General features: G+C 51.9%; 9 protein-coding genes across 14 annotated transcripts; 6 read left to right on the forward strand and 3 right to left on the reverse strand.

The window, feature by feature from the left end:
* Positions 1–2,654: 2,654 nt before the first annotated feature.
* Positions 2,655–16,651, forward strand: LOC114687704 (isochorismatase domain-containing protein 2). The gene is made up of 6 exons (XM_028862311.2): positions 2,655–2,816; positions 11,484–11,624; positions 11,730–11,939; positions 12,075–12,145; positions 12,552–12,669; positions 16,251–16,651. The coding sequence occupies exons 2-6, from the start codon at positions 11,487–11,489 to the stop codon at positions 16,344–16,346; spliced, it is 633 nt and encodes a 210-aa protein (XP_028718144.1). The 5' UTR covers positions 2,655–2,816; positions 11,484–11,486; the 3' UTR covers positions 16,347–16,651.
* Shisa7 (shisa family member 7) lies at positions 16,368–36,762 on the forward strand. The gene is given in 7 exon segments (XM_028862310.2): positions 16,368–17,018; positions 24,798–24,884; positions 24,887–25,517; positions 26,879–27,033; positions 29,293–29,343; positions 31,201–31,350; positions 31,843–36,762. Coding segments are annotated over 7 exon segments (2,340 nt in total). The 5' UTR covers positions 16,368–16,390; the 3' UTR covers positions 32,481–36,762.
* Positions 36,763–55,479: 18,717 nt separating this feature from the next.
* Positions 55,480–59,877, forward strand: Ube2s (ubiquitin conjugating enzyme E2 S). Its single transcript, XM_028862325.2, has 4 exons — positions 55,480–55,847; positions 56,488–56,635; positions 57,554–57,744; positions 59,413–59,877. The coding sequence occupies exons 1-4, from the start codon at positions 55,845–55,847 to the stop codon at positions 59,728–59,730; spliced, it is 660 nt and encodes a 219-aa protein (XP_028718158.1). The 5' UTR covers positions 55,480–55,844; the 3' UTR covers positions 59,731–59,877.
* A 10,805-nt stretch (positions 59,878–70,682) lies between these two features.
* Positions 70,683–71,839, reverse strand: Rpl28 (ribosomal protein L28). The gene is made up of 4 exons (XM_028862335.2): positions 71,721–71,839; positions 71,500–71,623; positions 71,040–71,158; positions 70,683–70,821 (listed from the first exon to the last, which is right to left on the reverse strand). The coding sequence occupies exons 1-4, from the start codon at positions 71,799–71,801 to the stop codon at positions 70,732–70,734; spliced, it is 414 nt and encodes a 137-aa protein (XP_028718168.1). The 5' UTR covers positions 71,802–71,839; the 3' UTR covers positions 70,683–70,731.
* A 10,612-nt stretch (positions 71,840–82,451) lies between these two features.
* On the reverse strand, positions 82,452–84,686 carry Tmem190 (transmembrane protein 190). 2 transcript variants are annotated; one of them, XM_037202132.1, is made up of 5 exons: positions 84,277–84,383; positions 84,150–84,185; positions 83,267–83,392; positions 83,094–83,178; positions 82,452–82,923 (listed from the first exon to the last, which is right to left on the reverse strand). In XM_037202132.1, the coding sequence occupies exons 1-5, from the start codon at positions 84,332–84,334 to the stop codon at positions 82,614–82,616; spliced, it is 615 nt and encodes a 204-aa protein (XP_037058027.1). In that variant the 5' UTR covers positions 84,335–84,383; the 3' UTR covers positions 82,452–82,613. The 2 variants fall into 2 exon arrangements, with proteins under 2 accessions (XP_037058027.1, XP_028718153.1); XM_028862320.2 differs by having other exon boundaries at positions 82,701–82,969; positions 84,277–84,686.
* Positions 84,687–88,318: 3,632 nt separating this feature from the next.
* Positions 88,319–94,411, forward strand: Il11 (interleukin 11). The gene is made up of 8 exons (XM_037199381.1): positions 88,319–88,333; positions 89,435–89,549; positions 90,171–90,387; positions 90,451–90,602; positions 91,010–91,182; positions 91,302–91,388; positions 91,479–91,640; positions 93,287–94,411. Exons 1-8 carry the CDS (start codon positions 88,319–88,321, stop codon positions 93,455–93,457), a joined length of 1,092 nt encoding a protein of 363 aa, XP_037055276.1. The 3' UTR covers positions 93,458–94,411.
* A 1,213-nt stretch (positions 94,412–95,624) lies between these two features.
* Fam71e2 (family with sequence similarity 71 member E2) lies at positions 95,625–105,055 on the forward strand. The gene is given in 11 exon segments (XM_037202133.1): positions 95,625–95,988; positions 96,226–96,328; positions 96,331–96,379; positions 96,477–96,735; positions 98,668–98,692; positions 98,886–98,950; positions 99,602–99,705; positions 99,789–99,841; positions 99,935–100,011; positions 100,226–101,923; positions 104,857–105,055. Coding segments are annotated over 11 exon segments (2,586 nt in total). The 5' UTR covers positions 95,625–95,838; the 3' UTR covers positions 104,860–105,055.
* Positions 105,056–105,357: 302 nt separating this feature from the next.
* LOC114687713 (cytochrome c oxidase subunit 6B2) lies at positions 105,358–106,694 on the forward strand. 3 transcript variants are annotated; one of them, XM_028862328.2, is made up of 4 exons: positions 105,358–105,512; positions 105,605–105,734; positions 106,307–106,407; positions 106,512–106,690. In XM_028862328.2, the coding sequence occupies exons 2-4, from the start codon at positions 105,605–105,607 to the stop codon at positions 106,563–106,565; spliced, it is 285 nt and encodes a 94-aa protein (XP_028718161.1). In that variant the 5' UTR covers positions 105,358–105,512; the 3' UTR covers positions 106,566–106,690. The 3 variants fall into 3 exon arrangements, with proteins under 3 accessions (XP_028718161.1, XP_028718162.1, XP_037058029.1); XM_028862329.1 differs by having other exon boundaries at positions 105,396–105,501; XM_037202134.1 differs by lacking the exon at positions 105,358–105,512 and having other exon boundaries at positions 105,622–105,734; positions 106,296–106,407; positions 106,512–106,694.
* A 3,512-nt stretch (positions 106,695–110,206) lies between these two features.
* Positions 110,207–117,014, reverse strand: Kmt5c (lysine methyltransferase 5C). 3 transcript variants are annotated; one of them, XM_028862323.2, is made up of 9 exons: positions 116,974–117,014; positions 115,129–115,347; positions 114,820–114,985; positions 114,379–114,488; positions 114,000–114,163; positions 113,849–113,868; positions 111,779–111,915; positions 111,457–111,662; positions 110,207–111,345 (listed from the first exon to the last, which is right to left on the reverse strand). In XM_028862323.2, exons 2-9 carry the CDS (start codon positions 115,236–115,238, stop codon positions 110,825–110,827), a joined length of 1,434 nt encoding a protein of 477 aa, XP_028718156.1. In that variant the 5' UTR covers positions 115,239–115,347; positions 116,974–117,014; the 3' UTR covers positions 110,207–110,824. The 3 variants fall into 3 exon arrangements, with proteins under 3 accessions (XP_028718156.1, XP_028718155.1, XP_028718154.1); XM_028862322.2 differs by lacking the exon at positions 116,974–117,014 and adding an exon at positions 115,900–116,263; XM_028862321.2 differs by lacking the exon at positions 116,974–117,014 and having other exon boundaries at positions 115,129–116,263.
* Positions 117,015–138,446: the final 21,432 nt, after the last annotated feature.

Raw genomic sequence — 138,446 nt, forward strand, 5'->3', positions numbered from 1 at the left:
CACACACACACACAAATGCAAAAAATACTTACTTATTTGTTTGTTTGTTTAAGAAAAGAGGGTCTGGTGCTGGAGAGATGGCTCAGTGGTTAAGAGCTCTGGCTGCTCTTCCAGAGGACCCAGGTTCAATTCCCAGCAACACATGGCAGCTCAAAGCTGCCTGTTAACTCCAGCTCCAGATTCTACACCCTCACACAGACAAACATGTAGGCAAAACACCATAAAAAGTAGCCAGGCAGTAGTGGTGCACACCTTTAATCCCAGCACTTGGAAGGCAGAGCCAGGTGGATCTCTGTGAGTTCGAGGCCAGCCTGGGCTACAGAGTGAGTTCCAGGAAAGGTGCAAAAGCTACACAGAGAAACCCTGTCTCAAAAAAAAAAGGAAGAAGAAGAGAAAAAAAGAGAAGAGAAGAGAGGAGAGGAGAAGAGAGAGAAGAGAAGAGAAGAGAAGAGAAGAGAAGAGAAGAGAAGAGAAGAGAAGAGAAGAGAAGAGCACCCAGAGATGACTTAGCGGTTGAGAACACTGGCTGCTCTTCCAGAAGACAAGGGTTCAGTTCCTCTGCAACTCCAGTTGCAGGGGGACCTGATGCCCTCTTCTGGCCTCCGGGTGCACTGCATGCATGTGGTACACAGGCACACGGGCCGGCAAAACACCCATACACCTAAAATCAAAATAAATAAATAATTTTTAAAAGGGGGCGGGGCAGGCATGGTGGCACACGCCTTTAATCCCAGCACTCGAGAGGCAGAGGCAGGCGGATCTCTGTGAGTTCGAGGCCAGCCTGGTCTACAGAGCGAGTTCCAGGAAAGGCGCAAAGCTACACAGAGAAACCCTGTCTCGAGGGGGGGGAAAAAACACTGGGATAATAAACCAGGCCCAGACTCCTCTATCTTGGACCACAGCCTCAGAGCCTGCTAGACCCAGAGCTCACCTCTGGTCCATTAGGGACTCCTTGTACTTTCAAACTTCCCAGTGGCATCCCAGCACAGGCTGCTCCCCTCCCCCACCCCGCTCTTCTCTGCCTGGTGTCTGGGCTCTCAATAGTCCCTCAATTCCACTGAGCACCACTCTGGGCCTCAGGACTTGGTGTTGGGGCAGACAAAGTAGAGAAGATCCCCAATCGTGGAGCTCAAGTCGTGCCTGTGAGCGAGAGTGCGCGCGCGCGCACACACACACACACACGTGCACGCACACCAACACACAAGAACCTGCAGAGAGTTTCAGATATAAAGATGAATTTCCAATTTCTGGTTGGAAGGAGTGCTGTGATATAAATAAAATGTGCTGCTGACTAACTCCATCATCGCCTGGTCAGAGAAGGCCTGGAAGGCCGAGCAGAAGCAGGCTCTGGGGAAGCATGGAGTCCAGGAGCAGGAACAGCATACAAAATGCCCGGATTGGGACCCTGGGGAGGTCAGTGTGGCTGGAGTACAGACCAGAAAGGATGGGAAGAATTTGGATTGTGTTTTTATTGTTATTTTGTTTTATTTTTGTTGGTTAGTTGGCTAGATGGTTTGTTGATTTTTGTTTTGTTTGAGACAGGGTCTCAGGATGCAGTTGAATTCACTATCTAGGGGAGACCAACCTTGAACTTATGCTCCGATTACCTTCCATTTTCCACGTGCTGGGATTACTGTCCGTTCCACTTCCTCCATATATACAGTGCTGGATAAATAAATGAATAGTGTATAAATACGGCTTCACTCAAGCCAGGCAATCACTCTACCACCCGAACTACATTTCCAGCCTTTTTGTTGGTTTGTCTGTGGGACAGGGTCACACCCTGTAGCCCAGGCTAACCTGGGACTCTATGTAGATATAGCTCTGGCGAGCCTCAAGCTCTTCCCCAAAATGATCCCTTCTACCCCAGCCTCTCAAATGCCGGGTTTACAGTTACCCACCCTGCCTAGCCTTTTTCTCATATCTTGAAATCAAAGAAATCCTCCTGCCTTCGCTTCTGAGCGCGTGGGATCGTGAACATAAGCACTGCACTCAGCTTTTGTTTTGTTTTGTTTTGTTTCTCCCTTATTCCTTGATCTCAAGACAATCCTCCAGCTGGGACTACAGGCATGAGCCCCTATACCAGGTTTATGTATTTGGATGGAAAACTCTGTCTCTTTTAACCCCCATTTCTAAATACAGTCAACTTATCAGACCACCCAAGGCAGTAAGTGCTGAATACACGGAGAAAGGAGAAAACAAATCGGCTAGCAGGGGGCGAAATGTCCTAGGGTCTCCTCTTAGTAGGCATGTTCCTTTGTAGTCTTGGTTTTTGTTGACAGACTCTCACTGCGTACGTAACCCTGGCCGGTCTTGAACTGGCAATCTTCCTGCTTCAGCCTGCCCACAGCTAGGTTTGCAGGAGAGCATCACGGCTGCACGCCCCGAGGGAGCGGGTGCTTCCCAGGCTCTTTCTTTACAGCAGCCTGGGCACAGCCTGCAGCTCCTGGCAGCACCCACCCACTCTCCGGGTCAGAGGCTGAGCTCTCAGCCAGAGCCCGCCCTCCGTGGATTCCCATTGGTCAGATCCACTGTATCCCCGCCTCCTCGAGCTTCTACAGACCAATCAGATTAACGGAAATGAGAGCGCAGCAGAAGCGTCTATGCATTGGCCAGAGGCGTGGGACAGAGTGAGGCGAGCACCAATTGGGTGGCTCGGCACGGGGGGGGGGGGACGGGGACGGGACGGTGACCCAAGGCTCGGCCCACGTGTCCACACAGGGCAAAAAGGAGACCCAGTCCGGAGTCCGTGGGAATCCAGAATAGTCACAGGACTTGTTGGAAAGGGGCCCGGATTCGAACCTGGGACTTTCGGGGTAAGTTCCGTTCGCGGAGCGCGCGCTGCTTGTAAACTCACCGTCCCACTGTTCAGCCCAGGAAACGGAAGCCTGGCGGGGCGTCGGGCCGTGGACCCGCGGGGAGGGACTCCAACCCTCTCCCGAACCAACTTTTGCATCACTCAGCTCCGCGAGTGGGCTAACCCAGGAAGGAGAAAGTGGCCCAGAGAGGAATCGAACCTCACCCAGGGTCACACAAGGCACCTCCCAGCTCTGTCCCCAGCCCATCTCCATCAAATCTGGCAGTACTGGAGAGCTGAGCCCAAGGCGTCAAGAAGGCCAGGCAAGTGCGCTCTGTCACCGAACTGCAGCCCAGCCCCCTCCCCTCTTTGAAACATATGTGCCACAGGTAGCACGCAGCCCCAGTACGGAGAGGTCAGGTGAATTTCCACCAAGTGGACACCCAGCTGTAAACCGTTCTAATCCGGAAGTGGAGTGTCAAACTGGGAGCGACGTTGGACACCTGCAGTTCGCTAGGACATAGGAGGTAGAGGCAGGAGGATCAGGAGTTCAAACCAGGCTCGGCTACATGGCAAGTTCCCGGTCAGCCTAGGATACATTGACACCCTGCCTGCCATCCATCCATCCATCCACCCATCCATCCATCCATCCATCCATCCATCCATCCATCCACCCACCCACCCACCCACCCTTCCATCCATCCATCCATCCACCCACCCACCCACCCACCCTTCCATCCATCCATCCATCCATCCCACCCACCACTTCCATCCATCCACCCACCCACCCACCCACCCTTCCATCCATCCATCCATCCATCCACCACCACCCACCCACCCTTCCATCCATCCATCCATCCATCATCCATCACCACCCACCCACCCACCCTTTCATCCATCCATCCATCCACCCACCCACCCATCCATCCATCCATCATCCATCCATCCATCCATCCATTAACTAATTACATCCATTAATTAAGGACACAGCCAAAGTCAAATTTCCTTCACACTGTGTGCCTCCCAGAAATGGTTCCCAAGCCAAGTGCCCCACCCTTGAGACATAAGCCTTAAAAACCTGTGTGTGTGTGTGTTGTGTGTGTGTGTGTGTGTAGACCTGACTCAGTGGTTAAGAGCTCTTGTTACTCTTGCATAGTACCTGGGTTCGGTTCCCAGCACCAAAAAGTTCCAAGGGATCTGATGTGCTTTTCTGGCCTCTGCACACAATGCATGCATTCATGTCATGACAAACAATCATACAAAATAAACCTAATACACACACACACACACACACACACACACACACACACACACACATGCGTTCCCTGGGATCCACACGATGGAAGGAGAGAACTGACTCCCTCAAGTCAGCCCCTGACCTCCACATGGGCACCATGGCATGGACGCCCTCTCCCTTCTATAAACTAAATAAATAAATGGAAATTTTTAAGAAAACTAAAAACCTATTTTTGCCAGTTTGGGGTGGCACAGATGGAGTATTCCATACCATGCTTTTCACGTCTTGTGAGCGCTTTTCATTGGTGTTGAAGACCTTCTTTGCAATGATTTCCAGCTACAAAGAATCCATAGTTTGAACTGGACCAGCTGCAGGCTTGTAATCCCTGCTACTCTGGAAGCCTTAGCAGGAAAATTGCAAATTGAATTCCAGGCCCTGCTGGGCAGCTTAGCAAGATTGTGTCTCAAAGTCAACAGTGTTGAGCCTGACCCCTAGCACCGAGTGCATAAACTGTCTTTGATGATGCAGGCTTATAGTTCTAACACTCCGCGGTGGAAGTTGGAGGATCAGAAGGTCAGGGGTCGTGCTTAGCCACATAGTGGAAAAGAAATAGAAAAGGAAAAGTATTATCGCAGCACGGTGACTCTGTACCCGTAATCCCAGGATTTAAACCGATAGGACAGAAGAGTTGCCATGAGTCCGAGGCCAGCCTTGACTTCATGGGAAGCTATCTGCTTTACAGCCACGTGGATAAGAATGGATAGAATACCATGGGTCATTAGGAGTCTCTAAATGTTTGCATTGTGGGTCACCAGGTGGCCAGGCTGCAAGTGTCCACAGTCTGGGAAATGTCTATATTTATGCTTGACTCTGTCACCGGAGCCCCGTCAGAGTCCTGTGGTTAATAATCTGGTCCCTGTCAGGTAAATACTTAGGGACGGACTTCTGGATCAGAAGATTTGTGTCCCTGTCAATTTAAGGGCAGTGACCATACTCTTTCCAGTGCAAAGACAAGTTCACGCTCTGACACCCGTCAGTCTGTGAGACATTCTGAGCCTCCAGTTTTGACCCTCTGGGACTTCTTGCTGCCTTCAGCCAATTCCCAGGTCCTTGCGAGCCTCCATGTGACCCTCCAGCTCGGGAATGTCTCTTGGTGCCAGTGTGTCCCTTGCAGGACCAGGAGACAGCCCCGGGAGTGAGAAGGGGCCCTCCAGGGACTGGGTAGATCGCTCAGTGGATAAAGTACTTGCCACTCAAGCGTGGGGAGTTCAGGGTCGTCAGCACCCACGTAAAGCCAGACACGGTAGCGTATAACTGTAATTCCAAAACTCATAGTGGGAGATGGGCGGCAGAGATGGGCGACGCCCCAGGAGTTCCCCGGCCAGGTAGCCTGACTTGTGCAGTAGCAGACAACAACAGACTTTATCTCGGCGTGGAAGGCGGCAGCCAACACCTGAGGCTGTACTTGGAGATCCACGTGTACATGTTCCCGCTGAGACACAGGACTCTGAATCTAGAGCCTCATGGCTGCGCGGGCACGGCTTGCTTCTCGGTTCTCGGGACTGGGCGAAGGCGCGGAGTCAGGGAAGTGGCTGCCAGTTTTGCACCTCGTTCCCACAGGCTGTTTTTGCTGGCTGTTGGCGTTGTCGAAGAGTGTGTGTTCATTCTTCACTGGACCAACCTAAACACGTTATGCAATCTTAAATTTCCTACTGCTTAGCTTTTCGGTGGCAAGGTCACTATGCAGTCCTGGCCAGCCTCCAACTCTTGGCACAGCCACCCGGCTAAGCCTCCCAAGTGCCGGGATGCCTCACCGTGCCTCCACCTTTATTCTAATTTTGTAGCACTTAATTTCATTTCTTTAAAAAAGAGGGATGCTGGATCCAGCGCCCATATGGTGGCAAATAGCTGTGAAACTCCAGCTCCAGGCGATTTGACACCCTCTTCTGGCCGCTGTGGGTACTGCATCCATGTGGCCCACAGACTTACACGTGTACCCAGAAAGTAAAAAGAAATATATCTTAAAAATCAAAAATGAAGAGGGGGCTGGGGCATGGTGAGACACACCTTTAATCACAGCACTCAGAAGGCAGAGGCAGGAGGATCTCTGAGTTCCAGGCCAGCCTGGTGTACAGAGCGAGTTCCAGAACTCAGGGCTACACAGAGAAACCGTGTCTCGGGGAAAAACAAACAAACAAACAAACAACTCTTAAGCCCACAATGAACTAGTTAATCACAATATGACAAATGCCGTGAGATGTCTCAAGAAACCTGACCTCGTGAAAGCAAGGTCTGCAGACCTCTCCCTGAGAATAAAAAGACAAAATTACCTTTATTTTGAGAGAAGGTTGCATGTAGCTCAGCAGCTCAGAATTCACTAGTAGCAGAGAAAGACTTTGAACTTCTGAGCCTCCTGCCTCCATCTCCAGAGTCCGGGGGTCCCAGCCTGTGCCACCACACACGGTTTGTGGTGTGTGTGTGTGTGTGTGTGTGTGTGTGTGTGTGTGGCATGGAACCCAGACTTTTGTGCATGTTAAGCAAACATTCTACCAACTGAGCTGCATCCCCAGACCCCCAAAATGGATGGACGGCTACTCCCCCATGAGTTCTTCCAGTCTTGAGGTGTGAGATGCAAGTTGTACCTCCCAGCCTCAGATAAGCCAGGTTCCCACCTCAGGACCCTTCAGTGTGTGTGTGTGTGTCTGTGTGTGTGTGTGTGTGTGTGTGTGTGTTCATGCACATCCACAGCACGCGTGTGGAGATCAAGGGACCCTTCAGTGTGTGTGTGTGTGTGTGTGTGTGTGTGTGTGTGTGTGTGTGTGTGTGTGTTCGTGCACATCCACAGCACGCCTGTGGAGATCAAGGGACAGCCTCAGATGTTGGCCTGGCTTGAGCCAGAACCTGTGTCCGCTCTCTGAGACTCCGTATTCCACGGAGTGATAAATCAGGAAGGAACACAAACAGTAGGCAGGAGCTGCAGAGCGAGCCCAGCTGGAACTGTACAGCACCTCATCGCCCAGTGATAACATGGCCTCCCGGGGTGGGCCAGCACCTGCCACGGCTTGTGAGGCCTCGGGCCCTGGGTGTACAGACAGACACCGTGACAAAGCACTTCAGGCACGCCTCGGTCTCGCCTGGCATTTGAGCCCCAGGTCCTTTGAGGACTCAGTTTTCTCCCTTGTAAAAGTATAATAAAAAAAAAAAAAATATGGAAGGAGGTGGTTTACAGGGCAGGTGGCTTCACCAGCCTGTGCCGTTCATTTTCTTTTCCTTCCTTCCTTCCTCCCTCCCCCCTCTCTTTTCTAATTGTGGTAAGATACACGCAGAATTTACACTCCTGGGACCCAGGCTTGATTCCCAACACCTACATGGCAACTCACAACCATCGGTAACTCCAGTTCCAGTGAATCCAACATGCTTTTCTGGCCTTTGTGGGCACTGCACGTACATACAGGCAAAACACCCATACACATACAATTAAAAAATAAATATATAGTCGTTCAGTGGTGGCGCACGCCTTTAATCCCAGCACTTGGGAGGCAGAGGCAGGGGACTCTCTGTGAGTTCAAGGCTAGCCTAGTCTACAGAGCGAGTTCTAGGACAGCCAAGGTTACACCGGGGGAGAGGGGGAAACAATAAATAAAAATAATTATATATATTTATTTAAATTGATCCACTTAGGCTGGGGAGATTGCTCATTCAGTAAATACTTGCCATATACATAGGAGGATCTGAGTTCCATGCTCAGCACCCACATAGAAACCAGGGCTAAGCCTGAGCCCACGTAATCCAAGCACTGGGAGGGGGAGGCTGGGGGATTCCTGGGGCTCAGTGTCCTGCCAGTCTAGCTGAATATAGGAGCCCCAGGTCCCAGGGGAGACCCTGTCTCAAAATACAGAGTAGATGGGCTTCTGAGCAAAGACACGCATGTTTGGCCTCTGGCCTCCACACATATGTGCATCATTAGAGGGGAAGGAAAAAAGATTACTCTCAAACAACTTAGTTTTTGAACAGGGTGTCTCAGTAGCCCAGGTTGGCCTCCCGCTCACTACGTCACGGAAGGTGGCGTTGATTCCTGCCTTCGCCTTCTGAGCACTGGGTTTGCCGGGATTTCAGGTGTACGCCACCTCAGTGAGTTTACGTGGTTCTGGGGCAAGCGCTCCGTCAACTGAGCCACATTCCTAGTCTTCTCAAGGCGTTTGCGAAGGCACGGGTGGCCATTGGCATGTCCGCCATGTGCACAGCCGTCACGGTTAACCTAGGTCCAAAACATTTTTATTCCCCCAAATGGAAAGAAACCTTGTAGTCGTTAACAGTGACCTAAATTCTCCCTGCTCCATCCCACACCTGTGTGCATTTCTGGTGTTAACTATTCTGTACACTTCTGGTTTTGTTTTATTGTCATTGTTTCTAGCTTTTTATTTATTTATTTTGGTTTTTCGAGACAGAGTTTCTCTGTGTAACTTTGCACCTTTCCTGGAACTCGCTTTGGAGACCAGGCTGGCCTCGAACTCACAGAGATCCACCTGGCTCTGCCTCCCAAGTGCTGGGATTAAAGGCGTGTGCCTCCGCCGCCGCCCAGCTGTTTCTAGCTTTTTAAAAAAGTGATTTCGTGTGTGTGTGTGTGTGTGTGTGTGTGTGTGTGTGTGTGTGTGTGAGAACGTTTTGCCTGCATGCATGCCTAGTGCCCAGAGAATTCAGAAAACGGCATTGGATCCCCTGGAACTAGGGTTACTGACGGTTTTGAGTCACCACGTGGGTTCTGGGAATCAAACCTTGGTCTTCTGTGAGAGCAACAAGTGCTCTTAACCATTGGGCCATCTCTCCAGCCCAGCATGTACTTATTTTATAAGGTGTGTGTGTGTGTGTGTGTGTGTGTGTGTGTGTGTGTGTGTGTGTATACGTGTGTACGTGTACCAGGCTTTTTTTTTGGGGGGGGGGTTGCCACCGACCAGCAGCTCCCAAAGCATGACACAGAGACTTATTAGTTAGGAGTGCTCGACCTTAGCTTAGGCTCGTTTCTTGCTAGCCCTTATAACTTAACCTGTTTCTCTTCGCCTGTGTTTTGCCTCCAGGCGTTTTATCTTTCTTTCTGTGTGTCTGGCTGGCGGCTGCCTGGCTTCTGGCCCCACGTGTGCCCCTCTCCTCTTCTTCTCTGTCTCTAGATTTTGTTGTTGGTTGTTTTTTACGCTTTTACTCTTCACTGTTTTGGCTCTTTGGGGGCCCGTCACCCAGCTCCCAAATAAATCACACATGGAGGCTTATTTTTTCTTTTCTTTTCTTTTCTTTTTTGATTTTTTTTTTTTCGAGACAGGGTTTCTCTGTGTAGCTTTGCGCTTTCTGGACTCACTTGTAGCCAGGCTGGCCTCTAACTCACAGAGATCGCCTGCTCTGCTCCGATGCTGAGATTAAAGGCGTGCGCCACCACTGCCCAGCTCTCTTTTGATTTTTTGAGACAGGATTTCTCTGTGTAGTTTTGGTGCCTGTCCTAGATCTTGCTCTGTAGCCCAGGCTGGCCTCAAACTCACAGAGATCCACCTGGCTCTGCCTCCCGAGTGCTGGGATTAAAGGTGTGCACCATCGCCACCTCCTACCCTTAATTATAAATGCCTGGCCTTAGCTTGGCTTGTTTCTTGCCAGCTGCTTTTCTTAAATTATCCTGTCTATCTTTGGCCTGGGGGATTTTATCTTTCTCTATTGCTGTACACCTTTTCTTCCCTTCTTACTCTGTGTCTGGCTGTGGAGCTGACCCCTGAAGTCCTCCTCCTTACTCTCATTCTTTCTTTCTCTCCTTCCAAATTTCTCCTTCTATTTATTCTCTCTGCCTGCCATCCCCGCCTATCCTTTCTCCTGCCTCGATATTGGCCATTCAGCTCTTTATTAGATCATCAGGTGTTTTAGGCAGGCACAGTAACACAGTTTCACAGAGTTAAACAAATGCAACATAAGCAAAAGTAACACCGCTTAAAATAACATTCTACAGCAAGATTTCTCCTCCTATGTATTCTCTCTGCCTACCAGGCCTGCCTGTCCCTCTCCTGCCTAGCCATGGGCCGCTCAGCTTTTTATTAGACCAATCAGGTGCCTTAGGCAAGCAAGGGGAGACAAATGCATCTTTACATAATTAAATACATATCATTACATTGTTAAACAAATGCAGCATAGACAAATGTAACACAGTTAAAGCAATATTCTGCAACGTAAACAAATGTAACACAGCTTTGCCTAGTTAAAATAATGTCCACAACATGTGTGTGGGGTGTGTGGAAGACAGACATATGGAGGTCAGTGGACAACTCTTGGGTGTTGGTGTCTCTTCCACCAGAGTCCAATCAGGTGTGGGTCCGGCCTTAGGTTCATTGGCAGGAGCTTTTACCCACAGAGCCATCTTGCCAGCTCTGGTTTGGGCATCTTGAGACTCGGCAGCCCATGTTACCTTGGAAGTCCTGGAGCCCAAGCCACCCTTGAAAACTCAGCAATTCTTGCAGCCCTGGGTGCTAGGGTTACTGTGTGAGCCACGTCATGTGGCTTATTCTGGCCATTGCACGTGAAGCGGCCCTGCAGTGTGTACTGGTCTCTTCGACTAAGCATGACATTCTGGGGGTTCTATGCTGTAGCCCATGGTAGGCTTTTGTTACTTTCTGTGGCTTGGTAATAACTACCCATTCTGCGGGTGCACCACCCTTTCCTTTACAAGACCCAGAAAGAAGTTCAGCAACAGCGATTTACACGTGGGTAAACTGAGGCTGGAAGGAAATACTGGCCAAGCTGGGGAGGTAGGCTTTAAGGATCTCAAAGATTCTGCCCTGGTGGCACATTCTTGTTGTCCTAGGAGTCAGGAGGCTGAAGCAAGAAGACTGTAATTTTAAGGGCCAGCCTGGGCTACATAGCAAGACCCTTTAAAGCCAGCCTGGGCTACGTAGCAAAACCCTGTGGCACGTTTTTCTTACAGTTTTTTGGGTGTGAGCCTACTCGTTGATGGCTGAGCTATCTCTCCAGCGCCCTGTGGCACTTTTTTATCTCAAAGACAATATCCAAGATCTGTATGTCCCCTGAGCGGGTCACCTTATGCTTAGACCTCAGTTTCCCCATGGGGGTGGAAGCCTGCGGGAGCTCCATTAGGGACAGGTAGAAAGAGGTCACAGCATTACTTGCCAACACTGACAGTCTTTGGGGAGGAGAAGAGGAAGAGGCAGTCTGGGGTGGGGGTGGGAACAGGGTGGATGTGCTCAGAGGAGGCTTTGGCGGTCAAGTGTGAGCTAGGCAGGAGAGAGGGAGGGAGGTGTGGGGAGGGAATCCCAGGCCACACAACAGCAGCTGAAAAGGCCAGAGGTAGAGGCAGGAGGATGAAATGTAGGGGCCACAGAACCAAGTGCACAGAGCCTGAGTGAAGTCCCCGGACCTTCATCCCCACCTGACCCTGCCTACCGTCCCTCTGTCCACCCCCAGACCATGGCCGCAGCCAGGGCTAGCCTGGGCCGGATCCTCCCAGAGTCCTCCATCCTGTTCCTATGCGACATGCAAGAGAAACTTCGAGACAGAGTCCTCTACTTCCCACAGATCGTGTCGGTGGCCGCCCGAATGCTGAAGGTACATGCCTGGGTCTTTACCTTCCCCAGACCCAGGAGTGCAGACCGAAACCCTCATCCCTCAGACCCAGGAACCAGCGCGTTTCTCCTCCCGTATCCCGTACAGGTGGCCCGGCTGCTGGATGTCCCCGTCCTGCTGACAGAGCAGTACCCACAAGGCCTGGGCCCCACCGTGCCCGAGCTGGGCGCTCAGGGCCTGCGAGCCATAAGCAAAACATGCTTCAGCATGGTGCCCCCGCTGCAGCAGGAGCTGGACAGGCGGCCTCAGCTGCGGTCCGTGCTGCTCTGTGGCATCGAGACCCAAGGCTGCATCTTGGTGAGACTCCTTGGGGTCCCTCATCTTCCCGCTAGTACTCTTTGACCGGAACCTTTCCTCATCTGCTACTTCAGTCCTCGCTTCGGGTCTAGGATCCTCACTCCCTCACAGGGCCCGCCTTTCTCTGCCCCTTAGCACACGGCCCTCGACCTCCTGGACCGAGGGCTGCAGGTCCATGTGGCGGTGGACGCCTGCTCTTCTAGAAGGTAAGAAGGTGGTGGGTGTCTGTTGGGAACATCTGGGGCGCTGCCCACGTGTCATATTGTATGACAAATGTTTCCTGAGTTTTTTTTTTTTTTAATAATTTAATTTTATTTTATGTGCATTAATTAGCATGAGGGTGTCAGATCTCCTGGAACTGGAGTTACAGGCAGTTGTGAGCTGCCTTTGTGGGTGCTGGGAATGAACCCAGGTCCAGTGCAAGAGCAGCCAGTGTTCTTAACCGCTGAGCCATCTCTCCAGGCCCGCGTGTGGCCTCTTGTTTAGCTCCTGAGTTCGTGAGCCTCCCCCTCCAGGGAGGGGGTGTTTCAGTTGAGAGGAAACTGCCCTACGATGGAGATGTAGCACAGCGTAAATCCGTGAATGTCCCTCCTCCTGCCCTGTCCTCTGCAGTGAGATGAACCGGCTGGTGGCGCTGGATCGGATGCGACAGAGCGGTGTCTTCCTGTCCACCAGCGAAGTACTGATTCTCCAGCTGGTGAAGGATGCGGCCCACCCGCAGTTCAAAGAGGTAAGAGGCCCTCCTGCTGGTCCTTCTCTGTCACCCACCCAGGCGTAGAAGAAATATTTCCTTGCCTTTGTTTGTTATTTCATTTTGGTTTGTTGTTTTATTATGTTTTTGCCTGTCTGTCTGTCTGTCTGTCTGTGCACCACTGTGTGCCTGGCGCTGGTGCCTTCAGAGGCCGGAAGGGGGCATTGGATTCCCTGAACTGGAGTTACAGACAATTGTGAGCCATCATGTGGGTGCTGGGAATCGAACCCGGGACCTCTGGATGAGTGAGCATCCACTACTCCTGACTGCTGAGCCGAGGAACCAGCCCCTACCTCCTTACCCCGCCTTTTTTTTTTTTTTTTGGCTTTTCAAGACAGCATTTCTCTGTACATTCCTGGCTGTCCTGGAGCTCATTCTGTAGACCAGGCTGGCCTGGAACTCAAAGAGATCCACCTGCCTCTGCTTCCCAAGTGCTGGGTGGGATTAAAAGTGTGTGCCACGGCTCCTGGCCTTTTGTTTTTGTTTTTGTTTTTTTTTAGACAGGGCCTCATGTAGCCTAGGCTAACTCCTATGTATCTAAGGATAACTTTGAACCTCTGCTCCTCCTGCCTGTGCCTCCTCAGTTCCTCAGTGCTGGAATGACAGCTGTATACCGCCATGACCCCCCCACTTTTTTTTTAAGATTTTTTTGTGTGTATGGGTGTTTTGCCTGCATGTATGTCTGTGGACCACATGCACACAGTGCCTACAGAGGCCAGAAGAGGACGTCAGATCTCCCTAAAACTGGAATTATAGTCAGTTTTGAGCCACCATGTGTGTGCTGGGGATCCAACCCAGGTCCTCTGGAAAACAGAATCTAGTTAAGAGTGCTGTTAACTGGTAACCCAGCTTTAGCTCCCCATTTTTTATAGACTTAGTGTTTATTTATGTGTATGTCCAGGTGTGCACCCCAGAAGAGAGCCCCACAGCACCCAGAGCTGGAGTTACAGGGGGTTGTGAGCCCCCTGACATTGGGGCTGAGAACTATGGCCTGGACCTCTGCAAGAGCAGCAGGTGTTCCTAACCATCGAGAGCCATCTCTCCAGCCTCTCGCTTTTGTTTTGTTCTGTTTGTTTTTTTGAGGCAGGATTTTTCTATGTAATAGTCCTGGCTGTCCTGGAACTCAATCTGTAGCCCAGGCTGGCCTGGAACTCACAGAGGTCCTCCTGCCTCTGCCTCCTGAGTGCTGGGATTAAAGGGGTCCGCCACCACCATCCTGCTGCTCTTTTTTTTTTTTTTTAACATAGTGCTGGTGATCAGAGCTTTGTGCCAGGAAATACCCTACTGATTGAGCTGTACCTCCAGCTCTCTTTTAACTAATTAATTAATTATTCATTCATTTTTGTTAGTATGGGTGTATGTACAGCATGCAGTGTGCTCTCACATCTCTCTCTCTCTCTCTCTCTCTCTCATCTCTATGGTGTGGTGTGTGTGTGTGTGTGGTCAGAGCACAACTTTGAGGAGTCATTTTTGTCCGACCTTACGGGCTCTGGGGTATTGGATTCAGTGGTTGGGCTAGCTCTGCAGGTACTTACACCTGTTGAGGCATCTTGCTGCCCTCTGTTTTTTGTTTGTTTGGTTTTCTTTTTTTTCTTTTTCGTTTTTGGTTTTTCGAGACAGGGTTTCTCTGTGTAGTTTTGCGCCTTTCCTGGATCTCACTCTGTAGACCAGGCTGGCCTCGAACTCACAGAGATCCTCCTGCCTCTGCCTCCTGAGTGCTGGGATTAGAGTGGTACACCATCATGTCCAGCCTTAAAAAAAAAAAAAAAAAAATGTTTTAAAAAGCCAATCTAAGCCGGGAGGTGGTGGTGCACGCCTTTAACCCCAGCACTCAGGAGCAGAGGCAGGTGGATCTCTGTGAGTTCAAGGCCAGCCTGGTCTACAGATTGAGATCCAGGAAAGACACAAAGCTACACAGAGAAACCCTGTCTCGAAAAACAAAAAAAAAAAAAAAAAAAAAAAAAAGAAAAGAAAGAAAGAAAAAAAAGAAAAAGATATCTGACTTCATATCCCGGCCTCCATGCACACGCACACACACACATACACACACACACACACACACATAATATCAATCCAGAGATATAGCTCAGTAGTAGGCTTAGCTAGCATTCAGGAAGGCCTAGGCTTGATTACCCAGTACTCCACAAACTGGGTATGGTGGTGCATGCCTATGGTCCCATCCCTTTTTTGTTGCTTTGTTTTTTGAGACAGGGCCTTACTGTGTAGTGCTGGCTGGCCTTTGGAACCTAATATGGAGACCAGGCTATCCTCATGGGGATCTGCCTGCCTCTGCCTCCCCCACACCCTGTTGTAGGTAGCACTGTGGCACTCTTGAGACAGGAGAGTCACCCTTGGCTACATAGTAGGTTTGAGCAGTGTAGGCAGCCTTGAACACGAGGCCGGGAGACTGTTCCAAGAAGTAGCTGGAGCCGAGGCCAGGAGCTGGGGCTGAGTTTGCCTTATTCCAAGAATTGTGGCCAGTGCTGGCAGATTCGGGAGGAGAGGGAGACGGGAGCCGTGTCTTAGGAAAGGTTCAGGGTTTAGCAGTAGCCCAGCTGTCGTGGGGCCCCTGGTCAGTCTGTGGATGTTGCTCCTGTGGAATAGCTGTCTGACATTGGCAAGGTCCTGGGTTCTATCCCAGTAACACCAACATCAACAGGAAGTAAAGAAAACCCATTGGGGAAAGTGTTTGCCTCGGTCCATAGAGCCCAAGAGTGCTTAGGGTAGGAGTGAGTCAGCTCCCTCTTAGAGACGACCACATGCATGCTTTGGGGTTCATCTTCTTCCTACCAGGAAATCCCAGGGGCTACTGGAGCTGCAGGCAAGAGGAAAAAAGCAAACAAACAAACCCAACCACCTCTCCTTGTTCCCAAGATCTAGTCTAAAAGTATCCTAATACATTTCAACTATGCTTCATTTAAAAGAAAAAGGAAAAAGTGGGAGCTGGCCACCATCGAATTGGTACCTTATAGAATAGCCAAGGGATTGCATTAGGTGGCCTAGGACAGAAAGGAGACTGACCTTTGCACATCCTTCCATCAGCTGTGGGACTTAACTGGGAAGAGGCAGTGGAGATGTGGGATTTGTGGGGTTTTTTTTGGTTGGTTTGGTTTTTTGTTTGGTTTGGTTTAGTTGTCTGGAGATGAACTGATGAAGGTAATGTGGTTAGTTACTCGTGTTCAACCAAGAGGGACTTGTGTGAATGAGTTGAGAGTTCATGGTCACAGTCTGGACCTGTGTGGGAGCTGAGGCCCTAAAGGAATGATGGGAAAGATGAGTGAAGAAGGGAAGGTGTAGGCAAGAGGCCCTAAGACAGAGCCGTCCGTCATTAGTGGTCCAAGGCAACCGAGCAGCCCAACATAGGCGATGGGGTGGTGTAGCTCAGCCAGGCGAGTGTGAGGGAGGAAGAGGCCACCAAGAAGACTGTTAAGTGGTTGACTGGATGAATGATGCTGTCAGAATAATAAGGGAGATGAAGATGAAGGGGTGCTCCTCAGATTCGATATCGTGGAGATGCCATGGGGGGCGGCCCTTGACTTCTTGACCTCCTCTGCCTGCAGATCCAGAAGATCATTAAGGAGCCAGTCCCAGACATGGGGCTGCTAAGCTTCTTCCAAGGCCAGAGCAACCCCCTGTTGCTGAACTCCAGGCCGTGACTTGAAGGAAGGACCCACCCTCCTTGTCACCCAGACGTTGATGGATGCCTCTTCCTTCATCCATGGATCCCAAGAGTGGTGCAGTCCGCCAGGAGAGCCACCCCCGTGGGAGAGGAGGCGTGGCCTTGCCTTCTGATTGGGCAGCTGGTCCCGGAAATGCAAATGAGGCCCCCGGTGCTGGGTGGGAATTGGCTGAGGGAAAGGTGGAGGCGGGGCTGGGCCCCGGGCCACTTCACGGAGCGGGAAAAGGAGGGGGAAGGAATGTCACCACTGGGACCCGGTCTCAGAGAATAAACATTGATGTGGATGAGGACCGAACCATTATTGGGTTTGGGGGGCAATCACAGGGGCTACAGGGGTCTGTGGGAGGAAGAAAGTGGGGTCTCCTGCAAGTGGGGTGGGGGAGGCGGCGCCTCTTCGGAGCTCCAAGCCGGCGCGAGACACCGGCGCGGGCGCCCGGCGGCGGCCACATCTGCACTGGGGCCGGTGCGCATCTGCACACGAGAGAAAGAGCTGCCGGCCAGGGTCCCCGCCACGCTGCCTGCCGCCCCCACCCCCATCGGCGCGCGCGCGCCCAGCCCCGCTGGCTGGCAGACACGCGCTCGCGCTGCCTCCCTTGCCTGGCCCCCACGCTGCCACCCCCGATTCCCCGAGGGTCCCGCATCCGGAAAGGTGAGCGCATCCGAACCTGGTGAGGAGGGGGAAACCGAGGCACGCACGGGGGGGAAAGGGAGGGAATAGGGAAGAAGGGGCAAGTATGTGAATGGATGGATAGATTGCATGGACAGTTGCTGCTCAGTGGTTCGTACTCTCCCAAGACGCAGAATTCTGCAGCCCTTAGGAGATCAGAGTGTTGAAACTCTACAGACGCCCCCCCCTCCTCCCCTCCTCAACCTCCACCGCGTCAAGCCCTCACCCAAGACTCGCAGACTCCTTCCCCAGCCTTGGGAGCCCTTAGAAAGCATCCTGTGTCTGCCAGGGATGCGCGGACCAGTCCGATCCCATTGACAATCAGACTCACCCCATCGCCACCGCGGATCCCGGCAGCCCAGCCCCCTCCCAAAAGGCCTGGCACCGATCACCTTGCCCAGTATACCCTCCCCAGGGACCTAGGAGTCCCAGCCATCCTCCGGAGCCCTTTGGGACACGGGCGTCGGAGCCCCGGCCCCCGCCTTCCGGATCCAGGTGTCCCCTCCGCACACCCAGCCCGAAGCCTGCGTCTCGAGGCCGCGCTCGCGTCGCCATGGCAACGGGAGTCTATTTTGCGCCGGGAACACACAGCTCCCTCTGCAGCGCCCCCCACCCACCCCGCTTAAGAGTGGGGGGCTCAAAGGGCGAGGGGACAATGCCGTGATGGGGGTCAGACACTTGGAAAGAAGCCTGGGACAGGCATGCAGAGATTGAGAGCCCCTGACAGAGGAACTGGGTGTGGAGACTACAGGGAGGATACCGATCCAGGCGGGGGAGGCTGGGGATGGAGGCCCCAGACAGAGATCCGGGATGGAGCCTCAGACAGACACAGAGACGCAGAGGGACAGAAACAAGGACCCGACGGCGGAGTCGGGTTAGAAAGAAAGAAAACAGCCGGCTGGATGGAGGCAGGGGTCCTGAAAAGGTCCAGACAGGGGTCTCTAGGCAGGGACCCCCACAGACAGCCCAGACAGAGTAGTACTGCATATGGTTCTGGGAAGGCAATCACTCTATCCTCTGGCAAGGATTTGGGGGGATCTTTCCCAGTAGCCAGGACCCGCTCCTCTTCCCTCCCTCAGCTTCTTCTACAGGTCTTCAGTCTTGCCAGCTTTCCGCATTCCTACCTCAAACTGCCCTCCTCATCTCTGAGACGGAAGCCCCTCCACTTGCTCCCTAACCCCAGCCCTGATCTGCCCTTCCCCTGCCACCTCCGCGGCAGCCACCTGCAGACTCCACTCAGGCCATTTTAGAGGCTCTGGTCCTTATTGGTTGTGCCTTCTCCATCTCTGGGTCTCAATTTCCCTCACTCTCTCCTTTACCCCCACCCCACCCACCCCCCGCCCTGCCCAGGGCCTCTCTCTTCCTCTCTCTGGGTCTCCCACTCTTTTTCTTTCTCTGTCTACTTCCCGTCACTATCCATCCTTCCGGTACCACCTTCTGTGGGGTTCTCTCTCTTTCCTGGCTGTCTGTCTCTGTCTTCCTCTTCGCTTCTGTGTTCCTCTCTTCCTGGGTCCTGTTCCTCTGTCCCTTTCTCGCCTCTCAGGCACCTTCACCAGCTTCCCACCCCCACCCCCCACCTGCTGCTGTTCTCTGCAAGGACCCTCAGGAGGCACTCTGATCCACCCAGCCCAGCCCACTTCTGCGGTCCCAGCCAAGATTCTCCACCCCCAGCTGGCAGGGATGGGCTGGGATCTGTTGGAGGACTTCCTCTCCCCAGCCTGGCTCCCGTCCTCTGTACCTTGGGTCTCTCAAGTCCTGAGCTGGATTTGAGAACCAAGCAAGGTGCACCAGCAGGAAGAACCGGGGTTTGGGGCCTCCCTTTCCACCTACCCCCTCTGGCTGCGGAGGAGGACATCGACTTGTGAGTGAGAACTAGAGATTGGGGGCGGTACTGGGCTGGGGGCGGAGTAGGAGATGAGGCGGGGATGGAGGCGCCACAGGAGTTCTCAGAAGCCCTTTGCAGATTCTGCACAGCTGGGCCAGAGTATGCTTGCACCTATGAGGCTGCATGACAGAGCTAGGATGAGTGTGAATGAGTGTGAATGCCCGCCCGCCCGCCAGCCCGCCTGCCACGATGCAGGGAGCTGATCTTGGACTGTAATGTCTCTGGTGTGCCTTGACATCTGAGTCTTGGGCACTGATGGCTAAAATGTGTGCACATGTTTGTATGTCCATGCAGAGTGATGTGTGTGTGTGTGTGTGTGTGTGCACGCGCGCGTGCACACTCACACTCACATACATGCTCTGGAAAGAGGTATCAGTGCATCACCATGATGACACGGAGTGTGTCCTTGCTTTGGGGCCACTGCTTAGGTATCCCGTGGTGTGTATTAGGTGTCGGCTCTGTTAGGAGTCTGAGCAGTGTTGTGTGAGGGAAACAGAGAGCCAGTCCCCTTGTCTCCAGTGTCTGTGCTGGCTGCTGCGTCTGCAGATGGTTGTCCTCTGTCAACTCACAGCCTTTGAGCAAGGAAGACAGCTGCCTTCCGCCCCATCAGCCCAGATGGCTTTCATTCTTCCAGCCAGATTCCCATTGTACATGTCAGTGCTCAGAGGATGAAGGGATCTATATGGCTGCGTCTGCCACTCTCAGAAAGGCTGGTTCTCCAGGTGTCTCACCTCCCTTCTCTCTGTGTGGGATAAGGCCACCTAGACTGGTACCTGGAGACCTAGGTTCACAGCCTAGCCCCGAGTCCAGGATAGGACCTCTTGGAATTTTGTTCTCATCTGGGGGTGGGGAGGTGGGAGGGATATGAATATCCACCTCTCATACTTGCTTCCACGTTTTCCGAGATATAAATGTTCTCCTGAGCATTTACACGGATCAGACGCTGATTCTGAGTGCTGTAGAGAGGCAGGCAAGATGTAGCTCAAATCATCCGCCTCCATGGGCGCTCCAGTTGAGGCGTGAAAAAGGTGCACAGCCAGGCAACACACATGCGCATCCTGTGAGGAATGCAGAAGTGTTCCCAGCGGGACAGGGAACCCCAGGGGGTCTGGGGCTGCTTTGGGGCTTGCTGAGATGATAGGTGAGTGGTGTTGGGGGGGGGGGTCTGCCAAGGTGAGATCTGCCGAACAAGGGGAAAGAAGCAGAGTTCTTGGGCATGACCCTAGAACGGCCTAGAGAAACGATTCTCAACCCGTGGGTCGCAACCCCTTTGGGTTCACGGGGGTCGCCTCAGACCATTGGAAAACAGATGTTTACATACAGTTCGTCACAGCAGCAAAATTACAGTTATGAAGTAAAAAGGAAGCTGTTGATGTTATCTGCCCACTGTTGCTTGTTTGTTCTTAAAAACAGGGTCTCGTGTAGTCACGATTAAGCTTGAACTCACCATGTAGCTAAGGATGACTTTGAACTCTGACCCTCCTGCCTCTACCTCCCAAACACTGGGATGAGAAGCAGGAGCCACCATGCCTGCCTCCATTTTAAAAGAATTGTGGTAAGACTTGGTTGGATGCTGTGACGCACACCTTTAATCCCAGTACTTGGGGGCAGAGGCAGGCAGATCTCTATGAGTTCAAGGCCAGCCTGGTCTACATACATAGTAAGTCCCAAGCCACCCAAGGCTATAGATATTGAGATACTGTCTCAAAATAAATAAATAAAATAACAGAAACACTCAGGAAAAAAATGATGGGAACAGATGCAGAGACCCACAGCCAAACACTAGGCAGACCTCCAGGAATCCCGTGGAAGAGGGGGAGGAAGGATTGTGGGAACCAGAGGGGCCAAGGACACCAGGAGAAAACCCACAGACTCAACTAACCTGGGTTCCTAGGGGCTCACGGAGACGGACCGACAACAGAGAGTTTGCGTGGGCCCGAGCTGGGCCCTCTGCACATACGTTACAGTTGTGTGACTTGGTCGTCTTGTGGGACTCCCAGCAGTGAGAACAGGGGCTGTCTCTGCCTCTGTTGCCTGGTTTCGGGGCCCTTTCCTCCTAGTGGGTTGCCTCATCCAGCCTCAATAGGAGTGAGATGTCCAGTCTTACTGCAACGTGCTATACCACGACCGGCCGATATACATGGGAAGTCTGCCCTTTTCTGAGGAGAAACAGAGGAGCGGGTGAGGGGTTAGAAAAAGAGGAGGATGGTGGGAGAGACTGGGAGGAGAGGAGGGAGGGAGGGGACACTGATCGGTCTGGAAATATTTAATTAAAAATAAAACAAGCCACATGAAATTTACATTTAGCCACTTTAAATTAAAATGTACAACCCAATGATGTTTGGCATATCCCCTATGGTGTGTGATGATCTCTTTTATCTAGTTCCAGAACGTTCTCTTTTATTTTAATTGTGTGTGTGTGTGCGTGTGTGTGTGTGTGTGTGCCCACGTGCGCGCGCGCGCGCGCGCACACACACACACACACACGCACGCACGCACGCACACACGCACGCACGATGGTTCTCATACAGAGGTCGGAGAGCAACAGCTTTGGAGAGTCTGTCTTTCACCTCCTGCCATCTGGAACCCAGGGGGTCCAGTGGAGGTTGTCAGGCTTTAGCAGCAAACACCTCTGCCCACCGAATCATCTTGCCTGCTCTAGTTCCAGATCGTTCTCATCAGTGCTAAAGGCAGCCCCCTGTGTGTGAAGCTATCCCTCCCATGCCCTTCCTTCCAGCTATGCGATACAAGCAACAGGATTTCTGTCTGCATGGGTTTGACTGACGTGGGTATTTCACATAAGTGACTTCATATACCGGGTCACAGTTTATGTTTTATGGCTACTTTCACTTAGCACGACGTCCTCCAGGGTCATCTACGCTGTGTCATTCGTCATTATCAGTGTGACTCCTCTCCAAGGCTGAGTAATAGTCTACTGTATGGCTGTACCACATCTGTTTATCCAGTCCCTGTTTCCCTGAGTCAAGTCTGCCTCCTGTCCACTATGCATAGAGATACTATGGACTTTCGTGCCCGCATTTTGCATGCTGGTATGTGGCTAGTCCTTTGCTGGTTCCTATGGTAACTTACAATTAATTGGTGCGTGGTATCTGGGATTAAACCCTCAGCCTCCAGCATGCTGTGCAAATGCTCTACCACTGAGCTGCATGCCCAGCTCTCTCTGTGAGTCGGGGTCTTGTTAAACTGCCTGGGCTGGCCTTGAACTCACTGTGCCGTCGGGCGGGTCTTGAGTTTGTGAGCCTCCTGCCTCAGCATCCCAAGCAGACTGGATGGCAGACTTAAGCCACCACATCTGTTTCGTCTTCTCACATGTCACCAAACTCTTCAGTCTTGTGAGCCAAGCTACTCCTAAAATACCCTTTCATCACCCAGTGCGAGAGCACCAGGCAGCAGAGACTATTCCAGGCTGGATTTCAGGGGAGGGGTCTAACTTAAGGCTAAAAGGTAAAGCTGGAGGCCAGGTGTGGACGTACACTCCAGAGGTAGAGGCAGGGCTGGGAGTTCAGTGTCAGCCTTAGTTACATCGTGAGTTTGAGGCCAGCAAGGGCCCCATGGACTTAATTATAATAAAACCAAGCAAAAAGTGAAGGAGACGGGAAGACAGGAAAGCAGAGGAGTGGATGGAAGGAGGGGCGGGGTGGAAGTAGGGGAGATGGCAGAGGAGAAAGGAGGAGGTGATGGAGAGGGAGGGGGAGGGAGAGAGAGAGAGAATGCATTCATGCACCTGTAATCCCAACACTTGGGAAGCTGAGGCAGGAGAATGAGTCATTGGTCTGAAGCTAGCCTGGGCTACATAGTGAGTTACAGGCCAGCCTGGATTAGAGTGAGACTCTGGTTTTTTTTGTTTGTTTGTTTGTTTGTTTGGTTTGGTTTGGTTTGGTTTTTCCAGACAGGGTTTCTCTGTGTAGGTTTGCACCTTTCCTGGATCTCGCTCTATAGACCAGGCTGGCCTCGAACTCACAAAGATCCACCTGTCTCTGCCTCCCGAGTGCTGGGATTAAAGGTGTGCGCCACCACCGCCCAGCTAGAGACTCTGTGTTTAAAAAAAAAAAAAAAAAGGTTGAGACTCCATGTAATAAGAAATGGAGGCAAATCTTGGGGAACCCCAGCACCCAAAAGCCATCTCCCATTCCAGCTTTCTAGCACTTTGGTTGACAGTATCTACAACACACACACACACACACACACACACACACAGAGAGAGAGAGAGAGAGAGAGAGAGAGAGAGAGAGAGAGAGAGAGAGAGAGAGAGAGAGATGCACAGTGGACAGAACAAATTATGAAATCACCTAATGATTTTCACTTAAATATGTCCGGACTTCCTTTCTCTTCTGCTGTTTTAGTTCCCCACGGCTCTGTCACTTCTCAATGTTTCTCCTCAGTAGTCTGAAGCACACGTGACAGTTCTGTCTCGCATCTCCCTCTTCTCCCCGGAAGCGCAACCCTAGACCCGCAGGAACCTGTGGGCTTTTTCGAGGTTGTATCCTTAAGGCTCCGGACAGCTAGGGGAGGGTGGTCACCACCTTCAGGCATGGATCCAAAGGCTGTTTCCAGAAGGGGTCCCTGCCCCAGCACTGGGCACAGCCTTTGCTCTGAGCCTATGGAAGGAAGCTCCTGGGCTGCCGGTCTCCCGGAAGTTTTTCAAAATGCTATTCAAGAAGGGAGGGGGGACTCTGAGGGGGACCACCCAGAGCCTGCTGCCTGCAGCCCCGGCGCTGAGCTGCTTATCCTGCCCGGTGGTGAGGCTCTGTTCTCCCGGCTCCCTGCCAGACTGTCTCCACACCCCGGTATCTTCTCCTGCCCACTCTGGCCTGCTCCTGACCTGCCTGGACCGTTGCCATGGAGACAGCTGGAGGACCCGCCCTTCTGACCCACCTCCCCGATCCCATTTCCCTTCTCATCACCCCCACATCGAATATGTTTCTTCCCAAACTGTGAACGGCAGTGGCACTTTTGTATATGAAATCGTGTGCGTGCACGTGCGCGCGCGCGTGTGCATGCGTGCAAAGGAGACAGGGCATGCTTGGAGAATTGAGAACCAAGTAGCTGCAAGCCAGTAGTAGTTCCTAACTCTGCTGTGTCCCCATCGCCGAGATAACTTTCCTTCGTGGGTTTGGGTTTGTTTGTTTGTCTCCATATGTATCTTTGGCTGGCCTGGAACTCAACTATGTAGCTCAGGTTGGCCTCAAACTTCAGACAATCCTCCTGCCTCCGCCCCCAGAGAGCTGGGGTTACAGGCATGTGTCACCATGCCTGGCTTCCCTGCATACACCCCCCCTCCCCAGTACCAGGAGGCATCTTGGGTTGTCACACAGTCATCACGTGCGTGCCTACAGGTTCACAGGACAATGATGACTCCCGTATCAGCATCAGTGTCCCTGAACCCATGTTGAGAGCAGGGCAGGCAGGGCTTAGCTCATGGCTTAGCTCTCAACTAATTTTTCATTCTCTCTCTCTCTCTCTCTCTCTCTCTCTCTCTCTCTCTCTCTCTCTCTCTCTCTTTCTCCTCCCCTTCTCTCCCTCCTCCCCTCCTCCTCACTTCTCCCTGCCCCACATCTTCTCTTCCCTATCCTTCTCTCCTTCCTTCTTTCTGCCCTCCCTCCTTCCTTCCCTCCCTCCCTTCTTTCTTTCCCTCCCTTCCTGGGCTCCGCGGGTCCCCGGCTGCCGCTCACCCCCCTCCCACACATCTTCCTCAACTCCCCCCTCCGCCTCCTGCCTTCACACCTTGCTTCTCCGTCAAGTCCTCCCTTCCTTATAACTTCTGCACGCCCCTCCTCCGTCCCCGCCGACCTTCCTCTTCTCCCGCTTCGCCCCGCTCCCGCTGCTCCCTTTGCCCTCCCCTCCCACCCCTGCAGTTGGGCTCCCGGATCCGCAGCCTGGCGTCCCGGTGCGCACCATGCGGGCCCTGCTGCTGCTCGGGACCGTCGCGCTGCTGGCCTCCGCCCGGGCCCGGCCGGGGCGCGCCCATCCAACGACACGAGCGCCGTGGCCCCGGGCCCGCTGCCTGCGCTCCTCGCGCACCTGCGGCGCCTAACCGGGGCTCTGGCGGGCGGCGGGAGCGCGGCGGGCACCGGCGCCAACGCCACCAAGACCAGCCCCGCGGGTGGCGCGGGCGCAGCGGCTCGGGCGCCCCCTCCGGCCGAGCTCTGCCACGGCTACTACGATGTCATGGGCCAGTACGACGCCACCTTCAACTGCAGCACCGGCTCCTACCGCTTCTGCTGCGGCACCTGCCACTACCGCTTTTGCTGCGAGCACCGCCACATGCGCCTGGCGCAGGCCTCCTGCTCCAACTACGACACGCCACGCTGGGCCACCACGCCTCCGCCTCTAGCCGGAGGCGCCGGGGGCGCAGGGGGTGCGGGCGGGGGGCCGGGGCCGGGCCAGGCAGGGTGGCTGGAAGGGGGCCGGGCAGGGGGCGCGGGGGGACGTGGGGGCGAGGGCCCCGGGGGCAGCACCGCGTACGTGGTGTGCGGAGTCATCAGCTTCGCCCTAGCGGTGGGCGTCGGTGCCAAAGTGGCCTTCAGCAAGGCGTCGCGTGCGCCCAGAGCGCACCGGGAGATCAACGTGCCCAGGTGGGTGTGCGGTGGGGCTGGAGGGGCAGGAGGGAGTCTGGAGCTGGGGCACTGGGAGGCCAAGCAATCTGGTGAAGGCAGTGCCTTGAGGCAGGGAGGTGAAGCAACTGATTAATGGGCAGGTGTGGCCTGGGCAATATGGGTGGCTTGGTGGGAGCTGGCCCTGCACAGTGGGGTGTGGAACCTGCTGGGGAGTGGCCACACGGATGGGTGGGGTCCAAGTTAGTAGTGGGAAATAACTGGGGCCTGAGAACAGAATCGACGGAAGGGGCTGGCGATTAAGAACTGGGATGGGAAGCTCATTCATTCAACCAATATTTCTTAAAAAACTTTCTGTGGGGCAGGAACTGGGGATACAGGATGGAACGAAAGCCCTACCCTTCTGGATAAGTCTGTGTCCCAAGCCCAAGTATTCTCCTTGTGATCTTTGTGATGCGGGGTCTCGGTGTCTCAGGTTCCTCGTGTAGATGGCAGGTCTAAGAACAGACCTCCGTTTATTCGGTTTCTAAAGATTAACTGAGCTGATTTATGTAGAGTCCCAGCTGAGTAAGTGCTCATTAAATATTTGTATCGGTAGACCCAGCAAGCCTATACACAACGTGACTCTAGATGTTGACAACCGCTGTGGAAAAACAAAACAAACAACAAAAACAATGTAAAGAGTTAAGGGACGTGTTGGTTTGCGGGAGGAATTGGTTTAGTTGAAAATCAGAGTCTGTCTGAGCGGGACCCTGAAGGAGTTAGAGACAGAGTCAGGCAGCTACTGTGTGAGGTCATTCCAGGCAGAGCGAACAGGCATATTCGGGAGGTGTCTGTGTCCGTGGTGTCTGAGGCGGGGAGCAGGCAGGGGCTGCGCTTCTTCTGTGTGCTAGGTAGAGCCACTAAGGTGGACTAGGGGCAAAGTCCGCAGCTGCAGGCCATGAGAAAGGGACTTCCAGGCGGGAGAGATGCTGAGCAGTGAACGGATGGGTCACGTGTTGTGGAGTCTACTTTGGAGGATTGCAAAGAGGAAAAACGTTGCAAAAGGTTTGAGGTCTGCCTAAGTGAACGATTAGGGCATCTTGTATTGCAACCAGAAAGGCTGCCCAAGGAACAGTATTAAGGTCTCTCAGTTCATGGCGGAGCAAGGCCACACAGGAGGATGCCGATGGACCACGGAAGGCGTTCTTGAAGGAATGTGTCAGGCAGGAAGTGTGATCTAGAAAGGTCAACATCAGAAGGTTCGTAGCCAAAGATGGACCACAGCTCTGCACTGCAGATTCCCTAAAGAAGAGAATAGGGAGGGGTAAGAGACTTGGGCTTTCCTCATCTCCCGCCCATCCCAGTCCCTGACTACCCATCCATCCATCTACCATTTTCAGAGCTCTGGTGGACATTCTGAGACATCAGGCAGGACCTACAACCCGTCCAGACCGGGTTCGAAGCAGTTCTCTGACCCCGGGGCTAGGAGGCCCAGAGAGCATGCCCCCCAGGACGCCCAAGAACCTTTACAACACCATGAAGCCCTCCAACCTTGGTGAGTGCAAGGGAGAGATGCCACCTCATCTCTGGTCACACCCTCCTCCCGGTGGCTCTGCCCTACCCTCCACCCCCACCCCCCATCCCGTGTGACGCTCCCCTCTCTTTCCACTCCAGCCTCCATCCATCAGTCTTGAACCTTTCATTTCTTCCCCCATCTCCCATTTCTGCTCATCCCGAGAGAAGTCCCAGAGGCCATAGTGGACAAGCCAAATTCTGGTCTTGTTTGAGGCAGGAAACGGGGGAGGGTGGTGGTGTGGCTCTCCCCAGGGAGAGGAGTCACTTCCGGCTGCAGGAACTCTGGGTGGCTGGAGCAGAGCTTATGAGGCTCTCAGGCCTGAGACCACAGACAGCAGGGAATTCTAAAGTACTTCCGTGCCACGCTGAGCTTAGGTACTCCTCTCTGAAGTCGGTGGGAAACAGACCATTGAGGTGTTTCGAGCAGGAAGCAGCTCAGGCAGGACTGGAAGACAGCTAGATGGGCGAAGGCTGAGGCAGGAGGATCAAGAGTTGGAGCCCAGCCTGGGTTAAAGAGCATGAACCTGTGCCAGAAAAACCAAGGGGTAGGGATGCAGCTCAGGGGTAGAATGAGTATTCCGGCCAGGAGCCGGAGGCGGAACCCAGGGGTAGACCACTTGGCTGGCATCCAACAGGGAGGGACTTGGGGGTGTAGTTCAGTGATTGGGTGTTTGCCTGGCATGCTTAGAGCTCTGGCTTCCATCTCCAGCCTGGAGAGAAAAAAAAAAAATGTAAAAAGGAAGTCAGGCTTGGTGGCGCATGCCACCAAGGGTTGATCCCAGCACCTGGGAGGCAGAAAAAGGCAGATCTCTGTGAGTTCAAGGCCAGTCAGGTTACACCATGAGACACCCCCCCCCCCAAAAAAAAAAGATGAGATAGAAGAACTGTGTTCTGGAATCTGTAACCCATGTTAAGGGAAGAGATGCGATGGAAGAGGTTATGGAGACTGGGGTTACAGCCCGTGTAGTAATAGAAGAGAGTCTGAGCTGGGTCGGGGTCGGGGAGGAGATGATTTTTTCTTTTTTTTTTTTTTTTTTTTTTTTTTGAGACAAGGTTTCTCTGTGTAGCCCTGGATGTCCTGGAATTTTCTCTGTAGACCAGGCTGGCCTCAAACTGAGAGATCTGCCTGCCTCTGCCTCACAAATGCTGGGATTAAAGGTGTGTACCACCACAGTCCCAGCAGAAGGACAAGATTTTCAATAGTAGTTATGACGGGACATTCAAACTAGGTCTTTGTGGAGGTTGGTTTGCTTTTTGTTTTTTTTTTTTGTTTGTTTGTTTGTTTGTTTTTTTTTCAGATAAAAATCTCATGTTGTCCAGGCTGGGCTTCAAACTCCCTATGGAGCCGAGCTTGAACTTCTGACCTTCCTTCCTACGTCTTCCAAGTGTTAGGATTACAGACCACAGCATTAGGCTATGGTTTTTTCGAGACAGGGTTTCTCTGTGCAGTTTTGGTGCCTGTCCTGGATCTCGCTCTGTAGACCAGGCTGGCCTCGAACTCACAGAGATCCTCCTGGATCTGTCTCCTGGCCTTCCCCCCCACCCTCCAAATACAAGGTATCAGACTGTGCCACAGGCTGCCTGGAACTCGTGTAGCCTGGGCCGGCCCTGAATTCATGGCACTTTTTATGCCTCGGCCTCCTATGTGCTGGGACTAGAGTCGTGAGCCACTTTGTGAAGCCTCAAGCTCGGTCTTGAAGGAGGTTTCCTTCTTCAGGCAAAGAGGGGAGGGAGAATCGAGGCATTGAGACCAGCATTGCAGAATGCACAAAAGCCCTGTGGCAAGCCCCGGGCACCACCCCCGCGTTCTGCTTTACCTGTTGGGGATGGCGAACCGTGGAAGGCATCCCGGCGCCAGAGGGAGGGACAGCCGCTGAGGGTCTTCCCGCCTTAATGCGGACTGGGAAGGGGGCCAGATGAGCGAGGGTGCCCGTCGAGGAGGCAGAGATGTGGCGTCAGGAGGGGCCAGCAGGCCTGAGTAGTGAGAGGAGACCGCCAGAGTGCTGGCCTGGGTGTTGGGGTTAATACGGAAGAGGAACATGTCACTCCCCAGCCATGACCCTGAGCCCCTATCCTCTGCTTCCTCTGGGACCCATAGAGTAAGCCGACCTGGGGGGGAAGCCCTAAGGAGGGGGTGGGAGCTGTACTGAACTGGGAGCCAGAAGTGACACACTCCCGGGCAAGAGTGCCAGCCGGGGTGGCGATGACAGTGATGTCACCTCCCTTCTCGGTCCTTCAGATAACCTGCACTACAACGTCAACAGCCCCAAGCACCGCGCTGCCACACTGGGTACGGAGGGCCGAGGCGCCCTGGGAGTCGGGGTCCTGCGGGCCCTCACTGTGGGCAGCCCCAGCCGGGTGCTGGGTGGAGCCCCAGTAAGACGCGCCCGTGAGCCGGTGCTCGCGTGGGGCTGGCCGCCAAGGCAGCTGCAGTGTCCTCGAGAGGACACCGGAAGTGGCGATCTCCTTCCTTCCTGTCAAGTTTTGGGAAGATGCGTGGGATGCATCCCCAGCTGGGGCCAGGATTCAGTGGGTGCTGACGAATGCCAGCGGTCCCCAACCTGGACTGTGATTCCATCCTCAACCACAACCCTGACCACTGTGGTGGGGACGGAGGGGCTCCTGAAGGTTGGAGCTTTCGCAGGCTCCAACCCCAGATCCCTCACCTCCCAAGCCCTAACCTCTGAAGGGGGAAGGCTGGAGCCTGAAATCCCAGGTCCGAGGGAGGATGGTCAGAGCATGGACCCCTGGGTCTGAGAAGGGAGGGCCGGGATCTGAAATCCCGGGTGTAAGGGAGGAGGGCTGGACTCTTCCCTCAGACTCTTGGCTATGAGGAAAGGGGGGGGGGCAGACTCCTGGGTCTCAGGGAGGAGGGCAAAGATCTGCAGGACCCTGGGTTTGAGGGAGGAGGGCTGGGCTCTGGGAACCTGGGTCTGAGGGAGGAGGCTGGGCTCTGGGTCCTTGGGTCTGAGGGAGGAGGACTAGGCTCTGGGTCCCTGAGTCTGAGGGAGGAGGCCGGGCTCTGGACGCCTGGGTCTGAGGGAGGAGGCTGGGCTCTGGGTCCCTGAGTCTGAGGGAGGAGGCTGGGCTCTGGGTCCCTGAGTCTGAGGGAGGAGGCTGGGCTCTGGGTCCCTGAGTCTGAGGGAGGAGGCTGGGCTCTGGACGCCTGGGTCTGAGGGAGGAGGCTGGGCTCTGGGTCCTGGGTCTGAGGGAGGAGGCTGGGCTCTGGGTCCCTGGGTCTGAGGGAGGAGGCTGGGCTCTGGAGCCTGGGTCTGAGGGAGGAGGCTGGGCTCTGGGTCCTGGGTCTGAGGGAGGAGGTGGGCTCTGGGTCCTTGGGTCTGAGGGAGGAGGCTGGGCTCTGGGAACCTGGGTCTGAGGGAGGAGGCTGGGCTCTGGGTCCTTGGGTCTGAGGGAGGAGGCTGGGCTCTGGGTCTGAGGGAGGAGGCTGGGCTCTGGGCTGGTTGAGGAGGAGGCTGGCTCTGGGTCCTGGGTCTGAGGGAGGAGGCTGGGCTCTGGGTCCCTGGGTCTGAGGGAGGAGGCTGGGCTCTGGGCCTGGTCTGAGGAGGAGGCTGGGCTCTGGACCCTGGGTCTGAGGGAGGAGCTGGCTCTGGAACCTGGGTCTGAGGAGGAGGCTGGGCTCTGGGAACCTGGGTCTGAGGGAGGAGGCTGGGCTCTGGAACCTGGGTCTGAGGGAGGAGGCTGGGCTCTGGGAACCTGGGTCTGAGGGAGGAGGCTGGGCTCTGGGAACCTGGGTCTGAGGGAGGAGGCTGGGCTCTGGGTCCCTGGGTCTGAGGGAGGAGGGCTGGGCTCTGAGGGAGGAGGCTGGGCTCTGGACCTGGGTCTGAGGGAGGAGGCGGGGCCTGGGGGGGGGGAGGCTGGGCTCTGGGAACCTGGGTCTGAGGGAGGAGGCTGGGCTCTGGGAACCTGGGTCTGAGGGAGGAGGCTGGGCTCTGGGAACCTGGGTCTGAGGGAGGAGGACTGGGCTCTGGGTCCCTGGGTCTGAGGGAGGAGGCTGGGCTCTGGGTCCCTGTGTCTGAGGGAGGAGGGCTGGGCTCTGGGTCCTTGGGTCTGAGGGAGGAGGCTGGGCTCTGGACGCCTGGGTCTGCGAGCGGACGCTGCACTAACCGGGTCTCCCCCCACGCGGCAGACTGGCGAGCCATGCCACCACCCAGCCCCTCCCTGCACTACTCCACGCTGTCCTGCTCGCGATCCTTCCACAACCTCTCGCATCTTCCCCCGTCCTATGAGGCTGCTGTGAAGTCAGAACTGAATCGCTACTCCTCTCTGAAGAGACTGGGTGAGCTTGGGGAGGGGGAACCTCAGCCAGTGGCTTCGGGGGCGGGGGCGGGGCGGGGGTTGCGTTACAGCAGTCAGGGTGGTGGGAAGCTCAAAAGGTTCCAATCTTCCTACCGGCTTTTTTCCTAGTTGTTTCTGTAGTGTGTGTGTGTGTGTGTGTGTGTGTGTGTGTGTGTGTGTGTGTGCGCGCGGTTTTGGTTTTTTTTTTGTTTGTTTTTTGTTTTGGTTTTTCGAGACAGGGTTTCTCTGTGTAGCTTTGGTGCCTGTCCTGGATCTCGCTTTGTAGACCAGGCTGGCCTCAAACTCACAGAGATTCGCCTGCCTCTGCCTCCCGAGTGCTGGGATTAAAGGCGTGCGCAACCACCGCCCGGCAGTTTGGTGACTCTTGTTAATCAAACGTTAGGACCTCACGGGTGCTGCCTGGGTGGAATACAGGCGGCTGGAGGAGGAAGGCTCTGGGTTAGCAAGGGATCTGTCTTTTCTTCTCCTCCAGCTGAGAAAGATCTGGACGAAGCCTACCTGAAGCGCAGGCATCTGGAGATGCCCCGCGGGACCCTGCCCTTGCATGCCCTCCGGCGGCCTGGCACTGGAGGTGGCTACCGCATGGATGGCTGGGGTGGTCCGGAGGAGCTGGGCCTGGCACCGGCCCCCAACCCCCGGCGGGTGATGTCCCAGGAGCACCTGCTGGGTGACGGTGGCCGGGCCCGCTATGAGTTCACATTGCCTCGAGCCCGGCTGGTGTCCCAGGAACACCTGCTGCTGTCCTCACCGGATGCGCTGCGCCAGAGCCGTGAGCACCTGCTGTCACCCCCACGAAGTCCTGCGCTGCCCCCGGACCCCACCACCCGGGCCAGCCTGGCCGCCTCGCACTCCAACCTGCTGCTGGGGCCCGGGGGGCCCCCCACACCGCTGCACGGGTTGCCTCCGTCAGGCCTGCATGCTCACCATCACCACGCCCTTCACGGCTCTCCCCAGCCAGCCTGGATGTCGGATGCGGGCGGGGGTGGGGGCACCCTGGCCCGCAGGCCACCCTTCCAGCGCCAGGGCACCCTGGAGCAGCTTCAGTTCATCCCGGGGCACCACCTGCCCCAGCACCTGCGTACTGCCAGCAAGAACGAAGTGACTGTCTGAGGCCGGGGTGGAGCGCCGGGGGGCTGTGGCTTCTGGGGCCCCCTCCTCCCAGCCCGGACCTCCGTCACAGGCTTATCACACACACCAAGGGTCTGAGGCCAGACGGGGGCCCTTGGGTCGGAGACCACACTTCCTTTTGGGATGTCACAGTAGATGAGATCTCTCCTCCTACTTTGTCACTGTTTGGACCAAGGCCTCCTTCCCATGATGTCATCACAGAGGAAGAGGCCTGTACACGAGGTCATCGCTAGCAAACATGTCTGTGTTCCAACGATGTTGTTGCAGGGACTAAACCTCCTTCCCATGATGTCATCACAGAGGAAGAGGCCTGCCCGTGAGGTCATCGCCAGAGGCTGTGTCCACACTGCATGACGTCACCACAGAGACTCCCTGTGACGTCACCACAGACAAGGCCTTGTCCCATCCCATCGTCCCTAGAAGCAAAGACTCCTCGCCGCGGTGTCACTACAGAGACAAGTCCCTCACACGTCCCGAGACTTCCTGATATCATCCCGAGCACCCAGGCCTCTGGAGCAAATGGCCATCGCAGGGAAAACGTTTCTCTGCTATGGAGAAGATGCCTCCGTCCCATGATGCCGTCACCACGGACAAAGCCATTTTCCTGGGACACATTGCAGAGGACCATGCCCTGCCCTGTGGGTCCTCACTGAAGATCAGGCCTCCTTCCCACAATGCTGTCGTCGCAGGATTGTGCCCCCCTCCTGTGAGGCCATCACCAGAACAGGTGCCTTGCCCGATGGCGCCATCACTCACGGGACCGTGCCTCTTCCTTCATGTGATGTCATTACCAGAAATGACCACCTGTTCCGGGGACCTCCACAGGATGAGGTCCTTCTGGGGTGTGACCACCAGTTACCGCCCACTTGGAGATGACACCCGGAGACACTCCTATTGCTGTGCCATTTTGTGAGGAAATTGGGCACGTCCGGCCCCAGACCACTTGGGAAGATGCCAGAGAACGTGACTTTTCCTACGATGTCATATGAGGGTATGAGCACTCGGGATGCCAAGACCATGGCCTGTCTGTAGGAGGCTGGTGATGATGCCCTCCGTTACTTGGACGTCATCATAACGAGTTTCCTTCTCGGAGGTGGTCCCTGCTCCAGATGACCACCACTAATTACGTCATCAGAGCCCTTGTCTTGCTTAAGCCCTGTAACTTTGCTCCATGGCTTCTTCCATGACCCAGGGACACGGCCAACAGGATGTCTACCAGTGCCTCTAAAGGAAGGTTGGGCCTGTGCGGTGAGTCCTTGGGGGTGGCACCCATGGATGAGCTTCAGCTCTGAGGAGGCTACCTTGATCCACGAGGCCTCTAGCATCCTGGGACGCACAGGTGGGCCAAAGGCTGGCATCACTTCTTTCTGCCATATCTAAAGACATCAACTCTGTCAACAGAGTCCCCATCCCCTCTTGGAGGGGGAGGGTTGGGGTGTACGTGCTGCTGACCTTGCCAATGACATCATCAACACTACCCAGTGTCCTCCTTTCATGATGGCATGGCAGTTGGGGGTCCCACGTTAACCATGTCATTTCCCAGGATTCCATAAGACTCAACGAGCACCTATCATCATCTACCAGGAATTTACCACCACTAATGGCGTCACCGTTGTCTCCCGAGATTCCTCACAACCATGGTGTAATCATCTCCCAGGATCCATGTCACATGTTGTCATGGCCATCTCCCGTGATTGACCGCAACATGTTGTCATGGTGTGCCAGGATCCACCACAAACACGTTCTCCTCACCACCTCCCAGAATCCATCACAGCATGCTCACCTCACCATCTCCCAGGATCCATCAGAACCATGCTGTGCTCATCTCTCAGAAGCCACTGCAACCACGGTGTTTTTGTCTCCCTGGTTGTGCCGTGACCAGTGACGTCCTTACCTTCCACAATCCGTGATGCCTCACAGTGGCACTCTCTAAGAGAACTTGCTGGGACTGAAAGTGCCAGTGTTCCTCAGAATTCCTCATAATGGCAGCATTATCCTCTCCCAGAATCCACTCTATCCATGTCCTCATGTCTCAGTAGCCACCACAGCTATGATGTCGCCACCTCATAAAGTCCACTTCCACTGTGGGGTCCTTGGATTCATGCAATCATGTATCATCCCATCCTGGGGTCCACCTGATAGTGTCACAGTTATAATCTACGAGAATCCATGAGAGTCATGGCATCATCCCCTCGCAGGTCCCACTTCAGCTGTGTCCTATCATGATCCATCAGATTTCCTGTAACCATGGTGCCATCACCTCCAATCAGCCATAATAACCAAGGATGTCTTCATCTCCCAGGACCCATGTTAACCCCAGTGTCTCCATGATCTAGGGTCCCTGAGGTCCAGTGGTATCATTATCCTCGGGGTCTATGATAACCATGGTGTTATCACCTCCCTGGATCCATGCCAACAAATAATGCCATCATTCCCCAGAATTCACTTCAGTCATGGCGTCGCCGCCTCCCAGAATCCACGTTAAAACTGAGTGTCATCCTCATCTTCCAGGACCCATGGCGCTCGTGTGCTATCTGCCAGGACCCACCACTTAGGGTCCAAATGCTGTGACAGGCTGTATTTCAATTGTCCTCTGGGGTCTCATGGCATTTCCAGTTCCTCCCTTCAGGGGAGCCAGCACAACAGGCCATTTCCCATCCCCTCCCATGAGGCCATTTTCCATCCCCGCCCATGGACCAGGGAGGGGCCGCTGCCTCCCTTTCATCATGTCTCCCCACACACACACACCCACACACACACACTTCTTGATTATGTCCCTGCCTCACTCCTGATCTGAAAAGATATCCGGGTCAGCCCCACCTACAGACTTGGCCTTGGCCAGCCTCCTCCACCCGCCGGTGAGCGCATCCAAACTCTCCCTTGTCGCATCACCACTGTCCCTCACCCAGCCATCGGATCGGTGACAGGGTCAACCTAGTGACCTCTCCCCAGCAGGAGCGGAAGTGGGGCTTCCCAGCCCTTGGATGGCATTACTGCCCCGCGCCACTCGAGCCCTGTTCCTTGGACCCCACCAGGAGCAGAACTCACTAGCTTGGGCCTAATCCTCTTTAGAGAATCTTGGCCCGTGGGAAGATGCCACAGCTGAGAAACCTCTTGCTGGCCAGTTCCTGCGGTGGGTTCACCTGAGAGCAATGGCCCCTGCTACCCTCTCCTGCAAAGGCCAAGGGGTGCTCCTTCATCCCCTTCCTTACCGTAGCGGGGAGTACCCAGGGGCTTCAGGGAGTCCCTAACACCCAGTGCACAATCTGACCCCTCCACACACAGTTTTCTGTACATAATATAGCCATGTTTCAAGGGGGCGGCCACTCCCCACTCTTAAAGGGCTACATGCCCCCTCCCAGCCCCCGAGGCGAGGAGGGGGGCTCTTCTCCCTCCTCTGGGCCGCCCTCTCCCTCTCATACCCTCTTTCCCCACCAATGATTGGCCTCTGTGCTCACCCCTTCTCAAGAGCCAAGAGCCTGGACGGGATAGATGGTGTCCGGCTCTCTCTCGCATTGAGGAAAGTGGGAGGTTACCACCGACCTCCTCAGCTCCTGCACCGGGTTTTCAGTCTCCCGCTAATAGACGTTCCGTTCCGTGGGCTCCCCCATCCATTCTAGGGCCTCCCTTCAAGCGCGCTTAACACTCCCACGGAACACACAGCTTTCTTCAGCCCCCAGCATTGGAGGGGCTTGGGGAGCCTCCAGTTTCTATTTGCCCGGTCTCTCCCTCCATCCTAACCTGGATTCCTTCCTGGGATCTGCCCCCACCACCACCCCGCGCGCGCCCCCTTCCCCCAGTCTCCAGCCTCCATTCACCCGCCTGACCCTGGAGCCTTGGCCTCTTATCTCAATAAAGCCATAGTGGGGAGAGGTCTTGAGGGTGGGCTAGCAGGCGCTATTCTGCTCATCCCCGCCCCCACTACCGCCACAATGCTTCCAGAGCTGAGACCTGGCCTTCTGAGCCTTCCCCCTGCTCCCCAGTAAACACACAGACCCACAAGGGCAGGGCGCTCACCACTGTGCAGGAAAGCGTCTCCCCTTCTGGTTGGAGGCTGCAGAGGAGATGTCAGAGACAAGATCAGAAGTGCCGCACCAGAGGACCCTCCGCACCTCTGAATCCCACCCTGACTCCCGTCCCGACTCTTCTTCCAGCGCTGAACCCACCTTCAACTTCCTGGTGAGGACAGCAAGAAGAGCTGGTACTTGGGGTGTGGTGGGGATGGGGTGTTTTTTGTTTTGGAATAAACAGCTGTTTTTCCTGATCCTTAGTCTCCAGGTTCTCTTCTTGCTTGTTCACTGGGAAATTGGGGACCTCCCCCCCCCAGTGGAGTCTAGGTTTGGTCAAAGGCACAGTGACATTTGCCAGGGGAGAAACTTCTAAAGATGTTTCCAGAAAGCTCAGAGATGCCCCTTGCCTTGTGACCCATGAAGCTGAGGAGTCAGGGAAGGGGCTTTTTTTTTGGGGGGGGGGCGTTCCAGAGAGAGTTTCTCAGTGTAGCTTTGGCTGTCCTGGAACTTGCTCTGTAGACCAGGCTGGCCTCGAACTCGCAGAGATCCACCTGCCTCTGCCTCCCGAGTGCTGGTAATAAAGGCGTGAGCCGCCACCGCCTGGCAGGAAGGGGTGTTTTAATGTGCTTTTTACTTTGTGGTTTTGCCTTTTTTTAAAATTTTTATTATATATGATATAAAATATATATAGTAAAAATATATAATAAAAATATATGTAATAATATAAAAGTATATGATAAATATAATTATATAGAACACCATATATATGTGTAAATATATATATATGGGTGTTTTGACTGCATGTATGTCTGTGTATCACGTGCATGCCTGGTGTCCTCAGAGTTCAGAAGAAGGTGTAAGATCACCTGGAACTGGAGTTACCGATAGTTGTGAGTCACCATGTGGGTACTTGGTATTAAACTTGGTCCTCTGCAAGATCAACTAGTGCTCTTAACAACCATTCCGCCTCTCCAACTCCTTTAATTTTTAATACTATATTTATTTACACTGTGTGTGTGTGTGTGTGTGTGTGTGTGTGTGTGTGTGCCTGTCCCTGGGTGTGTAGTAATAAAGATTGAATGTAAAGCCTCATGCATGCTAAATAGCATATACCAGTGAGATGTGTATTTCCAGTCTTTTTTTCTTTCTTTTAAAAATATTTTTGGGGGCCAGGCAGTGGTGGCACACACCTCCTAGCACTTGAGAGACAGAGGCAGGTGGATCTCTGAGTTTGAGGCCAGCCTGGTCTACAAAGCAAGTTCCAAGACAGCCAGGGCTACACAAAGGAATCTTGTCTCAAAACAAAACAAAAACAATAAACAAACAAACAAATTTTTTTTTTTTTTTTATTTTAAGTCGGGCTCTCACTAAGTTGCCCAGGCTGGCTTTGAACTTGCTCTGTAGCCCAAGCAGACGTTGAACTTTCATCCTCTCTATCATCCTTCTGACTAGTTAGGATGACAGGCCCCTGCCAACAGGCCTGCCAGCGACACGTCTTTTGAGGGCTGCTACTCAAAACGGGAGTGGACGGCACGTTCCTTTGAAGTGCCTGTTTGTGCGAAGCGTTTTCCCCCTCGTCCAAGGCATTGAATTAGGCTCTGGTCGGCTTTTCTTGCTCTCACGAACACCAGCTTGGAAAGGAAAGGATTTGTTTCAGCTTCAAACTCCCATCTCCATTACTGAGGCAAGTCAGGGCGGGGACTCAAGGCAGAGAGTCGGGGGCAGGAACGAAGCAGAGACCAAGGAGGAATCCTGCCTACTGGCTGGTTTCCTCTGCTTTCTTACAGAACCCAGGACTACCTGCCTGGGGATGGAACTCCCCACCACGGGCTGGGGCCCCCTATATCATAGTTGATGTAAGAAAACACCTCACAGACATGGCCACAGGCCGGTCCCGTGGAGGCAATTCCTCAGCTGAGGTTTTGACTTCCCAAGTGTGTCAAGATGAGGACTGAAGCTGACTGTGACAAAATACTTGTGTGGTGATGGCCACAGTTATCTGTCTTAGTGCTCCCCGCAGGCCGTGCTGAAGGAGGAGGTGCCTGCATGCATCTACTTGTGAACTTTGAGAAAGGTTTTGGGCCCGCGAGGTAGCTCAGCAAGTCGGAAAAGCCCACGTGGTGAAGCCTGATGATCCGAGTTCAATCCCCGGGAGCCACGAGGTGGAAGGAGAGAACCAACACTTGCAAACTGTCCTCCAGCGTCCAATCCATTATTCTCCTGCTCATGTGATTGTGCTACATGTACATGCACACACACACACACACACACACACACACACACCCAAGCAGATAAATAAATAAGGGGCTGGAGAGGTGGCTCAGCAGTTAAGAGCCCTGGCTGCTCTTCCAGAGGACCTGAGTTCAATTCCCAGTACCCACATGGCAGCTCACAACTGTCTGTAACTCCAGTTCCAGGGATCTGGCACCCTCACACAGACATACATACAAGCAAAACACCACATAAAAATAAATAAATAGATGTAAAAAATTAGGGACTGGAGAGATGGCTCAGGGGTTCAGAGCACTGGCTGCTCTTCCAGAGGTCCTGAGTTCAATTCCCAGCAACCACATGGTGGCTCACAACCATCTACAATGAGATCTGGCTCCCTCTTCTGGCCTGCAGACAGAACACTCACTGTATACATAATAAATAAATAAATCTTAAAAAAAAAAATTTAAAGGAAGCTCTCCTTGGAGTTTCTAAGTGTCTGCCTCTGCAGTACAAGCTTCCACCTCAAAATATTTATTTGCAAATCACCGTGGAATCAGAGCTGGAGGGAGAAAGATCAGAAGTAGAGGTAGGCTTGGGCGTAGTACTGTACGCCTATAATCCCAGCACAGCGGGATCGCAAGGGCCAGGCCAAGACAAGTGTGGCCCATGCCTTTAAGTTCCGCACCTAAGAAGTGGAGATGGAAAGATCAGGGGTTCGATGTCAGCCTAAGCTACATGAGACCCTATCTTAATAAAATACACTAAAGTTAGCTGAGAACATAGCGCCATCCATAAAGGGTTCAGCACCCAAGCTTGGTGACGTGAACTGAATCTCCAACATCTCTGCACAGAGCCAGGGTCAGGGACATTGGAAAGGTGGGGACAGGTGGGAGGGGGGCTGCTTATGGTGATATACTGTTTGTGCTCTAACAAATAAAGCTTGCCTGGAGACTAGAGGGAGGAGCTAGCCATTAAGTTAACCATAGAGGTCTGGAGGTCTGTGTAGACAGGAGACAGGAAGTGATATGGCTGGGCAGAGAGAAGAGCAAGAGCCAGGGCCCTTTTTCAGTCTGAGGAGTCGTGGAGGTAAGAGGTGACTTTGGCTGCTCCTTCACTTCTCTGATCTCCCAGCATTTACCCTGATATCTGACTCCGGGTTTTTAATTCTTAAGACCAATTAGAATTCGCGCTGTACTTGCTGACTAGCTTAACCCCCAAGCTCCTGAGGAAGGACACTGTGGGGTTGAGATGTGTTTTACACACACACACACACACACACACACACACACACACACACACACACAATCATGAGCAGTTCAAGGTCAACTCGGGTTACATAGTGAATACCAATCCAGCCACGGCTACATAGCAAGACCCTGTCTTCACTGCCCCCTTCCAAAAGAAAAACAGATAGAAATGAAGGGAGAGAAAAGGGAGAGGAGGAGAAAGAGAAGGAGAAGGAATATGAACTGCTTGGGAAAATAAGAGAGGGGCCGGGATGGTGCGAAGACAGAAACCACCTCGCCCTCCCCGGGGCCAGCTTGGACTCATATTTTTGTTGTGCCAACCCGAAGACTTATTCAACAAAATTGAGTGAACAGCACAAATAAGTCCCTGTTCTTGAGGCGTAAATGGCCCTCGGAAGTTCCTGAATTCTCCCACAAGCCTCTCTTGATTGGGCTCCCGTTCCTGGCAGCCAAATGCGCCCTGACAATGGCCGTGATTGTGAGAGGAGCGGATGAGAGGAGCCAGAGAAGCGAGGAGAGGCCCAAGTGAGCATCAGCCAGTCAAATTCTATTTGCATTTTTATGCTTCCTTCCAGAATTTTCCTCATGCAAATACATTTTTCCCCCACAAAGCAGTCTTCCTATATATAGGTTGCTCTGTAACCTGCTTTTCCTCATCTAATAATACAAGAGTGTTGTGGCATACATAGATTTAACTTACGGGCACCCAACTGTATGTCCTTGGTACAGAGTGAGAAAGGAGGAAAAATAAGCAAACACTGAAAGTCACCAGGAGGAAAATAACGAAGACTTTTGTGTGTGTGTGTGACCTACATGCCTGACAGGGATGCTTCAAGATGTTGTTGTTGTTAAGAAGCAGCGGGCAGGCCAGTGAGGTGGTCCTGTGTAGAGAGGTTCAGGCCGCCAGACCAGACAGCCTGAGTCTGATCCCTGGAACCTACGTGGTGAAATGAGAGAACCAATGCCCAAAGACTGTAGTCAGACCTCATCCATACATGCAGTGGCACACCTGCTTCTACACACACACACACACACACACACATGCGCGCGCACGCGCACACACACACTCATAAAAAGATGATGATAGAGGGATGGATAGACAGATGTAATTAAATTTAGAAAAAGAAAGTGATAGATAGATAGATAGATAGATAGATAGATAGATAGATAGACAGATAGATGGATAGATGTAATTGAATTTAGAAAAAGAAAGCATGGGGACAAGTTCCTGTCAGCGGATACTTGGGAGGTGGATGCCAGAGGTCAGAAGTTCAAGATCAGCCCCACAAGACATGGTACATGCCTTTAATGCCAGCACTCAGGAGGCAGAGGAAGGTGGACTTCAGGCCAGCCTGATCTACACAGCAGTTACAGGCCAGCCAAGACTACATAACAAAATCCTGTCCCAAAATCAAAACAGCAGTGCAAAAGGGTTCAAGGTCATCCTTGGCTATGTGTGGGATTCAAGCCAAGAGCCTGGGCTACAGAGCAAGATCCAGGACAGGCACCAAAACTACACAGAGAAACCCTGTCTGGAAAAAAAAAAGTCTGGGTTGGGGTTGGAAAGATGGCTCAGTGGTTAAAAGCACTGATTGCTCTTCCAAAGGACCTAGTGTAAGGATTCTGTATATACACAGCTTGGGGGTCTCGTCTGGTGCCTTATAATGTCATCAGCGGGCAACTGCATCCCAGTCTAAAAGTCAAACATGTCTCTCTCTCTCTCTCTCTCTCTCTCTCTCTCTCTCCTTCTCCCAATGTTGTGCCCAGATCGCAACCCCCAGAGAGACCACCAAGGACGAGCATACCAGAATGCAAAAGCAAGGTTTATCTGTTACAAGTCATGACAGGGAACTCAACTCAAGCCATCTCAAGTGAGGCAGAGAAGAGTTACTCTTTCTTGGGGAAGTTAGTTTTTATAGGCAAAACCCATAAAATTTCTTAGAGGGGAGGGGGTTAGTACGGGTCCATCCTTGATTGGTCAAGTTTTTCCTGGGCCTGGACTTTATCTTATTTTATCTTATCTGTTTGTCCTGTCAGGAGTTTTACAACTCATCTCCCGGGTCTGGTCATGTTATCTCCGGAGAGGGGCATCTCGTGGTTAATTGGTTACCATCAGACATCCTGACTCTGTTCTTTTGTTCCTGGGATTGGCACCATCATTTCTGGGGACTTGAAACTGGCCTGGGTCTATCTATATTGAGATATCTTTGTCTAAGGCCCCCTTTTTGAGACAATAGAGTGAGGGTTTTGTTGTGCCTAGATCACAGTCCCCAAAGCCGCCACTGGAGACTTTAGGTACAGAATGCAAAAGTAAGGTGTATTCTAAGTTTACAAGCCTCCAGGGAGGCTCTTCCAAATCTCTCACTCACAGCAGGGAGGTTGGAAGGAGGTTCCCCTTTCTTTGTGAGGCTAGTTCTTAAAGGCACAGACCATATAATTTATTTTAACCCGCCTCCCTTTTTAGTCTTTTGGTCGAATATCCTGACTGTGTTTTCCAAAGTCCCTGTAGCAGATACAGCCACCTGGGGAAAAGGGGTCTAAGTTCTTATCTACACTTAGGAATCCTGGTTTAAGCTTCTCTTTGTAGGGGATAGAGTGGGGGGTTTTACTGAGGTATCACACCAATAAAGCTCTAAAAGGTACCACTGGGTTCTGTCATGACTGTGACCTTAACACACGGTACCCAGCGCCAGCCACCAGCGCCGTATACCCTTTCACCTAGGTTCAATTCCCTGCACTCACGTGGCAGTTCAAAACTGTAAATCCAGCCGAGCGGTGGTGGCGCATGCCTTTAATTTCAGCACTCGGGAGGCAGAGCCAGGCGGATCTCTGTGAGTTCGAGGCCAGCCTGGGCTACCAAGTGAGTTCCAGGAAAGGCGCAAAGCTACACAGAGGAACCCTGTCTCAAAAAACCAAAACACAAAAAAAACAAAAAACAAACAAACAAACAAAAAAACCTGTAAATCCAGTTTCAGGGGACCTGACACCATACATGCAGGCAAAACACCAATGCATATAAAATTTAAAAAAAAATATTAAAAAAAAAAAGAAGTCTGGGTACAGGCTTGAGTTTCTGCCTTTGTAACCTCACACCCGTCCTTCCCAGGTCCCCAACTCCACAGTCTCAGAGCAGCTATTCTTAACCTGTGTCTTGTGAACCTTGAAAGTCTGCACCAGATTGTATTTTTCATTTCGCCTCTCTCACGCACTGCGGAGAATCTCAAACTTAACAAACATTCCAAGAATAGGTGCAAGATCTCCTGCATCCACGTGGCCAGTTCGCCCATTCACGCTTTACCAAGTCCCTGCAGGGGGTTTCTTCCCACGCAGAGATTCCCTTGGAAGCCCACTGAGGCCCTAGGGGATAGTTCTGAAGAAAAGGCAGTTTAACACTGGTAAAGTCCGGGACAAGCACCTGGAGGGATAGCTCAGTGGTTAAGAATGTCGGAACATGGTCTAGGAATGGAGTCATGGGAGGAGAATTGTGAGTGCTCGTGAGAACACTCCAAGAAAACAAGACAGGAGTCTCCTGACCTCAGTTTCTTCAAAACGAGGAATTGTTCTTGGAATGTGTGTGTGTGCTCCAACCAGGTATAGCAGATGGGAATGAGTTTACTTCCGATTACTCCTTAGTGCTTGCAGCTGTTGTTTAAATGTTTAGACTACCCTTTATATATCTCCATGGAAAAACACGTTTTTTGCCACATGTGGCTTGTCCTTGTGATCGGATACAGCCTGAAATCGTGAGAACTTTACTCATGGGACCTTTCTTAACCCCCAGGGTATGAATGGCCTGAGGCTCTGAATAAAGTTGGCTACTGCAAGAGACTTTAGTCTGCCTCATTTATTGGTTCGATTCTCCCAGGTCCCACTGCCTCTAACTTGGTGACAAAGAACACTGGCTGCCTGATGAGGACCTGGGTTCCAATCCCAGCAACCCTCCGGCATCTCAGAACCGTCTGAATTCCAGATCCAGAGGGGCCGATGCCCTCTTTTGGTTTCCTCTGGTTCTGCATGTACATGGTGCATATATGCAAACAAAATACCCATACACAAAAAATAAAAAAAGTATTTCTTTTCTTATTTTAAGGCCATACACAAGTCAAACCAAATTTCTGAACTGGAGTTCAGAGCAATCTTCTTTTCAGTGAGCTCCAGGTTAGACTTCTTTATTTCTGGTTATCAATAAATCAATCTGTGGTGTCTTTAATTAAATGTCTTTAATCCCAGCACTCAGGAAGCAGAGGCAGGTAGATCTCTGTGAGGTCCAGGACAGGCCCTGAGCCACACAGTGAAACCTTGTCTCGAAAAGCCAAAAAGGAAAAAAAAAAAAAAAAGAATCTCTCTCCTCTTTTTTAGATAAGATGTCCTGGAGACACTTTAACATTATGTTGATATTTTGGTCTTCTGTAGGCTTCCACCTGCTCCTTGAGTCTCAACTTCCTTGCCCAAATCCCTTTTTTTGAAACGTGTGTGTGTGTGTGTGTGTGTGTGTGTGTGTGTGTGTGTGTGTGTGTGAGAGAGAGAGAGAGAGAGAGAGAGAGAGAGAGAGAGAGAGAGAGAGAGAGTTTCTCTGTGTAGCCCTGGCTGAACTTGGAACTCTCTGGCCTTGAACTCAGAGATCCATCCACTTCTGCCTCCTGAGTGCTGGGACTAAAGTTGTGTACCACCATGCCTGGCTAAGATGTTTATTTTTAATTATTATGTGCATATGTTAGTGTCTGAGTATGAGCTGTGCAACATGAGTGCAGTACTGCCATAGGCCAGAAGAGGGCATAAGATCCCCAGGAGCTGGAGTTAACAGGGGTTGCGAGCAGCTCAGTGTGAGGGCTGGGTATGGACTTCAGGTCCTCTCAAAGAGCCGTATGTGCTAACTGCTCAGCCATCTCTAAATAATGCTTTTGAGGAACATTCTTTTGCCTTACCTATCACTTGAATTCAATTCTTATTGCTTTAGTTTTGGGATTTGAGACAGGGTCTTTTTCTTTTAAGGTTCATTTCTTTATGAATTTTATGTATTCCAGTGTTTTGTCTGCATGTATGCCTGCACACCAGCAGAGGGCATCAGATTCCATTACAGATGGTTGTGAGCCACTGTTTGGTGGCTGGGTATTGAACTCAGTACCGAATTCCCCCTCAAGTGCTTGCCTTGAGGAAATTTCTATCAGGGTCGAGAACAGATGCTACCAACAGCTAAGGATTCTAATCTGAGGGATGGTCAATGAATCTAAGCACACTGAGTTCTTGAGTCCATTCACTTTATTCTTCTAAGTCAGTTCTATCTACACAGTTTCTTTTCGGTTCTCCTACTTAGCTCCTCTCGGTCCCTCCTGCTGTTCTCTCCTCATTCTACCTAGTTCTTTCCATCTTCATCCTCATCTTTGTTCTTCTCCATCAATTCTCCATCATCATCATCAGTGCTCCCAGAGAACCAGCATATATACACAAGCAGTAATTCTTGGGCAAAGCAGTTCAGAGGCTTGAGGTTTTCAGGCTCAGAGAGAAAGGTGATAAGGATCCACACATAAAGCAATAAGTGTCAGCTTCTAATTACAACCCCAAAGGGGAGTTCTCTGGTAGGGTCAACTAAAGGCTAAGATCAATTAGGGAATCCAGGAATAGCACCTGGCTGAGGAGGAAGTAAAACTTAATTTGCACAAGAAAGAAGCTTGGCACCTGTCACCTGCCTGGCCTTGTAGGCAATCTCCTGGGGTCAGTGGGAAGTAACTGCCTTAACTCAGTAACTAGCAAGTGGCTAAAACATCATCTCAGGAGTGTGAGCAGTAAATCTCTTAAATTAGGGTCTTGTGTAAATAACCTGGGGTGAATGTAAGGGGGTGAGGATTTAATTGTTAGTGGTTCTTTTCTTTATCTGTGAGTGAGATGAGCTAATGTTTATTTCTCTGCATTTGTCCTTGGAAAAAGGTATCTTAGCTGAAATGCTTTTGTCTGGAGAATGGCCCTGGCCAGATTTATGTTAATGAAAAAATAAACACAGCTGGAGACAGTTGTCCAATTACCCCAAATGTATAGGGAAAGTTGTGCCCAAGATTCAGATGCAATCGTTAGAGCACATGTACACATTACATGGAGATGCACGGTAAGTGGGGAGACTCATATCTGTTACTGCATAAGAAGTTTACAACAAGAGACAGTCAGATCATTCAATAGGCAGTAATTCCATAACGTCTTGCCTGATGGTTTCCTCTAACAGAACCCTGAGTTCTAATAGGTTGACCTTCTGAACTCTAGTTGTCACTGCTGTATACTCTCATGGACTTTTGCCACCAGCGACTCTCAATAACCCAGAACATCTAGAAGATGACTACTGGGTCATCTCTCCAGCCCATGCATGGTCTTTTCCTTTTAAAGATGTGTGCATGTGTGCACGCTTGCACAGCTGATAAGTGCTTGCTTACCACGGACAAATCTCCAGCACCAGTAAATGTGGTGGTGCACACTTGTAATTCCAGCCTTGTGCGCACCAGGCAACCAGAAGAGGATGTTAGAGCCCGCAGGGCGGGAGTTAGAGGCATGACCTGCATGTTGGGATCTGAACTGTAGTCCTCATGATTGGACAAGTGTTTTATTTTTTATTTATTTTTTAAAGATTTATTTATTTATTATTTATACAGCATGTATGACTACAGGTCAGAAGAGGGCACAAGATCTCACTACATGGGAGCCACCATGTGGTTGCTGGGAATTGAACTCAGGACCTCTGGAAGAGCAGTGAATGCTCTTAACCTCTGAGCCATCTCTCCAGCCCGTACAAGTGCTTTTAACTGCTGAGCCGTCTCTCCAGTTCTAAGACAGGGTCTTGCAAGTAGCCCAGGATGTCCTCCTGCCTCAGGTGCTGGGATTATGGTAGTACATGTGAACAAGTCCAACATTGAAGTAATTTTTTTCCTTTTTCTTCTTCTTCTTTCTTCTTCTTCTTCTTCCTCCTCCTCCTCCTCCTTCTCCTCCTCTTCCTCCTTCTCCTTCTTTGACAAGGATTCTCTGTGTAACAGCCCTGGCTGTCTTAGAACTTGCTCAGTACACCAGACTGTCCTCAAACTCAAGGATTCACCTGCCTCTGCCTCCCGAGTGATGTGATTAAAGGTACGTGCCGCCTCATCCAACTTCACAAGTGGTTTTACGTGGTGATGAAGACTGAACCCAGAGCTTCACAGATGACTGGAAAGGCTCCACCCACTGAGCTCCATGGCCAGCTTGGGTTGAAGAACTTTTGTTGGACAGAGCTGACTTTAATCCAAAAGGCCTGTGTGAAGTCCATGTGTGAGAATGGACTTGCTCCTACCTGGTTGGCTCTAGGCATTCCATTGTAAATCCCACGTGTGTGCATGCGTGTGCACACCTTGTATATGTATATGCATGTGGCGGAGGCCAGAGGTCCACTTAGGGTGCCTTTCTTCAGGCACTGTTACCTTGTTTTTGGAAACAGATGGCTCATGGGACCTGGAGCTCATCAATTACACCAGGCTGTCTGGCCAGCATGCGCAAGGCGTCTCTGCCCGTCTTTGCCTCCCCAGTACTGGATCAAAAGTGAGTGCTCGCTGGTCGGTGGTGGTGTACGCCTTAGGCAGGCAGATCTCTGTGAGTTCAAGGTCAACCTGGTCTACAGAGTGAGTCCCAGGACAGTCAAGGCTACACACAGAAACCCTGTCTCAAGGAGGAAAAAAAAAAAAGTGAGTGCCACCTTTTCTGGCTTTTTACGTGCTGGGTGGGGAACTGAACTCTGTTTCTCACACTTACATGGTAAACTTTTCACTGAGTGAGCCATATCCCCAGTCCCTGGGGTTAATTTTGATGTGTGCCAGCAACAGTGGTTTTACAGCCCTGAAAGAGAGCTTCAATGTGCGGTAGTGGTTCTCGCCTTTAATCCCAGCAATCGGGAGGCGGAGGCAGAAGGATCTCTGAGTTCCAGGCCAGCCTGGTCTACAGAGCGAGTTCCAGGGCAGCCAGGGCTACATGGAAAAACCCTATCTCAAAAAAAAAAAACAAAAAAACAAAAAACAAGTTACCCACTACGGAGCCTCTGCCTTTTGCTCTGGGTCTGCCACTAGAGGGAGCACCTGGTCCACTGACAGACATATTTACAAATCAGTGGGGTCCTTCCGACCCAGGGGTGCAGGCACAGTTGAGGTGGAAAGACAGTGAGTGACCGCTTAGAAAGATTCCGGCTGCCAAGAGTCCACACACAGCACAAAAGGATGCTCAGCCTCCCAGAGAGATAGGAAACATAAGAGGCCACAGTGTTGTTTGTCCAGGATTGCTACATACTTTGAAGACTGATAATATCCAGGCACACTCCTCTGACACCAGCTGTTTCCTCTATCAGAAGTCTTCCTCTAGCCAGGCAGTGGTGGCACAGATCATTAATCCCAGCACTCCGGAGGCAGAGGCAGGTGGATCTCTGTGAGTTCGAGGCCAGCCTGGTCTACAGAGTGAGATCCAGGACAGGCTCCAAAGCTACACAGAGAAACCCTGTCTTGAAAATAACCCTCTCCTCAAAAAGGGGGGGGCGACACTTCCTCTGTGTTCTTGTTTTGCTTTGTTGTTTTTCATTTTGGTTTTTGAAGACGAGGTTTCCCTATATACCACCCTGGCTGTCCTGGAACTCACTCTGTAGCCCAGGCTGGCCTTGAACTCACAGAATCTGCCTGTCTCTGCCTCCCGAGTGCTGAGACTAAAGGTGTGCGCCATAACAACCAGCTCCTCTGTGCTCTTACACAACTTCCTCCCTTGTTTCTTTTAACCCTCAATTCAAGCGTTCTTTTTAAAATTTGTGTGTGCCTGAACAAATGCATGCGTGCTAAGTTGTGTGCTGGCACCTGAGGAGGCCAGACGAGGGTACTGGATGCCCTGGAGCTGGAGTTACAGGCAGCTGTGGGCTGTCTGGTGTGCTGAGGGACTAGACCTGCGGCTTCTGCAAGAACAGTGAGTGCTTCTGTTCCCTGAGCTGCCTCTGGCTCCAGCTGCCACCTTCTCAACGAGATCTACCCTGTTTAAGTCTACAGCATCTTCCCAGCATTCCCAAACCTCCTGGGGGCTCCGATTTCCACAGCAATTGATACCTCTGCATTAATTACTTTTCTCGCTTTTTGTGACAAAAATACCAGGCAGAAGCAAGGTGTGTGTGTGTGTGTGTGTGATGTATGTTCATACATTTGTGTTCTGGTGTTTGAGTGCAGGCATATGTGTACCATGTCCGGGGAGTGTGTCAGGCCTCACCAACACTTTGTTTGAGGCAGGGTCTCCTGTTTGCTGCCGCATACGCCAGGCCAGCTGACCTCTCAGCTTCTGGGGATCTCCTGTTTCTGCCTGGGATTACAAACGCATGCATGCTACTGTACCTGGTTTTTACATGGATCCTGGGAATTTAAGATCACCTCACTCTTGCACGGCAAACTTTATCCTTCATGCTGTTTGGTTTCTTTGTTTTGTTTTTCAAGACAGGGTTTCTCTGTGTAGCCCTGGCTGTCCTGGAACTCACTCTGTAGCCCAGGCTGGCTTCAAACTCAGAGATCCGCCTGCCTCTGCCTCCTGGGTGCTGGGATTAAAGGCGTGTGCCACCACTGCCCTGCTTGGTTTGGTTTTTTTTTGACACAGTCTCATGTAGCCCAGGCTGGTAGACTAGACTGTAGGCTGGCCACCTCCCACTCAGCCATCCCTCCAGCCCCTCAATGGCGGAGTCTAGGCAGGTGCTCTACTACTGAGTCACACTCAAGCCCATATCCTTTCACTTGGATGATCCTTTGAACAGGACATATTGGGTTTTGATAAAACCCAATTTTTTTGTTTTTCTTTTTTTTTTTTTTTTTTTTTTTTTTTTTGGTTTTTTCGAGACAGGGTTTCTCTGTGTAGCTTTGCGCCTTTCCTGGAGCTCACTTGGTAGCCCAGGCTGGCCTCGAACTCACAAGATCCGCCTGCTCTGCCTCCGAGTGCTGGATTAAAGCGTGCGCCACCACGCCCGGCTTTTGTTTTTCTTTTGCTGTGTTTTTGGTGTCATGTTGAAGAAACCGATGCCTAATCCAAGGTCATGTATTTGGGTGTTGTTTGCTTCTTGGTGATGCTGGAGGTAAACCCGGAGCCTGGTGCCAGCTAGATGTGATGTTAACCCTGTCCAGTTGGTGTCTGTAGCTCATCTTCACACAGCAGAAAAAAAAAAAAAAAAAGCTGGCTGGTGGAGCTTATCCACACTCAGCAGGGAATCTCTGTAGTCGAGCACTGCACCAAGTATCAGGAAACAAAAAAAAAAAACAAAAACACAAAACAAAAAAAAAAAAAAAAAGAATCTGCAAAATCAGGGGGCAGGCCTGTGACCCCCTGAGACAAGGGGACCTGGGAGAGTGGAACTGATTAATGAGGCAGACTAAAATCTCACAGCCAACTTTATTCAGAGCCTCAGACAATTTACGCTGCTGGTTCTCAACCTTCCTGATGCTGCGACCCTTTAATATAGTCCATGTTGTGGTCACCCCGAACCACAACATTATTTTTGCTGCCATTTTATAACTATCATTTTGCTATTGTTAGAATCGTAATGTAAATATCTGTGTTTCCCAATGGTCTTAGTCGACCCCTGTGAAAGGGTCATTCGGTACCTCACAACCGCCAGGGTGTCTGGACCACAGGTTGAGAAGCACTGGTTTATACCCTGGGGGTTAAGAAAGGTCCCATGAGGGGCTGGAGAGATGGCTCAGAGGTTAAGAGCACTGACTGCTCTCCCAGAGGTCCTGAGTTCAATTCCCAGCAACCACATGGTGGCTCACAAACATCTGTAATGAGACCTGGCCCCTTTCTGGCCTGCAGTCATACATGCTGTATATATAATAAATAAATCTTTAAAAAAAAAAAAAAAAAGAAAGAAAGAAAAAGAAAAAAGAAAGGTCCCATGAGTAAAGTTCTCATGACTTCAGGCTGTATCCAATCACAAGGACAAGCCACATGTGGCAAAAACGTGCTTTCCATGGAGATATATAAAGGGTAGTCTAAACATTTAAACAACAGCTGCAAGCACTAAGGAGTAATCGGAAGTAAACTCATTCCCATCTGCTATACCTGGCTGGAGCACACACACACATTCCAAGAACAATTCCTCGTTTTGAAGAAACTGAGGTCATGAGACTCCTGTTTTGTTTTCTTGGAGTGTTCTCATGAGCACTCAGAATTCTTCTCACATCATTCCATTCTTGGAGTGTATTCCAACACTGGGCAAGTGGATTGGTGGTTAAGAGTACTTGTCTTACAGAGGACCTGAGTTCAGTTCCCAGCACCCACGTGGTGGTTCACAACCATCTGTAATTCCAGTTCCAGGGGCTCTGACACTTCTAAATCGCCCCCCCACCTCCCCCACCCCTGCCGCCTGCCCCCCCTCCCCGCCCTCCAGGGGCACCAGTTATGCAAGCAGTGCACATACATTCAGGCAAAACACTCATACCCGTAATAAATGAATTAAACAAAAAGAATTGGTGAAAGGAAATAGAGTTCCCAACAACTGTGGCCAGAACTACTTGGGAAAGGGGGGTCTTAGTTTCTGCTTCCCCTCTAGCAGAGCTACAATTTTACAAGACTCAGGACGCATGCTCATGCAGGGTTAGCTGTGAGCCGGGCTGTCAGCGCTGTGGAATCTGCCTAGGAGACGTTCCTGCTCCTCGGGGGTCAAGGTTCAGCCTGTTCTCACCTAGCACCTGGTTCCTGGAGCCGCTCAATGTTGTCACAAGGAGACGGAGAAATGCTTCGGAGATTAGTAAGAGCCACCTCTGGGTTAATTAAGGGTGAGGGAAGACATGACCTAATGTGGGCAGTACTATCCCACAGCTAGAGGATGGACAAAAGGAATGAGGCCAGAGTGTGGTGGCCCACACCTTTAATCTCAGCATCCAGGAAGTAGAGGCGGGGATCTCTGTGAGTTCAAGGCCAACTATGGCTACACAGTGAAATCCTCTCTCTCTCTCTTTGAGACAGGGTTTCTCTGTGTAGCTTTGGAGCCTGTCCTGGAACTCACTCTGTAGCCCAGGCTGGCCTCAAAGTCACAGAGATCTGCCTGCCTCTGCCTCCCAGAGTGCTGGGATTAAAGGTGTGCGCCACCATAGTCTGGATATTTTTCTCAAATATTTGTTTTTTAAAAAAAGGGGGTTGGGGATTTAGCTCAGTGGTAGAGCACTTGCCTAGCAAGCACAAGGCCCTGGGTTCGGTCCTCAGCTCCAGAAAAAACAAAAAGACAAACGTTTGACACAGTAGACAAGCACTCTACCACTAGACTGTAATTAATTCCAATCCCCCATTGTTTTTCTCATGAGTTTTATAATTTTTGTTCTCACAGTCAAGTCTTTGATTCAATTTTTATGTATGCTATGAAAAATAGCTGAAGAATGGATTAAGAAAATGTGGGTACATATACACAATGGAGTACTACTCAGCAGAGAAAAACAATGACAGCATGAACTTTGCAGGCAAATGGATGGAACTAGAAAAAATCATCCTGAGTGAGGTAACCCAGACCCAGAAGGACAAATATGGTATGTACTCACTCATAAGTGGATACTAGATATAACGAAAAGGACAATCAGACTGCAACCCACAGATCCAGGGAGGCTACATAGCAGGGGGGACCCTAGAATCACTGGGCAAGCCTCAGTGAAACATTTCACTATTAAGATAAGAATCTGTACTGTATCAAACTGATGATAGAAAAATAATAATAAAAAAAGAGAAACAGCATTTTTTCAAAGTTTATTTTTTACTGTACAAGGCTTCATCTTAGACCGCTTGGCCACGCTACCCGCGTAAAGACTTCATGTTATTTCATATTGCTCATCTCCCTGCCCCACATTACCCTGACCTGTCTTTCCTTTTTAAACGGGTTTGGCTGCAATCTACAGCAAGATTTGCTTTTGGTGGGCCAACCCAGTACACACTGCCACTCACGAGTCTGTGCTCCAAAATGACATCCGGGAAAAGCTACACTGTTATGAAAGCCCATCACCCTGATTATCCTTCCTTCCTGCCCCTTCCTTCCCCTCCTTGGGGTTTTCTTTTTAGTATTATTTTTATGTATGTATGATGTATGTATGTATGTATGTATGTATGTATGTATGATTGATTGATTGTTTTCCGAGACAGGGTTTCTCTTGTGTAGCTTTGTGCCTTTCCTGGAACTCACTTGGTAGCCCAGGCAGGCCTTGAACTCACAGAGATCCGCTTGCCTCTGCCTCCCGAGTGCTGAGATTAAAGGTGTGCGCCACCACCGCCGGCCCTTAGTATTATTTTTAGATAGCCGCTCACCTAGTCCCAGCTAGTTTCGACCTTGTTATGTAGCTGAGGATGGCTTTGAACTTTTTTGGTTTTTTTTTTTTTGTTTTTGTTTTTTGAGACAGGGCTTCTCTGTGTAGCTTTTACACCTTTCCTGGAACTCACTCTGTAGCCCAGGCTGGCCTCAAACTCAGAGATCCCCCTGCCTCTGCCTCCTGAGTGCTGGGATTAAAGGCATGCGCAACCACTGCCCAGCTGGCTTTTAACTTCTGACCCCCCTGCTTCCACCTCCCCCAAAGGCTGGGATTGCAGACATGTGCTTCCACACAAGAGTTTTAATGTTAGCTGGAGCTCTGCAAGCACTCTACCACCTGAGCTGTAGCTCCAGCCCTGTAGATTTCTTTCTGTTACCCTTTTTTTTCCCTCTTTGGTCGGTGTGGCTGGTGGGGGTTGCCGATGTTTGAAACATTGTGATTCTGCCCTTCCTTTGCAAGGCTTGAAACATTGTGATTCCTGCCCTTCCTTTGCAAGGCTAGGAACACTAAGTGGGAGGCACCCCTCTGTTCTCCTGCCTGGCATCCCGACAGGAAAGAAGCCTCTAGCTGGCACCAGCTAGGTCTCAGAGACCAGGGCTAGTCTCACTCAGTACCTATGACTTCTCCCAGCACTTCTCACCCCACCCTCTGCCCTAAACGTCTCAACTCAAGGCTGGGCTTTACTTTCTTCCCCAAGCTTCGAATTCCGAATTCCTTACATAACTCAGCCGTTTTGGCCCCCTGCCCTTCTGGCTCTGCTCTTGGTTCATGCACTCTGTCGGCCTGCTTGCCCCTTCTAAAGGGACTCTAGCTAGCCTGAGTGTGGCGAACATGGCTCTGGCAGGCCTTGCCCTTCTCCCCCATTCCCTCTGCCTTGCTGAAGACCATTAGACTACATTCCTAAAGCTGGACACCAAGGTCTATTCCCTTATTTGGTCTCTTCCTCATCCCGAGGCTGACTACCAAGGTCCAGCTATCAAAGTATTGAAGTCCAGCAATCAAGGCCCCCTTTCGGCTACCCCAATCAACATGCCCAGTTAAAATTAAACCCCTCATCCTAACACGGGGTTTCCTCTTCTACCTTTATAAACCGCCTTTTGCCTATGGACCAAGTCTGTCTCCTCTCCATCCAGAGGCAGCCCTTTGTCCCCAGGGGGGATAAATACGCCTTAACCCTCTCCCTTGTTCCCTGTCCTTTATCTCTTGTCTTTGTCTCGCATTTCCTGCTCCTTGTCCGTCCCTCTGGGGCAAATAAACCTTTGTACTGAGAACTTGGTGTCTTGTACCAAATGTCAGCCCCTTCTCCTGCTCTCTCGCCCACCCCGACCCCCCAAATGTCCAGTCTGGACCCTTCCTCCTCCCCCACTCCCAGGAGCAAGCACGTCCCCATGGTCAGCGCCCTGCTCCCCTGCACGGAGGGCACCCGGGAGCCAGGCTCCTTGCCTGGCATCTCCAAGGCCCGCCCCGACGCCCCCGCACCGGTTCCGGGTACTTCCTCGGGCTGACCCTGAACTCGGGACGCGGGGCAGCGGGGCTGGGGCAGAGCCACAAGGCCACGCCCTGAGCAAGACCACGGGGTCTCCCTGACACCCCAAGGAATCGCGGCTTCCCCAGCCACCGCAGAGACCACCAGTGGCGCGGGTCACACACCACGCACTGCAGGACCAGCGAGGGCAAAGCTTCAGAGTCCGCCCACCAGGTCTGGAGGGCTTCCTAACACAGAACGGGGCCACAGCACAAGATGGCGCCGCGTGCACAAACACAGACGGACTTCCGGACTCGGCCCCGCCACGGCGTCCAGGCCCGGGCGCCAGCCTGCGCGCCCGCTCATTTGCATACAATGATTTCATTGGCCAGGGGTGAGGTCCATCACGCTAAACTGGCTTCCCACTAGTAGCTTTCCGCTCCTCCCCACCCCACAGGCCCGATCACGACCGCCACTCTCTATTGGTCAGTGGCCCTTCCGTCACTCGTTTAAACCCCACCCCTCCCAAGTCCCGCCTCCCCTCGCCCCGCCCCGTCCACGGGTCGACCGTTAGCCGCGGGCACGACTTCCTCGAGGCCGGAGCGTGCGCGCGTACGCTGGGCCTGCCGGCGTCTCATTCAAACGGCCCAATCAGCGGCCGCGTCGCCTCCGGGGGGCGCCCCTTGACGCTTGGCTCGGGGTTTGCAGCCTCCTGGGTCTCCCCGATCTCCTCCCGAGTCGCGTGAGCCATCACTGGAGAGACTGACCCATAAACTCGGCGGGAACTTGTGGCCCCGTGCGGGGAGGAGCGCGTCGACCGTCCATCAACGTGCGCGCTGACGTACGCGGCCGGAGCGCGCCCCCGGAGGGGGCGGGGCCTGCGAGGGGCTATAAAAGCGCCGTGCTGCGCGCGCGGCCGGCTCAGTGCGGCCGGGCAGGCGTAACGTCGCAGGCGTTTTTTTGTAGCGGTTGTCGGAGCAGGTCGGGAGCGGAGCGGGGCCTCGAGGGGCCTCGCTAGGGCCATAGCGGCCGGCAGTTGGGCCCCCCGCCCCGGCCGGCGATCCGAGGAGTGCAGGAAGGGGGCCGGGGGGACCCGCCCCCGGTCGGCCGGAGCCATGGTGAGCGCGGCGCGGGGCGGCCCGAGGGGCGGTTGGGGACTTGGGGCAGAGAGGGCGGCTGCGGCCCGAGTGTTCCTCGCCAGCTCCCGAGCGCTTCGGTGGCACGGCCGGCTGCAGGTCCGGAGCCAGGCGTCGGCCCGGAGGCCTCTCTGCGGCCGCTGCAGGAGAGCAGGCGGGCCTTGGGGCCTTGGGGAGCGCTGTGGGCCCCTTTTCGGCCCGCCCATGGATGTTCTCAGGAGCAAGACATCCCGCCGCCATTTCGCCTAGGGCTTTTTTTTTTTTTCTTTTGCGGGGGGGAGGGTGTGTGTGTGTTCAAGGCTAAGCAGGAAAAAGGGTACAGGCTAGGCCTCAGGCCCACCCAGTACTACTAGTGGACCCCATGCGCGTCTTAATGAGCGGGTCTTTGGGGGGTTTTGAAAACGTGAAGCCGCCTGGAAGCCGTTTCCGATACTATCTCTCGCGTATCTACGGGCCGGCTAGCCTTAGGGCAGGCGACAGCCTGAGGCATCCAGGGTGAGGGTTTAGTTGATCGGCGATGATTGACAGCCCGGAACCAGCAAGGGCACGATTCTGGTGTCCACCGAGTTTCTAACCCCAGATTATTTCGGGCTGCTCATTCTCCTTTTCCCTCCTTGCCCAGAACTCCAACGTGGAGAATCTGCCTCCGCACATCATCCGCCTAGTGTACAAGGAGGTGACCACACTCACAGCGGACCCACCTGACGGCATTAAAGTCTTCCCCAATGAGGAGGATCTCACGGACCTGCAGGTCACCATCGAGGGCCCCGGTGAGTGGGCATGGGCACGAGAGGGAGGGGCCACTTTTGTCTGTCTGTGACTGTGGATTCAAGCAATCTCAGGTGCTGGTGACAACGTGTGGGTAGGTCAGCAGCATTGTGCCCGTGAGTACTATATCTAGGACATCACACAAATATGTCAAGTTCCTGGTCACTGAGCATGTAATAGAGCTCTTGCCTAGGCTTGGGCCAAGACTGTCATGCGTGACTCTCCAGGGACCTGAGGATGCATAGAAATTAAATAGGAACAGAAAGTGCACCAGGTGGTCCAGATGGTCTGAGACACTTTTAAGCTGTCCAGTGTCTGGACGCATTGCAGAGCAAACAAGACGGCATTGTGAGGGAAATGGGTAGTGATAAACTGATTGAGATTTTCTTTTCGGACCTCATTTGTCATCTGAATTTCTACAAAGTCAGCTAGGGTGTTTGAAGATTCCATGAAGTGTCAGGTCTGTAGTGCTGGGGTGTGGAGTCTGCCTGGGCTACTCCACACTTATTTAGTAAGTGGGTAGAACATCTATGATTATGATTTTCAATCAAGGCAAGTAGGTAGATGAAAACATGTCTCGTGAGGATTGGAAAAGGCCTGGGAAATGGTGTGCAAGAAAAGTTGGTGGGTGGGTTCCTTTGTCTTGAAGAGTTGGCATGTGCCTGAGACAGGTCCCTTGGAAAAGAAAATGGATATCCAGGAATCCAGGGGTGCGGGCTGAAGAGCAGAGCATATAATATAGTCAAAGCATAAAGACATGTTGGCTGTAGTGCCTGGGAAACTTGTTTGTTGCCCTAAATTTCCCCAGCCTGGTGAAGGGATTGACAGGCTATCTACCTCAGCCAGATCCAGAAAACTCTGATGTTGAGGTGTTGAAGGATGCTAAGCTATCCTAACCCTGTTCCCGTCCTCTCTTCCAGAGGGGACCCCCTATGCTGGAGGTCTGTTCCGCATGAAGCTCCTGCTGGGCAAGGACTTCCCTGCCTCCCCACCCAAGGGCTACTTCCTGACTAAGATCTTCCACCCAAATGTGGGTGCCAATGGTGAGATCTGTGTCAACGTACTCAAGAGGGACTGGACGGCTGAGTTGGGCATCCGACATGTGCTGCTGGTGAGTTTCAGCCTTTCTGAAAACCAGCCCTATGGCACCACTTCTGTTCTGCAGTGTCAAGGGGTGGGCACCTACCTCGCCACGCTCAACAGCTGTAGGTTGGCACAATTAAAGTGTTTGCTTACTAGCCCAAACTGCCCTTGGACTTGTCCTCCTCCAGCCGTAGTTATTAATCTATGAGCCAAGCATGTGGGTATGAGACAAACTCCCCCAAAAGCTAGATTTACAAGATTGTGCCACGCTATTCAGCTAAGTAGAGTGGGTTTTGTTGTGGAGTTTGGGGGGGGGGGTTGGCTTTTCCAGGGTGTTTTTTAAACAGTGACTGCAACCATCACTACTGTCTATAATTCAAATGTGTTTTCCTGTACCTAGTGTTTTTTTTTTTTTTTTTTAGCTGGGGGTGGTTACACTGCCTGGGACATTTTGTAATGTCAGGAGATATGCTCGGTTGTAAGTACCGCTGCTGGCATGTTGTGAGTGGAGGCAGGGGACACTATTAAGCATCTGCTATGTATAGGACTGTACCACAGTTCTCCCAAGTCAGTTGAGGTGGAGATAATGGTCAGGTCTAGGCCAGTGTTCCAAGGTCTCTAAAGGCCACTTTAGTAGTTAGGTCACCTGGTGCCTCCTTTGCCCCTCCCATAGACTTGAATTTTTTTTTATCTCTAATGAGCCTCTAGGGCTGATGGTAGTGAAGGTAGAGAATTGGGGTTTCCTTCAGGGCACCTGGAGAGGATTAAGTTCCAAGGTAAACAACCCCCAAACCTTTCCTGCTTTGCCTTCCTCTGGATGTCAGTTAAACTTGGTTCTGTTCCACAGTTCTGGGACTACTGTCTGGCTATGGGGTCTGCTTTTAAGCCTCTATCGAGGACAGCCAGGCCTCCAGTTTGGAGATGTAGTCAGTGGTAAACTCTGACGGGGAGATCCTGTGTCCCTTTTGAACATCTGCTAACTCAGATGTGTCACAGAAGCTCTTAGACGTACCTGTTAACCATCAACTAGCTCAGGGTTAACTTTTATTCATCATTCATCTGAACTAACATTTAGAATGAACTGGATTAAATAGATACAATCCCCACCACCACCTGAGACATGGTTTCTCTGTAGTTTTGGTGCCTGTCCTGGATCTCACTCTGTAGATCAGGCTGGCCTTGAACTCACAGAGATTTCCCTGGCTCTGCCTCTCAAGTGCTGGGATTAAAGGCGTGCGCAGCTGCCACCACCACTACCCTGCTAGACACAATTCTTAAGGCCTATGGTTAGTCTAGTGTTTTTCCCTCTTGGGTATAATCTATGACTCTGAACTTGGCGACTTAGCATTCCTGGTAAAGCCAATGATCACTTTAGGTTTCTGTACCCCTACATAGTAGGGTGGAAGACATAGGGAAAAAATGTGAGTTCTCCAATCCTGAGTGCCCTTAGTCCCCCTGATTACTAACTCTGAACTCATGATCACCGGTATAGGGCAAGATCAAAGCTCCATTAGCTACAGAAAGTGGCTGGGACTGATAAATCAGGCTGCATAACAGGAAAACAGCCTTTAATGGCAACATAATTGAGAAAGAGGCTTGTTGTGATCTCGGAGATGATTTGGAATTGAAGGGGAGATACAGTGTGGAGGCCATGAATCTGGGTACGTCCCCCTGACCCTAGGCCCTTTCCCCACAGACCATCAAGTGCCTGCTGATCCACCCTAACCCAGAGTCTGCACTCAACGAGGAAGCAGGCCGCCTGCTTTTGGAGAACTATGAAGAGTATGCTGCCCGGGCCCGTCTGCTCACAGAAATCCATGGGGGTGCAGGTAGCACCAGCAGTGGCAGGGGTGAGGCTGCCCGGGACCTGGCAAGTGGGGCCACAGCCTCCACTGACCCTATGGCCCCAGGAGGAGCTGAGGGTCCCATGGCCAAGAAGCATGCAGGCGAGCGCGAGAAGAAGCTGGCAGCCAAGAAGAAGCTGGACAAGAAACGGGCACTGAGGCGACTGTAGTGGGCTCTTCCTTCCTTCCTCCTGTTCTGTCCCCTCCCACTCTGTCTCTAAGTTATTTAAATTATGGCTGGGGTGGGGGAGGGATGGGGGGCACCAGAACCTGGATTTGGTTTTCTAAATAAAAGTTGGAAAAGCAATTTCTGTGCATGAAGGTGTCTAGAACCTCTTTCCTTCCATACTGTGGCTCGGAGCCGCTGCATTCTTACTCTGCCCCAATCCTTGCAGAGCCACCAAAGCTGGAGCCCTGGATCCATCTCGCTCCAATTAGAGTTGGGGTCACCATTACCCTGTGCAGTGGGATTTAGAGTCTAAACGAGCAGAAGCCTGTGTTGAATAGTCCTCTCTTTAACCCTCTAACGGTTTTTGGTGTAGCGGTGCCCCTTAGGGTGACTGTCCTGAATAGGTTTATTTATTGTCTATTCCCTCCACAGCAGTGGTTATCAACCTTCCTAACGCCACGACCCTTGCCCAGCCATAGAATTATTTTTGTTGCTGCTTCATAACATTTTGTTACTGTTATGAATCATAATGTGGAGATAAAGGTGAGTTGTTACCCATAGGTTGAGAACCACTGCTCTAGACATCTGATCTAGTCCTGGATTGGGGCAAAGTTACATTTCCTGTGTCACATTTCATCCCAGCTCTGGGCTTAATATTTTTTTTTTCCTCTTTCTGTTTATTAATCTGCACCCTGTGTATCCCCCCCCCCCCACAGCTGATGACCGAACCCAGGACCTTTACCACTGGGGCTGAATCCTCAGCCCCATCCATGTGTATTTTTAACTGTCAGAAACAACATGCCTTCAAAGACATGTTCGAGGTTCCTCAGGTTTTCACAGGCCACTTTCCTTTTCAGGAGCTTAGCCACTTGCAGTGTTGTTGGGCCTTGCTTTGCAGCTCTGGCTGGCCTTGAACTCACGGACCTACCTGGATCTCTGTCTCTGGAGACTTAATTGCAATTCTTATAGTAGCATCTAGGACTCTTGTAGTAGCTACCCCTCCACATAGCCTAGCAGGACTAATTACAGCTCTTAGCTCTGGTTAGGTGAGAGTTCCAGAAAGGCTGAGGAGATGGCTCAGAAGTTAGGGATTGTTGCAGACGACCTGGGTTTGAGTCCCAGCACCCATATGACTGTTTACAACTGTAATTTCAGTTCGAGGGACTCCAGCCACCTCTTCTGATCTCCACCAGCACCAGGCACATACGTGGTGCACAGAGCATCCAGTCAGGCAAAATATAAACATCAAATCTAAAAATAAAAAACCAGATACTCCTGTTAGGAGTCTTGTGTTCTATTGTAACCTAAGGAGTGATTCTGGGTTTGTGCACCAGAGGGCAGTATATGCTTTCTGGTAATGTACTTAGGTTATTTGAACCAGTTTTCAACCTTAAAGGAAGGAAAAAGGCTAAAGTGATAGCTCAAATTTTTAGAAAAGCTCTAAATCCAAGAAGAGTTGGATTCTTAGCACACAACTGCCCAAAACTTGAGCTCCAGAGGATTTGACACTTAAGAACTTCAATAAAGGGGGTGGGGGTGGAGAGAGCTCAGTTCAAGAGCCCTGGCATCCTGAGTTCAGTTCCCAGCAACCACACAGTGGCTCACAGCCATCTCTAGTGGGATCTGATGCCCTCTTATAAAGTTATACATGCAAATAGAACACTCACATTCTTAACTAAATCTTAAAAATAAAAGGGGGATGGTGAGCTGGCTGGCTGTGGGTAAAGGCTGTGAACCCTGAAGACCTGCCTCTGAACCCACATGTTGAAGGAGGGATCACTGTCCACAGGTCGTCCTCCAACCACAAGCATGTCAGTACATACACATGATACTTAAAATTGTTTTAAGGGAAGGAATATATTGAGTTGCAGAGAGGGTCATAAATATCCAGGCCCAAACTAAGTGCTAGGCTTAGTAGTCCAAGCTTGTATTCTGGAGAGTATGAGGCCAGCCTGGGTTCCTGTGACCCTGTCTGCAAAGAATGAAAAATCTGACCCTTGGTTAAATGGGAGCCAGGCAGTGGTGGCGCACACCTTTAATCCCAGCACTCGGGAGGCAGAAGCAGGCAAATCTCTGTGAGTTCGAGGCCAGCCTGGGCTACAGAGTGAGTTCCAGGAAAGGCGCAAAGCTACACAGAGAAACCCTGTCTCGGAAAAAAAAAAAAAAAAAAGATAAGATACCAGTTGATAGGGAAAGTGAGAGACCTGGGTATGAAGTGAAGGAGAAACCAGTACATTAAGTGTGAAGTGTTGTCGCACAGTGGGGATGGCTTACATAGCACGCTGTTCAACCCTGAGTACCGGTGTTAGGAGAAAGCAGGAATACAGCTGCACGCTGTAAAATGACATGTATAAGAATGAACTGAAACTGACCAATGAAGTCAGTAGGACTAGAATCATCAGTAGCTGCTTTATTTATTTTTTTTAAGACAAGATTCCTGTAACACATAGTGGCCTTAAACTTTCGATGTAAAAAGGGATGGCCTTGAACTTTTTTTTTTTTTTTTTGGTTTTGGTTTTGGTTTTTCAAGACAGGGTTTCTCTGTGTAGCTTTGTGCCTTTCCTGGAACTCACTAGGTAGCCTAGGCTGGCCTCGAATTCACGGAGATCCACCATCCTCAGCCTCCGGAGTGCTGGGATTAAAGGTGTGCGCCACCACCACCACCACCTGGCTGGCCTTGAACTTTTGATAGTCTTCCATCTTAGTGCTAGAGTTAAAGGAGTGTGCCACTGCGCCCAGCTCATGGCTATAGGCTGTATGCATGCTAGGCAGCTGCTCTACCATCTTGGCTACACCTCCAGCCCCAACCTGCTCATCCTAAACTGTCTCTGGTGAAGGTCAAGGGCCAGGCTGCATCCCGGCCTATAGACGCACAGGCTTGTGCTCCCAGCTGCAGGGGAGGCTGAGTGTGAGGGCTTTTGGGCTACAGAGTTCTAGGCCAGCCTTAGTGACTTGAGGAGACTGTCTTAAAAAAAAAAAAAATGAGCTGGGCAGTGGTGGCACACACCTTTAATCCCAGTACTGGGAGGCAGTGGCAGGCGGATCTCTGAGTTCAAGGCCAGCCTGGTCTACAGAGTGAGTTTCAGGACAGCCAGGGCTACCTAAATAAAAAATGGATGGATGGACAGATGGAGATAGATAGATAGACAGATAGATAGATAGATAGATAGATAGATAGATAGATAGACAGATAGACAGATAGGAAAGAAGACTGGGCCTACTGCACCAGGCTTGTGATCCCAGCTACTCGAGAGGCTCAAGTTCAAGGCTATGCTGGCCTACAGAGAAAGTTCCAAAACAGCCTGGGCAGTTTAACAAAATCCTGCCTCAAAATAAAAGTAGAACCAAGCAAAAGAGCCAGACATGGTGGCTAATCTCAGAGTCTGAGACCAACCTGGTCAACATACTGAATTCCAGGTCAGCAGGGGCTTAGCTACATGGTGAGATCCTATATCCAAAAAAGCATTGACAAAGAGTTTAGTTAGGCATGTGCCTAGCATAGTCAAGGCCCTGGGTTCAATCCTCAGCCAGCACCACAAGAAAAATAAATATTTATAGATAGTACACATGGAAATAAAAGAAGTAGAAGAACTGGAGATGTGAAGGTGATAGAGTGCTTGTTTGGTATTCAAAAGGCCCCAGTTCAGTCCCCAGTACTGCATAAAATGGGGTGTGGTCCTCTAGGCCTGTGATCCCAGCACTCAGGAAGGCAGAGGCGTAGGGTTGCAGGTCCAGGATACAAATAAACAAATTGTACATACCAAGGAAGGGCCTCAAGTTGTTGGTTCAGCTAGGATAGGCCCTCAACCACCAAGCCTGACCATATGGGTTGTGTTCCTGGGACCCATATATGATGGAGAAAGCGGACTCCAGGAAGTTGTCCTCTAACTTCCACATATGTATCATGGCATTCACACAAACATATATATACAAATAAATAAATACAGTACTTTTTTGACTTTTTTTTTTGGTTTTTCGAGACAGGGTTTCTCTGTGTAGTTTGTGCCTTTCCTGGAACTCACTGTGTAGACCATGCTGGCCTTGAACTCACAGAGATCCGCCTGCCTCTGCCTCCCAAGTGCTGGGACTAAAGGCGTGCGCCACCACCGTCCGGCTTTTTTGACTTTTCAAGACAGGATTTCTTTATGTAGCCCTGGCTGTCCTCGAATTTAAGACATCTGCTTGCCTCTGCCTCCTAAATGCTGGGATTCAAGGCATGCGCCATAACTGCCCAGCATGTGCCATACATTTTCAAAGCATATATATCTAAGGCATAAAAGTCCCAACAGGGGACCTGAGAAAGAGCATTTAAGACCACTGGTCGTTCTTCCAGAGGATCCAGGTTCAATTCCCAGCACTCACAAGGCATCTCAACCATCTCTAGCTCCAGTTTCAGGGTATCCAATGCCATTTCCTCTCTGCAGGCACGCACGTGCACACACACACACACACACACACACACACACACACACATATATAAATAAGATTATAGAGTTGGGGATTTAGCTCAGTGGTAGAGCATTTGCCTAGCAAGCACAAGGCCCTGGGTTCGGTCCTCAGCTCTTGGGGGTGGGGGTGGGGGGAGGATTATAAATAAAAACTGCACAAAAGAACACAAGGAAGCTGGGCGGTGGTGGCACACAACTTTAATCCCGGCACTCGGGAGGCAGAGCCAGGCGGATCTCTGTGAGTTCGAGGCCAGCCTGGGTTACAGAGCGAGATCCAGGAAAGGTGCAAAGCTACACAGAGAAACCCTGTCTCGAAAAACCAGAAAAAAAAAAAAAAAAAAAAAAAAAGAACGCAAGGAAACTGTTCCCACTTAACTCATGGTACTGTTATAGACAGAGCTCATTGTGGCTATTGGAGTAGTCCTAGATTTCTTTCCTTTGGTTGGTTTGGTTGGTTGGTTTTTTTTTTAAGACAAAATCTTGACACATAGCCTCCTAGCCTGGAACTCACAACATTCATCCTATATCGCTGTCTCTTCAGTACTGGAACCACTATGCTCAAATCAGTCTTCCATTCCTTTATCTTGGTATTTGTTACATGGGTGTTACATTTTGCAAGTTGTTTTTCTTTTCTTTTCTTTTTTGTTTGTTTGTTTTAGGGCAGAGGCTCACTTGGTAGTCCAGGCTGGCTTCAAACTAAAGGCAAAATGACAGTCATTTTGCCCTGGCCCCCCAAGTGCTGGGATTAAAGGCATGTGCCACTACACCCACCTTTACTGTTCTCTTAAAAGGTATAAAGAGCCAAGCAGTAGTGGCACCTTCAATTCCAGCACTCAGGAGGCATAGACAGACAGGATCTCTGTGAGTTCGAGGCCAGCCTGGTCTACAAATCAAATTCCAGGGCAGCCAGGACTGCTACACAGAGAAACCCTGTCTCAAAAAAAAACAACAACATAAATTTCGCCATAATGGTACACACACCTGTAATCCCAGAATTCATCAGATTGATGACAGGAGGATCTCAAATTGAAGGCCAACCTGGATGACAAAGCCACAGATTGTTTCAAGGAGAGAGGAAGGGAGAGCAGGAGAGAAGAGAATAAAACTTTTATGTACTGTTTAAAAATGCTATTGGTGCCTTGAGGCGGTGACGAACGCCTTTAATTAACTAGCACTCTGGAAGCAGAGGCAGGAGGATCTCTGAGTTTGAGGCCAGCCTGGACTATAGAAAGAGTTCCAGGACTGCCAAGGCTACACAGAGAGACCCTGTCTTGAAGGGAAAAAAAAAAACCAGTTATTTCTATTTTCCCTGCATGTATATCTGTGCACCACTTTTTTGCCTGATGCCTTCAGGAGCCAGAAGAGTGTCAGATCCCCTTGGCCTGGATTTACAGATGGTTGTGAGATGCTAGGAATCAAACCTGGGTCGTCTGGAAGAATAACCTCCAGACCGCTCATGCCTCTTATGTTTCTACATCTTATGTTCAGAGTTTTACCCCAATCTCCAGACTCTGTTAAATCAAAACAAACCAAAAAGAAAAAGAAAAGCAGTATGCATTGTACATGACATGCTGCTGTTTCTGCCAGATGTTCCAAAGGGAAGGTGGAAACACCACATGAATGTGACCCATTCCAAACTGCAAGACTGCTGGGCAGGTTGGCACACACCTTTAATCCCCACTCTCAGGGCGGCTGGCTCCCTTTCCAGCCGCACCCCGTTTCCAAGATGAATGGTTCCCTACACTCGACCCCGGTCCTGGTGCAGGAGGCAGAGGCAGGCAGATCTCTGTGAGTTTGAGGCCAGCCTGGTCTCCAGAGTGGGTCTCAGGCCAGGTTCCAAAGATACACAGAGAAACCCTATGTTGAAAAAAAAAAAAAAAAAAAAAAAAAAAAAGGCAAAAACTACAATTGGCAAGATGGTTCAGTTGGTAAAGCACTTACTGCCAAGACCTAAGGACTTGAATTTGATGCCCAGGACCTATCCTCTTTGCCTGGAAGGAAAGAACTGACCCCACAAAGTTGTCATACACTTACTGTACCCACACATCATATCACACACACTCGTTTTTTAAAGTTTTGTTTGGTTTGGTTTTTTGGGTTGTTTGTTTATTTGAGACAGGGTTTCTCTGTGTAGTTTTGGTGCCTGTCCTGGATCTTGCTCTGTAGACCAGGCTGGCCTTGAACTCACAGAGATCCGCCTGCTTCTTCATCTCAAGTAAGTGCACATATCACCAAACCATGTTCGGCAGTCTTTTTTTTTTAATGCAAAATTTAGTCTTGGGAGAGGAGGAGAGTGGTTAAGAGGACTTAGGTTCAAGTCCAGCACTACATGGTATCGCATAAAAGTCTGTTAACTCTGGTTCCAAGGCATATGAAGCCACCTTCTGATTTCCATGTACCAGGCACATACATGGTACACGTGCATGCAGGCAAAATACTCCTACATATAAAAATAAATCCTTAGCCAGGCGGTGGTGGCACACACCTTTAATCCCAGCACTGGGGGGCAGAGGCAGGCGGGATCTCTGAGTTTGAGGCCAGCCTGGTCTACAGAGCAAGATCCAGGACAGCAAGAGCTACACAGAGAAAGCCTGTCTCGAAAAACACAAACAAACACACTTTTAAATTTTTAGTCTAGGGAGATGGTTCAGTGGGCAGTGCACTTGCCACACAAGGGTGAAGACCAGAGTTCAGATCCCCGGATCCTTATAAATTCTCACAAGAACACACATGTGTGTGCACACAATTGTTAGGTCTCAAAGAAACCCAGGACCTGGCTCCTCCAAGCACTTCTCTCCCCGACCCCTACCCTAAACCTGTCCTCAAGGGGGGGGGGCTGGCTCGGCTTCCCTTCCCCTATAGAATCAGCCATTTTTGCTTCAAGCCCACCACTCTCGGCCTCTAGACCCAAGGTTCCTCTCTTTTCTTCCCCTCTCACCCCCTCCCCCTCATGGCCTAGTTCAGTCTGGTCCCTTCCAGATGCCTCTTCCTCAACCATACACACGTAAAATGCAAAAAGTTTTGCAGGTATTGTGCTGTGTATGTGTGTGGACATGTGACACTGTACATGTAAAGGCCAGAAAACAAGCTGCAGGAGTTCTCTCCTGTGTAAGCTTTCCAGGGACGGAGCTCAGGTCCTCAGACTTAGAGGCGCGCTCTCCCTTTCCTCCTAAGCCATCTTGCCAGCCCAGAATTTGAGATTACTTTCGTTCTACATTGTAATAATTCATTCTCGCCCTCTCTTACACCTAGGTTCTTTAATCAGAGACTACCCGTGTTACCAGGAATCTTGTGCATTTTGTAAAGTCTACATGAATGCAACAGGCTTAAATGTGGAGGGCTGGTGAGGTGGCCGGTGGGTAAACGTAAATGCTCAAATACAGCCAGACTGATTCTTCAGTCTGAGGTGAACGTTTGTGTGTACATATTTACATGTATGTGTGTTTGGTTAAGTTGTTTTGTTTTTTGGTTTTTTTTTTTTTTTCAAGACAGGGTTTCTCTGCGTAGTTTTGGCGCCTGTCCTGGATCTCGCTCTAGACTAGGCTGGCCTCGAACTCACAGAGATCCGATTTCCTCTGTCTCCCGAGTGCTGGGATTAAAGGCGTGTGCCCACCACCTGTTTCGGGTAAACAGAAAAATTGAAAAAGTTGCTAAGTATGATGGTTCATGCCTGAGCCCAAACTAGTCTGATGCCCAACTGAAAAAAAAAAAAAAAAAAGACAACTGTGTCTATAGACAGCATCCCCATAGCTGGATCGCTGTATTAACACCTGTTTGGTGTAGTTAAGACAAGGGTAGGGTGCACAGTACACATTGGCACAGCCGACCTGGTCGGTCACTCAGATGCTGCTCATGCCAAAGGAAGACTTGTCTTATCTCTGGCCCTTGACCTACTGAAGATAACTGAGGCCTTGGAATGCCTCTTGTAAATGTATCTGTCTGCCTGATTAATGAGCACAATCACTGTATCAATTTGACTTCTGTGGAAGGAAGACCCCCTTGTGAGGGTGCCCTCTGCCTACTGAATGGCTCCAGACCTAAAACTCCAAGGCCTGGTATGTTGATGTGTTATACAGAGATGCTGGGAATTGTTCGCTGTGTGATTCCATTAGGAGTCTATGGGGAGTAGTTAACAAAAGCTGGAGAGATTGATCTGGCCTCTCTGCTCATTCAGTGACAGACAGGTATTTACTGAGCACCTGCTACACAGCAGGAGCTGTAACAGACCCCAGGTGCCATGCAGAAGTTCCAAGGTTGGCTCTTTTGTGCTTTGTTTTTGGAGACAGACCTTCTACGTGTAGTTTTTTTTTTTCCTGCCATAAGTATGTATTTCAACAGTATTTATTTTGAGATAACCAGAATATATGAAAAAAATACTTATACCCATCCAATCTGTTTTACTAAAGGTCTTTAGTATTATAATTGAAGTTAAAAACACATTTAAATGGTCACGTAAAAGCATGAGGGTCACACTATCCATAGCATCTAGAATGATGTTGCCTCTACTAAAGATGAGATCTTGCTGTGTATCAGGGATTCCATGACTGTCGATAAATTTTCTTTTCATTTTCTCGGAACTTTTTAAGACTTATTTTTGGTTTTTCGAGACAGGGTTTCTCTGTGTAGCTTTGCACCTTTCCTGGATCTTGCTCGGTAACCCAGGCTGGCCTCAAACTCACAAAGATCCACTTGCTTCTGCCTCCCAGTGCTGCTGCTCCCTGCCAGTGCACCATACACTAAGGCCGGCCACCATTTTTTTTAATTACCTTTTCTACTTACTCCTACACCGCACAGAAATTTTCTACACCCACATATCCAGATCCCACCTCCTCCCATCCCCCAGCCCTCCTTCCCAAGCCATCCTGCCCACATCCTCCAAATCAAGGTCTCCCATGGGGAGTCGGCAGAGCGGTCCCCTTTCAGGCAGGTCCAAGGGGCCACACCTCAGGCACTGAGCTTCCAAAAGCCTGCCGATGTCCCAGGCGTGGGCCACCAGCGCGCAGCTCTTTCATGTTTTATATATTTGTGTTATGCACAGGGGCAAGACTGTGCATAACTTCCTGTGATGGTGCATACGCTGTATTCCCAACACTGAGGTAGAGACAGCATGAGGACCCACATTAAAAAGCCACTCATAGCTGGATGTGAGCACACACACCTCTAATCCCAGGACACAGGAGATCTGAGTTCAAGACTAGCCTGGTCTACAGACAGCCAGAACTACAGAGAAAACCTATCTCATGAAAACAGATAATAAAAATTAAGCCCAGCAGTGGTGGCTTATGCCTTTAATGCCAGCACTAGAACTAGTTTTAAGACAGCCAGAGCTCTACTAAAATACCGTTATCTCTCAAAAACACAAAACAAGGTGGGCGGTGGGGGTGTACGCCTTTAATCCCAGCACTTGGAAGGCAGAGGCAGGAAGAATCTTGAGTTCAAGGCCAGCCTGGTCTACAGATCAAGTTCCAGGACAGCCAGGAGAGCTACACAAAGAAACCCTGTCTCAAAAAGAAAGAAAAAAAATAATTAAAGCTAGTCATAGGCCAACAAGATGGCTTAGCAAATAACAGCTTACCTATCAAGCTTAGCAATCCAAGTTTGATCCCCAGAGTCCACCTAAAGGTGCAAGGATAAAACCACTAAATTGTGTTCTGACATGTGGCATGCCTGTGAATCATTCATGGACACACTGTAACCCCCAGCACTGAGGTGTGCAGAGACAGTAATTTGGGGCTTGCTGCCTTCCAAGGTAACTCCAGGTTTAATGAGACTCCGTCTTAAATATAGAGGATACTAGACATCCTGACTTCTATGTACCATACTTTTTTTAAAAAAGAGGGCAAATTTTATTTATACCCCAATAAAAAAAAAAATCTCGAGGAAAAGCTGGGCAGTGGTGGCGCCCACCTTTAACCCCAGCTTGGTAGAACCTCAATAGCACAGCGGCAGGAAGCCCCAGCTGACAGCTAGAGTGCTGGGAGACCGCCACTGGTTCACAGGTCAGATGAACAGAACACACTTTCTACCCACTGAGTGCTCACTGCACACAGGACCCACTCCCAGCCTCTAACTCACTCCATCCTGCCGAGGATGGTAACTCAAGAGTGGGGAACCTGAGTCCGAGGACTGGGACTGGGACCTGGTAAGACAGCCCCTATCTCAGGCTGTCAGCTGGTCAGAAGCTGCAGTCACTCATCCTCACTCTCCTCAGGGCATTAACTGGGGCCTCTACAGTCCCAGCCCCGTCTTTCCCGCTTCACTCCTCGTGGTACCCAGATGGCCTGTGAACAGCTTTAACGCCTCAATTCCTCCAGGCAGAAGACAAATTGTTTAGACGCAAAGGGAAATTTAGACCTGAAGTCAGCAAGCTAGAAAGAGTGATGACCCAACGCTCCATTCCCCGTGTGTCTAGCCTGACAAGCACCCCTTTCAGATGAACAAGCCCAACATTAATAAGAATTTGATGGAACAGCTCAGTGAGTGACAAAACAGGAGGCCCAGTGGAGATGGTTGAAAAAGTCAGTGGACTCTTTATTGCTTCTGGGGGGTGGGGCTCAGGAGCTCTTGGTGGGACGGGTCCGTTTCCTCTTCACCACCACGGGCTTCTGGCTTCGCAGGATGGCACTGGCCCTGCGGATGGCCGCCTGAGGACAGGAGAGGGAACTTAGCCCCCCAACTCAGAGACACTCCCACTTACTGCTGCCTGCTTCCTAAGGCCTACAGGGAGGCTGCCCAAGGGCTGGGGAAACCAGGATTCTCCAGTCTAGTTCCAGCCAAGCAGAGTCCAAGCATCCAGGCCTGCATCGGTCCCTCTGGTGCGGTACCAGCTCCCTCCTGCCTTAAAGACTCATCCCTCACTCACCATGCGCAGATCGGGGCGGTACTTGTTCTTTCGGATCATGTGCCTGATGCTGCTGAGGGTGGCCCGTGCATTCTTGTTGATGGTGGTCCTTACGTAAGAAGTGGCTGGTTTTCGCTGACCTGGTACGGGAAGCCTAGGAATCAGTCCACTTGTGTGGGCCCTTCCGAGTATCTCCCAGATGGGGAACACACAACCTCACCCAAGAACCTGCTCACCCTTACCCAGCTGTCTTTCCACCTGTCCATTCAGCACACCCACTAGGTGTCAGTCTCCACCAAAGCCCGTGGAAAACCCATTCCTCGCTCTTTTAAAAAGTCCCCTCAGTGAAGCACCGAGTTTGTCCAGTTCTGACTGACGCTGCGGGCAAGCCAGGGTGAGGGCGGGGGCTTCCCTGGCCCACACTCAACGCCAGGGGCACCGTGAGGCCTGGAAAGGAGACCTCTTGTCTGCAAAGGCTCACCCGATCTGCGTTTCATGACCACCACGACGCCTTTGCCGTCGGCCGCGGGCTCCACTCCCACGGTCTTGCGGTGGATCAGGCCGTTGTAGCGGAAGGAGTTGCGGGCCTTCAGATTATTGGGTTCCTGGCGAGGTGCAGGAGATGGCGCTGAGTCCGGGAGACGCGCGAAGGCGCCCCAGCCGCGGGTCCCGGGCCGCCCCTCCCACGCGGGCCCCACTTACAGTGCTGTAGGTCTGCTTATTCCTCTTGATGAGGAAACTGGAGCAGTTCCGAACAACCATCCACTGCAGATGCGCAGACATGGCGGCGGCGGCTGCGTAGACACGTGGGAGGGGTTAGCCAAGCGGGGGAGCGAGCGAGGCCCTGGCGCCCGGGGAAAGGGGGACGCCGCCGGGAAACGACGAGCAAGGGCTCCGCCGGGCCGGAGTGGGCGACCGGGGTAGGCAGGCCGGCCGAACTAAGGCGGCTGCGACCGAAAGGTGTGGGGAGGAAGGGGAAAGATGGCCCTACTTCCGGTGCAGAGCAGGCATGCGCGTGCTTCGGAATGATCGCCCATGCCGAAAGATGGTCACAAGAGAGGGCAAACAGGAGGCTGAGGGCCGATGCGGCAAACACCCCGGAAAAACGCGGAGGATGGCGCCGGACACGAGCGGCGAGAGATGAACGACCCTGCCGTCCACGCTTCTCCGCCCCACAGAGTACATGCGGCCGGAACTCGCGAGAACGAAGAGAAGAGAGTCGGACGGAGAGGTCGGGCCGAACCGCCTTATAAAAATGACACGGCAACATTTCCTGACGCCAATCCGCAGGGCAGCTCCTATGAAAGATCGGCCACCCAGCTTTCCTCCATGCGTGCTTGGGTATCCGCCATACCGAAGATCGTTTCCTGGAGTCTACATATACAGAACCGATACCTGCTTCGTGGGCACCTTCGGAAACCATATACGGCTATCTACAGGATAGAGATTGCGTAGTGCGAACATTCTCGCAGGTACCTTGCACACGCGCTCAGATGGCGACTTCTTGGGAAGTTTCGGAGCTCTCTACTGCCTGCTCTCCGATGGAATGTTTCGTAAAACGCACAGCTCACCAGCACGAACAATGACTACTGGTGTGATAACAGATTCCAGCCCATGGATGGCAACGCAGTTGCTCAGTCATGGGTCTTACTAAGATAATCAATTATCATAGAAAGACATTAGACAAATAGACTCTTCTATGGTAACTTAGAATTGACTCTTGAACTAACAATCTATATAGGATAATCCAGGTGTATTTCGCATCTCACTGAAAGATCTAATACTCCAAGTGCATATAATTAGAAATTTTCAACGCACTCTTTTGAAGCTTTTATCTTTTAATGTGCTTTGGTATCATATTTTATGTACTGTATATTGTTTATCTACCGAGACACGGGTCTTCTCCATGAATGATAGCTATATAGGCAGCCTTTAACTATGTGAGATCGCAATAACGACTCGGTAGCCTCAGACGCTAGCCTCGATACTACAACAGACAGAATTCCGCACATTACTCTGAATATCTTGTTATCAAACGGTGCGATTATGCGATAGTTATTTAGTGGTGAATGATTGTAGTGAAATCGATAGCAAATTTTATAGCCTGGTGTGTGTGTGTACAGACCCCATGTCGAAACTAGGAGTTACAGACAGTGAGGCGTGTGATTGTGTTGCTTATGTGGTTGTAGTCAAGCCATCCCCTGAAACTGGTGAGTTACAGACAGTTATGAGCGTGTTGCCATCCTGTGGCTCATAATACTGTGTGTGATGGGAATTAATTAGATCACTATTGCATTACACTTTCTCGGGACTCAATAAAACCAGAAGCCACTGGGCCCATGGGAATATGACTTGGTTGCCTATATACATTTAGAAACAGGCAAAGTTCTCTCTCGACCGTCACGACTTGATCTCATCTTCAAATTTGAAGGGCCATACCTTCGTCATCTTAGGCCTCTTTTTAAGGCAATATGAAGAAAGAAGGCTTGCATGGTTGTGGCATGGAGTCTTCAACCAATCATGGAACTCTAAGGTGCTCCCATCTAATATCTAGCGACCTAGACCTATTGTTCACTCTCCAGTATATCCCCGCTAAGCTGGTCGTCGTCTGGCCACCTCTCACATTTGATTGTCTCGTGCCTGTTCAGCTGCAGAAACACTCCGGTCTGATACACTTCAAGTGCCACGAGTCTGGCACATTCTCCTGGCTCTTGTATCCACGAATGCCACTTTATTCTTCTCTACATCTTTTCTTATGTATGGTTAGACATATTACTCATATTATGCAGATATATGATCTGTAGATTTCAATGACATTTCATTCTAATGTAGATTGAACAACTATCCAATTTTCCTTCCATGGAGCCAAAATGTAAGCTGAATCACAGCTAATTCATTTCTAATAAATTGACCATTTAAAATTCATTGTTCATATGGAGTCTGTCTTCCTATAGTACCCTGACTAATATTGACACATCCTTGGAAAAAAACTGACTCTCCCAATTTCCAAGACCCCAATTGCCATACTGTAACTTCATAATCCCTCTCTCATTAGCATTTTACTGGGGTTATCTTACAAAGTATATATTCAGGCCCTTGGCTAGAATCAATTATGGCACCGCTATATATATTATTATAAATTATAAATATATACTGCATTTTGATCATTATCCTCACACTGCAGTTAATCTGTATTGTTGTATGTTATACTCCAGTTAGAATTCACTTTTCATGATGATATATCTATTATCTAGCCTCATAGTAGCATTCGGGTATGCTCTCTATACAGGAGCATGAGATGCTCTGCAGTCCTATACCGAGATGAGGTACATCGAACTAAAGAGATAATATTGTAATTCGCATACACTCTCATTCCATTCCTTGAGACCTTTCTATCAACATCACTCAATGGCATTGGCTGCAGATATGATCCCAGACAGGAACTCTGTCTGAAGTTTCCCAACTTCCTGAGGTGTAGCTTCAGGTTGTGATAGTATTTCGGCCATTCGACTCTATAGCTAAATAAGACAGCTCTTGACAACTGAGAATGACTTGTTTCCACAATATGTCGCCCAGATCTAAGTTATAGCATAGGGCCTGCTGCTTTCCATTATGTCCACTGAGCTCTGGTCAATATCATCGTCTACAAGTACGTCTTTGAAGTCATAAGCCTATCTTCAACTAGACAGACGTCCATACACGAGCCAGAGCGAAACGATAATTCTTCTGAGCACAGAAAACTATCAATGACTCAAGCTCCAGCGTATTAGCTTCGCCGATAAAGATGTTTCTCTGAATGCAATAATCAAGTACATAGTACGACTTTAATTTAAGGTACAGCTGGTGTCATATATAGCAAGCAGTTAATCATCTGCAGATCTCCGAGGAGCCGTGCCTGATAGGTATCCTATCAAGTAGCGGAGATGATACTAAGACAGCCAGAGGATTCGTCAGTGGGTCACATTCTGAATTGGAGAAGTCAGCTTACATAAGCTCCTTGACTTCTGGAAATGTTCCTAGTGAGATCAGATAGTAGTTCTCGATCCAAGGCCACTATCTGAGATTTTGAGTAGAAGACTTCTCAGTATAGTATGACCTCTATCCTTCGTGATACACCAAAGATTTTACAACATATATCTGCACCTGGCGTAGGCTTCTATCAAGAAAAAAACAGGATACGCAATATAGAGACAAATTCAAAGCAAGTAGCGTTTTCAGTGCGTCTTGGCACTTTGTTCTCTTATGATAGCCGAATTAGAAGCGATATAGAATCATGGCAAACATGTGTAGCCATACTGCTAGACGCAATAAGTTTACATAGCTACATAATTACTAAGAGACGTTGTATACTCTCAACGCTGCCCGTTTCATTTGACTATCATACATTACTAACAATTACCGATAGACTACATCATAACACGCCCTGATATTGTCCCTAGAAAGCAACTTTGGTTACTCTCCGGTCCACCATTGTGTACATCAGAGAGGTCACTGATGAGACACGGCTAGCACGTACTCCTCTTTTCAGTACTGCGGGCACTATATAGCTAATTCACAATGTATGCCTCAAACATGTACAACGACAGAGCCAGTGCCAAGTTCTATCTAAACTAGGCCTTGTACTTTCACTAATTGCAGGTGCTTACGTGACTGTCCGTCCATTGCCCCCGTGCCTGAACTGGCTGCAAAAGCACACACAGAGCTGTCACAACCGGTGAGACATATCCATAATATCTAGGTACTAAGCATGCAGAAAACGCCCTTGGACTCAATGTCCCGATCTATACAGTGGTGATCCTCATCCTAGGCGTGCTTGCTCTCACGCAGGCTTACTAACCTATCAGCTGACAAGGAGACCATTCACCACCGCCCCATCTGATAGACCATTAGACTGGGCGCAACTCTCACGGACGCGTACCACGGGGTCAAGTTCGATGTCGGCAACAATGTCTTCGAGACGATGCGGGTCTCGACGTGAGAGATTGCCATGCCGTGCATAATGGACAAGTGTCACAACCTCGCCCGTGGCGCAATCTCTCACTATGCGTCCTCGGCCCTGCCGTCTCGAATTCATCTTCACACACGCCGGGCCTCTGGCCCCGGAGTCATCCAGGCTGGCCGGCCATTCACTACGTCCGATCAGAAATGGGCTGATCCGCTGCGGTCAAGCTGCCTATGGGCTCTGCGTCAGTGCGCGCATTGAGACCTCGAACCTGTACGGCGTGTTCTTCGACTGAGCTGACATTTGTGCGCTATTGCGTCTCGGTCGAGAATATCTGGTGGATCTGTACTCTCAATTCTTAACTCTTCCGCAGGCCTGCTGGTCTTCGTTAGTACCTGAGTGTCTCTGACCTGTGAGGCGATGAGGATTTCCTCTGCGTGTATCTATCGCTGGCACTCAGAAGATCTCCATGTGAGTTGAGAGCGCGCGTACTAGCGGCCTGCGGCCCTCGGGTCACAAACAACAAACAGAAAACTCTCCGGGCGCCTTCTCGCCACGACTACATCAGACTGTCCCGACCAGACTGTCTCACGCGCAGCCTATCGCTCAGTCCAAATGCTTGCCTAGCTCTGGTGCTCTCGCGCCGGCACCTCTAGTTCGCTTACCACTCTAGGAAGTCAGGCCTATTCGCGCGCGCGTGCGTAGGCCACGATGGCCGCGTGCCCGCCTAAGCTGCCTACTCGAGATGCTCAAGCCAGGCAGAGGCCGGCCCGACAAATCAAGCGGTCGCGCGACCGACACGTACGCACTGCATCAACTCTAACGATCGAAAGCGCGAACGGTTTGCACACCTGTGGCTAGCATTACACGCGCAAGCAATTATGATACCGAACGTGCACGTCGGATTAGTAGTGACCGAGGTGAGACGCAGAGAATGGCGTAAGAGATCGCATGGGATAGAAGTCTCGTGGGCTCAAACCCTAGAGGGGCGATCCGCTGTCAAGGAGAGAGAACATTGGCGAGCGCCGGCCGCCGGAGGGAGGGGTGGACGAGGTTCATCGGCACAGCGGAGCAACACTCTTTGATCACTCTTCTGCACCGAACGATGCGCGAGTAGAAAAAAGACGACGCGTTATCCTATCCCCTCGCATACCAGTATCTCGAGTAAGCCCGGTTAATCCAGTGGTAGGGCCATGGCTACGAAAACCACTCTAGTGATATGCAGCGGAGAGCGATAATGCGCCAATAGTGTCAGACATGGCTGCCTCTGAGGTGAGACGGCCGGGTCAGATAAAAGGAAAATCAAAGCAGACTTGTGGTGGCAACGGTGATGGCGCGGGAATCCATCCTCTCAGCATATTTGCCTTCTCTTTCTCGGTGTTCTATCGATCACCAACCACCTCAACTATGGTCGAAGCGTGAGTACGAGAGCTGTGCTGGAATGTAACTTTAAATATTAGAAAGAACCGCTGGGCTGAATCAGGATTCGCCCGCCTCTGCTCCCTGATAATGTGACTGAGTGATATAAGATTTCGGAATAATTACTCTCGTGTGCTTGCCTACCAACTCCTAGGATGTCTCCGATGAGGTATGTAGCAATTAATTGTGAGCCCCTGACAAAGTAGAAGGTGATAACAATGACCATATAGTTCTCTCTGCGTTCGCCAATCGCCTCGTCTTTCCATTCATGTTTTTCGTGCTCAGATAAGGAACTCTTTACCACCTTAGCCCCCAAATTCTTAGTATATTTAGATACCCTTTAAATATTCAACAAAAAGACATCATTTGTTTCTGGATGTGTCCACTGTTCCATACATATGACAATGATGGTAGATAGACGCATATGAGCACTCTCATACACGTGACTATGACGAGACTCAAACATAGTCCTGGAGTCTCCTTAGATTCACACTCTCCCATATATTATAAAGACTTTAATTTATGTTATCCATGTCATCTCATTTGGGGTGGGCAATAATAGAATTCCGCGCATCTGTGTCTTGTACCGTAGGCTAGATGCCAGACTTCCGCCATAGAATACTTGAGTGAATTAGACCAAAAGATTGAGACACAATAGATAGAGCTAGGAGATTGAAACTCAGGCTCCCTTCTTGAGCAGAACAGCATGTGCTCTCTTCCGTTCACCTCACGATAAACCTCGACTTACAGCCCAATCTCTATCCTAGTCTAAATTAAGACACACACACTTCTTCAGTATCACCTTCTGCTAACTAAAAGATCTCGAGCTAAGGACTCCTCTGTCACTCTATTAAACCAGTAGTCCTCTCTCTATGCTGTGAACCTCTCGCTTGTATAAAGCCTTTCTTCCACATGATATAGTTTGTGTTCTCTTATATAGACATTAGTTCTCGCAATATATGGGTCTCTTGTGTCCATGTCCTGGCCATGATACCTAAGAACTCACTCGTAGATCGATGACCTACACACGTCTATAACACTCCAGATCTCGCTGCCTACATAAGACACACTCCCAAGTAGACTGCAAACCAAACTAAAAGTTATATGCCAGAAACAATCTATCTCCTTAGCTGCTGTTAAAATTGTGCCACTGTTCTCAATCCTTCGCACCACCCCACTCTACGACTTTTCACTTCTTCCACACTTTGTCTGCACTTGTATCTCTCAGACCACAGACAGACAGCTGTCCTTTATAACCAGGAGGGCCCTTGCTGTCTGCCATCCAGCCAGGAAACTTGCCTGTTCTTCAGGCATCAGCTCCCGCCTCTGCCCGCCTCTGAGTATTCATATTGTCTGAGCCGCTCCTGTGCCCGCTTGGATAGCCATAAAGCATGTCTCTGTGAGCTGGTTCTCACACCTGACAGGAAGCCCTGTACGGGGAAAGCCTGAGTCTTTGGGGGTCTTTGTTCCTAACACTATCCAGCAAAAAACTGTGAACTCAGGAAAGGTTGAGAATGGGTAGGCAGGTGGAAGGATGGATCAATAAGTAGATGGTGGATGGAGGGTGGGTAAAGTGTGTTACAAGATGAATGGAAGACGGGTAGATGGATGGATGCATGCGTTTTAGTTGATAGATGGGTAAATGGAGCATGGATGAGTTGGCTGATGGATGGGGTGGTTTGGAATGGTTTATAGAAGAGCTGGTTGATGAATTGGGTGTGTGGGAGCAGAAGAACTAATGAATGGATTCACTGATGGATGGGTAGAAGGTTTCATAGGACTGATTGATAGATAAATGAGTTATGGTTTTGTTTTGTGTTTGAGACAGAGTCTTGCTGTGTACCTCAGGTTCACAATGTGTGGTCTTCCTGCTTCAACCTCAGATTAGTCAATAGGTAGATGTGATGGGTGAATGGGGGCATGAATAGGTAGTATTGGATGAAGAGAAGTGGTTGGATGGATAGTTTGGGCAGGTAGACATGTGAAAAAATGGATGGGTTTGTGGGCGGATGGGAATGACTGAATCCATTTCCTAAGTGGGATTTCTGTACAAGAATTAAACCCTAAAACCTTCTGTGTATGCCTGTGAGCCTGTGTGTGCCTGTGTGTGTGTGTGTGTGTGAACTCTAGTGAGCGTACCATAGTGCATCTGTGAAAGTCAGAGGACACCTTTCACACATGGGCTCTCTCCTTCCACCACAGAGTTTAGGTTGTCAGGGTTATAAGGCAAGTCCTTTTACCCACTAAGACACTCTTACTTTTCTCCTGGGCATCCAGAGTATTATTGATTCTATTCTGTGCTTTCGCAGAGAACTAAGCATGGATTCTGTGTTTCTAGTTGGTTCAAATGAGAACGCAGACACAGAATGAACAGCCTCGGGCGGATGTTGGTGTGGTCTCAGAGTGTAGAAATTTACCCTATGCTTATGCACGAGCCTCTGGGTGCAACTCTTTCCCAGCACCACAATTAAAACCCAGACGTGCTAAACACACCACGGTAATCCCCTATACATCAACCAGCACTCAGGCAATACAGACGTCAAGACAGTCTAATGTACATAGTGGGTTCTAGGCTAGCCAGGACTGTAATAGTGAGATGGCTTCAAAACACCAAAACAGGGGCTGGAGAGATGGCTCAGAGGTATTCAAGAACACTGCTGTCTCCTGAGAGGACCTGAGTTCAATTCCACAGCATCCCACCATGCTGCTCAAGGTGTCTTGTCAACTCAATTCCAGATCTCATGCCCTCTTCTGGCCTCTTCTTGAGGCACCAGGCACACGTGTGGTGCACAAACATACAAGCAGGCAAAACATTCATACACATGAAATAAAAAATAAATCTTAAAACATACTTACACATCGCCAGGTGGTGGTGGCGCACGCCTTTAATCCCAGCACTCGGGAGGCAGAGGCAGTCAGATCTCTGTGAGTTCGAGGCCATCCTGGGCTACAGAGCGAGATCCAGGACAGGCTCCAAAGCTGCACAGAGAAACCCTGAACCCTGTCTCAAAAACCAAAAAACCAAAAACAAAAAAGCCCACACAATATTTAAAGACTGAACAACTATGCATGTGTGAAGCATGAACCAATGTTGGATCACAACATTTGACATATGCCAAAACAGCCATCTGTGGTTAAAGTGGCTCTTGACGATCTTAACGCTACTCGGAAGTGTGCATTTGGGGAGACCTCAAAGAACTTGAATTTTGACACAAGGGCCATGCTCTAGTAATGCCGACTTCCCGGGACCAAAATTCACACATGGGCAATTCTCCTCCTCCCCCTCCTCCCCCTCCCCTTCCTCCTCCTCCCCTTCCTCCTCCTCGCCTCTTCCCCCTCCTTTTCCCCCTCTTCCCTCTCCTTCTCTCCCTCCCCTTCCTCCCCCTTCTCTTCCTCTTCCTCTCCCTCCTCTTCCCCTCCTTGTTTCCTCCCCTTCCTCCCTCCTCCCCCTCCTCCTCCACTCCTCTTCCCTAACATGGTCTCATTATATAACATAGGCTGGCCTTTAATATGTGGTACTCCCCTGTCTCTTACATGCTGGGGTTACAGTTTGAGCCACCTCATCCGCTTGGTTCTTTTCGGCTTGGTTTCCATTTGGCTTTTAATTACATTTATTTATGTTGGATCTGTGGGCATCTGTGTGCTGTGGGGTGCATATAGAGAGCAGAGGATAACCAGCAGGAGCCGGTTCTCCCCTTCCACCACAGGGGTCCAGGGGAGCCAACAGGCGGTCAGGCTTGGTAGCAAGCAACCTTACCTAGCTCTCCAGCCCCTTGGCTTGACTTTTTTGAGACAGGATCTCACAGTCTGTAGCCCAGGCTGGCCTCAAACTCTGCACTGCAGACTGGCCTTGAAGATCCTCTTTCCCAGCCTTGCAGGTGTTGGGGTTCCCCCCAGCTGTTTCTCTGTCTTCACCTGTTTTCTCCATCTCGGTTCCTCCCCGTCTCTGTGCCTCTCTGCTGTTTCCTGCCACAGACTCACCTGTGTCAGGGGATGCTGCTGAGTGAAAGGCACACACACTTGTGCACGCACACACACGCACTCCTGGGGCTCCGCGGCAGATGGAGGGAGGGGTCTAGGTGAGCTTGAGTGCCCATCAGTGAGGCAGGGGCTCCATGGACGGGGACCTCAGAAGAGGACAAAGAGGAGTAATCCTAACTGTTCACTAACCCCACCTTCCCTTCCCACAGACAACCTCATCCCCCTGGACCTGACGGAGATGCGCAGCGGCCCTGTCCATCACCCGGCCACCAGGACACCCACCTGTCCCCTCACTTGGATAAATGTCTCTTTTTGGAGCACTGCCTGCCTGTCTGGTTAGGGGCCTGAATGGGTGAAGGAGATTGATACAAACTTCCTGCCAGACCAAGCCACCTTTGATCTTGGAGGCCCTTGAGCCACAGGGGATATAGGATCCCAACTTCTCACTGGCCCTCCCCCGGGGGCACCAGGGAGGTGAGAGGCTCTTGAGTGCAGACCCACCCACCCAGCCCAGACTTCCATTAGGGTAGTCTGATCTTCCAAGAAGAGCAGGCACGGGGGGCCACTGGACTTGCAAGATATTTACTGTGGGGGTGGTCCTTACAGAGGGTAGCATTGATGCAGGATGCTTGCAAGACTAGGAGGAGAGAAAGGGCTGATTGGCAGGCCGAGTCTGAGTGCAGAGGACACACTTCCAAGGAAAGGCGTGGCCAGTGGGGACTCCGGGACGGTGCAGGTCCTTGCTGGACGATGCCCGTATTCTCCTTATTTATTTATTTTTAATATGCATTAGGGTTTCACCATGGGGGTCAGGTCCCCTGGAACTGGAGTTACAGAGAGCTGTGAGCGGCTGTGGGGGTTGCTGGGAATTGAACCCAGGTCCTCTGGCAGTGCAGTCCGTGCTCTCAACCTGTCTTCAGCCCCAAGCCCATACTTTTCTGTACCCACTCAGGCATTGGTGCTGGGGGGCAAGAGAAGTGTGAGAACAGGGGCTTGTCAGTCAGAGGTGCTCCCCAAAATAGGACAGCTCAGGACACCTTCCCGTGGATATGCGTGTCTCTGGTCCCCCAATGACCCCTGTTGCAAGCTCGCTTCATTCTAGTTCCCACAAGCTCCCTGGCCCAGAACTACCTCGGGTCCACTTCCCCAGTTCAGACCCACGCCAGGTGTCCCCAGAACTCACTCAGACCAGAGCTTCCCTACGCTCAGTTCACAGCCCCCGATCATAACCACCCCGTGCTCCCACTCAGTCCTTACCCGGTGAGCTTTCTCAAACACACATGCTGCAGGGTTCCCATACAGCCCCCGGCTCCCCAACGGATCTCAAAAGAAGACACACATTTATATGCCATGTCTGTATTGAGGGGTGCTACCGAGTCGCCCCTAATCGTCATCTCCTCCCTCGGTGTCGTCTCCGCCTTCTGTAGCTTCCGCTTCAGTGGTCCCTGAGGGCTCTGTCGCCTCCATGGGCACCGTGACAGTCGTGGTAACCGTGGGTGACTTCTTGCTTGATGGTCGGTCCTTAGACAGTAGGGAGACTGTTCGTGACAGGTCGCATTTCCCCTGTAGAAAGTGTGGCAGGTGCAGCATGTCTCGGCGCTTGGCCCACCTGGCGAGGAGAGCGTACATGCTGCCTGAACCCCCCTGCGCACAGCCTGAACCCCCTGGGCCTTCTGTGGAGAACCAGGCCTGCCGCCTGCCGGCTGCCGGCCTCCCCCACCCACCGCACTCACCAGAAGAGGCAGATACTGGCGATCAGGAAGAGCAGGCTGCCGCAGGTCCAGCCCAGTGCCCACATGTGCTTCCTGCGCATGTTTTCTAGAAAAGGGGGAGGGGGAAGGTCCGGGGATGCAGCAGCTGCGCCCCTCGCCCTCTGAAACACCCCTTTCCGGGCCGGGCCACTCACCGTCTGGCCGCTGATGGTAGCACACACCATCCCGATAACAGCATCGCAGGCGCAGGCAGAGGTTGGGGTTCTCAATCGCTGCCTGGCCCCCACAGCTCTCTCGGTCCCACACATCTCCCTCACAACCTGAGGGGCACCACAGTAGGCGTTAAGTGGCGGACCTGGCCCTGGAGGCTGCAGACGCAAGGGTGCCAAGGCCAGGCTGTGGGGCTGGGGTGCAGTGTTTGGGACACTATTCTATATGGGACCCATCTCTCTTCCCTCAGTCCCAGGAGCTGGTACCCATCCCTCCTCCCTCAGACCCAGGAGTTCAGGCTCCATTCCTCCTCCCTCAGCCCTGGGCCTCCAGACCCCAGCCCTCTTCCTTCAGAGGGTCCATACCGCGGCCCTCCTCCCTCAAACCCAGGAGTCAAGGCCCCAGCTCTCCTGACTCAGACCTCAGACCTAGGGTTCTAGGCCCCAGCCCTCCTCCAGAAGCAGGGGTCAAAGCTCTAGCCCTCCTCCTTTATAATCAGAGATTTCAGGCTCTTCATCTCCTCCCTTAGACCTAGAGGTTGAGTGTCCAGATCTTCTGCCTCAGATCTAGGGGTCCAGGCCTTAGCACACCCCTACCCCATACCCAGGGTTGAGTCCCCTGACCTCTTTCTTCAGATCTGAGGAGGTCTAATCCTTAGCCCTTCCTCCAGACCCGGGGATCAGGCTCCAGCTCTCCCCCCTCAGACCCAAGAGTCCAGGCTTCAGCCCTCCTTGAGACCCAGAGGTTGAGACCCTAGCATTGCCCTCTCAGACCCAGGGGCCCACATCCCAGCCCTTCCCCCTCAGACCCTGCAGTCTTAATTTGGGATACCCTCCCTGGAGCCCCAGGATTTTGTCCCCTGCTTACTCCATGGATAGAAAAATCCCTGGATTCCATTCGCATCTGTGGGAGGAAAGGGGTGATGTTGGGAGACTGTATGGCAGCCAGGGTGGCCCTGTCCACAGCCCCCCGATGTCCTTATCAGTACCCTCACCTACTGAGCCCTGCATCAGCAGGAGAAGGCCCAAAGCTGCGATCCCAGACCCCACCATGTTACCTCCCCAGACCTCTGGGGCCTCTGTGGAGAGAAACCTTGAAGGACATCACCCTAGCAACAACTGGGCCCCGCCCCAAAGCCTCAGCCCCAGAATTCTTAGTTCTGTTGCCAGGGAGTCCCCTCAGCAAGGGGTTCATAAGGAGGGGTGCCCTGGCCCCATCATTTCTGTCTGGGGAGTAGCTCCCTTAGCATCTATGGAGAAGAGGTGGGTGGGCATTGGGAGATTTCAGATTCAGGGTCTTCTCGGCAAGGGAAGAGGGAAGGAGAAACCAGGACCAAGCCCGGGTGGGGCTGGAGATGTCTCTCCTGTTCCATGGGGTACTTGACAGGGTACAGATCTGGGACAGGGGAGATCTCCGAGCTGCAGAATCCCTCTCTTTCCTAACCCGGAGTCCAAAGAGGCAGCCTCAAGTGGCCCAAGTTCAGAAATCCTCTTTGCTGGGATGTTCTTTCTTTTAGCAACCAGGAAAACTGGCCCCAGGACACTGAGGTTTCATTGAGCCCCATTGTTAGAAAAGGTTTCCCCAGCAACCAGATCAGGAGAGGAAGGGGCAGTGGAGGCTTGTGGGGTGGCCCTGGGCGTCTCATCTCAGGCTGTCCCAGGCCTCTGTGGGACTGACTGACCATGCCTGGCCCCGCTGAGCTTGAGGTGCGGACACTGTTAGAGCTGTGATGGTGACTCCTGACAAAGAGACTCAGTTTCCCCATCTGTGAATGAGGGAACACAAACTAGGGCGTCTCGAGTTGTTTTCTTTGTGGTTGGTCTACCCAAGTCTGCTGAGGGACCAGGCAGGCTTCCAGGAAGCCAGATTGGGGGCGGGGGGGGGGGGTGCTATGCCACCGTTTCCTAGTTCACCTGGGCTCGGTATCCACTTGGCATAGTGAGAAGGGGACGTCAGTTCCTGAGAGAGGTCTGGACTCAGCCCTGGACTTGTGCAATGCCTGGGGCATGGACCTCTGGATCTGGGGGCAAAGGGGTGGGGGAGGAGGACTGGAAGATGGGATTCCTGGGTCTAAAGGAAGAAGCAAGGCTGGAGTTTCGGCCCCTGGGCCTAAGTGGGACCAGGAGTCTAAGGAGGACTAGGTCCTGATCTTTATCTGAGGGAGGAGAAATGGGGATAGGACCCTGGGTCTGAGCAGGGAGAGCTAGATCCTGGACTCCTGAAGCTTGGGGATGAACCCCTGAGTCTAAGTAGGGAGGAGGCTAGATCCTAGACTCCAGGGTTTCAAGAAGGGGGGCTCCCAAAGTCTGAGAGAGACGTGTTAGGGTCTGGACCCCTGGTTCTAAGTAAGTCTGGGCCTCCTGGACTCGAGATCTGAGGGAACAGGGCTGGGACCTGGGTTGTCCATTCCGTGGGAGGGAGGGGTCTGAGTTCAGACCCTGTTTCCCAAGAAGCCTACGAGGCTGAATCCCTATCCCTTTCATCCCCGGGTCCTCCAGTAAACATCCTAGAGTGTGCTGAGTGGGTCCTGGGCTGACTCCGTCAGAGATGACACAGGTCGGAGGGGGCTCGGCAGGGGTATGGGGGTGGGGGTCAGAGGGGTTGTGGGGCTGAGGCCCAGCAGCTGCTGACCGTTTCCTGTGTCAACACCATCTGGACCCACTTCCCAATTCCCTGGATTCCTCAGGGATCAAGGAGGGGGTGGGGGGTGGGGCTGCCTGGCGCTGGACCGCGGATTGGGATTGGGGGGGGGACACCGTCAAGGCCCTCACCACTAATGACAGGTTTGGGCTGCCTCTGTGGCTGACCTGCCCCGTCACCCCCCCAGAGGCCAGACAGGACCCCCCAGGGACAGACAGACGGACACACACAGCCTGGGATGTGCTGACATCACACTCAGCCAGCACCAGCTCACCCAAGGGGCCAGCACACCATCAAGGCCCCCCGGCTAGACCCTCACATCCTAGGGCCATCTCAAATGCCTCTGAGCCCTCCGAGGTCTTCTGCTCTCTGCCTCCTCTTTGTTTTTGAGTACTCAAGCTGGTCTCCCGAGCACTGCTCATCTTTTCTTGCATCTGTCTTCTTGTCGCAGGGCTTTGAGATCCTGTTTGTGTTGTTTGCCTCTGTCTTCCGTCATTTGGGAGATTCCCAGAGTCTCCCACCCTATCTGTCTCTGTCTTGGTCTCATTTCCACAGGACTGGTATTCCTACCCTCACCAAAGGAAGACCCAGGAGTCCCAAGTCCACTCCTCAGTCCTTTTGTGGTCACCCTGGGGAAGATGAGTCTTTCCCCACAACCCCCGGGGTGAAGAGTGAGGCAGGACTAAAAACTAGCAACGGCCCATGACCCAGACCCACAGACTTCCTCAAGCACAAAGGTCCCCCAGTTGTTGGACATCAGAATTTTCTTCCACTTATATAAAAATGAGGGTTTAGTACCCTGGGTCTGATGGAGGAGGGCTAGGGTCTGTACTCTGGGTCTGACGGTGGAGGGATGGGTACCTGTGACCCTGGGTCTGATGGAGGGGTGGGTCTGGAGCCCAGGGTCTGATGGAGGAGGGCTAGGGTCTGTACTCTGGGTCTGACGGAGGAGGGATGGGTACCTGTGACCCTGGGTCTGATGGAGGAGGAGTCGGGTCTGGAGCCCTGGACCTAAGGGAGGAGGGCTAGGGTCTGTACCTGTGTCTAAGCGTAACTCTCCCAGGAGGGTTAAGTACCTGAGACCCTGGGCCTGCGGGGGACAGGCTGGGGTCTGCACCCTGGGTTTGAGGAATAGGGAGGATGGGAAGGTGAGGAGATGGTATAGTTCTTAAATCTCAGTTGGGGGAAGGGGCTGGCATCTGCAGTCCTTGGTATTGGTCCAGGTCTGGCTGCAAGCCCAGTCCCTATCCCCTCAGGCCAGTCCATTCCCCAAGGCTGGTGGCCTGAGTCACCTTGGCTAGCCCCCATGGTCTGGGGGGGGCGCTACGTCAGCTCTCCCCTCACTGACGCAGCCTTGGGCCCCCCACGCTGACTCAGCCGGAAACAGGCCCCCTGAGGGGCGGAGAGCCCGTGGTCAGAAGCCTGGGTCCCTGCAGGAGCCGGGGCTGAGGAGGGCCCCTGGGGGGCCCCTCAAAGGGGTGGTGTGACAGACCATGAAAGAGAGAGAAAGAGCTCTTACCTGAGGCGATGAGGTCATGTCCCACCATGGGGGGGCTGTGACCTCACCTCCTGGGGGATCTGAGCAGTTCTCCCCCCCCTTGTGGTGGAAGGTGGGGAGGGGAAGCCTTTGGCTGCCAGTCAGTCCCAGAGTCAGCACCCCCACCCCCCATCTCCAGCCAATGCATTAGTCGCAGAGGGTGGGCATGGGTGGTCTGCAGAGAGGTTTTATTTATTATTTATTTTTTAAAGTCCATGTCACTGTCCTGTGCTCTGAGCTATCTCATTCTCCTCCTGAGGAGGAGGCTTCTGGAGATGTGTGAGTTCACGTCTTTGTCCCCATCCCTCCCTCACAGAGGGACTGTGAATTCTGAGCCAAAGGTGGTCCATTGAACACGGACTGTGTGTGGGCTCTGCTTCGGTCTGGTGTGTTCTGCCCTTACCTGGATAGACAGATATTACGTCTACCCGCTTCTCTGGATGGGGCTTTGTCTTGGTTTCTAGTACTCACCCACTCCCTTTTGCCACCTTTCCCAGTGGCTACCGGTGTCTGGAAAACTGGTAAATGGGGGTAGTTTGTGAGTTACCCTCACTGTGGCGTTTAGGGATGGGAGGGTATGTATGTGTATGTGGGGTGTGTGTGTGTGTGTGTTTATGTGTGTCGGGGGGTAGTCACACCTATGTGCACGTGTACAGAGGCCAGAGGAGGACACTGGGTGTCCTGCTCTACCCCTCTGGACCTTCCTTGTGCCCTTGAGAAAGGGTCTCACACTGAACGGGGAGCGAGGCTGGAAGTCAGCAAGCCCGAGCGACCCTGCCGTCTCCACCGATCCAGCCACAGTGCTGCAGATGCACGCATCAGCTGGGGTCAGAGGTGCTGGGGATTCGACTCAGTCCGCATGTTCGTGCAGCAAGCGCGTTTGCCCACCGGGCCATCCCCTCAGCCCTAGGAGACGGTCTTACTAGCCCCATTTACAGATAGGGGAACTGAGGCAGCGGGGGGGGGGGGTGGAGGTGGTGTGGCAACACAGCCAGAGGCCTCTGCGGAGAGCCTCCATGCCTCTCTTTTGGTCCTCCCCATCCTGCCTCCTCCGCATCTCATCTAACTTCTGTCTCTCAGGGGACCCCATCTCTGGTCACGCTGCTTTGCCATCCTCATAGGCTTGGTATATTCTTCTGCAGCCTGCTTCTTCTCCCAGGTCCATGTCCCTCTTCTCCTCAGGGTCTCAGGTAGCCCAGGCTGGCTTCAGTCTCACTGGGTAGCTAAGGATGACCTTGAACTCCAGAACCCCCTGCCTCCACCTCCCAAGTGCAGACACTTGCAGGTGTACACTATCACACCCAGTGCTGGGGATAAAACCCAGGGCCTTTGTGCATGCTAGGCATCACTCCGCCAACTGAGCCACACCCTCAGCTCCTCAGTTTCCCTGCATGTCAGAGACTGGGCATCTGTCTATCCTGCCCCCATCTCGGGGCATCTGTGGTCCTCTGTTTTGGAGTCTCCCCCTCTGTCCCAATGTTCTCATCCTTCTTGCTCATTTAGATCCCCCCTCTCACCTCCGTCTCCCCAGGCCCCTCACTGGCCTCTCCGCCTGCCTCCCCATCTCTCCAGAAGCGGGGTAGTGCTGGTCCATCCAGACCCCCACCCACAGCCCAGGCTCCACGGAGCTCTTGAGCCTTGTGTGTGTGTCCCAGCCCATGGAGGTGGAGGGAGGGGACGCCAATGACCTCACCAGCCCCTCTCAGACCACCCCCCCCCTCCACTTTTCAACTTTTCCAACTTTTCCTTCCGTGCCCTCCTCCGAGCAAGGCGGTGTGAGCCCTGCTAGGCAGCCGGCTCGTCTGAATGGAAAAGGCAGAGGGGAGGGTGACTCAGGATGTGTCAGGCCGCCCTCCCCGGCTGCCTGCCCCCCGCCCGCCCGCCCGCCCCGGCCCCCTATATAACCCCCCAGGCGTACACACTCCCTCACTGCCTGGCCCTTGCGGCTCACACTCACATACCTTCCCCTCCCCAGGCCGAGGCCCAGCTGACCCCCTGGGATCCCCCGGCAGCGGACAGGGAAGGGTTAAAGGCCCCCCGGCTCCCTGCCCCCTGCCCTGGGGAACCCCTGGCCTGTGGGGACATGAACTGTAAGTTGGTTCCAGTTCATGGGGTGAGGGGACAGGGTGGAGGGGAAGGAGGAAAGGATTGGGGGGTGGGGTGGGGAGGGTGGGAAGCACAGTAGGGAGAGAGGGCAGAGGAGGGAGTCACGGGAGTCCGGAGGAGAGAGAAAGAAGAGTCAGAAAAGTAGGGGTTTGAGAGGAGAGATGGACAGAGAGACATAGATAAATCGCGAGTCAAAGAAGCAAGGGACAGCCAGACACTGACAGAGCGGCAGATGCTGGGGGATATGACCCTGAAGGGTCCGGGTATCCCAGGGAGTCAGCGGGAAGCGAGGGACTGAGACCACCACCAACTCCCAACAGCGAGGCTCAGGGAGGGAAACTGAGGCAGAGAGTCCCAGATGATGACAGCAAGCCCCAGAGGACGGGGACCAGGCAGGCGAGGCAGACGAAAGAGGGGTGTGGACAGAGAGCTTAAAGAGCCAGACAGATGCGCACCGGCTCGGGGACGGACGGATGCACCAACAGACGGGCCGAGGAGGGGCCGCGAAGGACTGGCTACGGCCAGAGGGGACCAGGGGGCGGGCTGGGGGTGTGATACAGGAGCCTGGAGGCCCGGGGGGCTCTGATTGGCTGCTTGTCTCGGAGGTGGGCGGAGCAGCTGGGGGATGGGCAGCCGGCAAAGGAGCTGTCCCAAGCCCCTGAGCCCCACGCGCCGCCAGCCGGGTCTCCCGCTGCGTGCGTCCCGGAGCGCCTCGCAGGCCAGGTGCGCCCAGGTCCTTCCCGACCCAGCGGTCCAGCTTTCCGCAGCCACCTTCGTGGGCATCCGGGAAGGGGTCCGGGGCGCCTCCCTGGAGAGGAATCGGTGTGTTCGGGTGTCAGCTCCAGTCTCTGGCTCCTTCCCCCCCCCGCACCCCCCTGTTCCCAGGCCGGCTCAGGCTCCCTGGGCAGGGGAGGGGGCAGGTTCTGGCCTGTGCCTCCCCCCTCATGCCCCGCCCCGGGGCCCAGATTCCGGCGTCCGGGGGCGGACGGGAGACGCCCGGCCCGTCTACCCGCCCCGGGCCGCGTCTGCTCCGACGGGCGGGGCAGCCAGAGCCAGGGAGGGAGAGGGAAGCCCGCCCGGGCTCGGGCTTTGCGACCTGCCCCGGGGCGCCCCACCCTGAGACTCAAGACCTCCAGGTCCTCCTCCCTCAGATCCAGGCGTTCAGGCTCCAGCCCCACTCCCTCAGACCCGGGAGTCCAAACCTCAGCTCTCCTCCCTCAGAACCTGGAGTCCAGGCTCCAGCCCTCCTTCTACAGACTGTAAAGTCCAGACCTCGGTCTTACTCTTTCAAAACCCAAATTCTGGAGCCCAGCCTACTTCACTCAGACCCAGGCAGGTCCTGTACTCTGGCTCGTCTTCCTCAGAGACAGGAATCTAGAGCCCAGTCCCCACTCCCTCAGACCCAGAGTTTGGCCTGATTTCTCCCACCTTCTGTTTTTCTCAGGTGTTTGTCACCTGGTCCTGGTGGTGCTGAGCCTCTGGCCAGATAGAGCCGTTGCCCCTGGGCCACCATCTGGCTCCCCACGAGTCTCTCCAGATCCTCGTGCAGATCTGGACAGCGCTGTCCTCCTGACCCGATCCCTCCTGGCCGACACTCGGCAACTGGCGGCGCAGATGGTAGGTGACTGAAGGGCCAGGGCCGGGGCTGTATAGGATGACAGTCACTTTCTTCTCTTGGGCACCCGAAGACCAGGAGGGCTTGGGGTCCCCCTCAACAGCTTCTTTTTTTTCACCAGAGAGACAAATTCCCAGCAGACGGAGACCACAATCTGGACTCCCTACCTACCTTGGCCATGAGCGCTGGGACGTTGGGATCTTTGCAGGTGAGAGCTGGCTGGTGGGGAGGACTGAAAGATTGGTGGCCGAGGGGCACGTGTGCGAGCTGTGCCCTGATTTCCACCCCTGGCCCTCAGCTTCCAGGGGTGCTGACAAGGCTTCGAGTAGATCTGATGTCCTACCTCCGGCATGTACAGTGGCTGCGCCGGGCAGGTGGCCCTTCCCTAAAGACTCTGGAGCCAGAGCTGGGTGCCCTGCAAGCCAGGCTGGAGCGGCTGCTCCGTCGTCTACAGCTCTTGGTATGTATGCTTTGACTCCAAGGCCCTTTACCTCCGTTCTGAAACGTTTGACCCCAAAGAAACAGTGGTCTGAGATTTTGATTCTCAGGATCCCAGACAGGCTTTGAACACCCAGTGCCCCCACCCCACCCCAGGTCTGATCCCTGCAAATGAGACATCCACGATCTATAACCATGAGACCTTGAGGTCTCATGACCTCAAGACCCCAGAATTCTTCTTCAGAGCAACTCTTAACTGACCTCCAAGGCTCCAAGCCATTGGTTCATGATCTTGTGTCCTCTAAACCCCAGCCCATAATACTATGACACACACACACACACACACACACACACTCACCCACCAATACTGACAACCTGTCGGAAAGTCTAGACCCTGAATCCCAAGACTTGAGACCCAAGAAATCTACCCTGAGTCCTCCGGATCCAAATCTCCCCATGAGAATTAGAGGCCTAGGCCCTAAGATGCCTAAACGCCCGGATCCCAGCCCTGAGATCCTCATATCTCAAGGACCCAGCCCCGGCCCCTAAGATTCAAGATCCTGACTCATCTGGCCTTGAAACTCACTCTATAAAGCCAGACCTCAAGTACAGACCCTAGCTGAGCTTGGTGGCCTATAGTTTGAGCACTCAAGAGGCAGAGGTGGACGACTGCTACAAGTTTCAGGCCAGCCTGGTCTACTTAGTGGATTCCAGGCTAGCAATGACTACATCCTGACTGTAGTCCCAGTATTTGGGAGGCGGTAACAGAAGGGTGACGAGTTCAAGGTCATCCTCAGCTGCATAGTGAGGTTGGGGCCAGTCTGGGCTCTGTGAGATCTTGTCTCACACTAAGTAAATACCCCAGTCCCATGTCTCATTTCCAATCTCATGAGGTTGAAAACTATCAAGACTCCAAATTTTATAACCTCAGGCCCAATACTCCAAAAGACTTCAAACTCTGGTCCCTGACTGCAAAGACCTTCAAATCTCAAATTCAAATCTCAAATTCTTACTCCTAGCCCCAGGCTCTAGACATGGTCTCTAGACTCCAAGCTCTGACTCTAAAAGTCTACCCCTGACCACCCTTGAGAAGATCCGGCAAGCACCAAGATCACAAACGTCATCCTCTAGCCCCTAACTTGGCCTTTAGGACAGTAACCTTGGTGTGTGTGTGTGTGTGTGTGTGTGCGTGCGCGTGCGCGCGCACGCGCGCGCAGTGGTCAACAGTGGTCTTCGTCCTCGATTGATAATGTTCTGCTTTTCTTTCTCTCTTTCTTTCTTCCTTTCTTTCCTTCTTTCTTTCTTTTTCTTTTTGGTTTTTTGAGACAGGGTTTCTCTGTGTAGCTTTGGAGTCTGTCCTGGAACTCACTCTGTAGACCAGGCTGGCCTCCAAGTCACAGAGATCTGCCTGGCTCTGCCTCCCAAGTGTTAGGAGTAAAAGCATGCACCACCACCATCTAGCTATGAGCAAGGTTTCTTGTAGCCCAAATTGCCTTTCCTATGAAGCCTTGAACTCCTGATCCTTCTACCTCCACCTCTGGAGAGCTGGGATTACAGATCTGAACCACCGCGTCCAACCCAGCTTCAGTTTTCGGAAACCCAAGACCCTGAGGAGATCCTAGACGGAACCCCCTTGCCTTTTGCTAATTTTGTTTTCCTCTTTAACAGACATCTCGCCTGGCTTTGCCCCAGGCAACCCCAGACCAACCCACAGTCCCCTTGGGCCCTCCTGCCTCCGCCTGGGGAAGCGTCCGGGCTGCTCACGCCATCTTAGGCGGGCTGCACCTGACCTTGGACTGGGCTGTGCGGGGTCTGCTGCTGTTAAAGACTCGGCTGTGACGAGGACTGAAAGCCACCACCGACATCATCGTTCAAAGCCACATCTTATTTATTTATTTATTTTGGTACTGGGGGGGCGGGGCACATGATGATCAGGGGCATGCCACACCCCACACAACCGACACCCAGCTAGATACACTTCCTCCAGGAGACCTGGGTGGGGGTGGGGTCACCTGTGTGGCTTATTTATACTTATTTATTTAAGGAATTGGGGGTGGGTGGGGACAGGTGGATCTGAGACCTCGAAGAACAGGGAACTGAAATCCTGGATTCTGGGGTCTCTATGAAATCTATCCACAGTGTCTTCCTCGCTTCCTCCATTATTTATTAAACAATTACTTTTTATGTTAAGGGGTTTTATACCGAAATGTGAGACGTTTTTTGTGAGACAGAAAAGGGGGTGATTTAAATACATATCCACTTAGAGGTGAATAGCAGAGGGATGCCTAAATGGTCGGAGTCTGACCTGGTGCCTAGCACTTAGAGCTCCTCAACAGATACTTAACAGAAGGTTCCAGAACATCGCCTTAGAACTAAAAGCCCCTGCGTGGTTCAGAGCTGCAAAGCCCTCAAGGTTGTTCCTTTCGGCGACATTCATGCTGGGTTCGCCGGTGGGAGCTGGGTGAATAAAAAGGGAGACATCGTGTGATGGAATCCTAACCAGCCGGTCTAAACAATCCAAGCAAAGGCTGCTGATGACGCTGACCGGCCCTGCACCGTGAGAGCAGCAGACGGTAGAACCACTCTTTCTATACCTAAGTATGGATTTTTTTTTTTTTCAAAATGGAAACACCAAAATGTGGACAATGACTGTCTCAGGGTTGAAAACATGAGTTGGGGCTGTGGGGTGACTTTGTGTGTGTGTGTGTGTGCTTGTATTCTCCAGAGTTTTTACCATGACTGTATTTTGCATGACACATTTAAAGACAACAATAAACACTATTTTTAGAATGACAGAATATCAGTCTCTGTCTCACCCCACCGTACACACGCCACAAGAAAAAAAGGCCTCAGAAGGAAGCAAGAAACATGGTGACTGGAGCCCAGGTTCTGGGCTATGCTGAGCCTGAATTTTGTTTTTGTTTTTTTAGCTTTAACAGTTGTCTCAGCCAGGCAGTGGTGGCACAAGCCTTTAATCCCAGCACTCAGGAGGCAGAGCCAGGTGAATTTCTGTGAGTTCGAGGCCATCCTGGGCTACCAAGTGAGTTCCAGGAAAGGCGCAAAGCTACACAGAGAAACCCTGTCTCGAAAAACCAAAACAAATAAATAAATAAATAAAAATTGTCCCAGATCCTCAAAACATGACTTATTTTATAAAAGAGGTAAACTGAGGCTCAAATGAGAGGAGTTGATTTCTGTAGAGGTCTTTTGTTTGTTTTTGAATTTTACCATGAGGCTCTGGCTGGCCTGGACCTCACAGAGATCTGCCTGCCTCTGCCTCCTGAGTTCTGGGACGGAAGATGTATGTCACCATGCCCAGCTTATTGCTGTTATGGTCACACAGGGAGTTGGCCTTACGTCATTATGGTGCTGGGATTGAACTCAGGGCCTTGTGCATGCCAGGCAATCTCTTTACCACTTAACTACATCCCCAAGCCCTGGTTCTACTTTCATTATCCATCATGTATTTATTTATTTATTTATCTATCTATCTATCTATTTATTTATTTATTTATTTATTTATTTTGGTCGGGGTTTTGTGGCCCCAAACTTAGTCTTCCTGCCTCTATATCCCTAGTGCTGGGAATACAGTTTGTAGTCCCCATACTCAGCTATGATGGCCCTTTACAATCCAGTGTTCAGTGAAGGTCACACACACACACACACACACACACACACACACACACACACACACCCCATTGAGAAACTGAGGCTTAGCATGGCCTTGTTGAGCATCAGGAGCAGGGCCACTAGCAGAGCTTGGCTTGTGACTCAAGTCTTTGGGTTAATGCGCCCCGTATATACTAACACAGACCCCTATGGGGGTGGGGTCCGTGTCACCACAATTTTGGGTCCAGGAGAGGGGGTGTTCTGATGGAGCTCTGAGTCACCGATCCCAGCTCTCAAGACTCCAGGCCATGTTCCAGAGGGATGAGGCCTCTGGAGAGTTCCCAGGAAGCAGGCCCTGGGTGTCCAGTGAGGTCACAAAGCCCCTACCAAAGGCTCCTCCCACGGCCTAGAGCTGACTACCTCTCTGAAGGGCCATGGCCATACCAGAGTCTCTCAGCCCTGGGGACACTCCACTTTCTGTCACTGCTGAGCTCCTGACATCTTTGAAGCCCAAGGGTCCGAGGCTGGTGGGCTGGGGTGGGGGTCAGGGCTCCACCTGGGTCCCGGACCCCTAAATCTGTACAGCCCCACCCGCTGCTCTGACAACCACGATGAAACGACTGTTTAAAATCCGGCGTACTCAGGCTCCGCCGGAACCCCAGAAGTGGGTCCCCATCCTTGGGGAGCTGCAGAAGACCCTCCAGAAGGGCGAGTACCTGCCCCTCCGCCCGCTGCCCATGTTCGAGAGTAACTTTGTCCAGGTCCCCAGCTCTCTGTGCCCCGGGGAACTGGGGGAGGAGGGCGGAGACACAGGAAGAGAGGAAGAGAGGGACCCCCCTGCCCCCCAGGACTGAGTGGGTTGAGCTGGGATTTGGAATTTGAACTTCTGTAGGTAGGAAGTGGGTTTGGAAAGAAAGAAAGAAGGCTCTCAGGGGAGGGGATGCTGGAGGCATGTCGGAGAAAGGACTGATCCCAGCCCTGCTCCCTGGCTGCCCCAGGTGACCAATCACGGGGCTCCCGCCTTAGTGCACCACAAAACCAACAAGCTGACTATGGGTGTAGCGGCGTCCTTGCCCGGGCTAGTGCTGCCCGACATTCTGTTGCTGCTCGACCCCCGGAGGACAGGGATTGCTCCAATCTCAACCTGACCAGGTACGTTCCTCCTCGTTTCTCGAGCTCTGACCCCAGCTCGCTCCGCTCCATCTTCCCTGCGGCATTAGCTACCCGGGAGGTCTCCCACCTCCCGCAGGATGATCCCTCTAGACCTTGCCCACCTCTATGTCCACGATCTGCCCACCTGGCGCCTGAAGCTGCGGCTGATCACCGGCCGCTACTACTACCTGGAACTGGATGCCCCTGACCATGAGCTGGGCTTCTTGTTTGACCGCTGGCTTCGCCTCATCAACCTGCTTCATGAGCCTACCATATCTTGGGCACCCAGGACCATGAGCATGTCCCCCCTGGACGCGACCCGAGACGGAGCGCCAGCCTCCACCTGGCGCCTTCAGGTGGGGATTCAGTAAGGCGGGCTTGGAGACTACTGTCCTGATTCCACAGAGAACGGAGGACCCACAGCCCAAAGCCTAGGGGGCCCAGAAAAAAGAGCTGGGTTCCTAGAATGTTGGGTCTGAAGGGAGGGTCTGACCTCATGAGAGCCAGGAAGGAAAGCTAGGGACGACGTTGCTGGCTGGGCAGGTAACAGACAGAAGCCCCGGGGCAGGAGAAAGAGCTCAGTTGATCAAGAGATTGCCTTGGGAGTATGAGGACCTGAGTTCAACGCCCTCAGAACCCACATAAAAAGGCTGGGTGTAGCGGCACATGCTTGTAATCCCAGTGCCGGAGAGGCAAAGACTGATGGATCCCTGGCCTTGCTTGACCTACTTGGTAGATTCCAGCCAGTGAGAATGACACATGAGGATGTCCTCCGGCCTCCACAAGCACACAACTGCACACACCTGCCCACACACACACACACACACACACACACACACACACACACACACACACACACCGAGCACCCAGGCACAGTGACACATACCTGTCATCTCCACAGTTGGGAGATGAAGGTAGGAGGCTCTTTATAAAGTTGAAGCTATAGCCAGGCAGGGATGGTGCGCACGCCTTTAAGCCCAGCACTCGGGAGGCAGAGCCAGGTGGATCTCTGTGAGTTCGAGGCCAGCCTGGTCTACCAAGTGAGTTCCAGGACAGCCAGGGCTGCACAGAGAAACCCTGTCTGGAAAAACCAAGACCAAAACAAAGCACATCTGAGGCTCTCCTGGTTTACACCCTCAGCTCACTGGCCTATTCCCACTCTTTTTTGTGCATACGTGTGAGCAGAGTGCACACTTGGGTGTTGGCTCTTGCCTACCATGTGGATCCTGGGGATCAAACTCAGGTCATTAGGCTCAGCAGCAAGTGTCTTTACTTGGTGTGTCTCTGGCCTGCCCTTGCCTCTACTTTCCATTTTGGGGAGTGATTTCTTTCTCTTGTCTTCTTCTTCCTTTTGGTTTTTGGAGACAGGGTTTCTCTGTGTATCCCTGGCTGTCCTGGATCTCGCTCTGTAGACCAGGCTGGCCTCAAACTCACAAAGATCTGCCTGCCTCTGCCTCTGGAGTGCTGGGATTAAAGACCTGCGCCACCCCCGCCCCCCCGTAATGTAAAAGAATTTCCAATTCTTTAAAAAAGAAAAAGAAAAAAAAAAAAAAGGTTTGGTAGCTCATGCCTGTAATTCCCAAGACTTGGGAGGCCAAAGCCGGGGGTGGGGGGGATTGCAATGAATTTGAGACCAGCCTGGGCTATACAGAGAGTTTCAGGCCATCATAGGCTATAAAGTGAGACCCTGGGTCAGCACAACAGTAGAAACAAAAGGAGGAGCTGGAGAGGTAGTTTGAGTCCACAAAGGGTTTACCTTGCGAGTTCGAGAGAGCGTAAATTGTATTCCCGCCTCCAGAATCCACATACAAATGCTCCCCGAGCCAGTGAGAGGAGGGCTCAGCAGGTAAGGGCACTTGCCTCCAAGTCTGTCCCCCTGAGTTGGATCCCCTGTCCCACGTGGTGTAAGGAGAGAGCCACCGCCTCAGAGCTGTCCCTTGACCTCCAGGGAGGTGCCATGGCATGTGCACCTCCCCAAAATAAATAAGGACATGCGATAACTATCTTAAGGGCCTGGAAAGGTGGTTCAGTGGTTAAGAGGCAGAGGACTTTTGGCTGCTGAAAACCCACAAAGAGCGGTTTGCAGCCACTCATAACTCCAGCTTAAGGTGAGCCAATGGAGGCCGAGCCCACGTTAACATGACGTGGTATCCGTACATACATGTAGGCACTCATCCATACACATAAAAAGAATAAATAAGCAAATCTGAAACTAAAATAGAATGAAAATAAGAAAGCGGGGGGGGAACCAGTAAAAGACCTCTGCAAACTGTCCCCTCTCTCCACAGGACCAGTCTGGAAGCCGGCTTACAGGTGAGCCATCTCTGTGAAAGGCTGGGCCGTCTTCCTCTGCATGTCAGGTACCCTCCCTCAAAGCCTGGGCGGAGCTCAAACACTTGGGAAGGTTCTGGTGACTCCCTGGCTGAGCTCACCTTGTCCTTAGAGTCTGCCCCATGTCAGTGCCCCCCGAGGTCCTAGACCCTCCTCTCTCTGCCTCTCTCCACAGCTGAAGTTGCTGAGCGCACCTTTCCTCGCAAAATGTTCTCTTCTCAAAAACAAAGGAAGAACAAGGTGAGGCAGCCAGGGCTTCTCTCTCTCTCTCTCTCTCTCTCTCTCTCTCTCTCTCTCTCTCTCTCTCTGTGTGTGTGTGTGTGTGTGTTATTCAAATATTAGATAGTCTTTTAATAAAAAAAAACCTCGGTACCAGATATTGGGGTAAAAGCTGAAAGATCAGAGAAGCAGAACAAGCCACATCCACCACCTGTTACCTCACCAATTCCATGAATCCTCTGAATCCTCACCCAAATGGGTCTCTGCGGAACTGCCTTAGTTCCTGTTTCCTCACGCCTCATATACCTTTCTCTGCCCTGCCGTCACTTCCTGGGATTAAAGGTGTGTGCCACCACTGCCTGGCTCTGTTTCCAGTGTGGCCTTGAACTCACGGAGATCCAGATGGATCTCTGCCTCCCAAGTAATAGGATTAAAGGTGTGTGCCATCACTGTCTGGCCTCTATGTCTAATCTAAAGGCTGGCTTTGTCCTCTGATCCTCTGGCAAGCTTTATTGGTGTACACAATATATCACTGTGCGTGTGTGTGTGTGTGTGTGTGTGTGTGCGCGCGCGCGTGCGTGCGTGCGTGCGTGTGTGTGTGTGTGTGTGTGCATGACTGTGGGGCCCAGAGGCTGCCCCTCCTCTGAGTGTCTCCTCTCTGCCCATGGACAGATGGCCAAGCACAAGTTCAGGTCTCAGGCTGTGGGTGACTCTCTGCCTCTCCTCTGGTCACAACTACAACCTCCTAAGGATCAGATGAAAGTCACAGAAAAGAAGTAGGCAATGAGCATTGTTTTGGCTGGTTGTGTTTAGGACCCTGGCTCGATATCACTAATGTTCTACCACGTTACTTCTGTAGGGCCTACCCAGGTGCCTGCCCTGCTGGATCCAAAACTCTAATCCATGTTTCTGGTATGACCAATAGCCATGCTCTGTCCCCTGCATGAACACGCTTGTGAATTTGACCCCTTTCCCAGAGGGCTTAGACTTCTTTCTGCCCCACAGAGAAGGCCAGCATCACCATCCGGACCATCTTCAGCATCATCTCTGGCACGATGAACCAGGACAACTCCACTTCAAAGGCCAGCTATTCACTAGGGGCTAGACTCCAGGGTCCAAGGGAGGAGGAGGGCCGGGGCCTGGACTCCAGGGCCCAAGGGAGGAGGGCCGGGGCAGGGTCCAAGGGAGGAGGGTTGGAATGTGGACTCCTGGTTGGAAGAAGGAAGGCTGGAAAACAAGATTCCCAAGCTTTGTGTCTTCCCTGGTCCTGAACACCCCTACCCCATCCATCTACAGACCTACGCATCTGATTCTGAGGGAACCATAGGCCGGGGCCGTCTGATTGAGACTCCTACACAGCGTGTCTCTCACAACGCCCATGATTTAGCCTTCATGGACTCCCGTGGTCACATGGACACCTTCCTGTGGACCCAAGACCTGGACAAGCTTATAGACACCGAGTCCACCTCTCTGTCTTCCCCCTTGCGCATGTCCCCTTACTCTCCTGCCTTCTACATCTTTCCACCGGGCTCCTCCTTAACGAAGTCCAATGACAAAGCCAAGCCCAAGCCCATAGGCTCGATGAAATACATGTCCTCCCCTATCACATCAGGGAAAACACCGTTCATTTGGGACAAGTCTAATAAGGTACCAGCTGAGCCGGCCCCAGCTCAGAAGGCCCCGGCTGTACCACGGTCAACCCAGAAGTCTTCAGCCAAATCTAGCCCCTTCTATAAGACTCCACGTTCTGGTTCCCGGAAGACCCCATCCGTCCCTGGGCCCCCCCGGAAGACCCCATCCATCCCTGGGCCCCCCCGGAAGGCCCCGGTTCTAGTTACCCAACCCCAGAAAACTTTAACCCCGGTTTTGAAGCGCCCAAAAGCACCTACGGGTTCCCAGAAGGCTGTGCCCCCAAAGAAGGACATTCTAGTCCTAAATACTCAGTATCAGGCTCCAACGGCCCTGTCTCAAGCTCCCGACTCAAAGGCCAAGGCCCCTATGGATCCAAGCATGTTACAGGCAGGAGATATGCTCGAGAGAAAGTCTGAAGGGAAACAGGAACCTGGGGTGGGAGAGCAGAAAAGGAAAGCGGTAGAGATGAAGGCCACGTCCCCGCAGCTGCCCAGCACCACCAACAAGAAGCAATCCAAGGAGGTCTTGATTAGTAAAACCCAGGAGATCACTCTGGAGGCCTTGAAGAGCAGGGGCAAGTCAGAGGAGAAAGTCCACAAGATGGAGAAGACAACTGTGAACTTGCCTGATCTGAAGTCCTTGGAGATAGAGAGTCAGAAGAAATGGGTCTTGACCAAGGAGGTGGCTGTTGGGGGCCCCTGTCTGGAGGACAGCAGGCCTTTCTCTGTGGAGGGGCTCGCCCTTGCCAAGATGATGATCATGGCCAACTCCAAACAGCAGCATCTGAAGCCAACTACCATCTCTCTGCCCTCCTGGTTCTCTATGACTTCCAGGGCGTCCGCCATGTCTGTGTTGGCCAATTTGCCCTTTAACACCAGCCAGATGACCTTGCCAGAGAGGACACAGGTAGTGGTCAGGGAACAACCCAGCTCCTATACTGAGATGAGAGAGAACAAACCGCACCAGACGGAGAAGAACCCACCCAAGGGCTCGCTGAAGATGTCCAAGGAACCCACGGCGGAGCTGCCCAAGACTGTTTATATTAGCTCAAAGGTGCACGTAAATTCTCAGCCTCCCATCGCCGTGCCCGTCTCAGGTTCGAAGGACACGTCCCAGCCACCCACATCCCTCGCAGATCCCGTCTCCAAGACAGAGTCCTCAGTGGGGGTGCCCCAAAAGCCTGGAGTGAAACATCAAGGGCCCAAGCAGGTCAAGCAGGCGAAAACCCAGCAGCAGCCCCTGGCTGTCGCGGGGCCAGCTTCAGAAGTTCTCCTTCCCATCACCTGGGAAATGGAGGATAAGGGGACAACGGCCATGAAAGATAAGATGCCAGTGAAGAAGGCCGGCGTCCATCATGCTCAGGTATTTGGGATTAGCAGTGGCATCCACTGTCAACTCTAACACACACACACACACACACACACAAGAGGCGGGGGGAAGGGAGGAGAGAGAGGTGGGGAGAGGGGAGCAGGTTCTCGGGACTGAAATCAGACCATGTGTCTGCTAAGTGAGCCAACCCACGACTGACGTCACTAGACACAGATATGAAGTGTTGACTGTGTGGCGGCATTGCTCTAAGCAGTGGAGATACAACACCCAACAATAAGGGTGGCAGAAGCAGATTATGCCGCTTGGCACCTAGTGGTAGAGATTAGGCGTGTTGCTAAATATTTGCCTCGCAGGGGACAGACCCCACCACAGCAGCGGCCTAAGTGCCTCAGCCTCACAGCTGGAGTCATTTGTGTAGAGTCATGAGAGGGGGCTGGAGATGTCGCTCAGAGGGCAGGGAACTTATGTCGCGTGCACAGAGTCTTGAGCCTGAACTGCCCGACACTGAACAAAACACGAAGGCAGACGGTATGGGAGTCCAAGACCGGCCTTGGCTACCCATAGTGAGTTGGAGACCAGTCTGGGCTGCATGAGACCTAGTCTCGAAACAAAACAAAAAAGACCTGTGGGGGAAGACGGAGGCAGCTAGGGCATCCAGGGGGAGGGGAGTTCCTGCAGAGCCGTGGTTCTCAACCTTCCTAACAGTGGGACCCTTCAACACAGTCCCTGACGTTATGGAGACCTCCAACCATCAAGTTATTTCACAACTGTAATTTTGCTATTGTTATGAATCAAATGTAAATATCTGATATCACGACCCACATGTTGAGAACCGCGGTAGAAGGAACCAAGTCCCTGAGGCAGAAGCTTGCATGCTCACTGTGCCTTTACCAAGGGTGCCCTACGCAGAGTCCTAACTCTGGGATGCTGTCAGGGGAGCCATCGGGTGTTGGGGGGTGTGGGGAGTGAGAGAGGGAACCCATCACCCGGGAACTGCAGACAAGTTTAAGGATGGTGACTTTGACTCTGAGCAAGCTGGAGGGTTGGGGCCAGAATAGTTGGAACTGATTTATGTGGAACGGGCTCTCCGCTGGGCTCCAGAATGTAGAGGGTGATGGAGGTGGGAACCGGGGAGTGTTTTTACGTTGGAGGCCACCCAGGAGATGATGGTAGCTTGGACAAGAGGGTGCTGAGAAGCCTTGGAGTCCACAGACACTTTGAAGGGTAGAGTAACAGGGCTGCCTCATCAATCAGGCACATGAGGCATAAGGAGCTATGTATTGGTTACTTTTCTCCACATTGTGACAAAATACCAGAGAAAAGGAAGAGCTGGTTTCTTCTGATGCACAGTGTGAGGGTACGATGCCATCACGGTGGGGGAAGGTCCTTCTTTGTGTGTGTATGTGTGGGGGTGATGATGTGAGTGTGCTGGCTTGGGCATGCACGAATGGAGGACAGAAGTCAGCTTTGGGTGTCTTCTTCTGTGAAGACTTTCCCTTTTATTTTTTGGAACAGTCTCTTGCTACATTTAGAGCTTGTCATTTTGGTCTAGAATGGCTGGCCAGCGAGCTCTGGACACCCACCTTTGCCCACCCATGTGTGCTGGGGTTACAGGAATGTGCCACCATCCCTTGGTTTTCCATGGGTTCTAGGGTCCCAAAGCCATGTCCTCATGTTTTCACGATTGATTTATGTGGCAATTTACCCACTGCACCATCTCCTCGGTTCCATTTTCTCATTTTTATTCAGTCTGGCACCCCAGACTGCAGAATGGTGCCACCTATATTGAGAGTGAGTCTTCCCACCTCCATTAGCTCCTTACAGATGTGCCCAGAAGCTTGTGGTGGTTCTCGATCACGTCAAGTTGACAATATTAACCATTCCCGATGTCGACTGTGACAGGGATGTTTAGCGCTTCGGAGACCTGCAGAATGCAAAAGCCCCAGGCAGCAGTGTGTGTGTGTGGGGGGGGGCAGACAGCGAATGGAGGGCTCAGGGAGGAGATTCTGAGGTGGCTGGGGACCATACCTGACAGGTGACGGGATGTGGGAGCCCAGCATTCAGGGGAAGTGGTGCGGGGAACTGTGAGATGGGAGGAGATATCAGGCGAGGCAAAGGGTGTGGGGGATGTAACGCACTTGGTAGAGTGCATGCCTGCCCCTGGGGTTGATCCTGGCACCAGATAAAACTGGGTGTGGCAGTACACGCTTTTGGTCCTAGCACTCGGGAGACAGAGGCATAGGGTCAAGAGCCCAGGGTCACCTTTGGCTATGGATCAACATCAAGGCCAGCCTGGACTACAGAGTGACCCTGGTTCAAACTAAGAAAATAAGAGCCCCTGAGGTGGTTCAGTGGGTAAAAGTGCTTGTCTCCAAGCCTGGCAGCCTGCGTCCATCCATGGGACCCATGTGGTGGAAGGTGAGAACAAACTTCCCCAAGTTGTCCTCTGATGTACATAAGCACCCATGGCATGGTACCCCTCTCCCCTTTAATCCCAGCACTCGGAAAGTAGAAGCAGGTGGATCGCTGTAAGTTTGAGACCGCCCTGATCTACATAACCGGCACCAAGCCAGCCAATTTCCAGGCCACAGTGAGACCTTGTCTCAAGAAAAAGAAAACAGTAAATAAAAATTACCATATACCAAGGGAAAGAAACAGACCCCAAAGCCAACCAAATACGATTATATTTCTATGAAATGTCCAGATATCCATGGAGCAGAAAGAAGACAGTGGTTTAAAAGAGCTTAGAGATAGGAATGGGAATGACTTCTAATGTGTTGGGAGGGGAGGTGAAGGGTAATCAAAACAAATTGGAACTAGGAAGGAGTGATAAATATATTGACCACCTTTTAAGGTGTAAATAACAGCTGTGAATTTCATATACATATATAATTTTTTTTCTGTACTCTTGGATACCTGTCTCTCTGCCAGTCCCCTAAAACATTCTCTGCCTTTCTCTCCCGCAGTAAGCAGCGACCCAAGGATTTAAGATAACATAATACAGGAGACTCGATCTACCAACAAGTTGTCCAGAAGCCCAGTGGGGCCAGGTACCCCTGAGACCCGGAAGATCTGGACCTGGAAGAGTGGGTCTCAGGAACCAGGAGTCATCCTCCCTTTCCTCCTTCCCTCACAGGCCCACGGGGTGCTGCGCACCCCGGACTGTAAGATGCGGACTGCTGAGAACACCGTGTGTGGTGTGGCGGCGAATCCTCCCTCTCCCGTAGAGCCCAGAGCTAGATATACATTTATATATTGGGGAGGGTCGGGCGGGGCAGATGTCAGGGAGAAGCTCAGCTTTGCAGGGATTAAAAGTCTTAGTCTGAGACTCAAAGCCCAGACTTGGTGCCTTGTTAATGTGCGTGCGCTCGAGCGCACGGGTCCCCCGCCAGGGGGTGTCCCTCGAGGAAGAGGGGAAGGGGCGTCCACTGGCCCCGCCCCCACACCACAGAGGGCTCCTATTGGCTGGGACTGCCCGGGGGCCAGCCAATCCGCCCTGAGGGTCGTGGTCTCCCTGCGCTTTGGGGACCCGCCCTCACTCCTCCAGCTAAACGCAGCAGGTGGACGCCCCGCAGCTCTGCTGCCCAGCTCCGTTCGTCCTCATCCGTCTGGTGAGGGCAAGGTGGGCTGGGTTTGGAGTGGGTCAGGAGCTGGGAAAGGTCGGAGTGAGGGGCGCCCCTTAAGCCCCACGGAGCCCCGCACCCCTTCCTGCAGATGCCGACCTTTCCGTGGATGTTGGATGTTGAAGCCCAGATGCCCCCTCCGGGCGAGTGGAAAACGCCCCCCTTCGACCCGCGCTTCCCTAACCAGAACCAGACGCGTAACTGCTACCAGAATTTTCTGGGTGAGACCGTTTGGGCCAGATTAGAGGGGAGGCCCCCGCCTGGAGACCCTCGGAGACCGTTGGAACGGGAGGCTAGGTCCTGGCCCGCAGGGGCGGGGCCTGCCCCGAAGTGGGTGGGGCTGAGCCGTGGGAGGGCGGGGCCTGGAGTGGAGGAGGCTGCCTGTCTGGAGGCAGAAAGTTGGCGGGCTTGGAGTGAAATGGACTGAGCCAGGAGGGGATGGAGCCTTGTCAGTAAAGGGCAAGACTAGGAGTGAGGGGACTAAGTCATGGAGCGGGCCCGAGGTGAAGGGAGGCCCCTGATCTGGAGCCAGCTGGAACTGAGTCCTGGAGGGGCAAGATGAAGCCGACAGCCAGAAGGAACCGGACCTCGCCAGGTGGTAGAGCTCAGTCGAGATGGGAGTTTGTCGGGGGGCAGGCTGTAGTGGGAAGGAGGAGCCCTGTTGGTTGGAACTGAGTCCTGGAAGGGCCGGGCGGCCGTAAGTAAGTAGGGTGGGGCCAATGCCTAGAAGGGCGTGGTGTGGCACGGTCTTGACTGGGCGTGGCTTGCACCCCCACCCCGAGGCCCTCTGCAGACTACCACCGGTGCGTGAAGAGCATGAGCCGCCGCGGGAAGAACACACAGCCCTGCGAGTACTATTACCGCGTGTTCCATTCCCTGTGTCCCATCAGCTGGGTGAGAGGGCGGGGCCGGCCTGAGGGCGCAGCAGGGCTGTTGGAGAGGGGTGGTGGGCTCAGACACAGGCTGAGCAGACGCTGGGGTCCCCTCTGCCGCTCCAGGTGCAGCGCTGGACCGAGCAAATCAAGCAGGGGACTTTCCCGGGCAAAATCTGACTGTGCACTTGAGCGCTGCTCCCCTGGAGGCATCAGCCCCCAGTGACCTCCGTCCTCTGACCCCAGCCTGGGTCACCCACCTCCACTCTGTCTCTACGCCACAAATAAAGTTATGGTGCTGCTAATGTTTGTTTTCTTTCTGGTTTTGTGTTTTTGAGACAGAGTCTCTCTCACTAACCCTGGAACTCACTGATGAGCTAGACGAGCTGGGATCCCCTTGTCTCTGACTCCCCAGCACTGCGATTACAGCCTCGGCTTCTGCACCAGGCTTTTTATGTGCATGCTGGGGATCCAGACTGAGGCCGTCATGCATGCTTGGCAGGTGCTGCGCCCCCTAACACCGCTTCTTTTGGTCCTGAGGGCAAGGATTGCTGCCCCAGAGTTGAGGCAGTCAAGGCCCCCAGGCAGGCAGAAACAAGCTCAGGGTTCTTGAGTCCTGCCCTGATCGTGAAGTCAAGAGCTCAGCATTTAAGGTAGCCCATGCCTTTAGTCCAGCGCTCCACGCACATTGACATCTGTGAATCTGAAGCTAGCTTGGTTCTACGTAGTGAGTTCAAAGCCAACCAAGACTACAATACAATGAAACCCTGACCAAAAAACAAACCAATAAACAAAAATCACAACAAAGACTCTTCCACCAACAGGGTCCCAGGGTGCTTGTTTGTCAGTCATCACACCTCCCTGTTACCCTTCTTCAAATGCCCACTTCTCAGCCTCCTCCCCTCCTGCAGGGCCGTCTTGGCTATCATATCCACCCATCCAGCCCCTGGTCCTGAGGAGTCTTCATTCCATGACCCAGTGCTGACCCACTGATCCCTGACCACCCTGCTCTGACACCTATCGGCTTTCTGTCATGATTTGTCTTCACTGGTCCCATTTCCCTCCAAACACACCCTGTCCCCACCACAAGAGCCCTCTTGTCCCAACAGGGCCCCAGAGACTTCTCCATCCTTCAGCAGCCCCACAGCCTGGCACAGCAGCAGCCTCTGATTTAAAAAAGGTTGTGTATGAATAAGATATTCATGTATGTACATATACCCGATGAGTGGTGCCCATGGAGGCCAGAAGCCGGCCCTGGATCTCCTGGAACTTGGAACAGCAAATGTTGTTAACCACTGAGCCATCTCTCCAGCACCTACCCCCTTTGATTTCTAATGCAGGTCTACCCTGTGCTCATCTGGGGCCATCTGTCCTTTTCTCCATAGGTGACACTTGGGATTTTCCTACTGACCCCTTCAGCACACTCCACACTTCCGTCTTAATCATTCTTTGCTCTTTCCGATCTTTTCCAATCAGCAGCCAATCACTCTGGTTCCAGAGACTCCTTGGCATATCTTCCAAACATAAGGAATGCCATCCTCCTCTTTATGTAGTCCTGGCTGATCTTGAACCCACAGAGATCCATCTACCCATGTCTGCCGCCTGTGCACCACACCACCCTGCCCGGCTGACTCCATAGCCCCCTTTTTAAAATGTATGAGTAGGTGGGTGGGTGCTGGTGAGAGGTGGCCACCAGATGTCCATAGTCACTGGATGGAGAATGTAAGCAGCCCGACGCCAGGTCCTCTCGAAGAACGGCAAGGACTAAGCCTCCTCTCTATCCTGAAGTCAACCTGTTGGTTTATTGTTTTGAGATAGGTCTCATGTAGCCAGGATAGCCTTGAACTCTCAATCCTCCTGCCCCTATTTCCCACATGTTGCGACGATAGCCACCAAGCCCAGCACCAGTAACCCTTAACAGAGCCAGAGGCCTCTAGGTTGGCTGTGCTGGGCACCTGCTGCTATCCACAGCTACCCGCCTCCTGGCTGGACCTGAAATCATTCTCAAACTCTGTCTTCCAAGGCCTCACGTGGCTACATTTAACTCCCAGGTTCAAAGTAACTTTGATTACGTATGTCAGCTTCCTGAACGACAAACCTCAGTTTCTCCAGCTGCCTGAGAGTCCCGTTATCAGAAGCAGGATGGGGGGGGGGTTGGCTGAGCTCCAAGGACTGGCCGGTCCCACCCTTGGATGACCTGTCCACCACCTGCCCCACAGGCTGCTCACCAAGGACACACCCCAGATGGCCTAGCATGATTACGTCTAGACCTTGGCCTCAGACTGCCTGAGCACCACCTGAGAGGGAGGGCACCATGCAAGTACAGGACGGGACTGGCTACGGAAGACACTGGCCACTCGCCATCCCCACAGGCGACACTGCTGACAGAACCGCTGCTGACCAAGGCTGTCACGGGAGAGGTCACATGCTGCCGGAGGGCGAGGATGTCACCTGGTTGAGTGGCTGGGGCCCAGGCCCACACCTTTGTCCTGCCCGAGACCTGGGTCTGGAGTCACTGTTTACCCCCAGTGTCCAGCCTTCCTCTGCCTCTTCCCTTGTCAGGTCCCTAATCCTCCCTGCCATGTCACCTGACTACTTCCTGTCTCATTCCAACACTTGGAAAGGCCAGACTGGCTTCAAACTCCCCTCCATCCTCTTCCCGCAGGCTCCGAGGATCGGGATTACAGGTGTGCCGCCATCCAAGCCTCACGCCCTGGCCAGCTTTGCCCAGGCCTGAGCTATGTGAGGATCCAGACCACACCTTGCCTCGAGCCTGTGAACCTTCCCCCCACAAACTCAACCTCTCTCTAGGCCCCTCAGCTAGTGTTCCCTACCCACATCCCCTGGGGCAATTTCCCAAGATCCCAGGGCCACACTCAGCTCTCCTGCAGCCTCCCCTGGCTGTTTCCCCTTTCCTCCAGCTCTGTAGTTCCTTCCTGGGCGGGGGTGAGAACCTCTCTGCTGCTCTCTGGCTGTTCTGCGGATCCTTTTACAGACACCTGCTCTCCCTACAGCGTGCTATGGCTCCTGCAGTCATCTGGTCAACCTCCGAGGTTGGAGGGGAGAAACAGGGTTGGGACAGCCCCACTGAGGCAGCGCCAGCTTCCACACCGGCTCTCCTTATTTCTTGGTTATTTCTCTTCTTTCCTGAGACAGAGGACTAAACTTGAGGTTCGGCACTGGCCAAACAAGCCCTCTTCCACCGAACTACACCTGCAGCCTTTCTACCTCCCAGAGCACAGCAGGGAGTCTGAGGCCGTGTGGGCAACCTGAGACTTCCTCCGCCATCTATGTCATCTCCCCGGAACCTGCTTTTGCACAGGCCCAACAACTCCCTGCCCCCTGCCACGACGACGACGACGATGATTTCCTACAGTCTAGGAAGCCTTGGCTGGCCTGGAACTCCGTGTGTCTACTACAGCCTAGACTTGAACTCAGACATCCGCCTGCCTCTGCCTCTCGAGTGCGGGGATTAAGGGGTGCCACCACCCCAGGCCCTGCACTAGCAGTAAGGGCCCCTGGCTGAGAAGTGAGAGGGACAAGCCCCTACACGGCCTCAGGCAAGCCACTCTGCTTCCTGTCACCGGGCGTCATTGCTGATCTCACTTTCCCACAACAGAGAATGCACTCGGTCATCTCCCATAAGCGCTGTTTTTGTGGTCACCGGGCTTTACCTTAGTAGCCGTCCCCAGGACCACCGCCCCTCTCCCTTAAGGCTTGTCAGGGTAGCTATCAGTGTCCACGGCTCGTCCGTCATCTCCACCGCAAGGGTCGAGCTCTCAGCCTCCCACTTGACATCCCCCTAAAACATCCCAAACTCCTAAGGGCTTAGAAGGTTTTAATAAAAAGTTCAAGTTCTTCCAATCCCCCACCACACCCCATTCTGGTGTGGGGAGGAGAGCGAGCCTCCCCACACCCCAGTAGCACCAGGGATAGCACCGTGAGAAAGATGAGGTCATACCTGGCCTCCCTGAGACCCATGGGGCGGGGCCAAGGATGTGCCCCTGGGTACCCCCCACCCCATCTGACTGCCCCTGCCTCCAACAACTGCAGAGCTGAGCCAACCACTCCCCACTGTGGGGGCAGCCTGGGAGGGCACACTCCCAAGTCAGCTCCACCTCCTGAGGCCTGAGCTTCTGGGGAGTTGCCATGGAGAGGCCCCCTACCCCTTATGGCTTTGCTCCCTGGGGAGAAGAGGCTGAGGGGAGGGGGTGGCTCCGACAGTCCTGAGGTGGGGGCAGGGATGGGGAGGAGGACATCAAATGGCCAGGGCTCCCTGCTTGGGTGGGGTTGGCTCAGGGGTCAGCAGTCATGGAGCAAAAGGATCAACTCCCTAGGGATGTCCTAAAGAGCACACTCCCAGGACCAGACCTGGGTCAAGGGTCAACTCCTTCCTTCCTTCTGGAGGGGTCCAATCTGGGCTCGCTGCAGGCAGCCCATCATGGCTCACCACTGTTGATGTCCAGATCAATGGAACCGTGACTGACCACTAGCCGGAGGCGCTTAGGTGGGCAGAAAGGAGCGAAGGCAAGGGCCTGCTTAGGGACGAGGTCGGGGGTGGCGACGGGGGCTGGGCTCCCAGCAGGGGCAGGAGCGGCTGGTAGGGCTGGGGCCAGGCGGGTAAGGTCCACACGCACCACCGAAGGCAGCCCGTAGCGCCGGGCCCAGTACCAGTCCTGTCGAAGGGTCCAGTGGCTCTCGGGCAGCACGCGGAGGGCCACCGTGGCCTCAGCCCGGAGTTGGCAGTGGGGTCCACAGCCTCCCCAGCGGTGCAGGGAGACAGAGACAGCATGGAGGGTAGGGGGCCGGGAGGCCGGGCGGGTCCCGGGGCGGCGGCGGCGGCGGCGGCGGCGCTTCCGGAGACGGACTCGGGGCTGGGGCTGAGGCATCCACTGGAGCCAGAGGGGCAAGGAGTCCAAGTGGGGGCCGGCGGGCAGCAGGCATGGCGGCCGGCAGGCAGCTGCGGTGGCCAGGGGAGAGGGAGACAGGGGGGCCGGTCAGCAGGGTCTGAGCAGTGCCTCCTCCGGGCAGCTCAGAAGGAAGGGGCGCAGAGGCTAGGGAGCAGGCTCACCACAGAGCGGGTCCCCGCGGCGGCGGCGGTGGCGGCGGCGGGACGCCGACAGGTGGGAGCAGACCCGCAGCCCCAGCAGGCTCTGCTGGCTGCTGTCCAGGCCCCGCTGCAGACGCCGCTTTGTCTCTCGGAGCGCGTACTTGTCCGGGGGCTGCGGCCGAAGCTCGGGTTCCCTGGGCCGAAGTCTGAACGCTCCCTCACCTTTCCTGCAGGAACGGGAAGGGGCAAAGGCAGACGCCGGGGTGGGGTGGGGGTTCAGAGCGAAGCCGGCCGAGGATGCGCCCCAGCCCAGGGACCCTCCTCCTCCTCCGGCCATGCCCACCTCTCGCAGGTGTAGCATTCACAGTGCTCATTCTTGTCACCGAAGAAGCCCTCCCCGTAGAAGCACGTCACCTCGTCCCCTGGCTCGATGTCCCGGAGCACCTTCACACAGGCAGTATTCCCATCTGAGGGCACAAACTGAGGCCACGCCCACTCAGTACCCCAGCCGGGGCCCAGGGCCGGAGCTCTCTAGCTTCTCACCCTGGCCAGGCACCCTGGTCTGAAGGGTTATGTAAAGGGTTAGGCCACCCACCCCATCACTGATGGGCAGCACAGCCCGTCCCGGTCCCGCCTTCTTTGTCCGTCCATCCCTGCAAGCCAGGGGTCTCCCAGCAGTGTGGGGTCTCCCAGCAGAGTCCACTCCTCGCGCTCCTCCCCTGACGCGGTCTACCCACCCACGGCACCCACGCAGTCTCGCAAGAACCACTCACTCCTTGACACTCTGCCCCTGTGGCCACCTCCCCTCCTCCCAAGGCTTGTGTCCACCTGTAGCCCAATTCCCATGTCCTCCTGTCCTGCCTCTGGGATCACTCACCCCAAGGCGACCCTACAGACTCCTGGTCTTGTCTCCCTTCCCATCTGCCTCTGCCTCTGCACTCCCTATCCGGGAGGAAACGTGGTCATCCTAGCCAGCCAGCCACCCAAACCTGACACCCCTGCCGGATGGCCTCCAGGCCAAGTGGCCAGTGCCTCCTGGGCGTGCCACCTCCTCTGTGTCCCCTCTCATCCTTCATCACCCCAGGGTCCGTCGCCCGCCAATCTTCTCCGGGCCGTCCTCACTCTGTGCACTTCCTTCCTTCCCAGTCAACTCCTGCAAAGGGCTGCCACAGCCATCTGGAAACCCAGCCTCCCATGCCGCAGCCAGGAGAGTCAGCTACGCTCACTAACGTGGCTGTCACCATCTCCGCCTCTTTAGAGCCCCTGCCTTATGAAGAACTCCGATCCCCCCAAGCCTGCTGGTTCCGGGTCACTGAGAGCTGGTGACCGGTGTGCACGCTGCCCTCGGCTTCCTGGCCCACCCCGTGTCTGCATGCAGGGCTGTGTCACTCATCCTGAGAGCCTCGGACACATGGGACAAGTCTGCGTAGTCTCAGATGTCCACCACCTGACCCCAACAACTGTCTTAGGGGCGTCGACAGGAGAAACCCGAGACCAGGCAGTGGAGCCATAACTCTTCCCAGTTCTGAGTCAGGAAGCTGAGCTTTGGCCCTAATTCATGTCTTGGGGGCTCCCACAGAAGGCCCGAGGTCTGTGTCCTGACAGGACACAATGGGGTGGGGGGGTTCCCAGGGACACCCCTTACCTTAATATTATTATTATTACTTGGTTTCTTTTTGGTTTTTTGAAGGTGAGATCTTGTTACTCTATCATCCTAAGTGACCTGAAACTTCACTATGTGGACCAAGCTGGCTTCCCACTTGCAGCAACCCTCCTGCCTCTACCTCCCAAACACTGACTTCACAGGTACAAGTCAGGGTGCTCCACCAACACTCTCCCTTTGCTCCTGTTGGTCCGCGGTTTGAACTCAGACCACTCACACGCTCAGCAGGCACTCGACCCTGAGCTGTATCCCTGGCCCTTTTGAAATACAGTTTCACTGAAGGTGTCCAGATTAGCCTACAATTTAGAATTTTCCTGCCTCAGTCTCCCAAGACGCTGGGATGACAGGACAATGTCGCCACACCCCAACAGACCTTTGCCACGTGTTTCCACCAGTTATCCCCCCCTTTGTCCTTCTACCCACAGTTTCTTAGCAGAGAGGTCCCTGGCCTCCTGGATTTTCTCGGCTTCTCCCCTGCCCGTGCCATCAATGCTGCCTGGGTGAGATGAGCCACCTCCTAATCTGTCCCCCATCACACCGCCAGTAACTCAGGCTCTGGTACAACAGTGTACACACAGGGACGCGCCCTCCTCCCCCTCTGACATCCTTGGGGACACATGCCTTCCCACGCTGCCCGCCCCAGGTGGAACTGTCAAGGGTAGGGAACCCCTTTGTCAGGAGAGTCCAAACCCACCCATCCCTCCCGCACCTTCCTTCCCACGTGCCCCCCCCCCACTCTGCGGGTCTCACCTTGCAGTTGGGTTTGCAGTCTGCCGCCAGTTGGGTGGACAGAGGGACGGACGTGAGAGAAGAGAAAAGAGAAGAGAGTGAGCGCGTGCAGACGGCCCCTTTCCCTCGGCTCAGACACTTGAGCCCCCCAGCATCCTCGCCTTGCCCTCACCGTGGTTGATGAAGGCGGCCGGGCCCAGCCAGAGCTGGGCGCTCCTCTTTCGGGTGGAGTACATGATGCTGAAGTCGTTCTCCCCGGCCCGGAGCAGGTTCTCGTCCTCCTCGCGCAGCTCTGCGATGCAGCCTACCAGCAGCTCCAGCTTCTCGTTCTTCTTCCTGCCAAGAAGAGTCGACGCTGTAGGGCTCTGAGCAGGGCCTCCCAACCCTCGTTGGGGATGAGGGCCTCTCATGCAGAATCACCCAGGGAGCAGGGGCTCCACGGGGCAGGGCCAGCCATCGCAGCAACCTCCAGCCTTACTAGCCCCACTTCCTCCCGGTCCTACCCCATCCACGGGGACCGACCGAGTCTCTGCTCCCAGCAGCCCCCTTACCAAGCACGGGTAGACACGATCTTGGCCCCATTGGTCTCCATGGAGTAGCGGGTGCAGGGCAGAATGGTGAAGCCGCTCTCAGGCAAGAAGGCGCGGAGGTAGCAAAATATCTGAGAGAAGAAGGCAGGAAAGTGAGAAGGTCCAACCACAGGGGCCCCTTTCTCTTGGACCAGGTCTACTTTGTCACCGACTGTGTGGCCTGGGTCCTCCCTGGGTCTACGCGCCCTCCTCTGTCAAAGGAAGAGGAGCCTGGACTCATCTCAAAGCTCACCAGCCCCCAATTCTCCTCTTCTAGGATTCTGGGGTGTCTCCTGGGGCAAGGCAGTCTGGGCCCGGGGGTTGCTCTCCTAAGGGCTCCGGAATCTGCCGGCTCAATGGGGAGAGCACAGTGCAGGGCAGAGCAGGGCAGAGCAGGGCAGAGCAGGGCATGGGCTCCCTCACGTGGGTCTTGAGGGCCGCCTCCTGCCGAGGGGCCCGGCTCTGGAAGTAGTGGGCCATCCAGCCTCCCAGTGTCAAGGCCCGGTAGGCAGCCTCCAGGTCCCGCTGTCGTAGGAAGGCTTCCAGTGCGGATCGGAGGTGGTGTTGTCGTCTCAGTGTGGGCACGGGGCTGGGAGGAAAGAGTACGCCTCAGTTCCGGGGACTCTCAGGCCCCTGACCCCCCACCTGGAGCTTCAGGGTGGCCGGGCTCCGAGTTATGAACATACAGGAGAAAGGGGCCAGGCCTGCCATCACCCCCGGACAACCCCTCACCTGACATTCATCTTATGCGTGCGGAAGCCAAGGTAGGGGTCAAGAACAAGGCTGGTGGCCAGGTCATCGTTCTCGCACAGTTCCCGGGCTGTCACTCTGTCAGGCCCCATGGCGCTCTGAAGACCATGCTGCTTCTGGCATACAACAGGGCACAGGGACGTGCTCTGTGCCACTCAGAAACTGTGTGAGATGTGTCTGTGGGCCCCACGGCCTGCTTATCTGTAGGAGAGCACAGGGTGGGGGTGGGGGTAAGCACCACTGACATCACAGGGCTCTAAGTAAGAAAGACACCCAACAGGTACTTCTGACAGTGAGGAATTCCCCCCGGCCCCCAACTGTGAGAAACCGGGTCTCTTGGGCATCAAGCACTTCCCTCCCCTCTTGCAAAGCAGATGCAGGTCCCCCAGGCACACACACACACAACCTCTCCAGGACATGTACACTTTCATGGATGTCAGCACACACACACACAGACCAAGTGCGCATGTAGGAGACAAGGCCCTGTGCACCCAGGGGAAGGCAGATTAATTGGCGATCTGAGATAACTCCAAAGCCTTAGCATTGCAGAAGGGGGTTGGGATAGCTGGGCCCATCCAGGGAGATGGGGGGGGGGAGGATGAACTCAATGATTCTGAGCTTTCTAGCCTGCCTCTGCTGGCCCTTGGCTGTCTCTGTCTTCACCACCTCCCTCCAAGGTCACCCTTCTCTGGGAGTGATCAAAAGGCTGTGGGTGGGACCCAGGCACCCTGGAGGGGAAAAAGAATCCAGTACCTGCTCCCTGACTGAGAATTCCAGCAAAGGGGAAGCCCTCCTGGAGGGGACAAAAAGCAGAAGAAGGAAGACACAGAATAGAGAGAAGGAAAAAGTCAAAATAAAAGGGAAGGAGGCAAGAGGCGAAGAGGAAAAATAAAATCAGATTCAGAAAAGCCAAATCAGAGGAAACAGAGGGACAGGTGACCCAGTACCCTCATCATGGTGTGTCTGGCAGACCTGCGCCTTGGGAAAGAGCAATGTAAGAACAAGGAAGGAGGGAGAGTAGCTGAGACACGAGGAGAAGCTACAAGAACTGGGAGAAAGATCTGGAAAACAAAACAAAACAATAAGTCTGGGTTAAATGAAGAAGGTGCTAAGAAAAAGCCTGGAAGCTGGGGAGGAGCTTGTGGGAAAAGACAAATAAAGCCAGGTACGGGGGGGGGGGGGCATGTTGTGAAGGAAGAGAAAGGCTGCAAACATGGAGGGAAGTCGAAAGGACGTTCAGGGGCGGGGGCGGCACCTACGGGTGCAAGGGAGGAGCCCACGAAATCCAAAGGGTAGGTAGGCATAGGGTCCGGGGTCCGAGGAAGGGCCCAGCGGTTCCCAAGTAGGGCTCAGGGGAAGCCCTGGGGGGGATCTGATGTGATGACAACATGAAAGACCCCAGGGGTTCGCGGAGGGAACTGAGGAAGCGAGGGAAAGCCGGGGGGAGGCTGTAGAAGCGGGTGGGGGAAGCAGTGAGAGCAAGGGCCTCGGAGTCAGGAAGTGCCCCGAGAGTGACAGAGGAGGTTACGGTACGGGGGAGAGGGGGGGGGGGGTGGAAAGGTGTCAGGGGCAGACCCTGGTGGTGCGCAGAGCCGCCCCAAAGGCGCAAGGAAAGACCTGGGGGCCAGAGAGGAGCCTGCGTGGGCTCCGAGGGTGCAGGGAAGGCTACGAGTGCGGAGCGCGAGGACCCGCGGGGTCGGAGACTTGGGCGGCAAGGCTCGAGGAAGGGCCCGGGGACAGCCGGGTCAGGGGGTGGCTGGGAGGCCGGGCGGCGCGGGGCGGGGGCCGAGAGGGGGCTCAGAGGTCGGGCCCCGCGCCGCCCCTCACCCGCTTCTCCTCCTCCTCCTTCTCCTCAGGCGCCCGCGCTGCCGCCGCCACCTCCACCTCCCACCGCCTCCTCCGGCTCTCGTCCGGCACTGCCGCCGCGCCGCCCCTCGGCCGGGTTGACGGCCGACGAAGCCTTCTATTGGCCCAGCCCGCCGTCACTCGCCCGTTGCTATGAAACCCGCGCCGCTCTTATTGGCTGACTATCATTGCTCTCTCTTTTTTTTTCTTTTCCCCGCCTCTCCTGGCCCTGGTCGGTGCCCCGACAAAACCCCGCCACGCCCTCGCTGTCAATAAACCCGACGGACTACAACTAATGGCTCGCGTCACTGTCCTTCAGCCGTTGCCGGAGAGATCCGGCCCGCCCCCTCCCTCCGCACCGCCCCAAATCAATGCTTTCATTGGCTGGAAGCGCCGTCGCTCCGAGCGAAACTCGGTCTGGGTCAGGTTATTCGGGTCCAAGTGGAGGGGGGGGCGGGCTCTGCCGGACCCAAACTTTGTATATCATTGGTTGGCCTTGGGCAGGCCCATGCTTCCATTAGCTAAGGCCTCCGTCCATCACCCTAGAGGTCCCGAGCTCTAGTCTCTTTCTTTCAGCTTCAGGAGGGCAAAAAAATCTCAGAGAGAACCAGGAAGGAAAGAGGTGAATGCGCGCGCGCCACCGCTGCCCTCGGCCCCGGGAGGCCATTGGTTGCCATGGCAGCAAAACTTCATTGCCAGCCCTGCTTGGCAGGAAGACCTCTTTCTCTCTCTCTCTCTCTCTCTCTCTCTCTCTCTCTCTTCTCTCTCTCTCTCTTCTCTCTCTCTCTCTCTCTCTCTCTCTCTCTCTCTCTCTCTCCCCCCCCCCCCAATATTCCTTATCGTTTTGCAAATTGTACCTACGAGAACTCTGTCAAGTTTTCTTGCCCTACTTATGAACAGGTCGGAAAAAGGGGACGCTGAGAAGTTGGGACTTTGCAGACAGGCTCTGACTCATGGGGCGCTCCCACGGGGAAACCCCTGTAATTAGGATTACCCCTCTTCAATCCTAGAAATATAATTAGCAGCGTATCATAATTACGTCCAAACACAAATAAGCTCCGTGCATGAAGCAGGCAGTCTTTGGTTTTGTTTTCCATGAGTTATCTGTTCGGTGGGTTAGAACAATGCCCAGGGCACAGAATATTTAGTTAATACAGACTGAAGGAACAATGAAGTAGCTCAGCGGGTAAAGGCGTCTGCCCCCAGCCCTAATAGCCAGGGTCCATGAAAAGAAAGCACAGACTCCCGCAGGTTGTCCTCTGACCTCCACGTGCATGCCGGGGCCTGTGCATCCTCACACAGGCACTTACACACAAAATAAATGAGTTGAGATATAATAGCTTCTTTTTTTGAGACAGTATTCAGCTCTGACTGTCCTGGAACTCACTACGGAGTCCAGGCTGACCTTGAATTTACAGAAATCCTCCCACCTCTGCTCCAAAATGCTGGAGTTAAAGGTGTGCACTACCATGCCCGGCATAACATTTTGTTTTTAATGAGGCTGAGGGTTTGCACTGTTCTGTGACCTTAGAGAAGTGTTCTGCCATCTGTCTACTTCATGTGCTTCATGGTTCCGTCTACAAAACCAACAGCCCACACTGGTACACTTTTCAGCTTCTGAGGGTCCATACTACACCACCCTTATTCCTCCTGGGTTCTAAGACACCTCCTGACGTAAGCGCCTCTCCAGATGCCATCACATGGACCAAATCTAGTGCTGACAGAGGGGAATCAGGCCTGGATATTGCCCTGCAGCAGCCCCTGACAGGGTGACCCTTGCTGTAACTTCTCTGGTTATCAGCTTAGGAGAGACTGACGGCAACAATCAGGTATGGTGCTGTATCACTGCAATGGTGTCTGTGGTGGTTTCAATGGGTATGGCCCCCCCAGACACGGGTGTTTGAATGATTAGCCCGTAGTGAGTGACACTATTAGGAGGTGTGGCCTTGTTGGAGTGGGTGTGGCCTTCCTGGAGGAAGCGTGTCACTGAGGGGGTGGGCTCTGCAGTACCATATATGCTCAAGCTACGCCCAGCACACAGTCTCTCCTGCTGTCCGTAGATCAAGATGTAGGACTCCCAGTTCCTTCTCCAGCACCCTGTCTGCCTGTACGCTGCCATGTCCTTCCATGATGATAACAGACTAAACTTCTGACACTGTAAGCCAGCCCCAATTAAATACTTTCCTTTATAAGAGCTGCCGTGGTCTTGGTGTCTCTTCACAGCAGTAGAAACCCTGAGACAGTAACACGTGGAAGCGGGAAGATCAGGAGTTCATGGTTATGCTTGACTGCACAGTGTGACTGGGGCCACCCTGGGCTACAGGAGACCCTTTCTCTGAAAAATTAAAAGTAAATGGATAACTAGGAAAGAAGCAAAGAAGGGCAGCTGCATTCAGAACTCTTAAAAATGTGCAACTTGCCGGATGTGGTGGCACTCGCCTTTAATCCCAGCAGTCGGGAGGCAGAGGCAGATGAATCTCTGAGTTTGAGGCCAGCCTGATCTACAGAGCAAGTTCCAGGACAACCAGGACTACACAGATAAAACTTGTCTCAGAAAACCAACCAACCAACCAAACAAAAACCAACAACAAAAAACTGTGGCTCTTCAAAGCACAGCCCTCATCTATGAGACCAGCACCCTGGTCTCATAGAAACTGTCATGTGATCCAAAGGCATACGTGGGAGAGTGCTTGCTGCCGACAACTGAACACCTGAAATGTCCCTTGATGTTTACATGAAGAACCGACAGGTGGGCCGTCGTACATTCCCACAAAACAGCGCCACCAGACAGTGGAAGCAGGAGAGTCCATGATCATTTATCTACCTGGAAGACCTTTAGTGCAACCTGTCCAGAAATTGATTCTGAGGCCCAGCACTCGCACGCAAGAGTGAAGGCCGCAAATAGAACCTGTATACATTTTAGGCAAATCCCAGGGCTCAGGAAATGGAGACGGGATTTCCAAGCAAGCTGGCTAGCCAGAGTCTTCAAACCGACAAGTCCAGGCTCAAGTGAGAAACCCTGTCTTAATAAACAATGCAGAGAGCCAGGCAGATCTCTGTGAGTTCGAGGCCAGCCTGGTCTGCAGAGCAAGATCCAGGACAGGCACCAAAACGACACAGAAAAATCCTGTCTCAAAAAACAAAAAAAAAAAAAAAAAAAAAAAAAGAAAGAAAGAAAGAAAGATAGAAAGAAAAGAGAAAAGAATAAACAAGGCAGAAGCCGGGTGGTGGTGCTTCACGTCTTTAATCCCAGCACTCAGGAGGCAGAGGCAGGTGGATCTCTGTGAGTTCAAGGCTAGCCTGGGCTACTGAGTGCATTCCAGGACAGCCAGGACTGATTCACAGAGAAACCCTGTCTTGAAAAAAACAAAACAAAAAATAAAAATAAAAAATAAAAACAAAAATAAAATAAAGGTGGAGAGGACTGGTGTTTTACTGTCCTGGCCATCTAATTTTTGACAAAGGTGTCATAAGCTTACACTGGAGAGGCGCAATGCTACAGAGAAACTGTCTCGAAAAACAAACACAAACAAACAAAAAAAACCCCAAAAAACAAAAAAAGTATTTAAGAAGAAAGACAGAAAGGAAGGAAGGAAGGAAGGAAGGAAGGAAGGAAAGGGAGGGAGGAAGGAAAAAGGAAGGAAGGAAGAAAAGAGAAAGAAAGGTCAGGTGTGGTGATTTATATAATCCCAGAACACTTCATGTTAAGATAGGAAACTGTCTCTAGTTCAAGGCCAGCCTGGGCTACATAATGATTGTGAGGCCAGCCTATGCTACCTGTGTCTTTGTCTCAGAAAAACAAACAAACAGACAGACAAAGAAGCCACATACGGTGGCTCACAACAGTAATCCTGGGTACTCAAGCAGGTGGATTGTGGTCCTTCAGTCTGAGGCCAGCTTGGGTCACATAGTGAACGCAAGGCCAGGCCTGGCTACATGAGACCCTCTCTCAAATACACTCACACATACCATATCAGATGGCAGCTCAGTGGTAGAGACTAGAACACACAAGGCCCTCGGTTCAATCCCTAGTTCTGAAAAGAAGGAGGAGGAAGAGGAGGAAAAGGAGGAGGAGGAGGAAAGGAGGAGGAGAAGAGGAAAAAGAAGGGGGAGAAGGAGGAGGAGAAGTAACTATAGCTCCAGGGGATCAAATCGCTTCTTCCGACCTCCGCAGGCACCAATACAGGCAGGCACCAGGCATGCATATGGTGCACATACAAACAGGTAGGCAAAACACGTATACATTTAAAATTAAAAAAAAAACAGAAATAATTTAAAGAAATTGTTGCACGAGGTTTTCAAATAACTAATAAGAATGCATTTAAGAAAAAGAAAAATAGGGGGGAAAAATCACAAAGTCACGTCCAGAATGTTGTTAAAGTAGATTCCAGGGTAAGGGTGTAGCCTGTGGTTACAGGGACAGGCACCAAGGGTGAGGCTTGTGGTTAATCTTCATATTGCAAGAAAAATAGGTGTGCATGGCAGACAACCGCGGCCTTGTGCCGTCAGCCGGGGGAACAGCCCAGGTACACTCCTTGGATTCCTGATCTTCCAGCCTCATGGCCCTCACCATGCCTAATTTAACCCCGGGCTTCCTACCGGCTAGGAAGAGCTCTACCCCCTGAATTATATCCCGGGTGCTTTTGTTTGTTTGTTTGCCAAACAGGATTTCTCTGTGTAGTCCTGGAAAGGACCAAGCAGATGCCATAACAGCTGCTCAGTCTTCTCTCAGAGATCAGGCCTGGATGTCAGTTTCCTGAGACTGAGAAAGCAGTTTCTGGGAGGGCCGTGAACAAAAGACAGCCAATCACCGAGGCCCCTGCCAGCAGGGCAGGGAGACAGGACACACCAAGCCTCGGCCACTGAGCAGCCCCCACAGTCAGTATGTGCTAGGCCAGCCAGCCTCCACGGCAGTTCAAGGACAAAGCCTGGGGCTTGTCCAGGCCTGCCCCAAAATGGATAACTGTAACCCCAACTAACCCTAGTCAGTTAAAAGTTACTAACATGATTGCCACTCACATAAACCAATTCTGAGTCTGTTCCTGTGTAGTCTGAAGACCCCACCCACCCCCACCTTGCTTTACCTCCTATAAAAACCCTGCCCCATTGCTACTTGGGGCCTCTCCTGTTCTGCTGCTGTGTCAGACAGACAGACGGACAGAGAGGCCCGGGCTAACTTGAAATAGTAAAAAGACTCTTTGCTCTTGCATTGGATTTGGTCTCCCGGGGATCTCTGGGGCACTCTGGGCACAACATTTGGAGGTTTCGTGGAGATCCCAATCCCGCCACAACCACCCTCCGTTGACTCTTACTGTGCCTATTATCAGACTTGCCCGGCCAGCCTTCTCAGTTTCTGGTTTCTGTTTCTGGCCATTTGTAGCAGTGAGAGCTCTGTCTGTGAAGCCCGCGTAGATCTATGATGGACGCACCGATGGATCGCAGATTTGGGTCCTGGAAGACGTCCCAGGACTCCTGGGAGGGGTCAGGAGACCCATCTTGAGGGGGATTGGATTCCTTTGGTTTCTCTGGAGAGGCTAAGCGGGTCGAGACCGCAAGCCAAGAGTCCGATGACTCATTTTCAGATCTGCCCTGCTGATAGATCAACGAGCGCTCCTTGTCCTTGTCTTGGTCTGTGTTCTGACTGTTACTATGTTACTGTTCTGTTCCCTAGGACTGGACGGAGATAAGCAGGTAGCTCCTGCCAGGTGGAGCTTGCCTTCAGCAAGAGAGGCCATCTGTTACATACGGCTAACCCCGCGTGAGGCCAGTGTTTTATGTCTAGGGCAGGGTTACTTGTTTGTCTCCTCATCTCCCTCACTTTCCTGGAAGAGGAGAGAGAGGCAGGCAAAGGCCCCCTCCCTCCGGGCCTCTCTTGCTTTCGGGCAGGTGGGGCTGGTCTGGGTCTGCAGGAGAGGTCTGCAGCCAGCCAGCAGCTCTCACAGAGGGTGGGGTACGGTGCAGAGATGGGATCTTTGGGCCGCCGGGCAGCAGGGAGCTGACTGCCTGCAACTGACAAACGTCAGGAACACCGAACAGAGAATCTGGGATTGATTGTTAATTATTATAGTTAGAGGAGTTAACAATTTTTTTTTTTTTTCAGGAACACTGGCAGCCAAGAACACACTCTGGGCCAAAATCCTCCTTCCTTCCTTCCTCCCTTCCTAAACCAAGTTCTCCTTTACCATGATAAAGTCAAGATCTCTTCTGCTGGCCATCAGCTTCCCACCTTAACCCTTCTCTGTCCTGATACTACTTTTAAAAAAAAAAGTTAAATTACCGGCCTGCATACTTTGAAAAACTTTGACTTTAAAATAAAAATCAAAGATACATTATATTTGGAAAAAATTATGCTTTTACTTCCACAGGGAAAAAAAAATTCATGGATTTTGGTCATTTGAGTTCAATGCATTACAAATACTTGTCATCATTTAAGAAAATTGATTACAGCCGGGCGGTGGTGGCGCACGCCTTTAATCCCAGCACTCGGAAGGCAGAGGCAGGTGGATCTCTGTGAGTCGAGGCCAGCTGACTACCAAGTGAGTCCAGGAAAGTGAAAGCTAACAGAGAAACCCTGTCTCGAAAAAAAAAAAAAAAAAAAAAAAAAAAAAAAAAAAAAGAAAATTGATTACAAATTACTATTGATTAGGATTTTAAAAACTGCTGCTAGTCTCAAGTGTTTCACATTAATACAGGTTTTTCTATATTAATGCAAATGTAATTTTTATTATAATATATACATATATATTTCTATTCTTTTTTTTTTTCCTGGAGCTAAGGACCGAACCCAGGGCCTTGTGCTTGCTAGGCAAGAGCTCTACCACTGAGCTAAATCCCCAACCCCATATTTCTATTCTTGTTTAAAATATTATACTTATGCAACGCTCTAAACTGCTGGGAAGAAACCACAGGAAAAGACTTTGATGAAAATTTGCCCATCATCTGAAAAGTAAGAGAAGGCAAAAGACTGAAATAATAAAAGGAAAGGGGAAAAAACTCTATCTATGTCTGGCTCTACCAGAATAGGGAAAGGCCTGATCTAAGGATACATGAAAAATTATAAAAGGCCAGAGGAAATATAAACTATACCGAACTTTAAGGAAAATTATAAAATATATTGGGGATTTAACCATTGGTTTTCTTCATTTAGAAAAAAACCTGATGATTCTTTACTGCAGAATATTATATTAAAAATGGAATCATGAGCCAGGCGACCGTGGCACAGGCCTTTAATCTCAGCACTCAGGAGGCAGAGCCAGGCAGATCTCTGTGAGTTTGAGGCCAGCCTGGTCTACAGAGACAGCCAGAGCTACACAGAGAAACCCTGTCTCTAAAAACAAAAAAAAAAAATAAAAAACAAAAATGGAATCATGCTCTGTAAAGGAGAGAGGAGGACTGAGATCCAAAATACAGGTTAACAATTACTCATCATATTCCAGTCCTCTGGATGACAGGAGTCTATATGCTGGCCTCCTATGAAATGACAAAGCTAAAGCTCTTAGCTATTCAGAGTTTCATAGAGAAATCCAAACCTGTTCCTTAAAATTGTCAACATCACATCTGTGATCTATAATGAAAACTGCAGTCTAACTGCTCATATAATGTCTATATATAGGAAAAATGCTTATAAAATATACTTATAGGAGAAAAACAGAACCTGAGAGGTCCATTTGACAAATACATCTACAGGATAACAGATTGGCCTGGTTATTGTTACCAAACTTAAAGATGTTTTGAAGATTAAGCCTAGATTAGTTTGGCTCAGTTGTATTTAATAGACAATGGTCCTCAAACCTGTCAAAGATCTGATGAATATGGCATTTAAATTATTTGATAAAATGCTTACTATAGCAAACAGAGACTCCCAACTCCTAGTAATGACTCCTGAGGTCTCCAAAGTTTGAAGATATGGAACAACGACATGAGGATGCTACCTGAATTGTTGACAACACCGACCGCTGGGCAAGATGCCCCAAGTCAACACCTGCTGCCAGGGATCCGGCCCAGACTAGATGAATGAGACACTGACAAAATAAGATCAGTCTTCCCAAGTTCCTCCCCCACAGGGAGAACTTTCACCTTATGGGCCCAGCAGCCAAAGACTGATGCTGTCCTGACACCTGTCCTGCCAACGCTGTGAAGACTACAGGAGCCTGGGATGATGGCGGGTCTGGGTAATGGATAGTCTCTGTCATTTTTTAATAGATTTGGAAGCTGCTTAGTCTGCACACAGAATTTATCCTTCTCAGGCTGGAGAGTTGGCTTAAAGGCACTGGCTGATCTTCCAAGGTCCTGAGTTCAATTCCCAGCAACCACATGCTGGCTTACAACCATCTGTAATGAGATCTTGTGCCCTCTTCTGGCCAAAAGAACACTGTATACATAATAAATAAATCTTTTTAAAAAAAGAATTTATCCTTCTCAGATCTCTGTGGGCATTGATGACTGGGCTAGCTACAGCTCTGTCAGCTTATCACATCAGACAACCAGAGTCTTCCACAAGGTTGCAGCCACCTTATTAGTTCATTGATCAATGCATTAATTAATTAAAGCTATTAGGTCTCCTGAAAAAAAAAGAGAGAGAGAGACAAACAAGTTTGCCTTATCACAAGCTTCATATTAAGGGATAAACAGGTTTCAAACATAATTTGAAATGGCTGTTCTTAAATAATAGCTGTTTATATTTCTAAGAAATAATAAATTCTAAGGATCTAAAAAATATAAAGACGTGAGGAAGATATATAAAAGACATTACAAAGCTTTTCTCTTCTTCACCATACTGTTATTGCACTGGAACTTCAGAATTTTTTTTTTAAAGATTTATTTATTTATTATGTATACAGCATGTATGACTGCAGACCAGAAGAGGGCACCAGATCTCATTACAGATGGTTGTGAGCCACCATGTGGTTGCTGGGAATTGAACTCAGGACCTCTGGAAGAGCAGTCAGTGCTCTTAACCTCTGAGCCATCTCTTCAGCCCCGGAACTTCAGAATTTAACATTAATAGAATTCTGATAGCCGAGTAGAGCAATGACTGCTTACTGTTTGGACTATGAGCTCAAGATCTTAGATCTCTTTTGGTTGTCTTCTAAATACAGACTTACAGATGCTTTTCATTGGGCCAAAGACATTTCAGTCCAATTTATACCGGGCTCTCTATACAGAAGCAAAAAATATTTTTTTTTAGCCCAAATCTATAGCTTTTGCTAGGACTCAAGGGCATGAGTCTATTCCTGCTGGTTGCTGGGTTTTTTTGTGTGTGTGTGTGTGTGTGTGTGTGTGTGTGTGTGTGCTTTGTTTTGTTTTTTGAGACAAGGGTTCTCTGTGTAGTTTTAGTGCCTGTCCTGGACCTTGATCTGTAGACCAGGCTGGCCTCACAGAGATCCACCTTGCTCTGCCTTCAGAGTGCTAGGATTAAAGACCTGTGCCACCACTACCGCGGCTTACTCCTACTGTTTTACAGATACCTGTTACCTGCTTTTTCTACAATATGGGTTTCAGTACAGATTGAGAACGCTAATATATCTGGAACTTTTATGTCTTTTCATGAAATGGAAACTCACACAAACTTCAGAAAACTGGGAAAGTCATAAAACTTGGATCCACTTCTCATAGGCCAAAAGGATGCCGGATAAATTCAGCCTAAGTTTCCCCTCCTGTCTATTCCTGAGGATGGTGTTTTTCTCTCCCCCCGGACTTGGGATCCTCCCTTTCCTCAATTACTGAGACTATGGGTCTGAAAGTTCCAAATAAGTTCACGAATTTTAACTCCTGTTCCTGGTTTCTATCTGTCTCAACAGGTTTCCACTCAGCTGACAGACACATCCAAGCATCGTTTGCTGGTGACAGCCTACCCCAAATGACTGTGAGCCCTGAACTTGCTGAAAGCTGATATGGACCAGTCCAGCCAATAGAAATGCCATCTCAGCCGGGCAGTGGTGGCGCACACCTTTAATCCCAGCACTCGGGAGGCAGAGGCAGGCGGATCTCTGTGAGTTCGAGGCCAGCCTAGGCGCAAAGCTACACAGAGAAACCTTGTCTGGAAAAACCAAAAAACAAACAAACAAACAAAAATGCCGTCTCTTCAGCTGGTCAGTGAGCCGGATGCTTCTAAACTCCCTCCTTGCCTTTGGCTAACATTCTGGCTCTCCAGGGTCCTGACAACAACTTCCCAATATCAGCAAGAAGCAATTACAGAAGAGAAAATGTCACCCTTGTTCCCCCCACCCATAACACGAATCATAAAAAGAAAAACAAAAAACAAAAACCCAGAGCCAGATGTTGGGGTGAAAGCTGAATGAGTAGAGAAACAAGCCACAGCCAACCTCACCTTGCCAACCCCTCAGCCAGTCCTCTTTCCATGAATCCTCAGACTGAGTCCTTACCCTTGAGGGTCTCAGCTGAACTGCTTAAAAGCTTCTAGTTCCTGGTTCTCACGCCTTATATACCCTTCTGCTTCCTGCCATCACTCCCTGGGATTAAAGGTGTGTGTCCTTCCCAAGCAAAGACATGAGATCTCAAGTGCTGAGATTAAAGGCATGTGCCTCCATGCCTGGTTCTGTTCCTAGTGTGGCCTTGAACTCACAGAGTTCCAGATGGATCTCTGCCTCCCGAGTGATAGGATTGATGGTATGTGTAGCTAGAGTTTTTCAGCCTTGTCCACAGTCAGGACAAATCTTTGTCACCCGCCAGTCCCACAGGGCTCAGGCCCAACCAAGTAAACACAGAGACTTATATTGCTTACAAACTGTATGGCCGTGGCAGGCTTCTTGCTAACTGTTCTTATAGCTTAAATTAATCCATTTCCATAAATCTATACCTTGCCACATGGCTTGTGGCTTACCGGAGTCTTCACATAGTGCTTGTCATGGCGGCAGCTGGCAGTGTCTCTCCTCAGCCTTCCGCTTCCCAGAATTCTTCTCTCTCCTTGTCCCACCTACTTCCTGCCTGATCACTGGCCAATCGGTGTTTTATTTATTGACCAATCAGAGCAATTTGACATACAGACCATCCCACAGCAGGTATGTGTGCCGTCAGTCATTGTCTGGCCTCTGTGTCTAATCTAGTGGCTGGCTCTGTTCTCTGATGCTCAGATAAGTTTTATTTATTAGAACACACACAAAATATCACCACACCCTCCCACCTCCTGAATGTTAGCTCAAATGTAAATTTCTTGTCATGGAGAACCTGAGATAAAATAATAACTGGTCCCCATTCTCATTTCCCAGTTCCTTCAGGATAAGGAACTCTGTCAGCCATCACAGGACTTTTGGCCCTTCTGCTTCTGCCAATTGCTATTGGCTCTTATGTCATCCATGCCTTAACTAAATGATGACTCCTGTCTGGGTACCACTAAACTAATGATGCTAGAATCCCACTATCAGCTCCTGAACCAAACCCATGACACACTTGCAGATGGCAACGATTATATAATGGAGGCTCACTTTGCCGTTGAAATGGGAAATGGGCTCTGTGTGGAACAACCCCTACATGGTCCCACCTCTGTAATTTCACTCAGAACCCAGTGGTAGCCGGCTTCCTGACCCCACTGGAAGATACCTGGTGGACATACACTTCTGGCTTGTCCCCCTAAGTTAGCGTTCAAGTTTTAGATCAAAACAAAAATACTCTCACTTCCTGGTCCAATTAGTCTCTAAAATAATCTACTACCCTGATGATAAAGTTTTTTACCAAAAAGAAACATCTCCAAGATGGGAGATGATATACAACTCAAGGGGGGAATGAAAAGACCAAGCAGACGCCATAACAGGCTGCTCAGTCTTCTCTCAGAGATCAGGCCTCAATTTCAGTTTCCTGAGACTTGAGCAAGCAGTTTCTGGGAGGGCCATGAACAAAAGACAATTAATCCCTGATGCCCCTGGCCAGCAGAACCGGGAGATCAGACGCATGCATGAAGCCTGGGCCACTGAGCCAGCCCCCACAGTCAGTACGAGAGGCCAGCCAGATAACTGTAACACCCAACTTACCCTAGCCAACTAAAAGTTACTAACATGATCGCCACTCACATAAACCAATCCTGAGTCTGTTCTATGTAGTCTGAAGACTCCAAGACCCCCACTTGCTTTACTCCCTATAAAAAAAAACCCTGTCTCGTTGCTACTAGGGGTCTCTCCTGCTCTACTACTGTGTCAGAGGGACGGAGGAGTCCGGGTATACCCGCAACAGTAAAAAGACTTTGTTTTTGCATCAGATTTGGTCTCTTGGTGGTCTTTGGGGGATTCTGGGTACAACAGTCCTGGCTGTCCTGGAACTCACTCTGTAGACCAGGCTGCCTTCAAAATTAAAGACACACTGCCTCTGCCTCCGGAGTGCTGGGATTAAATGAGTTGGACACTCATCCCCACTCCCTGCCCCCACCACTGGTGTCCAGCGCTTGTGTTTTTCAGAGAGAGTTTTTATAGCCCCAACTGGCCTGGAAGTCACCCTAGCTCGGGCTATCCCCAGAGATCCTCCTGAGTGGATCTGAGTGGACCGGACTCCAGAGTGCTGGGATTACAGGCTGGTACCACCGCACCCGACTTTGGTGTACATGTCGACTATCACCCCACAAGCAGAAGCCAGCTGGGACAGACCTTAGCACAGCGGAGACCGTGATGGAAGCACCGTTCAGGCCTTAGAACCCAGCACATAGGCAGCGACACCTGCCAACAAGAGAACAAAGCTCTGAAACCCATCATCGTCCACTGTTCTGGGGAAGTCTCCAAATATACTAACCGTGCCTTTTGGCTTCTGGAGTTCTGCTTCGGGCTAACTGTTTTTGTTAACTGAAGTATGTCAACCCAGGACATGGTTTCTGTGCTTAAAAGCTCACCCTGAGAAAAAGCTCCGTGCTACACTGGATCCCAAACACATAGTGTAGTCACTGGCGGGCGGCTCTCTAGGGACTGTAGAGGTGGCTCCGTGACTAAGAGCACTGGCTGCTCTTCCCGAGGATCCAGGGTTGATTCCCAGCAGCTACACAGCAGCTCAATATTGTCTATCATTGCAGCTGCAGGGGATCTGACACCTCATACAGACATACAGACATACATGCAGGCCAAACACCCATGCACACACCAATGCCTCGCAACAAAGCCAGAAATGTGGGCCAAGGCGGCGGTGGTGGCGCATGCCTTTAATTCCCGCACTCGGGAGGCAGAGGCAGGTGGATCTCTGTGAGTTCCAGGCCAGCCTGGTCTACAGAGCAAGTTCCGGGAAAGCCAGAGCTGTTACAGAAAAACCCTGTTTAAAAAAAAATGAAGGCGGCAGAGATTTGGGCGATGCTGAGTATGTCTTAGGTCTGGTGTTTCTCTAGTTAACACATTCCTAGATGAAAATCTGACTTTCTAACAAGGGGCACCTCCCACACCGGCCACTCAGTCTTAAATTGTTTGTCTCCTGTGACTTCTGGGACCTCATCCATTATCTCTTCCCTCATCAGTTCGGCCTGTAACAACCCTCCCTGAGAAATGTTGAGTGTGGCTTGTTTTTTTTTTTTGTTTGAGATAGTGTCTCCTGTCGCTGGTGTTGTCCTCGAATTTGTGCACAAGCTGTCCTCGAAGTGGCCTTCTTGCCTCTACCTCCCCAGTGCTGGGATCCCAGAAATCTATCATTATCGTTTGATAAAGATTTGCTGGGGCCGGTAAGACGGCTCACTAGGCAGATGACACTCGGCAACCAAGCCCCCCCCCCACAACGTATTTTTCTTTTAAAGATTTGCTGAAGGATGTAATAATAACAACCACAGAAGAAATAAGGGAGAGGGCCTGGAGAGATGGCTCAGTGGTTAAGAGCACTGGCTGCTCTTCCAGAGGTCCTGAGTTCAATTCCCAGCAACCACATGGCAGCTCACAACTGTCTGTGACTCCAATTCCAGGGGATCTGACACCCTCACACAGACATACATGCAAGCAAAAAAACCAAAAAAACAAAAAACAAAACAAAACAAAAAAAACCCAAAAAAACAATGCACATAAAAATACAATTTTAAAATTAAAAAAACAAAAATGAAATAAGAGAGAAAACATAGGCTCAAAGAAAACTGTTATTCATAGACAGGCAGGTGTTCTTCTGGCCTCCACATGCACACCGTGATCCCAGCATGTCCACACACATACACAAATAAAAGTGTTTGCACACATGCACATACACACAAACATGGAATAAATACAAAACAAACAAAAAATAAGGTGAGGGTCATTTTCTTCCTGTTTTCTTTTTCTTCCTTTGCTAACCAATGTGGAGACGGGTTTCATGAGACTCCATCTCAGAACAGTAAACCAAGCAATAAATAAAGCGTATGGTCCAGTGACAATACAACTATCACCGCTAACTAGTTCTAAAGCGTCCCCTCACTCCCAAAGGAAACCTCGAACCCACCGCGCAATTATTACTGTATTTCTCCCCTCGCCCGCCTCCCTTGCCGCCTCTCACCTGCTTCCCAGCTCCATGCATTTGCCTACGGGCAATCTCGGTGCCTCATTTCCCACAGGGCACCAGGCTCTCTCAGAAGGAAGGACTCTGGGATCTGAGGTTCTCTCCGCCTCCCTCCTCTCCTCCCCCCCCACCCCCGGGGGGTCAGAGTCAGCTACACCACAGCCCCCATCTTCTCGCCCATCCGCCCATCCGGTAGGAATCTCTGGTGTTGTCTGCGAGAACCAAGCCACACAGCCAGCCATCTGCTTTTCAGGGCTACAGTTAACTGCAAAGCCAGGGGTTTGGAAACACATAAGAATGGGCCACCAGGGTGTGGTGGCACACGCTTTTAATCCCAGCACTCGGGAGGCAGAGGCAGGCGGATCTCTGTGAGTTCGAGGTCAGCCTGGGCTACAGAGTGAGTTCCAGGACAGCCAGGATTGTTTCACAGAGAAACCTTGTCTCTAAAAACAAAACAAACAAAAAAAGGCCACCAGAAGAAGACACAAGATAGGTGCAGAGGGATCCGGAACGGAAGGAAGTGCAATGGATCAGGCACTTAGAGGCAGAAGAACGTCCTGAGAGGCCATGGAGGAGGATCTCTGCACCCCAAGGCAGGAGCAGGGCTTATACACTAAGCTAGACAGAGGGCTACAGCCAGAGAGGATATCCCTGGGCTTTCTCTAAAGCTATTAACCTGTCATTAGTGAAGAAGCCGTCTGGAAGCTGGGTGTGGTAGTTAATACCTGTAATGCCTGACTTTGGGGGCGCCGAGGCAGGCGGAGCAAGAGGTCAAGAGTAGTTTGGGCTACATAAAACTTGGTCTTAAAAAAAAAATAGAGTAGTACTTGGCACTTCCGAAAGTGGAGAGGGAGGGAGTGAGGAAGAGAGGGAGGGAGAGACCGACTGAAACCGCTCAGATGACTTTCTTTTTTGTCTTCCTTCCTTCCTTCCTTCCTTCCTTCCTTCCTTCCTTCCTTCCTTCTTCCTTCCTTCCTTTCTTTCTATTTTTAAATTTAGTCCACTGCCAAGACCAACACACGGAATTCAATCCCCATGATGTTTATAGTAGAAAAAGAAAAGCTACTACTTCAAGCTGTCCTCCGACCACGAGGGCACCTTGGCATGTGCCCTACTCCAGCCCAAAGACACACACAAAATCAATAAGTACAAATGTCACTAACTAGTTATTATTTTTATTTTGAGATGGAGTCTCACTAGGTCGCCCTGGCTGGCCTGGAACTCACTACGCAGGACCCAGTTCAGCCTCGAACTCACAAAGATCCACCTGCCTTTCCTTCCCAAGTACTGGGATTCAAGGGGTGCAACATCACACCCTGCCAAGTTTTTAAAAAAATTTGTATTATTTTCCCCTTTATTTTTATCTTATGTGCATGAGTGTGTTCCTTGCATGTGCATATGGGCACCTTGTGTGTGCATAAGGTACCCAAGAAGGCTAGAAAGAATGTCTGATCCTCTGGGCCTGGAATGACAGACAGTTGTGAGCCACTATATGGGTTCTGGGAATTAAATGGGGGTTCTCTGTAAGAGCAGCCAGTGCTCTTAATCACTGAGCCATCTCTCTAGCTCCTCCCAATTTTATTTTCTTTTATTTTTTAATTTTTTGTAATTTTTAAATTTTAGGCTAGGCAGTGGTGGTGCATGCATTCAATCCCAGCACTCAGAAGACAGAGGCAGGCAGATCTTTGTGAGTTCGAGACCAGCCTGGTCTACAAACTGAGTTCCTGGACAGCCAGGGCTACACAGAGAAACCCTGTCTTGAAAAACAACAACAACAAAAACCAAGAAAAATATTTAGTTAACTTTTTTTCTTTGAGTCAAGGTACCATGCAGCCTGGGCTGCCTTCCAATACTCTACAGCTTACAGCTGAGAATAACATCAGTGGTCCTGCCCCCTCTCAAGGGCTAGGATCACAGCCCCAGGCACCCTACTCCGTTTGTGAGGGTTGGGGTCGGAGCCCACAGGGCGTTGTACATGCTAGGCAAGCTCTCTACCAACTGAGCGACACCCCAGCCCTGTCCAAGCCTTTGGTTTATTTACTCAGTTATTTATTTATTTACTCATTTATTTACTCATTTATTTTGTGTGTGTGTGTGTGTGTGTGTGTGTGTGTGTGTGTGTGTGTGTGTGTGTATGCCAATATAGATGCCAGAGAACATCCTTCTCAGTGGTACTCCTCAAAAGACATATATCCTATTTAAAAATTTTTTTTTGTTCCTTTTGTTTTTTTCAAGACAGGTTTTCTCTGTCTAACAGCCCTGGCTGTTCTGGAACTCACTCTGTAGACCAGGCCGGCCTCAGACTCACAGAGATCCACTTGCCTTTGCCTCCCCAGTGCTGGGATTAAATGAGTGCGTCACTACCGCCAGGCTGATTATATATATATATATTTGTGTGTGTGTGTGCACAAGTGTTTAGAACACATACAGAGGAGTGTGTCAGCTGTTGTGTAGGTACAGGAAACCCAGGTTCTCTGCAAGAGCAGCAAGTGCTCTTAACTTCTGGGCCATCTCTCCAGCCTTATTTATTTTTTAACATGGGCACAGGAGATCAAACTCAGGCCTTCATGTTGGGGAAAAAGTTACTTTACCAACTGAGCCTCATACTCCCAAGGGCCAGAAGCAGAAAGGGAGGGGAGAAGATGCTGTAATGAGCCAGAAGACGGACTGGAAAGTGGGGGGAGGGAGGGAGAGGGAGGGAGGGAGGGAGGGAGGGAGGGAGAGGTCACTAGACTCACAGAGCTAGCAGGCAATGAACGATAGTGAGGAGCATTTGTAACCTGAGCATTCTGAAGAGAAGAAATTCATTGTCATCTTTAGCACATAGGGAACTGAGACCAGACAGCGCTGTGCAAGTCTCCCATCTCAGCAAGGTTCAGTGGGTAAAGGTGCTTGCCACTGAGTCCCACAACCCGGCTCAGGCTCTGGAACCCACATGATAGAAGAAAACTGACTCCTGATCATCTCAGGTACAACGGGTTATGCACACCAACACACACATACACACACAGACGCACACACACACACACACATAGACACACACAGAGTACACACACAGACACACACACAGACACACACAGAAGCACACAAGCACAGACACACAGACATACACACACACAGAGAGGCACACACACACAGACACACAGACACACACAGAAGCACACAAGCACAGACACACATAGACATACACACACACACACAGAGGCACACACAAAGACACAGACACACAAACACACAGAGAGGAATACACACACACACACAGAGACACACAGACACACACATACAGACACACAATAAAAACATCATAATTTTTAAAATGTCAGGAAGTGGCCGGGCAGCGGTGGTGGTGCATGCCTTTAATCCCAGCACTCAGGAGGCAGAGCCAGGTGGATCTCTGTGAGTTCGAGGCCAGACTGGTCTATAGAGAGAGTTCTCGGACAGGCTCCAAAGCTACACAGAGAAACCCTGTCTTGAAAACAAAAAACAAAACAAAACAAAACAAGTCAGCAAGTGGACTATGTCTGGAGCTTCTGGGAAGGAACCAAACAAACGAAGACTGGACCTCAGCTTAATGAGACCTTCTTGAAGCTGCAGATTCCAATCTGTGTTATCAGTGGTCTTCCCTGCCGTAACCACAGTCAGCCCCTCCTACTATTTTTGCATTAGAGATGATATCTGAACTCAAACCTGCCAGAGCTGAAATCTTAAGTTTTCGGGGGGTCATAGTCTTTTTCTCTTTCAGTGTTAGGACAGGCCCCGGGGCCTTGGGCCAGGCGAACGCTCTACCACTCACTACAACCCCTGCCTGCCGCAATCTCTTGAATCTGTGCAATTTGGGATGATTCCAGGTATTCTGTCCTCGGGCTCACTGGGCTGTGTGGATGTGTGTGAGTCATATAGACATGAGTCAAGAGCATCCCCTGTGTGTAGTGCATGCCGGCAGCCCCAGCCACCGGGAGGATGAGGCAGGAAGATGGACACAAGTGTGGGGCCAGCCTGGGCACACGGAAAGAGCCTGAACAGAGAGGCACGGAGAGAGAAACACAGACACTACGGGCATTTTCATGGTTCTCTCCTCTCTCTCCCCTCCCTTCCTTTCCCGTCTCCCTCCATTTCTTTGAGACAGGGCCTCATGGATGGACTCAAATTCCCTTGAACTTCAGCTCCTCCTGCCCCACCTCCCCAGGTGGGCAATATCACTTGTGGTTAAAGTGGTGTTGCCGGTAGAAACCAGGGCTTTGTGAATTCTAGGCACACTCTCCCAACTGAACTACGTCCTCAGCACTGTTTATTATTTGCAACTGTTTTTCAGAGACAGGGTTTTTCTGTGTAGTCTTGGTTGTTCCAGAACTCGCTTGGTAGACCAGGTTGGTCTTGAACTCACAGAGATCCACCTGCCTCTGCCTCCCTAGTGCTGGGATTAAAGGTGTGTGCTCCCACCGCTTGACATAATTTTGTTTTTTTGAGACAGAGTCTCACTACTGAGCTCTGACAGGCCTGGAACTTCCTGCATACACTGAGCTAGCCTTAACCTTGAAGCAATCCTCTTGCCTCTGCTTCCCAAGAGCTGGGGCTGGGCTGGCAGGCATGCATCAACATAGCCACCACTCACTGTGTGTGTGTTGTGTGTGTGTGTGTGTGTGTGTGTCTGTCTGTCTGTCTGTCTGTATCTCTCTGTGTATATGTGTGTGTGTCTCTCTGTGTGTGTGAGTGTGTCTGTGTCTGTCTTTCTGTGTGTGTGTATGAGTATGTGTCTGTGTCTGTCTTTCTGTGTGTGTATGTGTCTGTGTCTGTCTTTCTCTGTGTGTGTCTATCTGTCTGTCTGTCTGTGTGTCTCTGTGTGTCTGTGTCTCTCTGTGTGCGAGTATGTGTGTGTGTCTGTCTTTCTCTGTGTGTGTCTGTCTGTCTCTGTGTATCTGTGTGTGTGTGTGTGTGTGAATGTGTGAGTACGTGTCTGTGTCTGTATTTCTGTGTGTGTCTCTGTATGTGTGTGTGTGTCTGTCTGTCTGTCTCTGTATGTATGTGTGTGTCTGTCTGTGTCTCTGTGTGTGTGTGTGTGTCTGTTTGTGTGTTTCAGTATGTGTGTGTGTTGTCTATCTGTGTCTCTCTGTGGGTCTGTTTGTGTCTCTCTGTGTGAGTATGTGTCTGTGTCTGGGTGTGTCTGGGTGTGTGTGAGGGTGTCATTCTCTTTCTTGGATCTTACTATGTAGCCCTGGCTGGTCTGGAACTCACTGCCTAGACCAGGCTGGCCTCAGATTCACAAAGATCCACCTGCCTCTGCCTCCTGAGTGCTGAGAAAAAGGCGTGTGTCACCACACCCAGGCTTTATTTGTTTCCTGATACTCAGTATTTTTTCATCTGAGTCTTCCTGGTTCAAAGACCTCCCGAGATTTCCCAGTACCCCAGGGAACCATCCCAAGCCTTTGTGGCATCCTAGACCTTTGGGTTTTACTCTGTTTTCTACTGACTGCTCCCTCTGAGCTTACAGAGGCATTGCATTTCCACAGGCCAGAAGGTTTGGGGATGGCCCCGACTCTGCAGAGGCCTTCTCTTACTCTGCAAATCCTCACACATCCTCTTTCTCAGTGCGGTTGGTGAGGCTTCCCTGTGAGCTTCCCCCCTCTCCTCTTGTGGGGGACCACTGTGCCCATTATTACAACTTGGTTACTCCCCCTCCCCTCCGTGAATTTATGTGTTCTTGTTTTGGGGGAGGTGCATTTCTGTGTGCTAGAGTGTACGCCTGCATATGCGCATATATGTGGAAGCCAGAGGACAACGTCCGGTGTCCTTTCTCAGGCACCACCCACCTTGAATTTTGATATGGGGTCTGTAACCAGCCTAGAACTCATGACTATGCTGGCTGGCCAGTGAGCCTCATCAGCTCTCCGGCACTGGGGTTACTGACAAGCCACCATGGCCAGTTTTTACTTTATTTTATTATTATTTTAATTACATTTATGGGCCAGCCGTGGTGGGACACAGCTTTAGTTCCAGCGCTAGGGAGGCAGAGCCGGGTGGATCTCTGTGAGTTCGAGGGCAGCCTGGTCTACAGAGTGAGTTCTAGGCCGGAGAGGGCTATGCAGAGAGATCCTGTCTCAGAAAACAAACAAAATTAAATATGAATTTTTAAAAAATTCATGTGTCCGTGTAAGTGTGCAACTCCAGCACACGTAGGACCCGTCAGAGATGAAACAGTGCGTCAGTCCTCGCCTTCTGTCATGTGAGTCCCAGAGATCTAACCCAGGTTGTCAGGTTTGGTGACAGCGTCCTTGCATGGCGAACCATCCCTCCAACATCCTCCAGCTCTCTCCCGCCCCCGGCCCCGCCCCGCCCCGCCCCCGGCCCCGCCCCCGGCCCCGGCCCTGCATGGAGTCTTCCATCAAACTTCCATCCTCAGGTTTACGTGACAATGACTTTTACCTACTGAGGTAGGTTTCAAGGATCAAACACAGATAGCCAGGCCTGTTCCGCAAATGCATTCACTCCTCAGCCCATCTCTCAGCCCCTCAGTATTGCCTTTTTTCGGAGCTGAGGACCAAACCCAGGGCCTTGCGCTTGCTACCACTGAGCTAAATCCCCAACCCAAATATATATATATATGATAGCCTCATGGAGCCCAGGCTGGCTTTGAACCATAAGGATGAACTCAGATCTCTGAAACTCCTGATTCTGTCTCCACAGTGCTGAGACAGCAGGTGTCTCTGGTCCCAAATACCTATGCTAGCTACCTTGGTTTCTCTTACGTTCTTCCTCTTAGGGAAGGGACCCTGTTGTATTAGTGGTTGCCTTCCAGATGAAACATTCCTTCCAGGAGGGAGAGAGAAGACTCACGAGACTTGGGAGGTCAACACAGTTCACATGCCTGGGAAAGAGGAAAGGCTTTTCCTTAGGAAAAATCTCACACAACAAAGCCTAAAGTCCTAGTGCCCAAACACTGGACATCCAGCAGAATTTAAGGTCTAGGACCAAAGAGATGGGGTCAGTGGAACATTACACAGCCCTAGAAAGGATGCTGTGTG

Source organism: Peromyscus leucopus, chromosome 1 (genome assembly GCF_004664715.2).
Source record: "Peromyscus leucopus breed LL Stock chromosome 1, UCI_PerLeu_2.1, whole genome shotgun sequence".
Classification (NCBI taxonomy): Eukaryota; Metazoa; Chordata; class Mammalia; order Rodentia; family Cricetidae; genus Peromyscus; species Peromyscus leucopus.

Bases quoted from the DNA above. Each gene is read 5' to 3' on its own strand.
- LOC114687704 (XM_028862311.2), top strand. From the start codon at position 11,487: ATGGCCGCAGCCAGGGCTAGCCTGGGCCGGATCCTCCCAGAGTCCTCC. The intron at 12,146-12,551 runs GTAAGAAGGTGG...TGTCCTCTGCAG, and splicing joins GACGCCTGCTCTTCTAGAAG to TGAGATGAACCGGCTGGTGG. The intron at 12,670-16,250 runs GTAAGAGGCCCT...CTCTGCCTGCAG, and splicing joins CCCACCCGCAGTTCAAAGAG to ATCCAGAAGATCATTAAGGA.
- Ube2s (XM_028862325.2), top strand. The intron at 56,636-57,553 runs GTGAGTGGGCAT...CCTCTCTTCCAG, and splicing joins GGTCACCATCGAGGGCCCCG to AGGGGACCCCCTATGCTGGA. The intron at 57,745-59,412 runs GTGAGTTTCAGC...CTTTCCCCACAG, and splicing joins GCATCCGACATGTGCTGCTG to ACCATCAAGTGCCTGCTGAT.
- Rpl28 (XM_028862335.2), bottom strand. From the start codon at position 71,801: ATGTCTGCGCATCTGCAGTGGATGGTTGTTCGGAACTGCTCCAGTTTC. The intron at 71,624-71,720 runs GTAAGTGGGGCC...GCACCTCGCCAG, and splicing joins ATAAGCAGACCTACAGCACT to GAACCCAATAATCTGAAGGC. The intron at 70,822-71,039 runs GTGAGTGAGGGA...TCCTGTCCTCAG, and splicing joins ACCGCCCCGATCTGCGCATG to GCGGCCATCCGCAGGGCCAG.
- Tmem190 (XM_037202132.1), bottom strand. From the start codon at position 84,334: ATGGTGGGGTCTGGGATCGCAGCTTTGGGCCTTCTCCTGCTGATGCAG. The intron at 83,179-83,266 runs GTGAGTGGCCCG...CCCCTTTTCTAG, and splicing joins CTACCATCAGCGGCCAGACG to AAAACATGCGCAGGAAGCAC. The intron at 82,924-83,093 runs GTGAGTGCGGTG...CACTTTCTACAG, and splicing joins GCCAGTATCTGCCTCTTCTG to GGGAAATGCGACCTGTCACG.
- Il11 (XM_037199381.1), top strand. The intron at 89,550-90,170 runs GTAAGTTGGTTC...CTTGTCTCGGAG, and splicing joins GGCCTGTGGGGACATGAACT to GTGGGCGGAGCAGCTGGGGG. The intron at 91,641-93,286 runs GTATGTATGCTT...CCTCTTTAACAG, and splicing joins TCCGTCGTCTACAGCTCTTG to ACATCTCGCCTGGCTTTGCC.
- LOC114687713 (XM_037202134.1), top strand. From the start codon at position 105,630: ATGTTGAAGCCCAGATGCCCCCTCCGGGCGAGTGGAAAACGCCCCCCT. The intron at 105,735-106,295 runs GTGAGACCGTTT...CCCCACCCCGAG, and splicing joins CTGCTACCAGAATTTTCTGG to GCCCTCTGCAGACTACCACC. The intron at 106,408-106,511 runs GTGAGAGGGCGG...CTGCCGCTCCAG, and splicing joins CCCTGTGTCCCATCAGCTGG to GTGCAGCGCTGGACCGAGCA.
- Kmt5c (XM_028862323.2), bottom strand. From the start codon at position 115,238: ATGGGGCCTGACAGAGTGACAGCCCGGGAACTGTGCGAGAACGATGAC. The intron at 114,164-114,378 runs GTAAGGGGGCTG...TCTTCTTGGCAG, and splicing joins ATCGTGTCTACCCGTGCTTG to GAAGAAGAACGAGAAGCTGG. The intron at 111,346-111,456 runs GTGAGCCTGCTC...TGGCCACCGCAG, and splicing joins CCGCGGGGACCCGCTCTGTG to CTGCCTGCCGGCCGCCATGC.